Genomic DNA, 124,611 nt, shown 5'->3' on the forward strand with positions numbered 1-124,611 from the left:
TCTCTCGTGCGCTAACACATTCTTTCTGTAGGGGTTTTCCTGTGAGGAGGGCTGGATATGCTTTATTTTCTCTACGTGCTTTAAGATGCTCCTCTTTAATAGATAGTAGTAGAAAGTAGTTCATCCACCTCTGGCCTGCTCGCCTCCCTACCACTGAGGAAGTACAGTTCCCGCTCAGCCCAGTCAAAACTGTTCGCTGCTCTGGCCCCCCAATGGTGGAACAAACTCCCTCACGACGCCAGGACAGCGGAGTCAATCACCACCTTCCGGAGACACCTGAAACCCCACCTCTTCAAGGAATACCTAGGATAGGGTAAGTAATCCTTCTCACCCCCCTAAAAAGATTTAGATGCACTATTGTAAGTGGCTGCTCCACTGGATGTCATAAGGTGTATGCACCAATTTGTAAGTCGCTCTGGATAAGAGCGTCTGCTAAATGACTTAAATGTAATGTAAATGTAAAACTATTATCCAAAAGGGGGAACTGGTTTAGTTATAATGCTGCTTATTTAATAATTCCCTGGAGGTTAGTTAATAATTTAATTACAACTTGTCTGATTTCTAACCAAATCCTACCCTTCATTATAGGCTACACATTCAGGCTATAACTCCGTTAATAGGACCTCTTCAGGTATAGGGGGCAGCATTTTCACTTTTGGATAAATAGCGTGCCCAATTTCAACTTCCTGCTACTCATGCCAGGAATATAAGATATGCATATTATTAGTAGATGTGTATAGAAAACACTCTGAAGTTTCTAGAACTGTTTGAATCATGTCTGTGAGTATAACAGAACTTATGTAGCAGGCAAAACCCTGAGGACTAACTGTTCAGAATATTATTATTTTTGCCTCTGACTTTTCCCTGAGTTGTCTTTGCCAAGGGATATTTTCAGTTCCTACCACTTCTACTGGATGTCACCAGTCTTTGGAATTTGGTTGAGGTTATTCATTTGTGCAACGAAGAAGAAGCACATCCTGGAACAATATTACACTATTGAGAGTTGCGCAAGACGTAAAAAGGAGCATGATTTGTTTACTTGCTGTATTGAACACAGATAGCCCCGTCTACAATTTGATCGATTATTAACGTTTAAAAATACCTAAAGTTGTATTACAAAAGTAGTTTGAAATATTTTGGCAAAGTTTATAGGCAACTTTTGAAATGTTTTGTAGTGACGTTGCGTTTTTTGGCAGCTGTTTTTTTCTGGATCAAACGTGTCAAATAAATGGACATTTGATATATATGGACGGAATTAATCGAACAAAAGGACCAATTGTGATGTTTATGGGACATATTGGCGTGCCAACAAAAGAAGCTCGTCAAAGGTAATGCATGTTTTATATTTTATTTCAGCGTTTTGTGTAGCGCCTGCAGGGTTGAAATATGCAACTCTCTTTGTTGACATTGTGCTATCATCAGATAATAGCTTCTTATGCTTTCGTCAAAAAGCTTTTTAAAATCTGACATGTTGGCTGGATTCACAACGAGGGTAGCTTTAATTGAGTATCTTACATGTGTGATTTAATGAATGTTTGATTTTTATATCATTATTTGAATTTGCCGCGCTGCATTTTCCCAGTTTTTTCCCCAAGTGGGACGCAAGCATCCCCTATACCATAAGAAGTTAATCGGACCTGATTTCTATTTTTCGTTTTTATATTCATTTTTTAATTTTTTTAAAAATATTTTTTATTTTTGTTCATGTTCAACATTTTTTATATTTTTTGTACCCCTTTTTATCCCCAATTTTCATGGTATCCAATTTCTTGTTACAGTCTTGTCCCTGCAACTCCTGTACAGAATTGGGAGAGGCGAAGGTCGAGAGTCCTTCGAAACACAACCCAACCAAGCCGCACTGCTTCTTGACACAATGCCCACTTAACCCGGAAACCAGCCGCACCAATGTGTCGGAGGAAACACCGTACAGCTGGCTACGTGCCCGCCACAGGAGTCGCTAGTGTGCGATGGGACAAGGACATCCCTGCCGGCCAATCCTTCCCCTAACCCTGAAGACGCTGGGCCAATTGTGCGCCGCCCCATGGGTCTCCCGGTCGCGGTCAGCTGCAACAGAGCCTGGACTTGAACCCAGAAAATCTAGTGGCATCTCTAGTGGCACAGCTAGTACTGCAGTGCCTTGGACCACTGCGCCTGTCGGGAGGCATTTGCCCTGATTAGAGTTGTGAAGTGTGTTTATGCTTCATTAGTAATTATTATGCATATAGCTCAGACTGTACGTGTCATGAGGTGTCATGTTTCAGACTGTTGTCAGAGAGGTGGTAAGGGTACGCAACAACACATCTGCCACCCTGATCCTCAACACGGGGGGCCCTCAGGGTTGCAAGCTTAGTCCCCTCCTGTACTCCATGTTAATCCATGACTGCATGGCCAAGCATGACTCCAACACCATCATTAAGTTTTCTGACAACAACAGTGGTACGCCTGATCACCGACATAGATGAGACAACCTATAGGAAGGAGGTCAGAGACCTTGCAGAGTGGTGCCAGGACAACAACCTCTACATCAATGTGAGCAAGACAAAGGAGATGATCGTGGACTACAGGAAAATGAGGGCTGAACATGCCTCCATTTACATCAACAGGGCTGTAGTGAAGCAGATCGAGAGTTTCATGTTCCTTGGTGTCCACATCACCAACAAATTATCATGGTCCAAACAGACCAAGAAAGTTGTGAAGAGGGCACACCCTTCCCCCTCAGGAGACTGAAAAGATTTAGCACGGGTTCCCAGATCCTCAAAAAGTTATACAGATGCACCACCGAGAGCATCCTGACCAGTTGCATCACCACCTGGTATGGCAATTGCTCAGCATCCGACCCTAAGGCCCTACAGAGGGTAGTGCATACGGCCCAGTACATCACTGGGGTCAAGTTTCATGCCATCCAGGACCTACAGTTGAAGTCATAATAATCGGCTCTCTATCCACCGGATGTGTACCAAACTCACTAAAAGTGGCAGTAATAAAGCCTCTCTTGAAAAAGCCAAAGCTTGACCCAGAAAATATAAAAAACTAATCGGCCTATATCGAATCTTCCATTCCTCTCAAATTTTTTTGAAAAGGCTGTTGCGCAGCAACTCACTGCCTTCCTGAAGACAAACAATGTATACGAAATGCTTCAGTCTGAAAGGCTCTGGAGCAACGAACCGCCCTTGCTATCTCTGCCTGGCCGGTTCCCCTCTTTCCACTGGGATTCTCTGCCTCTGACCCTATTACAGGGGCTGAGTCACTGGCTTACTGGTGCTCTTTCATGCCGTCCCTAGGAGGGGTGCGTCACTTGAGTGGGTTGAGTCACAGATGTGATCTTCCTGTCTGGGTTGGCCGTGGCGGAGATCTTTGTGGGCTATACTCGGCCTTGTCTCAGGATGGTAAGTTGGTGTTTGAAGATATCCCTCTAGTGGTGTGGGGGCTGTGCTTTGGCAAAGTGGGTGGGGTTATATCCTTCCTGTTTGGCCCTGTCCGGGGGTATCATCTCAGCCTCCAGTATTTATGTTGCAGTAGTTTATGTGGCGGGGGCTAGGGTCAGTTTCTTATATCTGGAGTACTTCTCTTGTCTTATCCGGTGTCCTATGTGAATTTAAGTATGCTCTTTCTAATTCTCTATTTCTTTCTTTCTCTCTCTCGGAGGACCTGAGCCCTAGGACCACGACTACCTGGCATGATGACTCCTTGCTGTCCCCAGTCCACCTGACCGTGCTGCTGCTCCAGTTTCAGCTGTTCTGCCTGCGGCTATGGAATCCTGACCTGTTCACCGGACGTGCTTCCTGTCCCAAACCTGCTGTTTTCAACTCTCTAGAGACAGCAGGAGTGCTGGAGATACTCTTAATGATCGGCTATGAAAAGCCAACTGACATTTACTCCTGAGGTGCTGACTTGCTGCACCCTCGACAACTACTGTGATTATTATTATTTGAACATGCTGGTCATTTATGAACATTTGAACATCTTGGCCATGTTCTGTTATAATCCCCACCCGGCACAGCCAGAAGAGGACTGGCCACCCCTCATAGCCTGGTTCCTCTCTAGGTCTCTTCCTAGGTTTTGGCCTATCTAGGGAGTTTTTCCGAGCCTGCATTGCTTGCTGTTTGGGGTTTCAGGCTGGGTTTCTGTACAGCACTTTGAGATATCAGCTGGTTTACGAAGGGCTTTATAAATACATTTGATTTGATTTGAATATGATTGGATAAAAGATCTAACATAAAGACCAGCCCTCCAAATCTCAACCTGGGGCTGGAAGCAGTGCAACCAAGAGGAACGCTATGAAATGAAGAGTATAACTCTTACTCTGGGGAATAATTTAATACATATTTGTGGGAATATATATATTTTATATTCTGATGATGTTTAGGCCAGCAGAGAAGGCCTTGCTGGCCCTGACGGCCCACCACTGCTGGTTCGCGCCCGGGTATGGGCGAGGGGACGGTCTGAAGTTATACTGTTAAACATACAGGGCAGGATTCATGACAAACGGCAACCTGCTCCCTATCCTTGCGCTTAGACTCTGAAACCGCAACAAGGTTATCGAGTTGGGTCAGACGATCGTCTGGTCAAAAACAATCTAGAGGCTATCAGAACAGTATGATATATCCAAATAAATATGGTTCTGATGCAAAATAAGATAATATAGTCTACGTCTACAAGCGTGGCCGATACAATTCCATAACAAGGTCTAGAAACACCATCAAAGACAGCGGTAACAACATTCAACGACCCAACCGATACAATGAAAATAAAAACTCACCTGGCGGTTGTATCCTTTGGTACCTGCCCAGTATTTTCTGGCTACTGTTATCTACCGGTGCGTGCAGCCCTACTTCCTACCCTCTCTGCCTCTAGCCTACTTCAAATTACATCCTGAACAGACAGCAAGCGTGCACTTTTTGTACACCCTGGTGTCTGGACGGTCTGAAGTTACACTGTTACACATACAGGGCAAGATTCATGACAAACAGCAACCTGCTCGTAGACTCTGAAACCGCAGTCTGGTGTCAGACACGCTCAGGACATGCAGGTTGACATATAAAAACAAACTCTGAACCACCTATATTAATTTGGGGACAGATCGAAAATAATTAAACATTTATGGCAATAGCTAGCTTTCTGTTGCTAGGAAATTTGTCCTGGGATATAAACATTGGGTTGTTATTTTACCTGAAATGCACAAGGTCCTCTACTCCGACAATTAATCCACAGATAAAAGGGTAACGTTAAACCGAGTTCATTAATAGCAATCCCTCCTCATTCAGGCTTCTTCTTTGGACTGTATCAACTACTACTCATGTAGGTCCAGGATTTGTTTCAGCCTGTGTTCGTTTGAGTTTCACACATATTTTATAGCACCAAACACTCCAGGATGAGATCTAACAAGATATGCAAGAGCGCAGTAGCTGCATATCTCAGGACTCCTGGCAGTTAGTTTTATCTTCTTTGGTTCTGCTGCCACCTTCTGGTCAGTCAAGCGTTGGAAATGTAAACTGATGTCTTGGCTCTTTCTGCCACTGGCCCTGGCTTTGGCTGCAAGTGGTGAGTTGTCCTGTAATGCCATTGCTGCAGACTCTGTAGTATGCACCACTTATTTAGCTACATTGTATGGATACTCAACTATTGTTGTCCATGTACAGAGAAGCAGGCTACTGCACCTTGCATGTAGCTTGGTAGCCGTAGCGTTTCTGCTTTAGCCAGCAACTCATCATGCATGACAATGCCAAATAAGTCTTTAAAGCAGGAACAAGCTGGTAAATGTGCTGCAGGTACTGTTCCTTTTCCTAATGAGTGTCATTATTACTGCTAATTAGAGATGGGTCCTGGGGGATTGCAGTGAGCTGGCTTGTTGTTTATCAGGCAGCCTGCTCCATGTGGAGGGTATCTGCTGCTAGGTTTAGGAACAGAACCTTACAACTGGCCTCTCCGTGTGGTAACCTACAGTACCATAGTCTGCTGTGTGTGTAGCCATATGTAACAGTGAGACAGGGGAAGTACTATTGTGTCAAAGTTGTTGGTACACCTAATGTCCAGTCATGATGATTATATTTATGGGATCCTGAGTGGCTCAGAGGTCTAAGGCAGTGCATCGCAGTGCAAGAGGCGTCACTACAGACCCGGGTTTGATCCCAGGTTGTATCACGGGAGTCCCATAGGGCAGCGCACAATTGGCCGGGTTAGGGGAGGGTTTGTCTGGGGTACGCTGTCATTGTAAGTGAGAATGTGTTCGTAACTGACTTGCCTAGTTAAATAAAGGTAAACAAATGTATATATTTGAGATAGGGGTTGGCTTTTATTGTTGTTGTGTGCCCAGTTCATCTCAAATAATGCCATTGGCAAACTCAATAGAGGTCCAATTCAATTACTCACATTTCAGTAGTATACACAGTAATATACAAACAAAATCATACTAAAATCAAAGACTCCCCTCACTGTTTTAAGAGTAAACATTGTGAACACTAACAGCCTATTGAATTTGGCTACTATGTGTTGATATTGAGCTGCTCAGATTTCACCCCAGCCCTATAGGGTAGTAATCTCCTTCTCCTATTGATGGTAGGCCATGTTAGATGTTTCTATAACGTATTGGTCTCATGCTGTGTACATAACAGTGTCACTATCTGGATCCGCTGTGTCTGTTGACCTTTCCATTGGTTGAGGTTCATCACCCACCACTCACTCACCACTCCTAAAGAGTTCCTCATAGATAGATGTTTTATGTGAGTTTCCAATCTCTATAAGTTTTTTTTTGTATACAGTAATGGTTGAGGCTCTGTCTGGGGGAACTCAACCCTCTGGCACACAATTCTGTATGGATCATCAACTAAAGGTAAGAGCATTGGACTAGTAACTGGATGGTTGCAAGTTCAAATCCCAGAGCTGACAAGGTACACATCTGTCGTTCTGCCCCTGAACAGGCAGTTAACCCACTGTTCCTAGGCCGTCATTGAAAATAAGAATTTGTTCTTAACTGACTTGCCTAGTAAAATAAAGGTATATGAAAAAAATAATAATAAAAAAAAGTCAATTTCAGGACCAGTTTATAAAGTCAACATTTTCAGCCTGTGTCATATTTCTAACAAGGAAATTGTTAGTTAATGCAGTGTGGAACAACATTTGATCTCTTTGTTATTCATATGCCATTGTGTTCATATCGTTATGTAATGTTTAGTCAAATATGGCCACGGCTGTTTCCCAAACTCCAGTCACCCTGTGTCTTTTGGCCTGCCACACTGTTACAGGGAAAGATGGTGACATTACTTATATTACTGTGAGGCTACTTGATTGAATATAGGGCCTAGTCATTCTGACGTTCCCATCCATTGCCCAATCTCTTCATCTTCAGAAATACAAATATTTGTTTACCTGCATCTCACTCTTATGGTCATTTGTGCAAACATTCCACTACCTCACTGAATGTAGAGAAGCACTGAATGGAGAGAGCTTCTGCCCTAAGTAGTCTTTGATAATCACAAAGATATGAAACAGGACTAAACCTCACTACAAGGTTGTTTTTTTTACCATGTTACAAAGTTGATATGATGCCATAGGGTAATCCCAAGGATTTAAACTTCCATGAAGGTTAGTTAAAGGTCAATGTGTGGAATGGACGTACAATAACAAGATCACAGGGCCTTGATTGGTGTGTCCACTCACAGATATGCTCCCGAGTGGCGCAGCGGTCTAAGGCATTGCATCCCAGTGCAAGAAGCGTCACTGTAGTCCCTGGTTTGAATCCAGGCTGCATCACACCTGGCTGTGATTGGAAGTCCCATAGGGCGGTGCACAATTGGCCGGGGCAGGCCGTCATTGTAAATAAGAATTTGTTCTTGACTGACTTACCTAGTTTAATAAAGGTTACATTTAAACAATAAAATATATATATATACAAATATCATGTCTCTCATGTTTGAGTAGGTACAAGTTGCAACTAATCACTGGTTCAGGGTTTGATGTTTTCATGTTAACGTGTATTTGAAAGTTCACCTGTGTTTGAGTCATTTGAAAAGATTACGTAAAAGAGATTTTAAGCCTTTTTCCAAGACACAAAACATTTATTCTCTGAGAGTGTATTTCTCTCTGATATACAGTCGTGGCCAAAAGTTTTGAGAATAACACAAATATTCATTTTCACAGTCTCATGGCCTCAGTTTATATGATGGCAATTTACATATCCTCCAGAATGTTATGAAGAGTGATCAGATTAATTGCAAATAATTGCAAAGTCCCTCTTTGCCATGCCAATGAACTGAATTCCCAAAAAACATTTCCACTGCATTTCAGCACTGCCACAAAAGGATCAGCTGACATCATGTCAGTGATTCTCTCATTAACACAGGTGTGAGTGTTGACAAGGACAAGGCTGGAGATCACTCTGTCATGCTGATTGAGGTTGAATAACATACTGGAAGCTTCAAAAGGAGGGTGGTGCTTGGAATCATTGTTCTTCCTCTGTCAACCATGGTTACCTGCAAGGAAACATGTGCCGTCATCATTGCTTTGCACAAAAATGGCTTCACAAGGCAAGGATATTGCTGCCAGTAAGATTGCACCTAAATCCACCATTTACCGGATCATCAAGAACTTCAAGGAGAGTGGTTCAATTGTTGTGAAGAAGGCTTCAGGACGCACAAGAAAGTCCAGCAAGCGCCAGGACCGTCTCCTAAAGTTGATTCAGCTGCGGGATCGGGGCACCACCAGTACAGAGCTTGCTCAGGAATGGCAGCAGGCAGGTGTGAGTGCATCTGCACGCACAGTGAGGTGAAGACTTTTGGAGGATGGCCTGGTGTCAAGAAGGGCAGCAAAGAAGCCACTTATCTCCAGGAAAAACATCAGATATTCTGATATTCTGAAAAAGGTACAGGGATTGGACTGCTGAGGACAGGGGTAAAGTAATTTTCTCTGATGAATCCCCTTTCCGATTGTTTGGGGTATCCGGAAAAAAGCTTGTCCGGAGAAGACAAGGTGAGCGCTACCATCAGTCCTGTGTCATGCCAACAGTAAAGCATCCTGAGACCATTCATGTGTGGGATTGCTTCTCAGCCAAGGGAGTGGGCTCACTCACAATTTTACCTAAGAACACAGCCATGAATAAAGAATGGTACCAACACATCCTCCGAGAGCAACTTCTCCCAACCATCCAGGAACAGTTTGGTGACGAACAATGTCTTTTCCAGTATGATGGAGCACCTTGCCATAAGGCAAAAGTGATAACTAAGTGGCTCTGGGAACAAAACATAAATATTTTGGGTCCATGACTCCCCAGACCTTAATCCCATTGAGAACTTGTGGTCAATCCTCAAGAGACGGGTGTACAAACAAAAACCCACAAATTCTGACAAACTCCAAGCATTGATTATGCAAGAATGGGCTGCCATCAGTCAGGATGTGGCCCAGAAGTTAATTGACAGCATGCCCGGGCAGATTGCAGAGGTCTTGAAAAAGAAGGTTTAACACTGCAAGTATTGACTCTTTGCATCAACTTCATGTAATTGTCAATAAAAGCCTTTGACACTTATGAAATGCTTGTAATTATACTTCAGTATTCCATAGTAACATCTAACAAAAATATCTAAAGACACTGAAGCAGCAAACTTTGTGGAAATTAATATTTGTGTCATTCTCAAAACTTTTGGCCACGACTGTAGTATGATAATGATTATCTTTGACATAAAATGACTGTGAACTAAGGCCTGATTACTGTAACATGGCCAACATATCATTCCCACACACAATACTCAGGCTTGTATGAGACACACACACACACAGAGCGTATGCACCTGGTGTGACACTTTTACAGGTAACCTCCCAGGAGGGAGGGAGAGAGAGAGGACACATACACTCTTCTCCCGCTGAACATACTGCTGTTACATACTCTACTCCACATTCAAAAAGAAAACACAATTCAGTAAGTACATTTATCTTTGGTTTGGTTGTGGTTAGAACTGTGTTGGTTGTGGCTTCCATAATGGTTAGAACTGTGTTGGTTGTGGCCTCCATAATGGTTAGAACTGTGTTGGTTGTGACCTCCATAATGGTTAGAACTGTGTTGGTTGTGGCCTCCATAATGGTTAGAACTGTGTTGGTTGTGGCCTCCAAAATGGTTAGAACTATGTTGGTTGTGGCCTCCATAATGATTAGAACTGTGTTGGTTGTGACCTCCATAATGGTTAGAACTATGTTAGTTGTGGCCTCCATAATGGTTAGAACTGTGTTGGTTGTGACCTCCATAATGGTTAGAACTATGTTGGTTGTGTTGTTGCTCTGTTAATTGCATCATTATCTAATGATTGACAGTGTGTTGATTTTTACATTTTGAAGTAAACAATGATCTGTCTCACAGAATAATACTTATAATACTTTTTAAAAAACATTTTCAATCTATGAATAGTTAATCTGTGAAAAATGCATCACTAATGTGCAAGGACAGAGTATTAACAATTGACTAATGAACTAATTAAAATGAATAAGGTATTCAGAATAGACAGGACTGTATTTAAAGGAGACAGTCCCAGGAATTTGTAACCAATGTATATTCATATAGTCAAATAATTCTGTGATTGGTAATTATGACCATAAACCCCAGAATCACCACGCTCAGACAGGCAGATTGCATGACACACCTCAAGGCCTAAATGAGAAGTCAAATCTCCAGAAGCCATATGCAAATGACTTAGAGAGGAAAGTCTTTTACAGAAGCTATGATAGGAATGCAGTGGTTTTGAAAGAGAGACATGGAAAGAGAGGAGGAGAGAGAGACAGAGAGAGAGAGAGGGTGGAGAGAGAGGAGGAAAAGAGTACGGTAGAAAGGAAAATATAACCGAGAGAAAGATCGAGAGATGGAGAAATAGCTTGACATAACATATCAATTAAAGTACATGTTTTTCTCAGCATGTTCTCCTTTACCCCCAGTGGGCTTACTCCATGGGGCAGGTAACTAGGGCGGTAGCTAGGCAGCTGTGAGCTCACAGCCTCAGAGGAGGAAGCCTTAAAGAATATACCCCAGTATCCCTGAGACCTGGCTCACATGGAGACACGTTGTCCAACTGACATTTTTCAACAATAAAAGTTGTATTTTACTGAGAACAAAGGGATGCACGATAGATAGAAACAATATTAGAATTACGTTTAGCGAAAGGTGTGATATTAGAATGATTCCACTCTCTCCTCACCTCCCTCCCTGCTGAAGAAACAGACACAAACATGGACTCTGCTTCCCGCTTCTACAACTCCCGTACGGGCTCGGGAGAGACGAAGGTTGAAAGTCATGCGTCCTCCGATACACAACCCAACCAAGCCGCACTGCTTCTTAACATAGCGCGCATCCAACTCGGAAGCCAGCCGCACCAATGTGTCGGAGGAAACACATTGGTACCTTGAGCATGAGCGAGTGCTTAGTCACAGAAATATGACAAACAAACAAGGGAGGAGAGTTCAGAACAGATGTTGGATGACTTACTAAACACGGTACTGAATAGCCAGTAGGGTATTTTACTTAACTCTTGACCTATGACCCTTTCCCAGACTAGGCTCACTGGCATGTTTCCAGACTAGGCTCACTGGCATGTTTCTATGACGACGCCCCAACCCTAAACTCCTCCTTGAGCCGGCTCCTCCTCTCTCAACTTGATGACTGTAGCAACTCTGGAGTCAACAAGGTATCCCCCAGTCTCTCTCTCTCTCTCTCTTTCTCTCTCTCACTATTTCCAAAGTTGTTGTTGTTTATATTCTTCATAACTCAGGAATCACTAAAGTTGGGATTTTACAGAGAACAATTATGGTAATAATCTGTGGTGTTTATTTTTTAACCCTCCTCTTCCTCTCCCCTCCTCCTTCTTCCAGCTGAAGAAGAAGCTCTTCAACACTGTGATGTCATTATCTGTGGATGATAACAGTCCTGAGCTGCTGCGTGCGCTGGGTCCCGGTGTTACGCTGCTTTCCCCTTTCCATCTCTCCCAGTTCTCCCCCGACGCCCTGAAGGACACCCTGATGTCACTGGGGTCAGAGGTGAAGTGGGGTCTGACCCAGGCCAAAACACTGGCCAATAAACTACTGCAGGGGACGCAGGTGAGAGAGGTGTTACTCTTATCAATATGCCTTAGTCTCAGTCAGTACTATTAACAGGCTTCTCAACTGGAATGTTTAGGCGATCCTCTTCTATTGTATGAGGGGCCGAGGTAGGTACTAATGGTCAAATAGAGAGCAGCTCTAAAAACTCTACTCTTCCTCCTTCCCTTCCTTCCTTCCCTCTAGTCGTGGCTGAAAGAGACTCTGTCTGAACTGATGGACAGCCTACCCAGCCCTCCGGTCCCTAACCCTCCTCAGGAGTTTAGTAGGGGTCCGGACCTCTCAGCCCTGCGATGGAAACTCTTCTCTCTCTTCACCTCCACATCTGAAGTAATGCCCATGCGCAGGAGAGCAGGTGAGAGAGGAGAAACACACACACCTAAGGCGCAGATAAGAATGTGTGTGGGATTATTTTGAACATGAACATAATAAAGACGCACATTACAATACATTTACCACAACCTCCCTGGACCCTCTCTCTAGTTCTCCCTCAGGGGAAGGCGGGCCTTACTGTGCCACTATTGGAGGAACTGGGCGGAGCCAATGTCTACTGGAGCCCAGCCCAGCTCTCCAAGATGGACGCCGGCACAATCACCTCTGTCATGGAAATGCTGGGGGAGGTCCTTGATTACAGCGCCGAGCAACTAATTGTGCTCAGAGAGAAGGCCATCCAGGTAGATGGCCAAGCTCAGGCACAGATCAGTTTACCCTCTTCAAGTCTACGGGGGTTCCGAAACATACCTTAGATCAATGTCTAAATCTTGGGGCCATTTCATCCAACTCCACAGAAGTTAGAAGAATCTCAAGTGCAGGGGTGAGGATCTTTTTTTTGTTCTGCTATTGAGTGAGCTGTGCATTCTGAGCTGTGCTGTACTATATTGTACTACAGGCCTGGTGTCCAGTGTCAGGTTTGAATGAGAGCCAGGTGCTCCAGCTGGGCTGTGTCTCTCAGGGGTTCAACCTCACTGAGCTGGCCAGCCTCCCCTTCTCCTCCCTGGACACTCTGGAGACACTTTCCCGCTGCTCCTGGACACAACCACAGGTACTGTATATATGAACCTTCACACACACACTAACTAAATACTAGACTCTAATGGTGATCATGTCTGGTCCCTGGCAGAGGGAGGCTGTGTGGAGCGTATTAATGAGACAGTGGGAGAACTGGGAGCTGTGGAGTTGGTGGGACTGGACCAGTTCATCTGTGGTCTGAACACTGAGGAGACTGGTCAACTCAACACTGATGCCTTCAGGTCAGACAAGGACAGTGCGTGCGTGTAGCAGGTTTCTTATGTACCACAGGAGAACCAAGAAATGAAGAGCGACACCACGGCTGTCTTTTAGCCTTTTATGTTGATCTGCAATAGTATTGTGAAAAGACAGGAACACATCAGTCTCCAATGCACCATCTGACAAGTTGTTCTACACAGGAGCATGAAGAAAGGTAAAACACATATCCTGTCTCACATCCCCAATACATTGCTAGGTGCTTTCAGTGTTGACAGTACCAAAATACAACAACTCATGTACAAAAACACTGCAACATAAACAAGTTACAACATGAAATCGCCTCTATTCCGTTCAGACCGTAGAGGACCAAACTCCATCTCCCATAATGCAACGCCAGCACCAGCTCAGCAAACCTTCTGCATCACAGACTGGCATGCTAGCTAGCAACAGCAGCACTTTTAGCACTCTGTAAACTATATTAATAACAACAATACAACGCTGAAAGTTACATGTTTCAATAGTCTCACACTCCCTTATAACAATATCTACAGCATTAACATTGGGATGTTTTATTTATTTCACGTTATGGACTTTACAAAGGAGTAATCTGCAACAGATACCTTTCTCTCAGTGTTTTCTCGGACTGAGGAGAACCGGAGCTACGGGTAGTACCAGGGTGTTAGTAGGTGACACAAGCACCCAGATTAAATAAAATACATTTAATGAAACAAAACCCGAATATGTTAACATCATTCAGCTACTGTAGCTGCCTACCTAACATCAACAGGCAGCACCAGTAGCGCAACAATTAAAAATAGACACCAAAAGTAAAGTTCCTGGCGATCATAGCGATCTGACTCCCCCCTTCTCTCTGAACTTGGAATATTCCTGTTCGCGGGCTTTGGCCACTGACCTTCAACCTGGTTGTTCTGTTCTGCGTTGTGTACTATTCTAATAATTTGAAATTTGATGGAATAACCATTTTAACTCTACTACATTTGCGTGAGATTGTTTTATAATGTGTTATATATCTCTATAGGGAGGCAGTACAGTCGGTGGGCGAGGTACAGTGCCCCCTGGCTGTGTTTGGGCAACAATATGGGTCAGATACACTCCTCTGTTCCCCTCTTTTTCTCTCTCTCACACACTATTGCTCTCACTTATTTTGTGAAATACATTTGAAAATGTAAGCCATTTCTCCTCCCTCCTCTCTCTTTCTCTCTCTGCTTTATCTCACTTTTCTCCAGCTGGTTTGACTTTGTCAGAGTTTCTTTCTCTCAGACCCTCTGCCTTCTCATTCCTCAGTCCGACCAGCGTACCCCTCATCCCCCCAGACTGCCTCGCTGTGAGTACACTCTCCCTGCCTCCCTCTATCAATTTCAAATTAAGGGTTTTATTGGCATGGGAGACATGTTTACATTGACAAAGCAAGTGAAATAGATAAACAATAGTGAAATAAACAGTGAACAGTACACTTACAAAAATTCCAAAAGAATAAAGACATTTCAAATGTCATATGTCTATATACAGTGTTGTAATGATATGCCTATAGTTAAAGTACAAAAGGGAAAATAAATAAATATGGGTTGTACTGACAATGGTGTTTGTTCTTCACTGGATGCCCTTTTCTTGTGACAACAGGTCACACACACAAGGTCCTAAACGATATCTTAACCGTATTCATTGATCTGGCCAAGGCTTTCGACTGTCAATCACCACATCCTCATCGGCAGACTCGACAGCCTTGGTTTCTCAAATGATTGCCTCGCCTGGTTCACCAACTACTTGGTCCTTCTGTAGCTCAGTTGGTAGAGCATGGCGCTTGTAACGCCAGGGTAGTGGGTTCGATTCCCGGGACCACCCATACGTAGAATGTATGCACACATGACTGTAAGTCGCTTTGGATAAAAGCGTCTGCTAAATGGCATATATTATTATTATATTATATTATTACTTCTCTGATAGAGTTCAGTGTGTCAAATCGGAGGGTCTGCTGTCCGGACCTCTGGCAGTCTCTATGGGGGTGCCACAGGGTTCAATTCTTGGACCGACTCTCTTCTCTGTATACATCAATGAGGTCACTCTTGCTGCTGGTGAGTCTCTGATCCACCTCTACGCAGACGACACCATTCTGTATACTTCCGGCCCTTCTTTGGACACTGTGTTAACAACCCTCCAGGCAAGCTTCAATGCCATACAACTCTCCTTCCGTGGCCTCCAATTGCTCTTAAATACAAGTAAAACTAAATGCATGCTCTTCAACCGATCGCTACCTGCACCTACCCGCCTGTCCAACATCACTACTCTGGATGGCTCTGACTTAGAACACGTGGACAACTACAAATACTTAGGTGTCTGGTTAGACTGTAAACTCTCCTTCCAGACCCATATCAAACATCTCCAATCCAAAGTTAAATCTAGAATTGGCTTCCTATTTCGCAACAAAGCATCCTTCACTCATGCTGCCAAACATACCCTTGTAAAACTGACCATCCTACCAATCCTCGACTTTGGCGATGTCATTTACAAAATAGCCTCCAATACCCTACTCAACAAATTGGATGCAGTCTATCACAGTGCAATCCGTTTTGTCACCAAAGCCCCATATACTACCCACCATTGCGACCTGTACGCTCTCGTTGGCTGGCCCTCGCTTCATACTCGTCGCCAAACCCACTGGCTCCATGTCATCTACAAGACCCTGCTAGGTAAAGTCCCCCCTTATCTCAGCTCGCTGGTCACCATAGCATCTCCCACCTGCAGCACACACTCCAGCAGGTATATCTCTCTAGTCACCCCCAAAACCAATTCTTTCTTTGGCCGCCTCTCCTTCCAGTTCTCTGCTGCCAATGACTGGAACGAACTACAAAAATCTCTGAAACTGGAAACACATCTCCCTCACTAGCTTTAAGCACCAACTGTCAGAGCAGCTCACAGATTACTGCACCTGTACATAGCCTACCTATAATTTAGCCCAAACAACTACCTCTTTCCCAACTGTATTTAATTAATTAATTAAATTTGCTCCTTTGCACCCCATTATTTTTATTTCTACTTTGCACATTCTTCCATTGCAAAACTACCATTCCAGTGTTTTACTTGCTAAATTGTATTTACTTTGCCACCATGGCCTTTTTTGCCTTTATCTCCCTTCTTACCTCATTTGCTCACATTGTATATAGACTTGTTTATACTGTATTATTGACTGTATGTTTGTTTTACTCCATGTGTAACTCTGTGTCGTTGTATCTGTCGAACTGCTTTGCTTTATCTTGGCCAGGTCGCAATTGTAAATGAGAACTTGTTTTCAACTTGCCTACCTGGTTAAATAAAGGTGAAATAAATAAATAAACATCTTGCTGCTGTGATGGCACACTGTGGAATTTCACCCAGTAGATATGGGAGTTTATCAAAATTGGGTTTGTTTTCGAATTCTTCGTGGATCTGTGTAATCTGAGGGAAATGTGTGTCTCTAGTATGGTCATACATTTGACAGGTTAGGAAGTGCAACTCAGTTTCCACCTCATTTTATGGGCAGTGAGCACATAGCCTGTCTTCTCTTGAGAGCCAGGTCTGCCTACGGTGGCCTTTCTCAATAGCAAGGCTATGCTCACTGAGTCTGTACCTGTACATAGTCAAAGATTTCCTTAATTTTGGTTAAGTCACGGTGGTCAGGTATTCCGCCACTGTGTACTCTCTGTTTAGGGCCAAATAGCATTCTAGTTTTCTGTTTTTTTGTTTTCTCATGATTTGGTTGGGTCTAATTGTGTTGCTGTCCTGGGGCTCTATGGGGTTTGTTTGTGAACAAACTCCCAGAACCAGTTTGCTTTGGGGGCTCTTCTCTATCTCTGCTGTGTTCCACTGAGGTTTTCTAATTACTAGGTTTACAGAAGAAAAATAGGTGACTTTGGAATCCAGCACTCCATACTCTTCTGTATTCTGATCATGCACTCTCAACCAGCCAGCTGAATGCCCTGGGTCCTGACAATGCTGCCATGGTAACTAATGCACAGTGGGCAGTGCTGGGGGTGGCACAACGGGCCGCTCTTGGCAATGCTCTGGGTGTGGCCTACGACCGAGTGGCCTATGACCGCACAGAACCGACTACAAACCCACTCAGAAACCTGCCCCAACTCTCAGGTGAGTAGGAGAGAGGGGACTGGGAGGGGAAGAGATGAATTCTGCACTCATAACAAGTGGGAAACTCAGAAAATACTACTTGTAAAGCGTTCTAGTGCTTTGAACTAGTTGATAATGCTGATTGGCTAATGGCAAACAACTGAGCTCACAGATTTTTTATTTAGCTAAGTCAGTTAAGAACAAATTCTCATTTACAATGACGGCCTACCGGAGAACAGTGGGTTCAGTGGCAGAACGACCTTGTTAGCTCGGGGATTCGATCCAGCAACCTTTCGGTTACTGGCCCAACGCTCTAACCAATAGGCTACCTGCCGCCCTATTATTGAAACAAGTGGATATTTCGCAGTCATATGTTGGTAATTACAAATTTACAAGATGTTATGAACACAACATGAATGAGAGATGGAGATGGGTAGAGATAAAGGAATGCTCCTGTGGTCAGGTAAGAGAAAAATAGAGTTGATTAGACTATGAGGAAGAAACTGAAATGAAGATGTATAGGCAGGAGAGAGAGAAGGTCAGTGGTATAATGTATTTTTTTTCCTCCACCAGGAGCATCTATGCTGGGAACTCTGGGAGTTGGAGTCTTTATGCGACCCTAGTTCCTTCTGCTGGGGTTTGTCCTGTAGTGAAACTACACATCCAATAGACATGCATGACATATGGAACTACTCATGCATGTGTTGAACAAGAAGAGAGATCGTCAATAATATGGCATATTTTAACACATTTAACAGTAACAAATATAACTTTATATCCTGCTTCTTTAAAAAAAAAAATTCTAGATTAATCCAGAACAGGCCTTGATCACATCAAAGCAGATACCTGTGACAATGTAAAAGCATTTAAGATATTTTTATTCTATTTGTTAAAGAAATATGTATATTTCTATATCTTTGTTGCAATGGTGGGTCTATTCTATTAGGACAATGCTGGAACATGTAATGATGTGTGAGTCGGTGTTCTGCATTGGTTGTTTTCTGAGAGTTGGGATCATAAAACGAGGATTATGGGTGCTAATCCAGTGCTGATAAAATTGGAAGTGGAAGACTAAGTTAATAATAAAGATTATGAACCTACTATCACTTACTCTATGGATTGTTACGACTGACAGAAGCTCAAATAAGACTCAGAATATAATAATCACTTTATCTCTGGGTATTTTATTAGAAATGCTCTACGCAAGAAAGAAAACATAGAATTGGGTTACAGGGGGAAAGAGGGCTGTGTGATAACATTGTAATCTCTGAAGACTGAAGAAACTCTAGCTGGAGACACGCACACAATACCTTTATCAAAAGAGTAGAAGAGAACAGTTAACACCGCTGATTGGGTGACTAACTTTTTAAACTTAAAATATATATTTTTTGTTTTACTGTAGTTCAATACGCCTTAGATGCTTTTCTTTAGCATACAATCACTGTCCTCAACCCTTCACACCTCTCCTCCTACACCAGGAGTTTCACTATCACTCCATCCATATCTCCCTCCCTCTCAGAGAGAGAAAGAGGATAGATGTCTAGTACTCATATTTACATGGTTATGGTTCAGTTGTGGTCAAGTACAACCACACTTTACTAATGGAAGGGTCCAACCCCTCCAGGTTATAGAGGGTCATCTTGAGATGGGATGTTTTCTGATGTTACAAGGCCGGATCAACAGGAATACTCTGCCTGACGTCTCTGTGGAGCCAATCTCATCCCTGATCATACTATATGGCTAGACGGACGGGGATGAGAACGGAGAACATTCAACAGACAAAGCCAATCCAGAGCTTACAATGAAAAACAAATACCTGCACATACATAAACCCTTAAATCAAATACTATGAACAAAACTATAAGAAAATCAATGCAATAGTGAGAATGAGAACTGGGACGGGATCTACACAGAGAATGACCAGTGGTGGCTGTCACCAATCCACTGTGAGATTCTGTGCTTGGATGAACCATAGAAAACTGAAACATTCAAATCGATAAGCAAATCACACCCCCATGTTGACTAGTCTCTTCCAACACCAGTCACATTCCCTGTTGATGACAGACAACAGCAACCTAATAGAACTCAGCTGTAAACTGACTGGTAGTTAACTGTCTCCATTTTAAAAAGTACACTTCTGAATGGAAGTGTTATTTGGTAATATAACCTGTAATAATGCGTTTCATAAGTAATTTACAACCAAAGGAGGTTGGTGGCACCTTAATTGGGAAGGATGGGCTCGTAATGGCTGGAGTGGAATCAGTGGAATGGTATTAACTACATCAAACACATGGAAACCATGTGGTTGATGCCTTTCCATTTGTTCCGTTCCAGCCATTATTATGAGCCGTCCACACACACACACACACACACACACACACACACACACACACACACAGGTTATGGCTGCCATATGACAAATGTGACAGAAAATTAAATAAGCATTGAATGAAAACAACTTATCACAATGTGCTTGGGTGTTGAATACGTGATGACACGAACACACTGCTGAAGAACAGTTTACAGTGAAGAGCTTTCCTTCCCATACCTCCTCTCTCTTACTAAAATATATGCAGTTTATAGTACTCTCTCACCATCCTTCCCTCCAAAATATTATCTTTCTCTCCTCCTCCTTCCCCTCCCTCTCTCAGACAGGTTTGTCTGTCTTGCGTGCAGTGATGAAGGCCATGCCGTGAGTCCTGAAGTGTGTGTTCAGATCCGAGACCTTCTCAAAGCGTTTCCCACACACCTTACACCCCACCCTGCCCTCCCCGTCCTCCCCCAGCGGTGTGGGGGGGTGAGACGAGGAAGAGGGAGACCCCGGCAGGGAACCCCCTCTGGGACTCCCGTCACCGTGGTTACCACCATTGCCGGGCGAGGATGTCAGGGAGCGGTCGTTATGGCCTTGACGGCTGTGGTTGTCAGGGGGCGTGTCTCGAACCCTGTGGCTGATGAAGCGGTGGCGGGAGAGGGAGGGGGCGGAGGCAAAACAGGCTCCACACTGTAGACACTGCAGGCTGACTCCTCCCCCCAGGGCCTCGGAGCGGTGCTGGGGGATGTGGTCCAGGAAGACGGCGCGGTCCTCAGTGGTGAAGCCACACGGAGTACAGTGGAACCCAGACTCTGGCTGGGGAGGGGGGGCCGAGGAGGTGACGCGAGGTCTCTTAGCAGGGATGATGCCCTCGGTCACATCGTCCTCTTCCTCCTCAGTCTTCAACCCTCCTCCTCCGTCTTCCTCAGCTGAAACAGTGAACGGAGGGTTGGAGCCTCCGTCCTGCTCCGAGGAACTGTCGGCCCCTTCTGCACCCCTCCCTCGCTGACAGACAGACAGAGAGAATTAGAGTTAATGACATTTAGCATCAATAACCGGTCTTCCTATATAAAGGCTGCAGTCGGTAGTTGTGAGAGAAAGTGGAACTGTACCTTTGTGTCCAGAGCTGACATGCCGTGTCTCAGCTGGACATGTCTCTCCAACACCAGTCTACTGCTGAACGTCCTCTTACCCTCACCACACAACCTACACACACAAACACACGTTAGGGTTTAGTGTAGGGGTTAAGGTGAGATACAGCTGTTGTAGGGTAGTGTGTAGTGTGCATACTTAGTGGATGACTCATTTAGACTCTGATGTTGGGGTTAGGGTGTAGTGTGCATACTCACCGGCAGTGGAATGCTCGTTTGATGCCCTTGTGTTTGACTCTGATGTGGCGTCTGAGGCTGGACGTGGAGGAGAAGGAGTTCTCACACAGACTACACGGGAACTTCTTCAGGATCTACACAAAACACAGGCACCTTACAGTGAACAGTCCCCTCAGCTCCCCTAGTTTAAAAACAGAAAGGCTACTAAAGACAATGATGCTTACTGAGAAAAACGGCTGAAAATCTGTTCTTCAAAGAAAAAAAAGAGGGCAAACTTTCCTGGATCCCTCCACTTCATGTGAGAGGTGACTGTGTTCCAGAACTTTAGATATACATGATATGACTTTATAACCTATATGATCGGGCCCAATCCCAACTTGAGAAACACCTGGGGAGCTCAAAGTTGAGCATAAATAAACTCTGATCGTATTTTGATGGAAGAACGTAAGTGACGTATTAAGCATAACTTTTCTCAAGTGAGGATTGGGCCTGTGGTGATTAGGTGATTCATTTAAGGGCCAGTTAGGGATTAATTTTGGGCAGGACTGGGCCCGTGGGCCGGCAGTAGAGTAGGCCTGACCTAGAGGGTCAGAAGATACAATGGATCACTGATCAGTTAGAACCGATTCAGAATCAATCTACTGTACATCAAACGGTATATCACTACTGCATGAAATATTTAACTGTCTATGTGCAGGCTATGTTCCTGACCTTGCCATGCTGCTCGGCCATATGGGTAATGTAGTCCTCTCTGTCAGCGTAGCGGGCGTGGCAGGGAGCACAGCTCCACCCTGGGCTTGTCTTATTGGTCTCTCCATCCCTCTCTTCCTCCTCCTCTTCCTCCCTTCCCCACTCCTCTCCGTCAGAGCTCTCCGTCTTCACTGAGCTCCGCACCCGGGGGGGAGGGGCAGGAGAGGGCGCCATGGCAACAGGAACTTCCTGTTTGACCGCAGGGCCTCTGTGAGTAGTCTGAGCGAGGGAAGGGGAAGGAGAATAGAAAAAGGAACACAGCAGATAGGGAGATGGAGGAAAGTTAAGCTACATTTCATATCAACAGAACTGACTGACCCAAACCCAGTCTGGAGAAGGACTGTGTGAGAGGGGAACCCATAGATGTACCTTGATGTGCTCCAGCATGGAACTTCTCTGCGCGTAGAGCTTGGGGCACTCAGGACACTTGAACACGTGCACCTTCTGCTTGACTAGGTGGGTGTCAAAGTGGACGTACAGCAGTGGCTTCTGGGTAAATACCGTGTCACACATCACACACTTGTAGATCATCCTGTAAGGAAAGAGTGAAGGGTATAAGTTTCAATGCCACACAACACTCCTTCCGTGGCCTCCAACTGCTCTTAAACGCTAGTAAAACTAAATGCATGCTCTTCAACCGATCGCTGCCCGCACCCGCCCACCTAGCATCACTACTCTGGACGGTTCTGACTTAGAATACAGTGGGGGAGAACAAGTATTTGATAACCTGCAAAATCGGCAGTGTTTCCTACTTACAACGCATGTAGAGGTCTGTAATTTTTTTTATCATAGGTACACTTCAACTGTGAGAGATGGAATCTAAAACAAAAATCCAGAAAATCACATTGTATGATTTTTAAGTAATTAATTGGCATTTTATTGCAAAATTTGCTGAAGTTGGGGACATATCTCCCTCACTAACTTGAAGCATCAGCTATCTGAGCAGCATACCAATTGCTGCAGCTATACACAGCCCACCTGTAAATAGCCCATCCAACAACATACCTCATCCCCATATTGTTTTTATTTACTTTTTGTTGCACACCAGTAATTCTACTTGCACATCATCATCTGCACATCTATCACTCCAGTGTTAATTTGCTAAATTGTAATTACTTCGCTACAATGGCCTATTTATTGCCTTACCTACTTACGCCATTTGCACACACTGTATATAGACTTTTTTCTATTGTGTTATTGACTCTGTTTATTCCATGTGTAACTCTGTGTTGTTTGTGTCACACTGCTTTGCTTTATCTTGGCCAGGTCACAGTTGTAAATGAGAACTTGTTCTCAACTGGCATACCTGGTTAAATAAAGGTGAAATTTAAAAAATGTTTTATCTGAGAACACAACCAGTGTGTGTGTACATACTTGGCCTGTCCTCCAGTGAGTGTGGGGTGCTGGGTGTTGATGTGGCTCTGGGCGCTGGGGGAGGACTTGAAGGCCATCGGGCAGCTGGGACACTTATGGAACACCTCACAGTGGGCCGTCTGGATATGGGACTTGACCGAGTTTAACCCTCCGAACACCACCTGACAACTAGAACACCTGCAGACAGAGAAATAAATATAATTGTTGATGTTGTCCCTAAACACGGATTCAGTGTCAGATATTTCTCCATCCTCCGAATGGTTAAAGCATGGGTTGGTGGTAGGGCTGTTGCGGTGACCATATTACCGACACACTGGCAGTCACGAGTCATGACCACAGTAAAATTCCACGTAATTGTTGAGTCATGGTAATCTCCTCTTATGCACTCTGGACATGTGCATAAGAGTACTCAAGTCGCTAACTACCACCAGGTCCTAATGGCCTGGTACTCAGGGATCTACTGTCCCTCCATCAGGTCCTAATGGCCTGGTACTCAGGGATCTACTGTCCCTCCATCAGGTCCTAATGGCCTAGTACTCAGGGATCTAGTCCCTCCATCAGGTCCTAATGGCCTGGTACTCAGGGATCTACTGTCCCTCCATCAGGTCCTAATGTCCTGGTACCCAGGGCTCTACTGTCCCTCCATCAGGTCCTAATGGCCTGGTACTCAGGGATCTAGTCCCTCCATCAGGTCCTAATGGCCTGGTACTCAGGGATCTACTGTCCCTCCATCAGGTCCTAATGGCCTGGTACTCAGGGATCTACTGTCCCTCCATCAGGTCCTAATGGCCTAGTACTCAGGGATCTAGTCCCTCCATCAGGTCCTAATGGCCTGGTACCCAGGGCTCTATTGTCCCTCCATCAGGTCCTAATGGCCTGGTACCCAGGGCTCTATTGTCCCTCCATCAGGTCCTAATGGCCTGGTACCCAGGGCTCTATTGTCCCTCCATCAGGTCCTAATGGCCTGGTACCCAGGGCTCTATCTATCATATAAAATAAAAGGCATATATTGTCAGCTAAATGCCAAATTAACACGCCTACAGCATGGAGCATAGCCAGATAGCATAGGCCTACAGTAGCCCAACTCAAATTTTATTCTTCTGAAATACATTTTCTTCATATCAAAATGTTTTAGACCTGACTAAAATAAATAATCAATTTATTGTGGTGTACATTACATAGATTTATTATACTTTATTATATATTGATGTTCCAATGGTGCACATGTTTACGTTAATTAACAGTCAATTTCCTTGAGACCGGCAGACTTTTGCAAAATTTCACGACCGCTACAGCCCTATTTGGTGGTACGGTAATCTGATCCTAGATCAGCGTCGACGGGAGTAACTAGGTTTTTTTCAACCACAGAGGGAGTGAAGGGTTGAAAGGTCACCTGTATCCGATGCGTCGTGTGAAATGGAGACAGGCCTCCTCCAAATGGGATTGAAAGGCTGGCTGCTTGGCCACACCCCCACACTCTGGGCAGACATAGGGGGGGCGGGGGTTGTGGATGCGAGCGTGAGCAGAGGCACTGCAGCCGTTAGGAAGGAGCATGGGAGGAGAACACTCCGTACAGGACTGGAGGGAGAGAGAGATGGGAAAAGGAGGGTGCATAGGTCAGTAAGGCAGGTACTCCTAAAGCCATGAAACAAGCTATTACATACAGTGTCTAGACTGAAAAAGTCCTGTGTATTTTTGAACACACACACTGCTCTACTCACAGTGTTAAGGGCTGGTTTGACCTCTTGGAAGTGGGCAGCCACCTCAGCCTTGCTGCAGAACTGCACCTTACACTCAGGACACTTGTTATTGGTGTACAGCACCGGCTCTGTCGCCTTCTTACTGATGATTGGCTGCTGCAGCTGGGGGGCGGGGCTCAGGGTTGCCGGGGTCACGGCTGAAGTCACAGCCGGAGCAGAGGACGCTGGGACAGAGGAGGTGGAGAGGGAGGGAGAGAGCATGCCTGAAGGAGGCATAGAGAGACGGGGAGATAGATAGGGGAATATAGGGGAAGGGGAGTGAAAGGTAAAGAGAGAGGTGGGGTAGATAGGTACTGATAAACAGCGCTGCACTAGTATTCATAAAGCGTCACAGAGTAGGAGTACTGATCTACGATCAGGTCCCCCCGTTTATATAATATTCATTATGATCTCAAAGTCAAATCTGATCTGTCTATATAAGGTCCCACAGTTGACAGTGCATGTTAGAGCAAAAGCTATGAGATCGAAGGAATTGTCTGTAAAGCTCAGAGAGAGGATTGTGTTGAGGCACAGATCTGGGGAAGGGTACCAAAAAATGAACAGTGGCCATCATTCTTAAATGGAAGAAGTTTGGAACCACCAAGCCACCCAGCCAAACTGAGCAATCGGGGGAGAAGGGGCATGGTTAGGGAAGTGATGGAGAACCAGATGGTCACTCTGACAGAGCTCCAGAGTTCCTTTGTGGAGATGGGAGAACCTTCCAGAAGGACAACCATCTCTGAGGCAATCCACCAATCAGGCCTTTATTGTAGAGTGGCCAGATGGAAGTAAGAGGCACTCCTCAGTAAAAGGCACATGACAGCCCACTTGGAGTTTGCCAAAAGGCACCTAAAGGACTTTCAGACCATGAATGCCAAGCGTCACGTCTGACGGAAACCTGGCACCATCCCTATGGTGAAGCACGGTGGTGGCAGCCTCATGCTGTGGGGATGATTGCAGCGGCAGGGACTGGGAGCTTAGTCAGGATCGAGGGAAAGATGAACAGAGAAAAGTACATTGATATCCTTGTCGAAAACCTGCTCCAGGGCGCTCAGGATCTCAGACTGGGGCGAAGGTTCACCTTCCAACAGGACAACAACCCTAAGCACCCAGCCATGACAATGCAGGAGTGGCTTCGGGACAAGTCTCTGAATGTCCTTAAGTGGCCCTGCCAGAACCTGGACTTGAAGCCAATTGAACAGCTCTGGAGAGACCTGAAAATAGCTGTGCAGCAACACTCCCCACCCAACCTGACAGAGCTTGAGAGGATCTGCAGAGAAGAATGGGAGAAGCTCCCCAAATACAGGTGTGCAAAGCTTGTAGTGTCATACCCAAGACTCAAGGCTGTAATCCCTGCCAAAGGTGCTTCGGCAAAGTAAAGGGTCTGAATAGTTATGTAAATGTGATATTTCATTATTTTATTTTTTATACATTTGCAAACATTTCTAAAAACCTGATTTTACTTTGTCATTATGGGGTAGTGTGTGTTGATTGAGGGGGAAAAACATTTTAATTCATTTTAGAATAAGGCTGTAAACAAAAGTAGAATAAGTCAAGGGGTCTGAATACTTTCCGAATGCACTGTATGTATACAGTCCTAGGTGAGATAGGTAATAGCACACAGTCTCTCTCACCGATGGGAGTGGTGTCCTGTTGGCCTATCATCTGCTCTACACTGACAGGTCTCATGACCAGGTGGGAACACTGCATGACCAGTCCCCTCTCCTTGTGTTCCCTGGCATGGAGCAGCAGGCTGCACTTGTTGAAGAATGCCAACCGCTTGGCACAGTGGTTACAAGTCACCTCAATCCTCAGGGACCGCCGGTCATAGTGGCGGGCCAGGCTGCGCTCCAGGGCAAACGCATCGCCACACTCCAGACAGCGGTAGCCCTGCGACGCAAAGGAAGAACAACATGAATACAATACCTATGTCGATGACATGTCTCTAGATACAATGCATATTCATTGGTCTTGTATGTATTGGCTGGCGTAATCAAATTTTCCCTTTGGGGATTAATATGTGCCCTTGAGCGAGGCACTTAACCCTAATTTGCTCCAGGGGTGCTGTAGTACTATGGCTGACCCTGTAAAACAACACATTTCACTGCACCTATCTGGTGTGTGACCATAAAAAATACACAACATCAACAAGAGCGATTTATTGGTCTACTGAACACAAGGTCTAACAGAAATTGGACGTCTGCTTTTACCCCAACCACTACAATATTGAATCCATGCTGATATAGACCCATCAAACTCAACTCTGGACCTCAAAGCCAGTTCCACTGTGTTTTTTCATTGTTCCCATCTAATCAGGGACCGATTTAGACCTGGGAAACCAGGTGAGTGCAATTCATTATCAGGTAGAACAGAAAAGCAGCAGGCTCCGGACCTCATGGTGTAAGAGTTGAATACCCCTAATATAGACCTAGGTCTATTACCTGTGCAGGCAGAGGCAGGTCCCACTCCGGTGGTAGTGGTGTACAGAGGTCTGGTCTGTAGCTGGGCAGCAGGTTCTTGCTGTTGAGGATCTTGTTGAAGGCCTCCACCAGACTGGACTGGCTCCTGGAGATAATGGCTCCTGTACTGTTCACTATGGAGGCTGGTCTACTGCCCCCCTGAGGGGTGAGGAGGGGGGAGGGGGACACAGACACACCCCCATTCAGGGTCTTCTGGCCCAGGCTGCGCACGCCAGCCCCCCCTGGACTGAATCTGGGGGAGGAGGAAGAGGCGGAAGAGACAGAGGGGAGGGCTGCTGACTTGGTGATGCTAACAGCCGTAGCCGACACTTTGGGCTTGTTGCTGTCGGCGGCCATCTTGTTTTGGGCCTTGCTGGCAGCCATCAACATGGCAGTACTTGCATCCTGGAGTGTAGACACAGGCAGGAGGCTGCCACCCTTTGACTTCTGCTGCGGAGGCTGCTGAGATGCCACCCTCTTGGGCCGGCTGAGGACCTTACGACCCCCGGGGGAGGGTTTGGAACCATCTGCGCCTTTTGAGGGGGTCCCCCCTGCTCCTTTGGATGCTACTCGTGTCACTGTCCTGGTGATGCTGCCTGTCGGGGTCTTGACTGTTTTGATTCGGACTTTGAGTGGGCGAACGGGGGCTGTTGGTGTTGTCGTAGAATTGGCCGGAGCCGTCTCTGTGTCTCCTGTTTGTCTTCCATCCACAACCTCCATCTTCTCACTGTTGTCTGATCTGCACTCCAGGCTAGGCTCACTCGCCATGGGCTCCTCTCCCTCTCTAGCCCCCTGTTGAGTTGATGCTGAGGTTGGTGCCGGGCTGGAGCTCCTCTTGGACAAAGTGGACATAGCAGAACCTGTCTGGTCAGGCGGGGGGCTCTCTGGTGAATCCCTCTCCTCGATCACATGTTCCGGGTTTCTTTCCTCCATCACTGGGCTAGAGATGGGTCTGGGGTTACTGAGGGCGGCAGCCAGCCAGGACTGACGGGCCTGGGCAGGAGGAGGGGAGGGAGACCTGGGGGTGGAGGGTACTTCATCTGGAGGGGGCGGTTTAGAGCTGGAGGATGTCTGAGAGATGGAGGGAGGGGGTTTGGAGGAGAGAGGAGGAGGGCAAGAGAGGAGAGGAGGGGAGGGGGGAGTTGGGGAGCTGAACAGCTCTGAAGAGGACACTTGGCAGTGTCTGCGTGGAAATTTGGGAGGGGAGCACATGGGAGAATCTGGGCTCTCTTGAATCACTAGCGGGCTTCCCAAATCCGGTTCAGAGTCGTCCTCATCCGAGTCCATGATGCGCCTCACCCCCACTCTCAGGCTTCCGTTGGAGGGAGGGGGGGAGGAAAGAGGCCCGGGAGGGCACAGAGTGTCCTCACTCAGGATGGAGGGAGAAGAGAGGTGTGGGTTGATAGAGAGTGAGGACGATGATGATGATGAGGATGTGGAGGTTATAGGACCAGCAGAGGTATGAGAGGAGAGAGGTTTCCGTCTGTTGAGAATATTAACTGTATGTTTGGTTGTGCAGGCCGACCCCCCTGCGCCTCCAATGCTGCCCCCTCCTTCACTCGCAGTGGGAGGGGAGCAGGTTGACCAGAGTTCCCCGTTGGCCTGACCCAATGCCTGGCCCAGCCCCTGGCCTCTCACACTGGGCTCCAGCGTGACTGTGGATCCCTCAAACCCATTCTGGAGAAGAGGTTCTGAGGAGACGAGACCAGGCATCCTAGGAGCCAGTTGTGAATTCAGCAGGCCCCCCTTGACTCCCGTCCCAGTCTCCACCTCAAGGTCTGTCCCACTGCCCCCAGGGCTGTCCCCATCCTCTTCATCGGACCCCTCAGTCTCTTCATAGGAGTCAGGCCTCACCCTGTTCTTAACAATCACACTGACCACTGGAGGCTCACTTTGGGAGTTGGGAGGGGAGTCAGTGGGGCTGGAAGGTCTTGGTGAGGGCCCCCTGGCCCCCGACACGCTTCCCCCGACCTTCCCTGACCCCTCCCCACCCTCTTCCGGTGCAGACTGGATGGCCTCTTTGGCATCGATGTCTGGAATGTCAAAGGCTGCCAACAAGTCGTCGAAATCTGGGGTTTTCATGTCCCCCATTCCCGGATTACAAAACCTGCAGAACGGACACACAGGAGTGAGAAATAAACATGGTTGTCCCCAACCAAAGCCTGAGGCAGGACCGAATACTATGAATCTTGATAATTCATGACAAACGTAGATGTGACTTCCTGTTTTGAACGTGCATCATCATAATGTTGAATTGCAATGTTGAATAGCCTATATTTCAGGTAGCTATGTAAGTTAATTACTAGAACCCAATAAACCTCAAACCTGGCAAACTTGTTGAATGAGTTAGCAGTTAGAAGCAACCACTTTATTTGGAAGTTAGAAACTTATTTGAAAGTTTAAGTTCCCCTACTGCCCTCGTGTGAACTGGCTACTGAGCTAAAATTAGCAAGTTAGTACAGCAAAGGCAGCTAGCAATACCGATAGCTATAGGCCTAGTTTTCAGACAGCGTTTCCCCCCCCTTGTTGCACATGCTTCATGTAGTGCAGCTGTACTAGCTAGCTAGCTATTCTCGCTGAGTTTGCGAGAACACAAAATGTGGATATTTTATCGTTATCAGACAGAATGTGCATTTAGCTATGTAGCTATTTACGACACTGAGCTGTCAACTACCTCGGCACACATACACTAACTAGTTATGTTCCCTTCTAGCATTCCTCCGACCAGCTAGCGTAGCTAACATTACTTAGCTAGCTAGAATTTTCTACGTCGTCAACGCAAGGAAGCCTTTTAACGCCTGCTTTTCAGGTATTTAAACCTTACAATTGGAAATTATTTAAGGGCATTCATTTGAATAAGTGGTTTATACGGGTATATGTGACAAGCAGAAATGTATATCTAGTTTTAAATGTGAAGGAAATGGTTTGTTTACCTGGCTCTTCGGTTCCCGACTTTCCTTTTTGACGCATGAGTTGTTCGTCACCAGAAACGACGGGGGAGAGATAGGTCCTGCCAGGTTCATAACGTGTCAACTTTGGAAGCTGATGTGTATGCAATTTGCCAGCTGTTTCCCCACACTCCTGACGTACATACGTGTTATATTGTACAATGCCTTGTTCTTGCGAGTGTTGGCTATCATTTACTTAAAATGGCTGTGGTACAATCAAATAACCTTTATGGCACAATGTCCTCCAAAGCCAAGGGCATGCTTTTGTTGCATTTGTGGGGTTGCAGGGACAACATTTAGACGATGTATCTTATGTGTTTCACAAAGCATGGCTTTTCAGAAAGACCTAGTTACACAGGAATAGTATGCAATAAAATCAATGTTTATCTGACATTTTTAATACTAAAAGTCAAGTCCATATTCCACCACATCTGTTGTGTAGTCATCAATCCCCTCTTTGGAAGGAGTATGTGTGCAGCATGTCAAAATTGGCACAAAACTCCACAACAACCAGCTGAGGTATTCTCTTGAATTATGTAAATGTATTTATTATTATCAGCACATAAATGTACACTTACTGAATGTGCTTGGGTTGATATAAGGTCCCACTTTAGTACAAACTTTTTCATATTTTTTTTAAAGGCAACATGCATCATTAACCTTGACACAACAAAGATAAAGAAAGCCCTGTTCAACTGTTTGAGTATGGCAATACAAAAAAAACCTAGAGGTCATTTGAGGTTACAGTTTGCACAACTATTATATTAAAAGGAGCCATTGTCAACAGGTCAATGCCAGGGTATCTATTATGTTTACTGTGTAAATGTTCATTTCTTCTTCTCATCATCTTTGTCTTTCTTGCTGTCAGGTTTGGATCCTGTCTGTGAGGCCAGCGAGCCCATGGCATTCCGTATGGCCTCGTTGTTGGGGTCGACACCCGGTAGGTTCTCCAGGACGCTCTGGAGGAACTCTGGATCCTGCATCACATCATAGTCCTCCTCATCCTGCAGAGAGATTAACATACGCTAGAAAAACAAGCGCATTTGAGCATGTGTAACAGGCGGGATATGTCCGCTACACATGTACACATTCATCTCAGTGGTGTGAGAGAGTTGGCCGTACCTTAGCACCCTCTGAGTCTACAGGGGCTCCTGTGTCCATGTCCATTGACTCTGCACCAAACTCTGCTGGGTAGGATAGGACAGATGTTACAGACTGACTGTGCATGTTATAACTGGTTATAACAGGTGTATGTCACTGACCTCCACCCTGCATGGACATCTGTAGGGCGTAGGCAATCTGCTCGTCCTCTGTCATGCGGCTGAAGTCGGGCATAGCGGGCGTGGCCGTGTCAGCCTGGGGGACTGACATCTTCAGCAGAGCTTCGTCTGACTCTAGAATAGGAGGTGGTTAACAGTTTATCCCCCCATATGCAGTGCCTCCCTTCAGGGAAGATCCAAGTACAGAGAGGGGAGAGAGATAATGGTGCATGGGCATTGGTTGGTTGCCAGTTATAGATGAGTGATTAGTTTGTAGGTGGAGGGTTATTGTTATGTGTACATGGTGTAGATGGAGAGTTGTGTATTTGTCTCACCGTCAGCGGTAGGCGAGGGAACCCCGGCCTCAGCAGCAGACACCACTGCTGCCCTGCGAGTCTCATCCTCCTGCCTTTGTCTCTGCTCCTCCATAGACACCCTCAGAGCCTGGAGAAGGCACAGAGTGCAGAAAAAGTTCAAAGGGGGAAGATTGTAGCATACAATAATAATAATCTAAAAAAGAGGCAATGAGAGAGAGAGAACTAGAAAGTGTAAAAACTAGAGTGAGAGGGGATGATCAACCCATCTAGTCCTCCCCTCTCACCAGTGCCAGCTCTGGGTCTGCACTGGGGTCCACTCCAAACTCAAAGTCACTGGACCCCAGGCCCAGCATGGCTCCTCCCTCCCCAGCAAGGATAGGAGAGGACAGCAGGGCATCAGCCAGACTGGGGCCTGGAGGCACTGTCACAAGGTGGGACCCTGCTCCTTCCTTCCCATTCAGAGTGTTGATGAAGGCCGTCAGCTTTTCTGTGTTCACCTCCTGGAGACCAAAAGGAGGTTATATAAGGGAGACAGTGATGGCTATAAAGAAATAATGAGACCAGATAAATATTAGGTAAGAAATTTGGTACCTCCTCTCCAAAGTTAATGATGTCCACACTGACTTTCTCTTTCTTTAGACGCTTTGCCATTTTCACCAGCTAGAGAGAATGTGACAGGAAATGATGTCAGAGGGTACATGCATGCAGCTATCAGCACACTGCATTGATAGAACACTCACATCCTTCTCGTTGTCCTCCACTGGGCTGCCCACAAAGGCAATTATACGCATCTTGTGGTTCTTCCCCTGTCTGTGCTTCAGAGCCAACTGGGAAAGGAGAGGACACAGGGTTCAGTGTCGTTACGAACAATAAGATTAAGTTGTATTGTATTATTGTGTAGTATACATACATGAGCCACTCTGATGCCTGTGCAGAAGCTGATGTTTCCACGGGGCTGGACAGCATGCAGTTTAGACAGTATCCTCCCTGCATCTGCAGTCAATGTGGTCAGCACCTCACAGTTACTGCGCAGAGAACAATAGTTACTACACATTTCTTACACTCAATCACTAAAAATAAATCACAAGTATCCAGGCATCCTGTAATATCTAAATGATGAATGTTTAAATTTTTTGTTGCGACCATAGGACAAGCATAAAGACATCTCACACACACAGCTCCTTACTTGGCCATGGTGATGAGGCCCACATTGTTCTCAGGGTTGCTGCGCGTCTTGGAGTGGCACACAATGTTGACAGCATCTTGCTGGGCCTGAAGTCTGGTGGGGAGGAAGTCTCCATTCCTCATATACTCACTGTTGTCCACACTGAGGCACACAGACAACACAGTAGATACATCCATTACACAGTGTAGCATGTAGGCCAGGGAGGGGCAACTCTAGTCCTCAGGGGCCTGAGTTGTGTCACACTTCCCCCCCACCATCCCTATCAAACACAGCTGATTTAAACTAATTGCATTCTAAACTGAAGATCATAATTACTTGATTATTGGAGTCAAGTGTGTTAGCTGGAGCAAAAGTGTGACACCAACTAGGCTTCCGGGGACTGGACTTGCCCATCCCCGATAAAGGCCCACTAGAGCAGGGTTTCCCAAACTCGGTCCTGGGGCCCCTCCTTGGGTGCACAGTTAGATGTTTGCCCTAACACTACACAGCTGATTCAAACCACCAATGATTGATGAGTTCATCATTTGAATCTGCTGTGTAGTGCTAGGGCAAAAAACAAAACGTGCACCAGGCCTGAGTTTGGGAAACCCTGTATTAGAGCACAGTGACAAGGTGGCTGGTATTATATCTATATTTAGAACAGTGTTGAATAAATGAGTTAATGCTGCCATTTGTACGTTTTTGGGCACACAGACCAAATTCACATAGAAATACGAGTTATATGTAATTCTCATTGAAAGCAAGTATTTTACGTTTGGTTTTGTACACCAGCTTCAAAACAACTGAAAATACAATATTTGTGGTTATTGAAAATATATTTCGCATTGGTTTAGATGGTACAATGACGCTCTAAAATATATTTGCTTTTTTTGTCACAAATAAATGACAACTATTAGAATTTTAGCAACCAGGAAATGGCGGAGACATTTCTGCAACGTGCACCTTTAACTGGCAACAGTAACATTCTGCCAACCGTTTTCCCCATTTTACCCCCTTCTCCCATACTACTGCTAATCCCTAGACAGACTGATGGTAAGGGACATATTGAAGTGCATAGCTAGCGAATGTTGTCGATGTTGACATAGGAAGCTTTTATACAGAACAACTTACAGGTGGCAGAAACAAAGACTGGGGTGATCGTTTACCGAACCTTATGTTTAAACCACTGCCTTGTTCACCAAATAACAAAGAATACTAGCTAGCTAACGATACATTTCGGGATGTAATGCTTGCTACATTGGCGAAATCCATCACGACCTTACTTGAAACAACTTCTCGGAGAACATCTTGCTAACTAAGCTGCTCTAAATTCCCTGAAATATTTTATTGCAATCACAACCGTTGCATGTCATAGCGAAGCTAGCATTAGCAAGCCAAAAATGACTCAGGACAATGGCTAGGATTGCTGGCCGGACGTGTTTACATAACTCATGTTAGCGGCAATTTCATAATAACTAAAAAAGACGCACGTTCACATTAAACTAAACAAATTCTTCCTCTTACTTAGTTTAAAGAATAATACATATGACAATTTATTTTTTCTTTCCCTTACCAGACCATAGTACTTTCGAGCCCCATCTTGGAATCGTTTTGTTGCTATCTACGTCACCAGAACTGATGGTTGAAGGGAAATGCAGTTCAGCCCCAATATACCTGCGCATATATTTGTTGACAATGACTTACACGTACACCACAGGAGGTTGGTGGCACCTTAATTGGGGAGGACGGGCTGATGGTAATAGCTGGAGCATAATTAGTGGAATGGTATCAAATACACCAAACCATGTAGTAATTCAGTAATTAGTGTAAATAACTCATTGTGGAACCAATACCAATACAAAAAATACAATCAATTGTGTGTGTATGAAAGTGTGTAGATATATGTGAATGCACTCCTTAGCGCCCCCACCCCTCTCCCCTGCACAGTTGTGAGCTATAATTTTAATGAAGTTATCTATTTTTATTTTATTATTTTTTAAAGCAAACACCGCAAACTCATGTCGGGAAAAGAAAAAGGCGAAACTAATCTACGCCCGTTCTGATAAAAACCTTAGGGCATCTATCCTCGGGGGATGCCTTGCTTGACCACACCCTCCTTCCTTGCGCCTGGCCTGCCCTGCCTCTTCCACCAATCCATTTGTTTCTTATGGACAGAAAAGAGCACAAGCTCTGAGCTGTCCGATCAGGTCCATTGTTTACTGAGCGGCCACCATCTCCTGTGCCTTTCCTTCCATTATGAGCAGCCTCCACTGACATACGTTATGGACCAAGAGAGACTGCAATCCACACTCAAGTACAACTTGAGGGCCATGGTTGTTAATAATATTAACCAGGAATTTATTGAGGTTTTTAGAGGATGGATTAGGGAGGAAAAGTAGTGAACGCAAGAACACCTAATATTACATTTTTTGGGGCCCTGCTTAAGTCCTTCTTTGCCTCTCCTGCAAACAAAAACCTAAGTCAATATACTGTAAAATGCCATGTCGAGGACAGAGACTCCCCCGCTCACAAATAAAGTGATGTGAGTTTGTGGATCTACTGTAGTGTAGAGCTACCCTTCCATTCCATAAACAGTTGTATCATGTTCAGAAATAAGGACAAGAACCAACATTTAGAAAATAAGTTTATTCTAAAATCAGAGCCAATATGAAAAACATTACATCACTGAAAGATGGTAGAAGGAACAGGCAGCATGAGAAGGCATTTCCGTGACTACTATATACATATTTTATACAGGCAGAGTAAAAATAGAGTAATTGAAGCATAGACGGTAACCAGCAACATTGGCTCGGAGGCTGTGTGAAACATTCAACGTAGAAAAGCATGGGACATCCTTGCCCCAGAACAATGGAGAATATATCACTATCAAAATGCAACATGAAATATAAAAAGTGAAATTGTCAAACAATCCCCTCCCATATGCAATACACTACTTAAGTCTGACATTTCCTGTCAGAAGAATACATTATTATACGTACAATCATCTAAGGTACATGTACAACTTATGAATCATTTCAGGCTACAAGGTCATAATACAAATACAATAAATACGATTCTTGAAACTTTAAGATGGCAGACTTGTTCATATTACATTAGTTCATATGTTCTGTAGTGTCTGTGTTGCAAGTGTACCGCCCTTTGAGCACCAAAGGGTGAGGTGTCTGTTGTGCTGTGGTCCAGTCAAGTCACCAGACGCTGCAATGGGTTTAATCCAGCATCTACACAGAAGCACACAGGCTTTAAAACAACATTGTTCTGACTGTCATATGTTAGTTTGTAAAGTTAAGCATACACTAAAAGTCATGATCAGCGTTCATGGAGTCAAATCCAGACCCTGTTGTCACACTAAGGCCCTTGTTATAATAAGACACAATACCATCTATTGAAAATGTGATTCAAAACATGGGAATAATGGGGCTTGGTGTGTTTTCTTTGGTGGCCAACTGTTCTCAAAAAGCACAAAACTGAACTGAGCTCTTTGAAATGATGGGGAAGCTGAGCAGGGTTATCAGGGTCAAAGGTCAAAACATTCAAAAGAGCACAACTTTTAATTGAGGGCCATGTTTGGAAATTATTTAACCAAGAATACCATATGAGCTTTTTGCAGAGGTTGGGTTCGCGAGGAAAAGTAGACAAGAACTTGAAATGAATCAAACCATGTAGTAAGTTGTGTAAATAACTCATTTGGAACCAATACCACCCCCCCTTGTGCCCTTCCTTCCTATGTGCTTTAAAATACGTATATTTATCATGCAGTACAGCTCTTCTCAAACGGTGAGCGCTGCAACTCTGTTTGAAGGGTCATTAAACTCAGATCGGTTAGGAAAACATCAAGTTAATCAAAACTCAAGTTCTGAAGCATAGGTTTCAATGTAGTTTCCATATGCAGCAAGTTCATCCATGTTCAAGTCCATACCATTTTGATTGCTTTTCCAATTTGTCATGACAGTTGATCCGAAAGAGCTCCACTTCCAGCCTCTAGTTTCTTCAGGGCATGGCTGTGTTCTTGTACTCCCCCATTCCCTTTAAACATCCCTATTGTCTCACGGTGCATCAATGAACATTAATCATTTCCACCAAAGGCTGATATCCCCCAGTTTGTCAGTCTGTCCATCTCTCCCTCTCTGCGTTGGACCACATGTGCACTCCCATCTACTTAGAAATGTGTCCTCACAATCAGGCCATTGTGGCCCTTTAAAATCACACTGTGTTGGTGTGAAATACAACATCTAGCATAACCAGTAGGTAGTGATATGTATCCCTGTGTCTGAAATATCCTACTACAGGATAAATAGTATGAGCTATTACACAGCGCTTGTGTTAGTATTCTACACAATGACTGAGCAAATGGGGGAAAAAAAATAAACCCATGTTTATATAAACGTTAATGTACAAGAGGTGTACTACAGAGACGCAAACAAAGTCATTCACACAATGTGGTGAGTCTCAAACTCAGTGGGGTGAAGCAGCCATTTCTGTAGCCAGCAGAAATCCCTGGTTGCTTATTAATAAAAGTTAGGTCAAATAAAAGTATCAAAGTGCTTGAATGACGGTGGTAGAATTACCATTGCTTGAAGAACACGTATAATCTTTGTGCACAAAGTCTAAATGGCTGGGTGTGAATGAATGTGATGAAATTGAACTGCCATACGAAGACAGAAAAAGGCAGGTGTAGAGTGTGCGTTAAAAGCTCGCTCTGAATTTTGATTGGCTCATTCCTTTCAACCCTGCTGGTTGATTGGTCAATTTTCTTTCAAAGATACTTTTGATTGGTAGTGAGAATATAAAAACATGCTCAAACAAGAGTTTGAATGTATGTGTAACAGGACATTAAAGAAACAAAAATATGAGAGAGAGAGAGACACTGCTCAGCAAGACTAGCACCAGACAGACACAAAGGCACAGATATAAAAAGCGAGTGTTAGTGTGGTCAGGTCACTGTCCTGTCCTTCTGTTACTGCTCCTCTTTGTCTCTTCTCTGGTGAACCTCCATTCGAAGGATCATCAACTAGATTCAGCCGCGGGGTGATTTTTTTTCGTCTTGAGCGGATGGTCAGGGGGCCGGAACATAATTACAAATCATTTGCAAATTGACCGCAAGAAAGCCCAAACATTAATAATATTTGACAAACAATTTCAAACCTTGCTTTCAAATCACAGATCTCTATTTTGCATAGGAATACTTTAGAACAGATTTCTTAAATTGAAATAATTTAGAGTGGATTTGCTGGTGTTTACCTTATGTCCACCAATAAAAAAAATTGCATCTGCAAGTCTCCAGTTGGGGAACCCCACTCTATTCTAAGGGTATGGAGGTGGCGGCCATTACTATGTTCTTGCTCTGGTCTCTCACTCCTAGATCAATATAGCACATGTGGTCTCATCAGAGAGGAAGATTCCAGGATAACCATGGAGACAGACAGAGCCTTCCCATCAGCCGGTAACACTGTGTATAGCAGTGGAGGCTGTTGAGGGAAGGACGGCTCATAATAATGACTGGGACAGTGCAAATGGAATGACAAACCATGTGTTTGATGTATTTTATACCATTCCACTCAAGATATGACCACGAGCCCGTCCTCCCTAATTAAGGTGCCAACCTCCTGTGGTGTATAGCCTACCCATACTGCCCTACCAAGAAAAAAGGCAGTAACTGCTCATTTGGTCAAAAATGAGTGAGCATGTATTTAATGTAGCAAAAATGACTTAATCATGTGGGCAAGTGTAACAGTATAACTTTAGACCGCCCCCTCGCCCATACCCGGGCGCAAACCAGGGACCCTCTGCACACAACAGTCACCCACGAAGCATTGTTACCCATCGCTCCACAAAAGCCATGGCCCTTGCAGAGCAATGGGAACCACTACTTCAAGGTCTCAGAGCAAGTGACGTCACCGATTGAAACGCTATTTAGCGCGCACCACCGCTAACTAGCTAGCTATTTCACATTCGTTACACAAGTATCCTGCCTCGCATTGTTTTTGAGAAAATGGGGTTGATATTAGCAGTAACTCCACTAGGTAACTGTGAAACTAAGGTAAATAAAAGCCATTTTTCTCAGTTCCACACTATGAGCAGTTACTGCCGTTTTGCTTGGTAGGGCAGAATAGCTCTGGCCTGTACATTCCTGCCCCGAACTCCAGTCAGTCAGCTACTGTATACATCCATAATCTAAAATAATAGAAGGTCTGTGTGATGAAGTAATATGTTCTGTCCACAGCAGTAAAAGTGTGGTCATACTAAAAATAATAAAAAAACACTACATATAGAGATGATTTTCCTGTCCGTCCCATCTCCTGGCTGTGTGGAGGGAGGAAGGTGTGGACAGATGTAGAATGATAACATATGAGATATTATGTTCTAAGTCACTGAAAACATAACCCTAATACTGTCCACAAGAAGGAATGCACAAAGTAACAGAACAGAGTGATATAGAGCATGGTGTTCCTCCTCCACACTGTTGATACAGGGGTGTCTAAGCCAACGTCCCTCTCCCCTTCAGACTTTATGATAGGTGGGACAGTGTATGTGGGTTTCATGACACAGAGACTCCTGTAACTTAGTTGGAGAAAGGTTTCTAGCAGCATACCCATGTGTCTGTCTGTCTGACCAAGCCTTCAGACAGCCACCACCTCCTCCTCACACCTCTCTCCCTCTTTGTTCCTCTCTCTGGCACCCAGTCACACTCTCCCTCACTTCACCCCCCCCATCCCGTTCAGTCAGCCTGAAGTATGTTCCAAACCTCCCCCGCAGAAAAGGATGGATGGATCGACAGAGTGAGGAAGGAGGATGCAAGACAACTGTCCCCATCTCACTCTTCCACCCACCTCCTTGGTTCCAGAATCACCTTTTCCTCAGATGACTCCAGATCAGTTGTTACTGTGGGGGACACACAGGGAGGGAGTCCAGTGAGCCATGGTAAACACCATAGTGAAGATCTTAAGAAGAGGAGGAAAAGGATTGGGCCAGACTTACAAAGCAGATGTTAGTCTCTGGGACAATGTCGGATAGTGAGATGGCATCTTCATTACCCGACTGATCACCTGACGCTTCCACTTCCGCACCCATACTGAGAGACAGAGAGAGAAGACTGATAAGGGTGTGTGTGTGTGTTCACGTAAGTGGGAATACATGAATCAGTGGTGTAATTCATTTGTGTACCTGTGGGAGACACCGTGGTCTTGGTCTGTGCTTGTTACTGCTCTATGTACCTCAACCCCTACTGACCTAGAGAGAGTGAGAGAGAGCGAGAGAGAGCGAGAGAGAGAAACACATGAGAACTGGATGACTTGAAGAGGAGAACTGACTTTGTGGAGGAGAGGGGATGGAGGGATGTGTTACTGTAGCAGAGGAGAGGAGGAGGTGAGTCCTGTGCTTCCTAATGAGGACGTGGAAAAGTTGGCCTCTGCATCCCCTGACCCTCCCGCCAGGGGAGGTGTCCTTGGCACCAGGTCTGGCCTGCCCGACTGCATGCCTGAACAGAAAGAGGGAGTAAAGAGGGGAACTAATGGCACAATTCCAAGTCGACCCCTAATCCCTTGTCCATACGCACTTCATGTAGCTCTGGACCACCTTGACCTCTGATCAAACATACAAACATTGATTGTGTTAACTGTTCACTCACTACTGTCTCCCTCTGCGTCAGCCTTGTTGAAGTGTGATTGGTAGACAAGTCGGGAGTCCATCACAGACTGTCCAGCAGCGTGGGAGAGTGGGGTGGGGCCTCCCAGGGTAGGAGCTCTCCTCAGACCCCCCGGACCCCCACCACGAGACTTCTTGGATGGGGAGAGCTTCACTGAGGGGTGGGGAAAACAAAATAACGACAGCACGTTATATCATAAAAGTAGATATTGAAACAGAAGACACACACACACAGCAGTCTTACATGGGATCTTCTTGAACACTGTGTTACACATGAATTGTTGGAAGCGTTCAGCGTAGAAGCCTGGTCTGTGCACCGACACTGTATCCTACAGAGGAAAAAGAATAAACCAGTTATAACCTGACATAGGCCTGACATAAGCAGTGGCAGATCTGACACATCTTTCATAATGTACTACAGGTAATGTGTGTGTGTGTAGGATCTTACCCCATCATGGACGAGGGCCTTCCACGAGTGTTCCAACTTCTTGATGAACCTGAAAAACAGTCTTCGTGAACGTAGTTCAGTTGGTAAAGCATGGCGCCAGGATAGTGGGTTCGACTCCCGGGACCATCCATACGTAAAATATAAGCACGCATGACTAAGTCGCTTTGGATAAAAGCATCTGCTAAATGGTATATACAGTGAGCTCCAAAAGTATTGGGACAGTGACACATTTGTTATTGTTTTAGCTCTGTACCCCAGCACTTTTTGGATTTAAAATGATACAATGACTATGAGGTTAAAGTGCAGACTGTCAAGCTTTGATTTGAGTGTATTTTCATCCATACCAGATCAGTGTATCATTTCAAATCCAAAATCCTGGGGTAAAACAAAAAATGTGTCACTTACCCAATACTTTGAGTACTGTGTCACTATATTATCATGTGAAATTGTATGAAGTCTGTACACAAGAACGCACACACACAAAGAAACACAAGCACCTACCTGTAGGACTGCAGAATGTCGATGATGCCGATAAAGACCAGCAACCTCTCTCCTTTAGAGTTCCTGGCTGGGATCCCACCCATACTGAAATGACATCATATGCCACACCAACCAATCACCATAAACAAATCCTGATTTACGTGACAGTTTGCATATTTTCCCAAGGTAATATTGTGTGATGTATTGATTGACTCACTGGTCCTCAGACTCCAGGGCTCCCTTCCCGCGGGCCTCTCCCTGTATAGACTCCATGGCTGTGCAGTATAGACTTTTCTGGGCCTGGGGTCGGCGCTGGTCTGGGGTCACCGCCCCCTCTGACCCCCCACTGTCCCCCATCTGCCCCCCACCTCGCTCCCTCGCTCTACTAGCCTGCTCCAGGTTATGGATCCCCACCAGTAGACTGTAGTCCATGATTTTAAAACTCTGCAGGAGCTGGAGCACACACACAAACACATAAGAGTTACTATACAGTAGACCCAAACAGCACACACAGAACACACACACCCTCCCTCCCTCACCAGGCAGTCTCTCTGGATGGTCTTGCTAAGGGCGTTGTAGTTGTCCGTCTCCAGCAGTAGTCCATCAGGCAGGTCCTGGATGAAGTCCAGGTCTTTAAAGGTGGGAAAAGTCTTGTCCCTCTCCTTGGCTGAGGCCCGTCTCTTATAGGTGGAACCCTTCATGTCGTACTTATGGTGCATGTGGACCACGCGGGGCAGCAGGTTGTTCATCACCACCAGGCGGATGTTCTTCCCTCCCGCCTGGATGCAGTACAGACCGTAGAACTTAGGGAGCAGGGTCCGTTTGTTCTGATTCAGGTTCTATAGAGAGGGAAGGGACGGGTAGAAAGGAGAGGAGGAGAGTGAAAAAAACACACAGGCCACCACAGACAGCTAGGTATTATATAAACACTAAAACACACAGGCCACCACAGACAGCTAGGTATTATATAAACACTAAAACACACAGGCCACCACAGACAGCTAGGTATTATATAAACACTAAAACACACAGGCCACCACAGACAGCTAGGTATTATATAAACACTAAAACACACAGGCCACCACAGACAGCTAGGTATTATATAAACACTAAAACACACAGGCCACCACAGACAGCTAGGTATTATATAAACACTAAAACACACAGGCCACCACAGACAGCTAGGTATTATATAAACACTAAAACACACAGGCCACCACAGACAGCTAGGTATCATATAAACACTAAAACACACAGGCCACCACAGACAGCTAGGTATCATATAAACACTAAAACACACAGGCCACCACAGACAGCTAGGTATTATATAAACACTAAAACACACAGGCCACCACAGACAGCTAGGTATTATATAAACACTAAAACACACAGGCCACCACAGACAGCTAGGTATTATATAAACACTAAAACACACAGGCCACCACAGACAGCTAGGTATTATATAAACACTAAAACACACAGGCCACCACAGACAGCTAGGTATCATATAAACACTAAAACACACAGGCCACCACAGACAGCTAGGTATTATATAAACACTAAAACACACAGGCCACCACAGACAGCTAGGTATTATATAAACACTAAAACACACAGGCCACCACAGACAGCTAGGTATTATATAAACACTAAAACACACTGCAGAATCTCCCCCCTCCTCCTTCAGTATCTCTCCATGAAGCATCTCCTCCTTAAATATCTCTCCATGAAGTCCCCCCCAACTCCTACCCAAATATCTCTCCATGAAGTCTCCCCCCAACTCCTACCCCAATATCTCTCCATGAAGCATCTCCTCCTTCAATATCTCTCCATGAAGTCACCCCCCTCCTTCAATATCTCTCCATGAAGTCCCCCCCTCCTCCTTCAATATCTCTCCATGAAGTCTCCCCCCTCCTCCAATGTATCTCCATGAAGTCTCCCCCTCCTCCTTCAATATCTCTCCATGCAGTCTCCCCCCTCCTCCTTCAATGTATCTCCATGCAGTCTCCCCCCTCCTCCTTCAATGTATCTCCATGCAGTCTCCCCCCTCCTCCTTCAATATCTCTCCATGCAGTCTCCCCCCTCCTCCTTCAATATCTCTCCATGCAGTCTCCCCCCTCCTCCTTCAATATCTCTCCATGCAGTCTCCCCCCTCCTCCTTCAATATCTCTCCATGCAGTCTCCCCCCTCCTCCTTCAATGCATCTCCATGAAGTCCCCCCCCCTTCAATATCTCACCATAAAGTATCCTGGTAGTAGCTTCTGGAGAAACTCAGCCTCTTTGTGCTGCACTGTCTTGATAATGAACTCATCATCACTGGACACGTAGAAGAGAGAGCCACTGGCGCCGGAGTTAGACAGCTCTATCAGGCCATCGTTACACAGAGAGTACTGTAGGAGAGGAGTTAGGTAGCATCCTGACCACAGAACTACAACCAGACACAACCAATCCACCATAGAGAACTACAACCAGACACAACCAATCAACCATAGAGAACTACAACCAGACACAATCAATCAACAATAGAGAACTACAACCAATCAAACAGATTCAATTGAGTATATTTTTGTAGTCTACTGACCAGGTAGTCATCTGGCCGGATGCCAAATAGTTCTCTGAAGTAGCGGAAGGCGATGGGGGCGTAGGTCTTAAACCTGAAATCACTGTAGTGGTGGGCAGGGGTCAGGTTACTGCCCTCACTGAGACAGAGAGAAGGGTGTTAATGAGTGCTGAATACAGGAAGACTTCTCTCAAGCATAAATGCAAGATGGGCACAGACCAGTGGTGTAGCGCAGTTCAGGGGAATTATTATTATTTATTTTTTTACAGATTTTGCCATGAAGCTGAGAGAACATGTTTCATTTTTCTTAGCTAATCTCATGCTGTTTTACAGATTTTGCCATGAGGCTGAGAGAACGCGTTTCAGTTTTAAAGCCAATTTCCTGTCATTATAAACATTTTCTTCATGCTTTATGACATGTTCATATAGTATCTGGGGGCCCGACTTTTTGGGGGTGTCGGGGGGCCCCCATACCTCATGCGGGTGCTCAGGGGTTGTGTGCTACACCAGTGACACAGACACACAAAGAGAGACACAGACACACAAAGAGACACACACACGTCTAACCTGGGGAAGAAGATGCTCTCGACCACCACAAAGTCCTGCATGAGAACATCTCTCTCAGCCTTCTGACTCAGGCTGCCCACAGTGTGAGTGATGCCCAGCTGAATTGCTCCTTTCAGGGCTGACGACGTAGTCTGGAGGGGGAAGTGGAAGCTTGGCTTGTCAAGAGAGATTGATAAATTCATTGTGTCTGAGGAATTCTCATGTTATAATTAATCTATGACTCTCAAATGCTTTTGTACATTACATTCTGCGAGTCATCATTGGCTGTGGACGAGGAAAGGTTTCAGGCTACGGGTAATGTTAGCACACATGTGGTGTGTGTGTGTTGACCCCATGCTGACCTTCTTATAGGTGGTCTCTCCAGTGTTCGTCTCAACTCCTCTGTGTCCAATGGTCTTCTTCATACTCTGACTGGATCCAGGCATCTGAGACACAGAGAGAGAGAGAGAGAGAGAGAGAGACAGGATGAAAGAGAGAAAGAGGAGAGAGAGAGATGGAAGAGAGGATGGGAAGAAATAAAAGGTATTAAGAAACTAAGAAATGCACTGTAGAGTTGTGTGTTTGACTCCATTAAAACAAGTTTCAGCGTCACCCTGTTCTCTCCATTGTTTGGTTTTATGACACACAGCTTAAAGGTAAACATCAGCCATTGACACACAGAAACCATCAAAACCAGTTCCCCCTCCCTTTCCACATATCATGTGTCCTCTCCCTAGACAGAGAGGTGATACACAACACATCTTCACCAAGGTCTATAAATGTTGCGTAAATACACACGCTGTTCCCTAAACCTAAAGGTAGTGGAAAACACAGTTTCATCAACAGTGCTCCAGCATCATCAGCAGAGTGCTGTAATTAGTGGTTGTGTGAGTCAGGGATGGTGTCTGTCTTACCTCTGGAGATGCCACTTTCCGAGACGCACTGGACCCTTGAGAGGAGAGAGAAAAAAGGAAAACATATTAGAGAGTTTAGTGATGGGCCTATTTTCGTTAGGCTCCTCCATGTTCCATGCTCAACTCAGTCCTCTTAGAATCTAATAGTTAACGACAGAACCTAGCTAATATCACAGAGCTAGAGTCATGCTAGACAGCTGTAGTGATGAACTTGTCATATAGTATAGTAGTTTATGGAGGAAGGAACCTGCATTAAAGTGTCTGATCGGGTTGTGTGATGTCTGGAATGACACATCGTCTCCCATCCAAACGTCGTTGATATACATTGCGTACGGAGCGGTAAATTGGCGGGAAGAACGCAATATAAAAGACACATCATCATTCATTTATTTTTTGTTCCCGCTTATTGAAAGTGCTGCTGCAGGAGCTTATACCCGATTGTCCGTTGCACAATTCAATGACATTAATAAACACTTTGACAATATTAGTTTAAATTGTCAAAGTAACGTTTACTGCAATTTATTGACAGTAGCCTATGTGTAGGCCTATATAAATGGCTGTTTGGTTTGCAAAGAGGGATTTAACGGCACAATTTATTTTTCATGCTCTCCGCTCTTTCTAAATTGTTCTCTTTCATTATGTTAATAATCCAACTACCACATGTATTGAAAATGTAGGCTACAGCAATTAGGGTGTAGGCCATTTGGTATGCCGCCCTGCTGTGTGCTCACTGCACTGTTGTGAGCTAAGACTCCAGCGGTGTAGTCAAATTCAAATATGTTCAACTGTCGTTTGACATCGAGATGTCATCATCAACGATGTACAATCGCCCAAATCTAGTGTCTGACCGAATTGCTTCATTGCAGTCTTTCCACTCCATGCACAAAACCTAATAAACTTCAGCGTAATTTTGACTTGAGAAGAAATTTGCAACAGTAAATGCTTGACAACCACTCTAAGTTAATTACAAAAACAGCCATCAACCATGTAATTTTCCACAGATGCCGAGCCATGGTTAGACCTACACAGCCACAGGAATGGATAGGCCTAGGCTAACTGCTGCTCCCATTCACATTGTGCTCTAGATTTACACCACTTTTCCCTCTAATGCTGCTTCCATGTCAGCCTGCCCTGGATGCTGTTGTGGTTGGGCCTTTGCCTCAAGCCTAAAACAATCCTGGGGAACCCTTGTACTTCAGTCACTGCTCAGGATGCATTGCATTTGTATGACGTTTTTCACTCAATTCTAAAACACCAAATGTTGTAGCTTGTAGTTACAACTACCCTTACTGACTGCCTATCTGTTACTTAGTGCCTCTCCATCTCCAGACAGTATAGTATTACAGCAGACATTCCCTCTCAGACAGTCTACCACAGAGCAGATACTGTGAGAGAGAGCATAGAGCAGCGGAAGGGCAACAAGTTAACTGTCCACTCACGGCATCTCTCACACACACACACACACACACACACACACACACACACACACACACACACACACACACACACACACACACACACAACCTGGTATTAGGTTTAATGGGGAACACCGGATACAGGGAAAGATCAGGATGGCCGGAGGAAATTACGAGAACTCTTGGCATCGACACAGGGACATACGCCAGTCTCTGCAAAACATAACCCCAGTCTGATACTGTGTCTAGACCACTGGGTCCGCTACCACAGGTCTCTGGCAGACATAACCCCAGTCTGATACTGTGTCTAGACCACTGGGTCCGCTACCACAGGTCTCTGGCAGACATAACCCCAGTCTGATACTGTGTCTAGACCCCTGGGTCCTCTACCACAGGTCTCTGGCAGACATAACCCCAGTCTGATACTGTGTCTAGACCACTGGGTCCGCTACCACAGGTCTCTGGCAGACATAACCCCAGTCTGATACTGTGTCTAGACCACTGGGTCCGCTACCACATGTCTCTGGCAGACATAACCCCAGTCTGATACTGTGTCTAGACCCATGGGTCCTCTACCACAGGCCTTTGCAAAACATAACCCCAGTCTGATACTGTGTCTAGACCACTGGGTCTTCTATCACAGTCAATGACTAAACTTTTTCCATAACCCAAACTAAGCTTGGGACTTTCCCTGTGACTCACCAAGTTGCCATCTTCCTTTTTGGTAGGGTTGTGCTCATTACCAATCCTCTCTAAGAATAAATTAGACCCTGCAGACCCCAGGCCCAGCCCCAACTTTATCCAGCCCAAGAGATAACATCCAATAGCCTATTATAAAACATTGTCAATTTGTGCGACAAACATGCCAAACATAGAGAAACACAGCAAATACGTGTGTGAAAAATCTAGAAGCAAAATATGTCTGGTATTTTCTCAATGTTATCACATCGTCATGACAATGCTTGAAATATGTGCTCCTCACAGAAGGATTCACCATTTAAAATTGTGTGCGTGTGTGAGATTCGCCTTCTCACCCACTCCATGAGAACTTCAGGCCTGTAACCAATAGCAACGGCTATTTTTGAGTTTCAACATGTGTTGAAATATTACAATATTACAACCAGTTGGCAAAAAACTTGTCTGCTGTTATTGTAATAGTGTGGGCAGGTCAGAGTTATGTTGAGGACAGTGAGAGGCAAGAGGAGGGAGACCTACTGAAAATATATCATGGAAAGGTGGCGTACTGACAACGAAACAGGAAACAGCCTGACGGCTACTTGTCTGTGACATTAGGCTAGGCCTATTCAAATTGTGAGATGGATGAAATCAATCAATTAAACCAATCCACATTACTTGAGCAAACACCACAAGGATTAGTTATTTCAGGGAGTGGAGAGGCACTGTGTCTTGCTAAACCATGTTGTAGCCATTTCACTGCCAAATGCATTGCACACACAATAGAAAGCAAACACGAACAATAGAAAACAACCCTTAACAGCCTGTATTTGGTCCACTTGTCCTTTGCTTGCTCAAATGCCACAAGGCCCTGTAATGCAATGCCTGTAAGAGGCACTCACAGGAACAAAGCACACGCTCAGCCACTCTCTCACACACAAACACACACTGCAACACCATGCAGGTACCTCTCTGCAAGGCTCTCCTCCAGAACTGAGTCCTAATGTCTATGGAAGAAGATACAAAACAACTACAACCAGTTACACATGAACAAGGCATGCATGCAACCAAATTAGGCCTCAATCACATTGCTCGCCTATAAATTAGCCCAAATGGACCACATGCTACAGAGTCGATCGATTAAGATTTTTCAATGCCGATAACGATTATTGGAGGACCAAAAGAGGCGATGCCGATTAATCGGCTGATTTTTTACTTTTTTTATTTGTAATAATGACAACTACAACAATACTGAATCAACACTTATTTTAACTTAATATATTAAATCAATTTAGCCTAAAATAAATAATGAAACATGCTCAATTTGGTTTAAATAATGCAAAAACAAAGTGTTGGAGAAGAAAGTAAAAGTGCCATGTAAGAAAGCTAACGTTTAAGTTCCTTGCTCAGAACATGAGAACATATGAAAGCTGGTGGTTCCTTTCAACATGAATCTTCAATATTTCCAGGTAAGAAGTTTTAGGTTGTAGTTATTATAGGAATTATAGGACGATTTCCCTCTATACCATTCGTATTTCATTAACCTTTGACTAATGAATGTTCTTATAGGCACTTTAGTATTGCCAATGTAACAGTATAGCGTCCGTCCCTCTCCTCGCTCCTCCCTGGGCTCGAACCAGGAACACAATGACAAAAGCCACCCTCGAAGCAGCGTTACCCATGCTGAGCAAGGGAAATAACCACTCCAAGGCTCAGAGCGAGTGACGTTTGAAACGCTATTAGCACACGCTAACTAGCTAGCCATTTCACTTCGGTTACACCAGCCTCATCTCGGGAGTTGATAGGCTTGAAGTCATAAACAACGCAATACTTGACACACAACGAAGAGCTGCTGGCAAAACGCAAAGAAAGTGCTGTTTGAATGAATGTTTACGCGCCAGCTTCTCCCTACCACCGCTCAGTTAGATACTTGTATGCTTGTATGCTCAGTCAGATTATACGCAACGCAGGACACGCTAGATAATATCTAGTGATATCATCAACCATGTGTAGTTAACTAGTGATTATGATTGATTGACTTTATAAGTTTAATGCTAGCTGGCAACTTACCTTGGCTTACAGCATTTGCGTAACAAGCAGTCAGTCTCCTTGTGGAGTGCAACTAGAGAGGCAGGTCGTTATAGTATTGGACTAGTTAACTGTAAGGCTGCAAGATTGGATCCCCCGAGCTGACAAGGTGAAAATCTGTCTTTCTGCCCCTTAACGAGGCAGTTAACCCACTGTTCCTAGTCCGTCATTGAAAATAAGAATGTGTTCTTAACTGACTTGCCTAGTTAAACAAAGATTAAATAAAGGTGTAAAAAATATATATTTTTTAAAAACCTGCCAAATCGGTGCCCAAAAATACAGATTTCCGATTGTTATGAAAACTTGAAATTGGCCCGAATTAATCAGCCATTCCGATTAATAGGTCGACCTCTACTACATAGATCTAGAAACAAGCAGGGCTTCATTTAAGAAAAGCTTGTTTTTACAATAGGATTTCAATAACATCCTAGTTCGACATTGTGTTGAAACATTTCCACAGTTACAATGAGGGTGCGTGCACACTAAACATATCTCCCAGTGCCAGCGCAGTTCAGTTCAAAACACATGTTGGCTGTTTGCCTGCTAGCAGCCTGTACTGTAGCCTGCATGTAGAGTAATAATATGGGACACTCCCCTATTTTTGTCTGACAGAGTAGAGTAAATGTGCTGGTTATTGGCATAATTTATAAACTTATACAGTACCAGTCAAAAGTATGGACACCTACTCATTCCAGGGTTTTTATTTGTACTTTTTTCGACATTGTAGAACAATAGTGAAGACATCAAAACTATGATATAACACATATGGAATCATGTAGTAACCAAAAAAACTAAACAAATAAAAATATTTAAGATTTGAGATTCTTCAAAGTAGCCACCTTTGCATTGATGACAACTTTGGCACTATTGGCATTCTTTCAACCAGCTTCACGAGGTAGTCACCTGGAATGCAATTCAATTAGCAGGTCTGCCTTGTTAAAAGTTCATTTGTGGAATTTCTTTCCTTCTTAATGCATTTGAGCCAAATCAGTTTCTTCAAGTGAAGTCACAAAAACTATCAAGCACTATGATGAAACTGGCTCTCATGAGGACCACCACAGGAAAGGAAGACCCAGAGTTATCCCTGCTGCAGAGGATTTTTATTTTACCTTTGTTTAAATAGGCAAGTTAGTTAAGAACAAATTCTTATTTACAATGACGGCCTAAGAACAGCGGGTTCTGGGGCAGGACGACAGATTTTTACCTCATCAGCTCGGGGATTCGATCTAGCAACCTTCCAGTTACTGGCCCAGCGCTCTAACCACTAGGCTACCTACCGACCCCCCAACATAAGCTCAAGTTCAGGATAAGTACATTAGTTACCAGCCTCAGAAATCGCAGCCCAAATAAATGCTCCACAGAGTTCAAGTAACAGACATCTCAACATCAACTGTTCAGCGGACAATTCAGCGTGAATCAGGCCTTCATGGTTGAATTGCTGCAAACAAATCACTACTAAAATGACACCAATAAGAAGAAGAGACTTGCTTGAGCCAAGAAAAACAACCAATGGACATTAGACCGGTAGAAATCTGTCCTTCGGTCTGAGGAGTCCAAATGTGTAATGTTTGGTTCAAAACTGGCATGTCTTTGTGAGACGCAGAGTAGGTGAATGGATGATCTCTGCATATGTGGATCCCACCGTGAAGCATGGTGTGATGGTGCTTTGCTGGTGACACTCAGTGATTTATTCAGAATACAAGGCACACCTAACCAGATTGGCTACCACAGCATTCTGCAGCAATACGCCATCACATCTGGTTTGGCTTAGTGGGGCTATCATTTGTTTATCAACAAAACAATGACCCAAAACACACCTCCAGGCAGTGTAAGGGCTATTTGACCAAGGAGAGTGATGGAGTGCTGCATCAGATGTCCTGGCCTCCAAAATCAGCCGCCCTCAACCCAATTGAGATGGTTTGGGATGAGTTGGACCATAGGGTGAAGGAAAATCAGCCAAAAAGTGCTCAGCATATGTGGGTACTCCTTCAAAAAAACATTCCTCATGAAGCTGGTTGAGAGAATGCCAAGAGTGTGCAAAGCTGTCATCAATGCAAAGGGTGGCTAATTTGAAGAATCTCAAATATAAAATATATTTTGATTTGTTTAACACTTTGTTGGTTACTACATGATTCCATATGTGTTACTTCATCGTTTTGATGTCTTCACTATTATTCTACAATGTTGAAAATTGTAAAAAAAATATATATATAAAAAAACCCTGCAATGAATATGTGTCCAAACTTTTGACTGGTACAGTATATAGTGAGAACACCCTATATCATTTGTATGTGTAAGTTCATTGGCCTCGTTCGCAGTCCTGTCAGACTTAGATCCCCATAAAGCAATCAGGCTCGTTATTGAGGGACCAAAACAGACCTATCTATTCTCATGACCTGACTCAAACTGGCTAGCTACTACAGTACCAAGGGAAGATCAACTGTAACAAACACCGTAGTCAAGCTGATAAGAGCCTGTACGATAAGGCGAAGACTCTCCTTTCCTGACCCAGCGTCACTGTTCACATCATAACCTCTGATATCAACTGATTCGGAACAAGTGAATAATGTGACCACAACCAAAAACCAAATCAGTCAGTTCTAGACCTGGGGAAATAAACCAAACATTTTCAACATTGATCACTTATCGCAGGCATTTAGCTGTTATCATTCATTTCGATCCATAGCCTATACTACAAAAATGTGAAGTTTGAAAGGAAATAAATTGGCTAATTTGGGCGATTGTTAATGGGACAATTGATAACTACAACCATCAAACCAGTAGTAGTATAAAGGATGATTTTTTTTTTAAACTGTGTAGAACATTAATGTTATAAACGTATCGTTCTCGCATCAATTCAGGCAATTTAACGCGATTTGGATTTATCTCCCAGCTCGAGTCAGGACTCCCCGTGAATTCCTCTTCCTCTCTGTGACTTCCAGTGAAGTTCTCTGTAAATGTGCTGGAATGATAGAGCAGGAGGCTCTTCTTCAACCACATTACTCAGATTATTGTTTATTCTCAGGTAGCCGTTGTGGCAGGTAGCCTAGTGGTTAGAGCGTTGGACTAGTAAATGTAAGGGTGCTAGAGCGAATCCCTCGAGCTGACAAGGTAAAACTCTGTCGTTCTGCCCCTGAACAAGGCAGTTAACCCACTGTTCCTAGGCCGTCATTGTAAATACAAATTTGATCTTAACTGACTTGCCTAGTTCATTTTTTTAGCTCCCATGGAAGCGAAATCTGTATCCATTCCACCCTAAACTAACGTTATTTAGCCTAATTGATTAGTGACTGCCTGATTTTGTCAGGAGTCCAAAACCTGTAGAACAACATCGCCACATTCTATCCACGAAAACAATTGTGCTGGCATTACAAGTAAATATTCAACACACACCTAGTTAGCTCGCCAACATTGCTGGCTGGCCTCAGTTTGTTGGGTTGGCTAGTTAGCCGGCTAACATCAATTAACAGGTGTTTCGTCCTACTACGAGATGCGGCAAATATTACAAAATATCAACAAAGACCCACTGGTTTCGAGCATGGCAAATAGTTAACAGAGGCAGTAAATTAGCCAACTAACGTTACTGTAGTTAGTTAACATTGCTGGAGTTCGAGAATTTGCCCCATTCAGGGTGAGCCAACATGAACTACATCTGATTGAAAATAACCACATTTTCGGGTGTGCGGCTATCCCATCCCAAGCCCTTAATACAAACACTATAAAGTACATGACCCAATTTCAAGCGTGTAACGTTAGATGCCTAGCTAGATATAACGCAAACCATCCGATCCGTTTGTTGATGTTAGCAAACTAGCTAACAGCAACTGTGATAACGTTAGCTAGCTCAGACAGGAGAAATGAAGTCAGTTGAATTGAGACAAAATGACCATATTCAGCTACAGGCTGTGATGAATCTGTAGCTACGTTATTAGATTTCATTTTCGTGCAAACTACTTCACGGAGACCTTAATTAGTTATTATAGATACCTGTCGGAGCAGTCAGTCCCGAATCAACTGGAACGGCGGTCGCCATTTTGGATTGGCCGGTATCGGAACAGATAGAACAAATCTTTGGTATGGGTATCCACCTAGCTAGTAGATGGCCAGCGGCAAAGTCAAAATGGGCTATATCGTAAAAATATATGAAATCCAAAATGTGCTATTTTGTCTTAATTTGGGGTTAAGGTTAGACATACGGTCAGCAGTGTGGTTCTGGTTATATTTAAAATAAAAATGTAAGAAGATAAATTGTAGAAATAGGCTGGTTTATGACTTTGTGAATCTCCCTTAGACAGGGTCGTACATAAAACATTCTAAATAAGGCTGCAAAGACATCGATTTAATGGCGAGGAGGCGGGGGGGAACAGAGATAATATGCATACTTTCTTTATGAAACACCATTTTCCACCACCATAATAGAGTTGCTAATGCTAGTTCCTGATGTTGCGCTCTTCTTCGATGACGTTTAACGGCGGTTTGCAATCCAATAAACTTGCATTACCGCCACCTACTAGACTGGAGTACAACTCCCTTATACTTTGCTTGAAAAAATAAACAAATATCCTACCATCTAAAACCACAAAAAATGAATAAAAATTACAATACTCCACTATTTAAATCTATTTAGTCCTACCTCAGGCCAACAACCTTAACACATCCTGTAATTCTTCTGTCAAGCCCACACACCCAAATACCTCTCTGCAGCTGCCACCACAACCTCAATTTTCTGTGACTTAGGTTCCATCCCTGCAGTACAGTTGATAACCATTGCTATAAATGCCCAAAATCCAATCTTCCAGAAACATATATTACTTGTTGGCATATCCCTCTGTACTGGTACAGATCTACAACTCACACCACTCCTATCAGGATCCCTCCCCTTGACCCATCTTACTCTACTTTCTTCAATGCCTCAATATATGGCAACTTCTGCACTACTCTAACCCTGGAAACCTCAACCTGCCTCTCTTGCACTGGACATTTTTGATCCTCAGCCCCATCGGCACCGCTACAACTAGCACATAACACTACCTTCCCCAATGCTACACATTCCTTTGTCTCATGCCCTTCTGCACACTTCTCACAACTAGGAATCTCCCTCCTACACACTGCTGCCACATGCCCAAAAGCTTGACACCTGTAACAACATAATGTATTTGGCACAAAATATTGTACACGATAACTTAAAAATCCTCACATCACTTTATTGGGCAAAGACTCAACATCAAAACTCAAAAGAACAGACAATGACTCTTCTGTTTCACCACGTTGTCTGCATCGCACCAAATGAAGAGCATCACAAACACCGGGAATCTTCCCCTTCAGTTGGTCAACTTTTACTGTTAACCCAGTAATCAATCCTTTCAATGGTGTGTCACAGGATTCTTCTGATGAAGGAGAGGTGGACCAAAATGCAGCACAGTAGTTGTCCATGGTTTTTTAATTTTGAAAACTGACCACATAACCAAAACAACAAAGTGAAAACCCCAAACCAGTTCCATGTGTCACAAACACTAACACAGGAAACAATCACACACAAACCCCAACACCAAACAGGCTACCTAAATATGGTTCCCAATCAGAGACAATGACTAACACCTGCCTCTGATTGAGAACCATATCAGGCCAAACACAGAAACAGACAAATTAGACACACAACATAGAATGCCCACTCAGATCACACCCTGACCAAACAAAACATAGAAACGTACAAGCAAACTATGGTCAGGGTGTGACATGGTGCCATTATCTTGAGAGCAAAACAATTCTAATTTCTTGCCCCCGTTCATTTAATGTGGAATGCCTTCTCCCTCTGACCAGCAGAAACACAAACAATTACCACAAGACCACTTCTGGTTACCCTCACCGATTCCACAGCACCCATCTCTATTTTATCCCAGCCTGAAACCAAAAATGGATCAGCCAAAAGGCAGGGGTACAGTTTTTCCCAAAACTTCACTCCTACTGTCACACTCCTCTTTATCCTGACCCTTGGGCTCCGAGAACTTCACCACACCTACCACCTCCGATACTTCAACCTCATTCATTTCCATTTCTCCTCCTGTCTTCAGCTCAATCTGCTTACACTTTCTACAATTCTTCTTTAACAAATTATCTCCCTTTTTCCCGCTATTTTTAAGGCACTCATGCTCAGCCTCTTTGTTCCTCTCTCTCTTAGACATCCTCTGCCTCTCTTTTCCCTCCATTCCTCCTCCGTATTCCAAATATACACCTCCTTATGATAATACTTCACTTCTCCTGACATACATCTTGTTCTTGCATTCTCAAGGGATGCCATTTAGCAGGCTGTCACAATCTCCACAATCTTTGTCTTGATGTTCTTTATCAAAAGCTACTGCAACGCTTTTCCATTTCAAACAAGCGCGCTCTTCCCTGATGTTGCCCTCCCAGTTCAGCCAGGGGTAAACTAACATAGCAGGCATAGAAAGAAGCCTGAGCGGAGTCCCCACTTCTGTTTTTCAGGGGAAACAGAAGTTAGTTTGAAAATACTGTGTCCCTGAAAACCAGAAACATCCTCCAACGCTGCTATGGGTGGGGTGTACAGACTTCTGCAACCTGATCGCAATATGCAACATCTGGGACTAACATTCTTAGCCACTCTAGCATGGTGGTGGAAAATAGTGTTTCATAAAGAAAGCACATAGTTTCCCCATATTTTTCTGCCTTCTCGCCACTAAATCAAATTGAGGAAATCGATGCCTTTGCAGCCTGAATGGAGAATGTTTCATGTAAGAACCGGTCCACCGGGGATACAAGTGTATATAACCGGCTTCATACAATGCCTTTGGACGGTGAGATGAAACCACTCAATATTGCCATCTGCCAGGATTTGGGCTAAACTCTGTGGCTGTGACAGCTAGTGAGGACCCCGTCTGTTTCTATTAATGCAAGTTCTATTACACTAACTTAGTGGATAAATGTCAGTCACACAGTCACTATAACATAAAGTCCACTTCCATCAACATGTCAGTTTATTCAAATAATAATTTCAGTGTTGTTCAGGTGTCAGATAATGACAAATTACAATAACTGGCAGTGCTTCACTCCAAAATGATTCCGACATGGCGCAGGAAACATTTTGAAAATAGAAAGATTTATTTCAAATGTTAGAACAGGAGAACTGGACTAGCAATTCTGTAACTATAAGAAAATACAACTAACTAATCTGAAACATGAGTATAAAAATAAGTGGTCATACAAATGGTGATTTAATTTGTAAAGCAGATGTGTCAGCTCTCCAGGTGTTCTAACATTATAACACCCTCTTAATGACAGACACTGACAGTAATACTGAAATATTATGTACACTCGGATACCATACATTAATTCGTTGTCATCTGGCCATGCTAGAAAATATGGAATAAATGGCACTAACTATAAATTCTGCTTACTCTTACCCACACCCTAACCCCTGTTTGACTAAATCATGCAATTGCTCAACAGTTCTTCTGTATTAGCCAATTCTATCATGGTCATGTAGTGACTACTGCACAAATCCCCTGACCGCCAATTCAGATTGGCCCACTCCCATCAGAGTGAAAAGTCAACAACCACAAAAATCAGGCGAGGGGGCATTTCCTCTTTCTGAGGCGTGGGGACTTGGTTGCCTTAGTGATGGCATTCATGAGCAGGCCAGAGAGGCACATAGGGGCGTCCTGGGAGGAGGGAGGGCAGCATTTCTGGAAGACAGCAGGGGAGGAGGGCTTCTCTGCAGAACAGCGGCTCTCTGCCAGCGTCACTAGCTGGGTTCACAGTCAAAGAGAGAAGTTATGAAAACAACAATATCAAAAAGCCTGCTACATCCTTAGACCTACAATATAACTTTAAGTCTAAGATCTTGTAGACACCTGAAGGCCAATCATGTTCATTTTATCCCAATGGGACAACCTGGTTAATATGAGAAATGGGGTTGTCTGAGTGAACCTGCATTATTAAGTGTCAAACTCACCTGTATCTGAACACATGCAGTTCTCTGGTCTGCTGGCAGGGAGCAGCATTGGTCCACTAAGTTCTGGACAGGGAGATCCACAGGGAAGCTGAGAGAGCAGATTGCAAGATCATCTCAGTATACTACATCTTTGTTTTACTCGATAATCAAACCAAATCAGTCAAAGGGCTTTGTTAGACAGATATGTACAAATGTCCCTGGATTAAACTAGCTGCTGTAATAAGATACTTGTGAAAGTTATTGTATCCTACTGTTTTTAAACTTTTGGTAATGGTCTTTGATACAATGCAAATCTGGAATTTTAATGTCATTAATTAACCACTTTTCCATCCACAGTTTTACTGCGAGTAAGGTCATACCGTATAAAACAAAACCACAACAACTGTAATGGAAACAGGAGCTTTCAGTGAAATGTTATAAATGCCAACAGATAACTGTTCGTTTGACATGGTGGGATCGTTTTGTGTCCGTAAAATGTATTATGTGAGAAATGGCGGTGGAAACAGCTTTATGGGCAAATATTGATATAATAACCATCATAGCAAAGTAATCTTGTAGTCACGTGATATGGTGTGGTCCTTCCACTACGACTCAGGAAACTATACAGTTTATTAGGCTACAGATTAAATAAATGATCAACTTCACAGGGTAGTGAAAGTGCACAGTGATGAGCTTGATGTTCCTTTCCAATAAATATTGAGGGTCTTATTCTGGTGACATGATGATTGATGATTGACTGCCATTTGAAAAAATGTCAATATTGGTTGCTGTTATCCATAATAAATCTCATCATGTAGACTAGCTTACCCACACTGTATCTGCTAGTTGGCTGGAGCGAATGTGCCAAGACCAGAGTTGGCACATTTACTATTTATAACAACCGTTTCTGTGACAAATCTATCAGTAGAGTTGGGAATATGATGGAAACACACTGATCTTTCGATTTTTATTCAGTAAAATGGGAAAAAAATACATTTTGTGTGCACTACAAAAATCAGCAACAAGTCAGTTTGGTGGAAACACACCACTTGTGGGAAAATGCGCAAATTTAAAATCTGTCGCCAGTCGGATGGAAACATAGCTACAGTCACCATCTACTTCAGTGAAATGTACCCTTTCTGAAAGGTCTGGTTCTGTCACCCAGAAAGATAAACAATCGGGCTGGGCAGCATAAAAATGTGACTGAGAAGGAAAAAGGTTAAATTAAACACACACACACAAAATAATGCTAAACAAACACACTTACTTCTTCTTGATGACCTTGTATGTTTCACAGATGTGTCTGAGGGTGTTAGTCTGTGGTACGGCAGAGGCAGAGTCAAGCTTTTGGTCATAGTCTGGATGAGGGGCGCGGGAGGAGAAACAGGTATACCTGTCCTCACCTTCTCCCACATCACAACAGGAGGAGTTGTGAGGTCTCCCCTTCTGCTCTTCCTCACAGAACCTGTCAAGCACCTCACGCCACTAAGAGAGGAGAGAGATGAAAACATATATATTATTTTTCACTGTATAGACGATAGTTTATACAGATATTTCTGTTTAGTGGCCTTCTTCAGCATAGGTATGAATTGGATCCTTACTTTTCCCATGTTGACAAGTTCAGGTAGGAAGGCCATAGCACATAGCCCATACACACACACTCCTTACCATTCCCTCAGCACAGGGTAGCACATCCTCCTGACCCTTACAGCAGTGTTTGAACCCTCTCTCCAGGCGGTTCACGGCCTTTGATTGGCGGGCCAGCCAGCCAAAGCCTGTACGTGGCAGGCACTTGGGGGTATAGAGAGGGCGGTGCTTGCGTAGACGGCAGACCAATCCGATGTTGTCGAAAGTGGGGCGTCCAGGGGGGAAGCTGATGTCAGAGTCTCTGGGAGTAGCTTGGGGGCCACTTCTTGTGCTTCTCCCCTCTGACAGCATGTGGACCAGACTGGGACCTGGGAGGAAAGGACACAATACATGTAGTCGTTAGTTGCCATAAAAAATGACCATTTGAACCTAACATTAACCCTAAACAAGGGCTGTGGAGGTCATGAAATGTCTGCCGGTGATTGTCATGCAAATAACTTGACAGTAATTCACAGTTGATTAGGCCTACATAAACACATTTAGCATCTCCTGACTTCCACACATAGCATAGCCTACAACCACTGATGCAGACCTTTGGAACAACTACATTTGAATATGCCTAATAAATTCATTTAATATAGCCTTGTTCCCAAACTTTTTATAGTCCCGTACCCATTCAAACATTCCAACTCTGGCTGCGTACTCCCTCTAGCACCAGGGTCAGTGCACACTCAAATGTAATTTGCAAATAAATTCATAAAAAATCCTACAATGTGATTTTCTGTATTTTTTTTTTCTAATTGTGTCTGTCATAGTTGAAGTGTACCTATGATGAAAATGACAGGCCTCTCATCTTTTTAAGTGGGAGAACTTGCACAATTGGTGGCTGACTAAATACTTTTTTGCCCCACTGTAAGACGCATCTAGACCCTTCTTATTAATGCTATTTGTTGCTTTTATATATGTCTTACTACTCGAAAGTCGTCTTTTAATTCTCGCTCAAAAAACTCCTGTGGCTTATTTTGTTTCTAAATGTCTGCGCAAGAGGTAAGGTTTCATCGAGTTGTGAGATAGTACTTTTGCACATATAACACACTGTGGCTGAGGAGAGGCACTGCTCCCAATATAAGTGAATCCCAAATCAATGTAGTTGTCATCATATTTGCGCCTCTTCGATGGTCAAATGTCCCTCGGTGCTTTCCCGGGTAAGGAGGCAGTAGCTCTTCGGCTGCATCAGATTAAAAACTGTCAAGTGTCCATGCTACCTGGGCTAACAACACATGTATAATTAATTATGCTAGCATTGGATGTGCTCGTGGAAGCGGATCAACTTGTGTCGTCAATAGGTGCAGTACTGCTGGTAGTAGCAGTACCACCATTAGAGCTGGTATGTGTCTCCGTGGACGTGGGACTTTTTTTTAACCATTTATCCATTTTCGAGCTAACGGAATAAGCAGCTGCCTCGTTTGGCTACATACGGAATTCCGGCGAGGGAGTAACGGTCAACGTGATGTTAATTATTTGACTAGGCTACCTGTATTTGACATTGTGTTGTTATTTCGCTGAACACTAGATGGTTTAATTTAATTTTTGGCAGTGAAACGAGGCTACTAAGGCGAGAACAAACAACTCAACCAAATGTATAGCCCCGTTGGAAAATATAAAACGGACTGTTTGAAAATGTGAAGAACATTTTTTTAAAGTATTATTCTAAAACATTTTTTAAATGTGAATCACACTTTTATCTGGCGTACTCCCGACGGCATTGCGTACCCCAGTTTGGGAATACCTGGCCTACACCATCACAATAAATCCAATAAATGTATTATAGGCAGGTCTAAAGAAACATGATATGAAGAAAATGTAGAACAGAATAGCATACTCAGAAGAACAGAATAGCATACTTAGTTGTCCTTATGTTAGTCCCTGATCAGGCTATGCCATATGTCTGTGGGCTACACTAGTTCATTTAGCAGACAAGATTGTCTTAGACTTCCGTGGCATTCTATAGTATGAAGAATACAATTGAACATAGCTGAATAAAATAGAAAGGATATTTCCTCCAAACGATTTCTGAGATAGCTGCATGTGCGCACTATTTTTTAATGAACAAAAAACACTTTTTACACATTTTGTTACATTTCAGCCTTATTCTAAAATGGATTAAAGAAAACAAATTCTCAATCTACAAACAATGCCCCGTATTCAAAGAGCAAAAACAGTTTTTTGTAATCTTTTGCTAATTTATTACAAATAAAAAACAAATACCTTATTTCCATACTGTACCAGTCAAAAGTTTGGACACACCTACTCATTCCAGGGTTTTTCTATATTTTTTACTATTTTCTACACTGTAGAATAATAGTGATTACATCAAACCTATGAAAAACACATATGGAATTATGTAGTAATCAAAAATGTGTTAAACAAATCAAAATATATTTTATATTTGAGATTCTTCAAAGTAGCCACCCTTTGCCTTGATGACAGATTTGCACTCTTAGCATTCTCCCAACCAGCTTCACCTAGAATGCTTTCCAACAGTCTTGAAGGAGTTCCCACATATGCTTAGCATGTGTGTCCAAACTTTTGACTGATGCTGTAAGTATTCTGAACCTTTTCTATGAGATTCGAAATTGAGCTCAGGGACTTCCTGTTTCCATTGATCATCCTTGAGATGTTTCTACAACTTGGAATCCACCCGTGGTAATTTGATTTGATTGGACATGATTTGGAAAGGCACACATCCGTTTATATAAGGTCCCACAGTTGGCAGTGCACGTCAGAGCAAAAACCAAGCCATGGGGTCGAAGGAATTGTCCATAGAGCTCCGAGATAGGATTGTGTCGAGTGAGAGATCTGGGGAAGGGTACCAAAACATTTCGGCAGCATTGAAGGTCCCCAAGAACACAGCGGCCTCCATCATTCTTAAATGGAAAAACAACTCCAGAGTTCCTCTGTGGAGATGTTTGTCCTTCTGGAAGGTTCTCCCTTCTCTGCAGTACTCCACCAAACAGGCATTTACGGTAGAGCGGCCAGACAGAAGTCACTCCTCAGTAAAAGGCACACGACATTCTGCTTGGAGTTTGCCAAAATGCACCTAAAGGTATCTCAGCTCACGAGAAACAAGATTCTCTGGCCTGATGAAACCAAAACTGAACTTTTGTCCTGAATGCAAAGTCTCATGTCTGGCAGAAACCTGGCACCATCACTATGGTGAAGCATGGTGGTGACAGCATCATGCTGTGGGGAGGGTTTTCAGCGGCAGGGACTGGAAGACTAGTCAGGATCAAGGGAAAGATGGAACTGCGCAAAGTACAGAGAGATCCTTGATGAGAACCTTCTCCAGAGCACTCAGGACCTCAGAATGGGACAAAGGTTCACCTTCCCACAGGACAATGACCCTAAGCACACAGCCAAGACAACGCAGGAGTGGCTTCGGGATAAGTCTCTGAATGTCCTTGAGTGGCCCAGCCAGAGCCTGGACTTGAACCCAATCGAACATCTCTGTTGAGACCTGAAAATAGCTGTGCGGTCAACACTCCCCATTCAACCTGATGGAGCTTGAGAGGATCTGCAGAGAAGAATGGGAGAAACTCCCCAAATACAGGTGTGCCAAGCTTGTAGCGTCATACCCAAGAAGAATCAAGGCTGTAATCGCTGCCAAAGGTGCTTCAACAAAATACTGAGTAATGGGTCTGAATACTTATGTAAATGTCACATTTCTGTATAAAAAAATGTTTAAAAAATGTTTTTGCATTATGGTGTATTGTGTGTAGATTGAGGGGGTAAAAGCGATTTAATCGAGTTTAGAATAAGGCTGTAACATAACATGGTAAAAGCAATTTAATCCAGTTTAGAATAAGGCTGTAACATAACAAAATATGGAAAAGGTCTGAATACTTTCCGAATGTACTTTATATGCTTAATTTTGAGTTATTTATGCAGCTTTAGTTGTCATACAAATGTTAGGCTATAGGTTTTGATATTGAATAGGTTCTAAGGCTGCATGATGTGACTGATGATGCTTTAGAAAAAAGCAGGAAAGTTATGTGCTCTGCTCTGTTTCTTGCGCAGGCTGCACATACTTCATCATTCACAATTTCACAAGCACTTGATAATATTCTCACCCATCAGACTCTTCTTAATTTAATCTGATCTTTACATATAGCCTACTAATATGTGTGGAATTACTTTTGATTAGAATGGCCCACCTCTTCCAGATGGACGTCATATTCTATTTGTGTCCTTCTCGTAGGACTATTATATAGACAGTGTCATTTTTTTATTGAAATTGTTGTCGCTGTCAACAGAGTAGGCTACCCTTTAATTTGTCATATAAAAAATATTCTGCTAATGTCTCCAGTCATATATAGAGTAGTAGAAATGAATAAAATGTGTTTATAAAAAGGCTACATTTTTCCCGTTCAAAAAAAGAATAAATGTAGGCCTATCTGATACAGCCTAGCCATACTCTAGTCTATGCTATACACGCTCATGCATTGAATGGTATATTTTTGCGAACAATGATTGAGTTCTATTATTAGCCTAAATTATGACTCTCCAATCTACTCACATTTCCAATAGTAGGCTATTTTACATAAGAAACAGCATTATGCTTTATTATAAAAGGTGCATTTTTATAGTGAAAAATATCTTCCCCCCCTATGTTTGCCAATTAGGCTACACCGGTTGTAAAGCAGATTAATGTGCTTAATTTTAAGAATTGAGACATAAATATATCAGCACAAGAAAGCTGGGATCCTCTTTTATATAATGGCCAGTCAAAACTCTGTTTTCACACGCAACTGCGCACTGACTGAGTTTATAAGAACACATGTTTCACTAGGCTCTGTAGGCTATGTGCTCTCTTGTGTCCCAGGGGTTCTAGGTCTGTAGGCTATGTGGTCTTTAACCGTGTCCCAGGGGTTCTAGGCCTGCAGGCTGCGTTTGGAGTTATTTGGCCAGGTTAGTTATGATACAAACCTTGTCAGAACATATAGGCCTATGGGCTAGGCTACATGACATGCGCGACTATGATTTGAAAAAGTTGCACAAAAAAAAGCATGCGCTGTTTCTTGCCTTATGCACATACTGGGCACCATTAACATATTATAATATTGTCACCCATTAGACTAGTTTAATCTTGCCTTTACATATACTAAATAGGGATGTTTGATATATTGTGAACATCTTGGAATCGGATGATATTAGCTAAAAATGCCAACATCGGTATCAACCGATGTCTAGTTTAACGCCAATTGTGCAAAACCGATGTCAAAGCAGGCATGCATACCTATTTAACGAAGGTACATGACATAATGACGCCACGTAAAAGTTTGCACTATTTGTGCAACACAGCATTCCTAAACTAGCCCACAATGTATGCTGTGTGGATCGAGCAGTCAACAAGTAAAAATGTCAGCAAGACAACTCAAAGGTGAAATCCATTAAAGCCAAGATAATGGCATTCATTGCCCTTGACAATCAACCGTTCTCTGTCGTTGGTAATGTTGACTTTTGCCAACTGGTCAAGCACCAGTTAACACTACCAAGTGCGCTATTTTTCTGATATTGCCCTACCGGAGTTACACAGTAATCTCATCACTGCTATTGTCTTGACGACGTACATACTATGGAACGCCGCTGCAGTCTTTGCGTGTCAAAAAATATATAGTAGCTCTGTCAAAGCTGTACAAAAAAGTCTGCAAACAAGCAAACACTGGCCACGAACGATGTGTTTACAATACCGCATTGGTAATAAAGCATCATTTGTTCGACCGCAACTTCTGGGGTAGCAAGCTTTAGCTTGGTACATAGCTAGCACCAATTCAACCAGCCTGAACACAATGACCAGTAAAAACTGCTGTCATTTTCATTATTCTGAGCAATGATTTAGGAATCCTTGTAAGTATTAGCTAGGTTGACACATGTTGTTCGCCTATTGCAATTGAACATTAACATGAATCAAATAAGAACTGTCTTATAAATTAGGGTTATTTTAGATGCCACCTAGCTATATAGTTAGCTAGGTATCTATATAGTTTTATAGGTATCTATATAGTTAGCTAGGTATCTATATAGTTAGCTAGGTATCTATATAGTTAGCTAGGTATCTATATAGTTTTATAGGTATCTATATAGTTAGCTAGGTATCTATATAGTTAGCTAGGTATCTATAGCTACCGAAACAGATTATGTTGTGTTATTTGACACGTCAAATAGAGTCATTAGACTTGTATCTTTTTTGACACGCAAAGACCCAAACGGCGTTCCATAGAAATCCTGGTTGAGATTGAAACGACTGAACATATTAACAACGAAACAGCACAGCAAATAAGTGAAAGAAATAGGTTTTGATCATGTTTTACTGGTAGTGGGGACATACATAAATGCCAACAAAATAACATTTTGGTCAGTGTGGGGTGTGTGTAACCTTTATTTAACTAGGCAAGTCAGTTAAGAAAAAAATATTACTTACAATGACGGCCTGGACAACGCTGGGCCAATTGTGTGCTGCCCTATGGGCCAATCACGGCCGGATGTGATACAGCCTGGATTCGAACCATGGACTGTAGAGACAGTCTTGCACTGAGGTGCAGAGCCTTAGACCTCTGCGTCCATGTGTGTGTTAACTATTTAACTATACTAGAATGCTTAAGGCCGCGAAAAAATGTAATATTGGTATCGGGTTTTTTTTGGCAAGGAAAATACTGAATATCGGTATCTGCCAAAAATGTAATATCGGTGCATCACTAATACTAAATATGATATGTATGAAATTAGTTTGGATTATTATCATGCAGCTATCAGAATAGGGGCAGGGGGAAGAATAAATGTAATACATACTCTATGAAGATGGTGCCGAAGAACATGGCTGACGTTTTACTTTCTCCCGACCAATTGTGCTTTTTTTTGTTCGTTTTTTTGCATTTTGTGTAACTTATTTTTTACTCATTGTGTACATAATGTTGCTGCTACCATCTCTTATGACCAAAAATAACTTCTGGACAGAACAGGGATTACTCACCACGGACTGGAATAAACTTTTCCTCTAATGAGTCCGACGAGAAGGATATCTTGCTTTCATTGGAACAGGACCAGATCCCCGGCTATTGTGTGAAGAAAAGACGCAGGAAAAGGTGCTGCAGATCGGGCATCCTTCTTAGAATCAGTAGGCGAGCGAGTAAACTCACACTGCCATCTGTTCTTCTTGCTAACGTGCAATCATTGGAAAATATAATGGATAACCTACAATTAAGATTATCCTACCAAGGGGACATTAAAAGCTGTAACATCTTATGTTTCACGAGACGTGGCTGAACGACAATATGGACAATATAGAGCTAGCGGGATTTTCCATGCACCGGCAGAACAGAGACGCTACCTCTGGTAAGACGAGGGGTGAGGGTGTGTGTCTAATAACAGCTGGTGCGGGATGTCTAATATTAAAGAAGTCTCGAGGTATTGCTCACCTGAGGTAGAGTACCTTATGATAAGCTGTAGACCACACTATCTACCAAGAGAGTTCTCATCTATATTATACGTAACTGTCTACTTAACACCACAGAACGAAGCTGGCACTAAAGACCGCTCTCAACCAATTCTATAAGGCCATAAGCAAAGAAGAAAATGCGTTGGACTAGTAACCAGAAGGTTGCAAATCCCCGAGCTGACAAGGTACAAATCTGTCGTTCTGCCCCTGAACAGGCAGTTAACCCACTGTTCCTAGGCCGTCATTGAAAATAAGAATTTGTTCTTAACTGACTTGCCTAGTTAAATAAAGGTTAAATAAAATAAAAAAAATTGGTCTACACGGACAAGTTCTGGCCTGGTTTAGATTTTATCTGTCGGAAAGATATCAGTTTGTTCTCTGTGAATGGTTTGTCCTCTGACAAATCAACTGTAAATTTCGGTGTTCCTCAAGGTTCTGTTTAAGGACCACTATTGTTTTCACTATATATTTTACCTCTTGGGGATGTAATTCGAAAACATAATGTTAACTTTCACTGCTATGCGGATGACACACAGCTGCACATTTGTCTAGGTCCCAAGAAACAAAGAGATCTTCTGTTGAATCTGACAATTAATCTTAATGGTTGTACAGTCGTCACAAATAAAACTGTGAAGGACCTCTGCATTACCCTGGACCCTGATCTCTCTTTTGACAAACATATCAAGACTGCTTTTTTCCATCTACGTAACATTGCAAAAATCTGAAACTTTCTGTCCAAAAATGATGCAGAAAAATTAATCCTTGCTTTTGTTACTTCTAGGTTAGACTACTGCAATGCTCTACTTTCTGGCTACCCGGATAAAGCACTAAATAAACTTCAGTTAGTGCTAAATACGGCTGCTAGAATCCTGACTCGAACCAAAAAATGTGATCATATTACTCCAGTGCTAGCCTCCCTACACTGGCTTCCTGTCAAGGCAAGGGCTGATTTCAAGGTTTTACTGCTAACCTACAAAGCATTACATGGGCTTGCTCCTACCTATCTCTCTGATTTGGTCCTGCCGTACATACCAACACGTACGCTACGGTCACAAGACGCAGGCCTCCTAATTGTCCCTAGAATTTCTAAGCAACCAGCTGGAGGCAGGGCTTTCTCCTATAGAGCTCCGTTTTTATGGAATGGTCTGCCTACCCATGTGAGAGACGCAAACTCTGTCTCAACCTTTAAGTCTTTACTGAAGACTCATCTCTTCAGTGGGTCATTTGATTGAGTGTAGTCTGGCCCAGGAGTGTGAAGATGAACGGAAAGGCTCTGGAGCAACGAACCGCCCTTGCTGTCTCTGCCTGGCCGGTCCTAGGACCATGCCTCAGGACTACCTGGCATGATGACTCCTTGCTGTCCCCAGTCCACCTGGCTGTGCTGCTGCTCCAGTTTCAACTGTTCTGCCTGCAGCTATAGAATCCTGACCTTATGTTTAATTATTTATCAGAATCTTCTACAGCCATGACATCATTTTCTGGAATTTTCCAAGCTGTTTAAAGGCACAGTCAACTTAGTGTATGCAAACTTCTGACCAACTGGAATTGTGATACAGTGAAATAATCTGGCTGTAAACAATTGTTGGAAAAATGACTTGTGTGTCATGCACAAAGTAGATGTCCTAACCGACTTGCCTAAACTATAGTTTGTTAACAATACATTTGTGGAGTGGTTGAAATTGACTTTTAATGACTCCAACCTAAGTGTATGTAAACTTCCGACTTCAACTGTACATGCACAAATTAAATCAACTAACCTGTACCCCCACACACTGACTCAGTACCGGTGCTCCTGGTACATAACCTCATTATTGTTATTCTTATTGTGTTACCTTTTATTATTACTTTTTATTTTAGTCTACTTGGTAAATATTTTCTTGACTCTTCTTGAACTGCACTGTTGGTTAAGGGCTTGTAAGTAAGCATTTCAAAGTAAAGTCTACACTTGTTGTATTCTGCGCATGTGACAAATATAGTTTGATTTGATGTAAATATACTTAAATAGCAAATAGAGGGCGCATTTTCTATGGTTAATATTCATGCAGCCAAGTAGGCTATACTCCTGTTGTAAAAGCGAAGCAATGTGCTTAATATTAGGAACGTTGATAAATAAATATAGTCTGCTTAGCCTATAGAAAGCTCTTTTTAAAAGAGGCCAAAAAAATTCCCACAATTGATTAGCCTATAGAACTGTTGCGCAACATGAGCTCATGGGCACTCATGAAGTGTTTGATTCGATTTTCGATTTACATTTCTATTGATGTCAGAGTGATTAGAGAGACAGTACGGTGCTGAGTAATAGCACATTAGCAACTGACTGTTAGCAAGTTTGGTACTCTACTAATAATCACCAGCACCATCAGAGCGCAGTTTTGGAGAAGCCTAGTTACCGTTAAACAGTCACGTGGAATTTGACTGCGGTCATGACTCCTAACCACCAGTGTGGCGGTAATACCGTCACCATAACAGCCCTGCCCTAAAACTAAAGTAAACCTCTCTCCCTCCCTTACTTGTGACAAGTGTTGGGGTTAAAGGTGAAGCCAGGTTCAGGTATGGGGGTGGTCGGCAGGTAGGTGGGGTCTGGGTTTTCCCTATGGAAACAGCTCAGTCTGTCCTCGCCCTCCATCTGGCAGCAGTGGTGTTGGCGTGTCTTCACTCGGGACTCCTCAGCACAGAATGTGGACAGGGTCTGTTCCCACTGTAAGTGACATATACAAACATCAATTCACACATGAAAAATAGAGAAAAAAAGAGGTCCTAAAATGGTGAAGATACAACTTTAGCGGGCCTGACTCATGAATGCCTTCCCCTCTACACAGCTACACAGCTATACAGATAGACTCCAAGGCTAATCTGTTGTGTCTGTATGGGCTTTCCTTCTACTGAGTCTCATCTTCCCTGAGCATCCTCTGTCCTCATCACTACTGCATCTGTGCACCTAGAAGGTGGTTCTGTTGGTACACTAGGAGTGAATGGACCTAAGCAGAACTGAACACAACACAACATGAAAGGACAGAATGGAACAGGACAGAATCCAATGTTGCCACAGAAACACTCACCGCCTGTGTAACGCAGCACAGCGTCACTTCCTGGACCTGCTGTGTCCCGTTCCCATGGCAACATGCGCTGTACCAGGACTCTACCCGGTTGACTGCTTCAGCTTGACGACGAAAGTCACTTCCACCGTTTAGGGGGAGGGAGTAGAAAGGGAACCGCGGACGATGGATGCTATGGAGACAGATGGCCTGGAGGTTCTTATGGGAGGGTCGGCCGGGGGGGAAGAGGGTACTGGGGTAGGAATTCCAAAACGAGCGAGGCCCAGCCCTTGGCCGAACTCTAGGTGTAAAGTCTGTGTCCGGGTACATGGTGATCTCCCCTGGAAGACAAATATACACACAGCACTGTGAGGGCATTGAAACACACACACACTGTCACACACACACACACACACACACACACACACACACACACACACACACACACACATACACACATAACAGGTCAGGAAGGGATTTGTTATCTGTGGAAGGGATGAGAGAATGTAAACACACACGCCCACATGTACTAGTTAATAAATAAGCCATAGCACTCTGACCATGTGATGTCAGTACTGTTGTTTTCCACCTAGATTTGTGGAAATCATGAAATCAGAATACTTAAAGCCCATATGTAACTTTTTGTGTGACCCAATTCACATAGAAATGTGACTTATAGATCTGTTATTCTCATTGACAGCAAGTCTAAGAAGCGGGAGATCTGTTCTAAGTGTACTATTTCTATGATTCCCATTTCTTAAGTTACATTTTTGCTTCTGGTTTTGTATACCAGCTGAAAATATAAATATTTTTGCCTATTGAAAATGTATTTCATAGCGGTTTAGATGGTACAATGATTCTCTACACTATACATTGCTTGTTTTGTCACAAACTGAAATTAACTATTTGAATTTTATCAAGCAGGAAATTGCAGAGCGACTTCTGCATATTGCACCTTTAATTAACATGGTGTGAATTCTCTAGTCTAGATGTTTGTTATACCTAGAATAATAGTTATACTGTTAGTATAGACTTGGACAAAGTTGTTCCACACTAAACTGGTGGAATGGAATGTATCACGTCCAACAAATAATGTTTTTCTTCATGATCTTGATAGGGCATAAAAATGGCCTCTTCTGTGCACTTCTAACAGACCATGCACAAACAGAAGGGGAGCCATAAACACATACCAGGACATAAAACAAGGACAGAAAGAACTGATGACTACATTCAAAAACCTCGTAAGCTACAAACCTTCAGACGAGCACACCAGCACTAATGCACACCAGCACGCTAGAGCCCAAGACCAACCCATTTTGAGTACTGATACTGGAGTTATCCTTGTCCTCTTTCACTGGACTGTTTCAACTCCCTCTGTTTTGCCCTCTTTCCCTGTGTTTAGCAAAGTTGTTCCAAAGCCACGCCAAGTTCAGGAAACGACTTGACAAACGACAGCTGGAATCCCTTCTTTTCAAACCGATATGTCCTTATGGAGTGGTATGAAACAGAGAATGAGTGTGTGAGAGCTGTGAGAGAGCATAAATACATGTATGGTTGTTCTGTGATTGGAGGGAAAAGAGGGAGGTATTTTCCCACCATTGGTCAGCAGTGCTATGTATTCATGGATGGAAGCCAGTCTCCCCCCCCAAAAAAAAAAATTGGCCAATAACAAAATAAATAATTGTCCTTCATTTCGCAAGAGGTTGAATGTATCACACTATGGAAAGCAACTGATTGTGCAAAACAGCGCCTCTCTGTATGTGTAATATCAAATGCAAGGGAAGCCAGCAAGCATTTGGTCTCCCTTGATAAAACACTTATAAAATAATAGCCAATCAGTGTTGAACTAAACCTAGCGAGCTCAGCTGTGAATGGTCCTGGCACACCCAAAAAAGTGTCAAGGAGGCCAGTTTGGATTTGGCTGCAGTCCAATCACATCAGATCATGTCACATCCAGAAACAATTTGAATCTTGTTGTGTTGATGTCCTCCAGTGACTAGCTAGCTAAAATTGTCCTAAATTAGCCATGGATGAAGATAGGGTTTTGGGCTTGTGGTTTTACTTAATTCTCCATACTGGCCAATGATTATGACAGCGATTCTGATCCAACCATAAAATGTATAGTGTCTCTTGCCTGAGAGGATGGAAGTTCAATACGTAGCCAGATGTAGAAGGCTAATGTTAACCAGCTGGCTCATCATTTCCCATGAGAGCAAGTTAGGCTAGCGAGCAAGCATTTTTGCCAGGTAGCCTAGGACAACAAAAACTAAAAGCGTGTACTGTATGACAGAGTCATAGAACGTTTCGTCCACATGAAAGGGAGGAGGCGTTGCTAGAAATGTGACTTATCTGATCTGTTATACTCATTGGACAGTGCAGTTAGATTAACAAGAATTTAAGCCTTCTGCCAATATCAGATATGTCTCGCATTAGCCTACGTTAGCTAAACCGGTTCATACACATATACATTGTAATACTTATTTTCCACCATAATTTTCAAATGAATTCATTAAAAATCCTACAATGTGATTTCCTGGATTTCTTTTTCTAATTTTGTCTGTCATAGTTGAAGTGTACCTATGATGAAAATGACAGGCCTCTCTCATCTTTTTAAGTGGGAGAACTTGCACAATTGGTGGCTGACTAAATACTTTTTTGCCCCACTGTACATATGAGATGAGTCATGTAGGGTATGTAAACATTATATTATATTATACCAGACCACGATACTGCCAGTCTGCAGCTGCACGTGTAAAGTGCTTCAAACTCTGACTAAAGTCACAAGGTGAGAAGGAGAAAATCGCATCTCAGACAGTCATTGCTGCATCTGAAAATCTGCTCTGAAAACAGCCCATACACGCCAGGACAACTAAGAAGAAGGACATTTTGACCTCTGGTGGACAACCAGAGTCTTACACCAATCAACATCTTCCCTGTAGAAGGATTGATTGGTTTCAACAGAGATAGATGACGAACAAATGCATCCACACATAAATACATTCATGACTTATTTTCCCAAAACAGGCAGTTTTAGACGGAACAAAAGTCTTCCCATACACACAACGAAGCTCAGCTGAGTGTCAGCCACTGCCACTCTCACACACAGTTAAGAAGTGGAATCAAACACACACACTGTTGAGGACGGCTCAAAGCAGGAATGTCTGTGTGTGTTTTATCATAGATGTGTCGTTAAAACATGTACATTCTACCAGTGTGCAGCTGCATGCACTGAGCTCTCTCCCTTCCTGGCATGCAATTAAACATCCTATTTTGTACAATGGGAAAACAGACAATACAGGAACACCAGTCATTTTTTAAATCATATCAGCAGTTTATTGGAAGCCTTTTCAATGGGAATCACCATGGTAACACTTAGGAGACAAACTAACAGACATAATGTTAAAGCAACAAATCTGACACATTTACAATAACAGTCATGCTCAAAGTTAGTCATTCAAATGCCTACATACTGTAGTCCTACAGCAATATTACCCAGCATCTACGTTCTATATGTTCTATAGATGCTCATATTTACATTTCTGCCTGTCTCTGTTTTAATGCAACACACAGACTCTTTTAAAGCTCGATAGAGACAGATAGTTGGTCAAATTTGATCCACATACAGTTCATTGAGAAGACTAGCTATATACTTGACTGTGTGTTTGGGTCCTGAACCGTGGGGCCCATGGGCTATAGCTCAGGTACTCAGTCTGATGGGTTAGCCAACTCTGTAAAGTCACACATTTAAAAACAACTCAGAAAACACCTATTAGATTTCATAGAGATCATCTAAATATGGTCATTTATACCAGCTAGCAACTGGTCTGGATACAGTCACAACAGCCGCTCTGAGTCAAAATAACATCATCTCAAGGACGAATTAACACCCTCAAAAAGGAAAAATAAAACAACAACGTATAAAACATTTTTTTGCATGAAAATCGCTTCAATGTCCAATCACTAAAAGGCTACTGAAATAATCATCAAATCAAATCATTGCTCTCTGAAATGACAAAAAAATATATTAAAAATATATTTATTCAACAAGTGAGGCATTCAAAGTAATTTCCTCTCATGTTATCAATGCATTCTTAAGTGTCTGTGTCTCTGTGTGTCTAAGTTTGTGTGTCTGTGTCTCTGTGTATGTGTCTCTGAGTGTTTGTGTGCGTGTCTGTCTACTTCTGTATGCATGTTTCTTTGTCTAATTATCTGTCAACATGTACGGTGCAGTTCAGAGGGAGTTCACAGGGAGTCCACAGAAGGCAGGTCAGAGGTGAACAGCTCCTTGTATAGAGGAGGGAAGACAGAGTGGACGGTGAGCGGGTAGCGCTGGCTGAACCAGTGCAGCTTCTCCACATGAAGACTGCACAGAGACCGCAACACTGACACCTTCTGGTAGAGCTGGGGACATCACACACACAGCTTGTCAATGACAGTTCTACACACTGTCCAGTGATGTCATAGAGGGTAAACACCAGTGGTGGAAAAAGTACTCAATTGTCATACTTGAGTAAAAGTATAGATACCTTAACAGAAAATGACTCAAGTAAAAGTTAAAGTCACCCAGTAAAATACTACTTGAGTAAAAGTCCAAAAGTATGATTAAAAATATACCCAAGTATCAAAAGTAAATGGAACTGCTCAAATGTTCTTAGGTATCAAAAGGAAAAGAAGAAACAATTTCAATGTCCTTATATTAAGCAAACCAGATGGCAACATAAAAAAAACATTTACAGCTAGCCAGGGGCACACTCCAACACTCAGACATCATTTACAGCTAGCCAGGGGCACACTCCAACACTCAGACATCATTTACAGCTAGCCAGGGGCACACTCCAACACTCAGACATCATTTACAGCTAGCCAGGGGCACACTCCAACACTCAGACATCATTTACAGCTAGCCAGGGGCACACTCCAACACTCAGACATCATTTACAGCTAGCCAGGGGCACACTCCAACACTCAGACATCATTTACAGCTAGCCAGGGGCACACTCCAACACTCAGACATCATTTACAGCTAGCCAGGGGCACACTCCAACACTCAGACATCATTTACAAATGTAGCATTTGTGTTTAGGGAGCCCGCCAGGTCAGTGGCAGTATGGATGACCAGGGATGTTCTCTTGATAAGTGTGTGAATTGGAACATTTTCCTGTCAACATGTAACGAGTACTTTTGGGTATCAGGGAAAATGGAGTAAAAAGTACATTATTTTCATTAGGTATGTAGTGAAGTAAAAGTAAAAGTTGACAAAAATAGAAATAGTAAAGTACAGATACCCCAAAAAACTACTTTAGTTGACCTTTAAAGTATTTTTACTTAAGTACTTTACACCACTGGTAATGCTCTCCACTCACTACTCCGTCAAACTTAAATGAATGAGTGTGTGTGCACGTGTTTATGTGCAAGTGCCTGTGTGTGTGCGTGTGTGTGCAAGTGCCTGTGTATGTTACCTTGTGCTGAAGGCTCTCCTGGTTGTCTCTGCGTAGCATGTGGCTGAGGCATTCCTCCAAGTCTCTTCTCATTCTATGTACTCTGCCTCTATCCTCAAGACAGGGGCGATCTACACACACACACACACACACACACACACACACAAACAAAAATACACACAAAAAAAGATTAAAAGAGATAAAATAGAACATTTTATACCATTAATCAGCTTATTATGTTCTATGACTTTACAGATCTATGACTCCATGGATCTATGACTATGACTTTATGGATCTATGACTATGACTTTATGGATCTATGACTTTATGGATCTATGACTTTATGGATCTATGACTCCATGGATCTATGACTATGACTTTATGGATCTATGACTTTATGGATCTATGACTTTATGGATCTATGACTATGACTTTATGGATCTATGACTTTATGGATCTATGACTATGACTTTATGGATCTATGACTATGACTTTATGGATCTATGACTCCATGGATCTATGACTATGACTTTATGGATCTATGACTACGGATCTATGACTTTATGGATCTATGGCTTTACGGATCTATGACTTTATGGATCTATGGCTTTACGGATCTATGACTTTATGGATCTATGGCTTTACGGATCTATGACTTTATGGATATATGGCTTTACGGATCTATGACTTTATGGATATATGGCTTTACGGATATATGGCTTTACGGATCTGTGACTTTATGGATATATGGCTTTACGGATCTGTGACTTTATGGATATATGGCTTTACGGATCTATGACTTTATGGATATATGGCTTTACGGATCTGTGACTTTATGGATCTATGACTACGGATCTCTGACTTTATGGATATATGGCTTTACGGATCTATGACTTTATGGATATATGGCTTTACGGATCTGTGACTTTATGGATATATGGCTTTACGGATCTGTGACTTTATGGATATATGGCTTTACGGATCTGTGACTTTATGGATATATGGCTTTACGGATCTGTGACTTTATGGATATATGGCTTTACGGATCTATGACTTTATGGATATATGGCTTTACGGATCTATGACTTTATGGATATATGGCTTTACGGATCTGTGACTTTATGGATATATGGCTTTACGGATCTGTGACTTTATGGATATATGGCTTTACGGATCTGTGACTTTATGGATATATGGCTTTACGGATCTGTGACTTTATGGATATATGGCTTTACGGATCTATGACTTTATGGATATATGGCTTTACGGATCTATGACTTTATGGATATATGGCTTTACGGATCTATGACTTTATGGATATATGGCTTTACGGATCTGTGACTTTATGGATATATGGCTTTACGGATCTGTGACTTTATGGATATATGGCTTTACGGATCTATGACTTTATGGATATATGGCTTTACGGATCTGTGACTTTATGGATCTATGACTACGGATCTCTGACTTTATGGATATATGGCTTTACGGATCTATGACTTTATGGATATATGGCTTTACGGATCTGTGACTTTATGGATATATGGCTTTACGGATCTGTGACTTTATGGATATATGGCTTTACGGATCTGTGACTTTATGGATATATGGCTTTACGGATCTGTGACTTTATGGATATATGGCTTTACGGATCTATGACTTTATGGATATATGGCTTTACGGATCTATGACTTTATGGATATATGGCTTTACGGATCTGTGACTTTATGGATATATGGCTTTACGGATCTGTGACTTTATGGATATATGGCTTTACGGATCTGTGACTTTATGGATATATGGCTTTACGGATCTGTGACTTTATGGATATATGGCTTTACGGATCTATGACTTTATGGATATATGGCTTTACGGATCTATGACTTTATGGATATATGGCTTTACGGATCTGTGACTTTATGGATATATGGCTTTACGGATCTATGACTTTACGATTCTGTGACTTTACTGATCTGTGACTTTACTGATCTATGACTTTATTGTACTAAGATTATCTGCAGTATAATTTTACAGAATGTGTGTACATTTGTGTGTCTTACCAGGGTTAATGAGCACCAGTGAGCTGAAGAGAGCCATCTGCTGCTCAGTCAGTCTCAGGGCACACATTCTGTGAGCGAAGTCAAACACCGCCACCATCAGATCACCACAGCCTGGAACAACACAGTTAGCAGAGTTAGCATCACTAAGACTAGGAACCAATTGGCAAAGTTAATATGAGATCGTGTCCTCCGTAATTATTGGGACAGTGAAGGATTTTTAAAAACTATTTTGGCTCTATATTCCAAAAGTTTGTATTTGAAGTTAAAGTTCAGAAGGTTAGACACACAAATATCATACAGCCTCCACATTAACGTAGAAGTGTTAGCAAACATATTCTATTTTTTACAATAAAAGTGACTCCAAAATGACACAAAGCATTATTTACCATTCATTTCTATAGGGCACAAAATAATCTGAAACACAACCAAAACAAACAGCAAATGCCTCCAATAAATGTTTTGAGTCACAAGCTTGATGTAATCATTGTGTGCTATGAATATGGGACCAAGTACTAAACTTTTTACTATTTCAATACATATATAAGTGAATTCGTCCCAATCATTTTGGTCCCCTAAAATGAGGGTGGTATGTACCCTCAAATTAAAGAGGACAGTCTGCACTTTAAACTCAGTCATTGTTTGATTTCAAAATCCAAACTTTTGGAGTATAGAGCCAAAAAATAATTCACTGTCCCAATAATTATGGAGGGCACTGTAGCATCCATTCAACAGCTAAGACTAGGAACCAATGGACTAACCCAGAGACTTGAAAAGTTCACTGTAGCATCCATTCAACAGCTAAGACTAGGAACCAATGGACTAACCCAGAGGTTTGAAAAGTTCACTGTAGCATCCATTCAACAGCTAAGACTAGGAATCAATGGACCAACCCAGAGACTTGAAAAGTTCACTGTAGCATCCATTCAACAGCTAAGACTAGGAATCAATGGACTAACCCAGAGACTTGAAAAGTTCACTGTAGCATCCATTCAACAGCTAAGACTAGGAACCAATGGACTAACCCAGAGACTTGAAAAGTTCACTGTAGCATCCATTCAACAGCTAAGACTAGGAACCAATGGACCAACCCAGAGACTTGAAAAGTTCACTGTAGCATCCATTCAACAGCTAAGACTAGGAACCAATGGACTAACCCAGAGACTTGAAAAGTTCACTGTAGCATCCATTCAACAACTAAGACTAGGAACCAATGGACTAACACAGAGACTTGAAAAGTTCACTGTAGCATCCATTCAACAGCTAAGACTAGGAACCAATGGACTAACCCAGTGGTTTGAAAAGTTCACTGTAGCATACATTCAACAGCTAAGACTAGGAACCAATGGACTAACCCAGAGGTTTGAAAAGTTCACTGTAGCATACATTCAACAGCTAAGACTAGGAACCAATGGACTAACCCAGAGACTTGAAAAGTTCACTGTAGCATCCATTCAACAGCTAAGACTAGGAACCAATGGACTAACCCAGAGGTTTGAAAAGTTCACTGTAGCATACATTCAACAGCTAAGACTAGGAACCAATGGACTAACCCAGAGACTTGAAAAGTTCACTGTAGCATCCATTCAACAGCTAAGACTAGGAACCAATGGACTAACCCAGAGGTTTGAAAAGTTCACTGTAGCATACATTCAACAGCTAAGACTAGGAACCAATGGACTAACCCAGAGACTTGAAAAGTTCACTGTAGCATCCATTCAACAGCTAAGACTAGGAACCAATGGACTAACCCAGAGGTTTGAAAAGTTCACTGTAGCATACATTCAACAGCTAAGACTAGGAACCAATGGACTAACCCAGAGGTTTGAAAAGTTCACTGTAGCATACATTCAACAGCTAAGACTAGGAACCAATGGACTAACCCAGAGACTTGAAAAGTTCACTGTAGCATCCATTCAACAGCTAAGACTAGGAACCAATGGACTAACCCAGAGGTTTGAAAAGTTCACTGTAGCATACATTCAACAGCTAAGACTAGGAACCAATGGACTAACCCAGAGACTTGAAAAGTTCACTGTGGCATCCATTCAACAGCTAAGACTAGGAACCAATGGACTAACCCAGAGGTTTGAAAAGTTCACTGTAGCATCCATTCAACAGCTAAGACTAGGAACCAATGGACTAACCCAGAGACTTGAAAAGTTCACTGTAGCATCCATTCAACAGCTAAGACTAGGAACCAATGGACCAACCCAGAGGTTTGAAAAGTTCACTGTAGCATCCATTCAACAGCTAAGACTAGGAACCAATGGACTAACCCAGAGACTTGAAAAGTTCACTGTAGCATCCATTCAACAGCTAAGACTAGGAACCAATGGACTAACCCAGAGACTTGAAAAGTTCACTGTAGCATCCATTCAACAGCTAAGACTAGGAACCAATGGACTAACCCAGAGACTTGAAAAGTTCACTGTGGCATCCATTCAACAGCTAAGACTAGGAACCAATGGACTAACCCAGAGACTTGAAAAGTTCACTGTAGCATCCATTCAACAGCTAAGACTAGGAACCAATGGACTAACCCAGAGACTTGAAAAGTTCACTGTAGCATCCATTCAACAGCTAAGACTAGGAACCAATGGACTAACCCAGAGACTTGAAAAGTTCAGTGCTGCCAAACTTCCCATCGAAGAAGACGGTGCTGTTCTCTGTGTTAAAACACCTGCTCATTCTAACCAGAACAACCTCCATTGATCCTGAGAGAGAGAGATGGAGAGAGGGAGCGAGAGAGAGAGATGGTGGGTAGAGAGAGATGGAGGGGAGAGAGAGAGATGGTGGGTAGAGAGAGATGGAGGGGAGAGAGAGAGATGGAGAGATGGAGAGAGAGAGAGAGGGTGAAGAATGTTTAATAATGGCAATGTGCACTTCTTACAGGAAAACTTTTCTTGAGAGAGGACAGTGTAGTAAGTAGTGATTGACAGGTGGATTCGGCTCACCAGTCTTGAGCAAGGTGATCTGGTCGTTCTGTCCAAGCCCACGGAACCCTGGGATGCTTTTGGCAAACTCCACCACGTACTGTACCGCTTCAGTCAGCCTCACGGCACAGTGCTGCCACATCTCATCTACTGACTGGAGGGAGGGAGGGAGGGAGGGAGGGAGGGAGGGAGGGAGGGAGGGAGGGAGGGAGGGGGGAGGGAGGGAGGGAGGGAGGGAGGGAGGGAGGGAGGGAGGGAGGGAGGGAGAAACAAGAGAAAAGATAAATGTGAGGGGAGAGGGAATACCAAAAAGAGGTGAGAAGGAGAAGAGAGAGACAAGATGCCTTCACATCTGGTGCGGCAGGTAGCCTAGTGGTTAGAGCATTGTACTAGTAACTGAAAGGTTGCAAGATCAAGTCCACGAGCTGACTAGGCAAACATCTATAGTTCTGCCACTGAACAAGGCAGTTACCCACTGTTCCTAGGCCGTCATTGAAAATAAGAATTTGTTCTTAACTGACTAGTTAAATAAATGTCAAATAAACAATAAAATGAAAAACTTGATTTCAGGGGTCAGACTTCTTTGAACTTATTAATGAAACTGACTGATGATTTATAAGAGACCAGTGATGTGTTGGTACAGTACCTTGCTCTGGTAGGCATGGATCTCCTCTCTGCTGAACAACTTCCATCTCAGAGCCTGTAGTTCCTCTAGTCTGAACTGACTGGTGTCCCTATGGGACCGCACGATACTGTCACACAGCTCCTCTATGTGTAGCAGGGAGGGGGAGGGGGGGTAAGGGCAGTAGGGGTCTTCTGGGTCATACGATCTAATTCCCATCCCTATCGTCTGGTCAGGAGACGGCTGACGGGAGTCGAACCCTGAAGAAGACAGAGTGAGAAGGAGGAAGGGGTAATATAATTAAAAAGAGCTGGTCTGATTATGTGTTTCGAGTGTGTGTACAGTATGTATCCACTGCCTTACCTCTTTCGTCTGATTGCCCACTACCAGGAGACACACAGGAGCCCTGGTAGGCCAGACCTGGAGCCTGGGACTCGCCTGGGGAGCACACCAGGTAAGGGAGCACATCGGTCGGGCATGGTGGCAGCTCTGGCTCTTCAGGGAAGGAGTAGGCCGGAGCCGGGGCCTGGAGCAGGTGGGGTGTCCGGAAACGGCATGCCTTGCTGGAGTAGGGCAGGGCGGGTTGGGCCTCTGCCTGGAGATGCTGCTGCTGCTGCTGACGGTGTCTCTCCACCTCGGCACGCAGAGACTCCCGCTGACGTTTCGACATCCGACCAAACTTCACCGCTGGGGAAACAAAAACAGTTTGTGGTGGAGTTGAGTTGAATTACCCTCATATAAGGTTAAATAAATAAATACAAAATAAGTAAATTGACATGAAAAGTGTGTATTTATTCAACCTTTACTTTACCAGGAGACATCTTTTTTTTATGTGTGTGCGTGTCTCACCATCCCGGCTCATGCCCTGGGTCACACACTTCTGCAGTCGGCAGCTCTGGCAGCGGTTGCGGCTGGCTCTGTCTATTGGACAGTTACTCTGTCTGGAACAGGAGTAGGACACGGACGGCAGCTGGCTACGCCGGTAAAAACCCTGAGGGGGAGAGAGGACCATTGACATAACCAATGAAATCCCTGGAAATAAGTCACCTGACCACACGGTTAGTTATGTCTGCTTGGTCAGAGTGAAATTAGGTGTGTAGTGCTGCAGTCTCACCTTGCAGCCCTCGCAGGTGATGACTCCATAGTGAACTCCTGATGATTTATCACCACAGATCTTACAGGGAATCACCTCAATCTGAGCTACACACACAATAACACACACATTACAGTTCACACACATTACAGTTCACAGTAACACAAACACCTGTGGACTACGTTGGCCAGCAGAGCCAATGTAGCCAATGTCCAAACCCAGATCTTTCAGAACTACAGTGTGAGCCCATTCAGAACTGTCTATCAGGGAGACTTAGGGGGACTTAGGGGGACTTAGGGGGACTTAGGGAGACTTAGGGAGACTTAGGGAGACTTAGGGGGACTTAGGGGGACTTAGGGAGACTTAGGGAGACTTAGGGAGACTTAGGGAGACTTAGGGAGACTTAGGGGACTTAGGGGGACTTAGGGGGACTTAGGGGGACTTAGGGTGACTTAGGGAAGACTTAGGGAAGACTTAGGGGGAGAAGAGAAAGTGAAATATAGATTATGGTAAAGTGAATTGAGGGCAGGAAGGGGAAAGAGAAACCTAGACTGCAGAGAGGTAACATTAACACAAAATCAGACTGAGAAAGTTGGTTGACCACAAATATGGAGTGGAAAAGGGGTTTTTGGTCTGTGTACGTGACACCTGATTACGTGACACCTGCGTTGTGTGTGTTCAGGTATGTCAGTATATCTATCCCATTGAGGTTTGACCATTCCCCTAACAAATCAACAACACTTCACATGAACACACACAAACACACATACTGCAACTTTGCTACAAAAATACGGGGTTTAAAAAGAGACAATTTGCTTGGTTGTCATCAAACGTTGCAGAGTGAAAGAATGAACATTCTGTTTTCCTCTCATTAGCATTTCTTACATTGTTAAAAATGAACCGAATGACATCAAATACACAGCGACAGACAGAAGAGACAACAGTAGAGGGGGAATATTTGCGAATGGAGAGAGGAGGAGGGGGTGAAGGTGTCAACCTCAGTCTTTTCAAGTGGTTAACTGGCTTCTCTTTTGCTCTGACTATCCTTCTTTCATCTCACCTCTCGCTCTCTCCATCCCCCTCTCTCTATCTGTCTCATAAAGGATAGTGCTGCCAGTAATAGAGTCTTTCATCTTGGTTGACACTGCCAGGAATGTCCACCCCACCCCCCACCCTCTTCCTCCCCCCTCCTCATCATTCAACAAATCATACATTATTACATTCAGAACATATGAAGATAAATACGCTATTCTGTTGTGATTTTAGAGTTTGGGAAGAGTCTTTGTCTTTATTTTTGTTGGTGTGTGTAAGTTAGTTTGTCAAGCGGTGAGACAATCCCTTGTGTTTACAGTACAGTAATTAATTGTGTGAAATGTGTGTGTGTGTGTGTCAGTGTGTCAAGTTTTTGTGCCCTCTTTTCAGGTGCCACAGGAATCTCCCAGAGGCCGTAAGAGGTCAGTCAGCGGTGAAACTGAGAAACCCCCTGCACATCTAATATAATACACACTATACTGCACATCTAATATAATACACACTATACTACACATCTAATATAATACACACTATACTGCACATCTAATATAATACACACTATACTGCACATCTAATATAATACACACTATACTGCACATCTAATATAATACACACTATACTGCACATCTAATATAATACACACTATACTGCACATCTAATATAATACACACTATACTGCACATCTAATATAATACACACTATACTGCACATCTAATATAATACACACTATACTGCGCATCTAATATAATACACACTATACTGCGCATCTAATATAATACACACTATACTGCACATCTAATATAATACACACTATACTGCACATCTAATATAATACACACTATACTGCACATCTAATATAATACACACTATACTGCACATCTAATATAATACACACTATACTGCACATCTAATATAATACACACTATACTGCACATCTAATATAATACACACTATACTGCACATCTAATATAATACACACTATACTGCACATCTAATATAATACACACTATACTGCACATCTAATATAATACACACTATACTGCACATCTAATATAATACACACTATACTGCACATCTAATATAATACACACTATACTGCACATCTAATATAATACACACTATACTGCACATCTAATATAATACACACTATACTGCACATCTAATATAATACACACTATACTGCACATCTAAAATAATACACACTATACTGCACATCTAATATAATACACACTATACTGCACATCTAATATAATACACACTATACTGCACATCTAATATAATACACACTATACTGCACATCTAATATAATACACACTATACTGCACATCTAATATAATACACACTATACTGCACATCTAATATAATACACACTATACTGCACATCTAATATAATACACCCTATACTGCACATCTAATATAATACACACTATACTGCACATCTAATATAATACACACTATACTGCACATCTAATATAATACACACTATACTGCACATCTAATATAATACACACTATACTGCACATCTGATATAATACACACTATACTGCACATCTGATATAATACACACTATACTGCACATCTGATATAATACACACTATACTGCACATCTGATATAATACACACTATACTGCACATCTGATATAATACACACTATACTGCACATCTGATATAATACACACTATACTGCACATCTAATATAATACACACTATACTGCACATCTAATATAATACACCCTATACTGCACATCTAATATAATACACCCTATACTGCACATCTAATATAATACACACTATACTGCACATCTAATATAATACACACTATACTGCACATCTAATATAATACACACTATACTGCACATCTAATATAATACACACTATACTGCACATCTAATATAATACACACTATACTGCACATCTAATATAATACACACTATACTGCACATCTAATATAATACACACTATACTGCACATCTAATATAATACACACTATACTGCACATCTAATATAATACACACTATACTGCACATCTAATATAATACACACTATACTGCACATCTAATATAATACACACTATACTGCACATCTAATATAATACACACTATACTGCACATCTAATATAATACACACTATACTGCACATCTAATACAATACACACTATACTGCACATCTAATATAATACACACTATACTGCACATCTAATATAATACACACTATACTGCACATCTAATATAATACACACTATACTGCACATCTAATATAATACACACTATACTGCACATCTAATATAATACACACTATACTGCACATCTAATATAATACACACTATACTGCACATCTAATATAATACACCCTATACTGCACATCTAATATAATACACACTATACTGCACATCTAATATAATACACACTATACTGCACATCTAATATAATACACACTATACATCTAATATAATACACACTATACTGCACATCTAATATAATACACACTATACTGCACATCTAATATAATACACACTATACTGCACATCTAATATAATACACACTATACTGCACATCTAATATAATACACACTAAACTGCACATCTAATATAATACACACTATACTGCACATCTAATATAATACACACTATACTGCACATCTAATATAATACACACTATACTGCACATCTAATATAATACACACTATACTGCACATCTAATATAATACACACTATACTGCACATCTAATATAATACACACTATACTGCACATCTAATATAATACACACTATACTGCACATCTAATATAATACACACTATACTGCACATCTAATATAATACACACTATACTGCACATCTAATATAATACACACTATACTGCACATCTAATATAATACACACTATACTGCACATCTAATATAATACACACTATACTGCACATCTAATATAATACACACTAAACTGCACATCTGATATAATACACACTATACTGCACATCTGATATAATACACACTATACTGCACATCTGATATAATACACACTAAACTGCACATCTGATATAATACACACTATACTGCACATCTGATATAATACACACTATACTGCACATCTAATATAATACACACTAAACTGCACATCTGATATAATACACACTATACTGCACATCTGATATAATACACACTATACTGCACATCTAATATAATACACACTATACTGCACATCTAATATAATACACACTATACTGCACATCTGATATAATACACACTATACTGCACATCTGATATAATACACACTAAACTGCACATCTGATAGAAAACACACTATACTGCACATCTGATATAATACACACTAAACTGCACATCTGAAAAGAGTAACAAACTATACTGCACATCTGATAGAAAACACACTATACTGCACATCTGGTAGAATACACAATATACTGCACATCTGGTAGAATACACACTATACTGCACATCTGATATAATACACACTATACTGCACATCTGATATAATACACACTAAACTGCACATCTGATAGAAAACACACTATACTGCACATCTGATAGAATACACACTATACTGCACATCTGATAGAATACACACTATACTGCACATCTGAAAAGAGTAACAAACTGTACTGCACATCTGATAGAAAACACACTATACTGCACATCTGATAGAATACACACTATACTGTACATCTGATATAATACACACTATACTGCACATCTGAAAAGAGTAACAAACTATAACCCTAAAGACTGCATGCATGGTATTGTCTATATACAGTAAAACAACTGAACCACACTTCATGAAGACTGGCTAATTGTGTGAGAATGTTAATGGGAAAGTGGATAGACAGAATGGATGGGTGAGTAGATAAAACAAGTAGAGTGACTGCCTGCAAAACTGTATAGAGAAAGAGAGAGAGCAAGAGAGAGAGAGAGCTAAAGAGAGAGAGAGAGAGCTAAAGAGAGAGAGAGCAAGAGAGAGAGAGAGCTAAAGAGAGAGAGAGCTAGAGAGAGAGAGAGAGAGCGAGAGAGAGAGAGCTAACGAGAGAGAGAGCAAGAGAGAGAGAGAGCTAAAGAGAGAGAGAGAGAGCTAAAGAGGGAGAGAGCTAAATAGAGAGAGAGAGCTAAAGAGAGAGAGAGAGAGCTAACGAGAGAGAGAGCAAGAGAGAGGGAGAGCTAAAGAGAGAGAGAGCAAGAGAGAGAGAGCTAAAGAGAGAGAGAGAGAGAGCTAAAGAGAGAGAGAGCTAAGAGAGAGCTAAAGAGAGAGAGAGAGAGCTAAAGAGAGAGAGAGCTAAAGAGAGAGAGAGAGCTAAAGAGAGAGAGCTAAAGAGAGAGCTAAAGAGAGAGAGAGCAAGAGAGAGAGAGAGCTAAAGAGAGAGAGAGCTAAAGAGAGAGAGAGCAAGAGAGAGAGAGCTAAAGAGAGAGAGAGAGCAAGAGAGAGAGAGAGCTAAAGAGATAGAGCTAAAGAGAGAGAGAGAGCTAAAAGAGAGAGAGCTAAAGAGAGAGAGAGCAAGAGAGAGAGAGAGAGAGTGTCAGTGGTCTCTGTTTTTTTCTCTCTCAGTTCTGATTCTCAACCTCAAACAACAGGAAACCAACCTGACCCACAACCTTTCACTGTTGACGCACATACACACATGTATGTTTCTATCTTTTCCATTCATTTGGGATTGAGGACCAGTATGTACTGCAGGGCTGTATGAGGATCAGCAATACCATAGACAACATATGGTGTGGGATGTGGACTCATCTCCACATTAGATCACTGATGATTGAAAACACTTAGGAATAATTTGCAACTGCCACAGCAAACTGTGTTTCCATCTCGGTCCCTATCTCTCAAACTCACCCTCTATCTCTCTATTCTCTTTCTTCATCTTATTCTGAAGCCACATTGCTGATATTGGTCGATTTCCTCTATGTGTCCTTTATTCTCATATCTCTCCACCTACACAGACCACAGGCCTCTAGATAAATCTCTCTCTCAAATATATCTATGGATCCCCATCACCTAGACCAGTCAGTGATCTTCTGTGATGTGCACAGCAGCCCTATATTTAACTGTTACAGGCATCTCTACCCCAGGCAGCCCTACCCATCTAGTTAAGATCAACAGCTAACCTGGCTAACAGCTCACCTGGCTAACTGCTGACCTGGCTAACTGCTAACCTGGCTAACAGCTAACCTGGCTCCAACTTCATCAGAGCCGTCATTTACCCAGCCTCCTTCACATCTGTTGATAGCACCAGTGGTGGTATTACTGGAGCGGATGAGGAGCGATGGCAGCTAGCTAATATAACATGACCTCTTACACTTCTGTCTCCTCTGACTAGTCACCATGGTAGTGTCTGCTACGGCACTATGGGCCTGGGACATCCTACACACTAACAAACAGCAGCTCGTCAAGGGATGGCAGGTGGATCCATGTTACTGTTCTCAACCTTTACTTGAATTTTCAATCTCCCCTCGGTGTAGTAAATTATGATATGGTCTTGACAGTTACTTACATGAGTTCTCAGTCCCCCCTCATCCCATCCCTGATCTCTTTATCCGAACCAGCTATAGGCCAGATACAGAAACGAGTGGGAATTACTGATCTAAATTAAGAAAGAAAAGCAGGAGAGAGAGAGATAATAGAAGATGAGAGTAACAGTGAGCGAGAGAGAAGTGACTCATAAGGAGAGAGGGAGAGTGGGGATAGTGAGGGAGAGCAAGAAATACTGTAGAGAGAGTGAGAGAGATAAATGTTATGCAACACTAGTCCACAGATAAATAATGTATAGATCGGCAGGTAAAGGTGCTCTCGAACGGCTAGATGTTCTTTACCATTCGGCCATCAGATTTGCCACCAATGCTCCTTATAGGACACATCACTGCACTCTATACTCCTCTGTAAACTGGTCATCTCTGTATACCCGTCGCAAGACCCACTGGTTGATGCTTATTTATAAAACCCTCTTAGGCCTCACTCCCCCCTACCTGAGATATCTACTGCAGCCCTCATACTCCACATACAACACCAGTTCTGCCAGTCACATTCTGTTAAAGGTCCCGAAAGCACACACATCCCTGGGTTGCTCCTCTTTTCAGTTTGCTCTAGCTAGCCACTGCAATGAGCTGCAACAAACACTCAAACGGGACAGTTTTATCTCAATCTCTTCATTCAAAGACTCAATCATGGACAATCCTACTGACAGTTGTGGCTGCTTTGTGTGATATATTGTTGTCTCTACCTTCTTGCCCTTTGTGCTGTTGTTTGTGCCCAATAATGGTTGTACCATGTTTTGTGCTGCTACCATGTTATGCTGCTACCATGTTGTTGTCATGTGTTGCTGCCTTGGGTCTCTCTTCATGTAGTGTTGTGTTGTCTCTCTTGTCGGGATGTGTGTTTTGTCCTATATTTATATTTTATTTATTTATTATTTTTAATCCCAGCCCCCATCCCCGTAGGAGGCCTTTTGTCGTTTGGTAGGCCATCATTGTAAATAAGAATTTGTTCTTAACCGACTTGCCTCATTAAATAAAGGTTCATTCATAACCCTTGACTTATTCCACATTTGGTTGTGTTACAACCTAAATTCAAAATGGTTTAATTATAATTTATTTTCACACATCGACACACAATACCCCATGTTGACAACATGTAAATATGTTTTCAGAAATTCTTGCAATTTTGAGGGAAATGCAATAGAGAAATATCTAATTTACATACAGTTGAAGTCAGAAGTTTACATACACCATAGCCAAATACATTTAAACTCTGTTTTTCAAACTTCATGACATTTAATCCTAGTAAAAAATTCCCTGTCTTAGGTCAGTTTGTAACGTCGTTCTTCGTTTGTTGAAAGAGAGTCGGACCAAAATGCAGCGTGGTGGTTACTCATGTCTTTAATGAATGAATCGCGGTACATGAAATAACTGATACAAATACAAAACAACAAAACGGAACGTGAAACCTAATTACAGCCTATCTGGTGAAACTACACAGAGACAGGAACAATCACCCACGAAATACACAGTGAACCCCGGCTACCTAAATACGGTTCCCAATCAGAGACAACGAGAATCACCTGACTCTGATTGAGAACCGCCTCAGGCAGCCAAACCTATGCAACACCCCTACTCAGCCGCAATCCCAATAACTACAAAACCCCAATACGAAATACCACAAAATAAACCCATGTCACACCCTGGCCTGACCAAATATATAACGAAACACAAAACACTATGACCAAGGCGTGACACAGTTAGGATCACGACTTTATTTAAGAATGTGAAATATCAGAATAATAGTAGAGAATTATTTCTTTCAGCTTCTATTTCTTTCATCACATTCCCAGTGGGTCAGAAGTTTACATACACTCAATTAGTATTTGGTAGCATTGCCTTTAAATTGCTTATCTTGGGTCAAACGTTTCATGTAGCCTTCCACAAACTTCCCACAATAAGTTGGGTGAATTCTGGCCCATTCCTCCTGACAGAGCTGGTGTAACTGAGTCAGGTTTGTAGGCCTCCTTGCTCGCACACACTTTTTCAGTTCTGCCCACAAATGTTCTATAGGATTGAGGTCAGGGCTTTGTGATGGCCACTCCAATACCTTGACTCTGTTGTCCTTAAGCCATTTTGCCACAACTTTGGAAGTATGCTTGGAGTCATTGTCCATTTGGAAGACGCATTTGCGACCAAGCTTTAACTTCCTGACTGATGTCTTGAGATGTTGCTTCAATATATCCACATCATTTCCCTTGCTCATGATGCCATATATTTTGTGAAGTGCACCAGTCCCTCCTGCAGCAAAGCACCCCCACAACATGAGGCTGCCACCCACGTGCTTCACGGTTGGGATGGTGTTTTTCGGCTTGCAAGCCTCCCCCTTTTTCCTCCAAACATAATGATGGTCATTATAGCCAAACAGTTCTATTTTTGTTTCATCAGACCAGAGGTCATTTCTCCTAAAACTACCATCTTTGTCCCCATGTGCAGTTGTAAACCGTAGTCTGGCTTTTTTATGGCAGTTTTGCAGCAGTGGCTTCTTCCTTGCTGAGCGGCCTTTCAGGTTGTCGATATAGGACTCGTTTTTACTGTGGATATAGATACTTTTGTACCTGATTCCTTCAGCATCCTCATAAGTGCAAATAAATTCTGGGATTGATTTGCAATTTTTGCACCAAAGTTCGTTAATCTCTAGGAGACAGTACGCGTCTCCTTCCTGAGCGGCATGACGGCTGCGTGGTCCCATGGTGTTTATACTTGCGTATTATTGTTTGTACAGATGAACGTGGTACCTTCACGCATTTGTAAATTGCTCCCAAGGATAAACCAGACTTGTGGAGGTCTACAATAATTTTCTGAGGTCTTGGCTGATTTCTTTGGATTTTCCCATGATGTCAAGCAAAGAGGCACTTGAGTATGAAGGTAGGCCTTGAAACACATTCACAGGTGCACCTCCAATTGACTCAAAATATGTCAATTAGCCAATCAGAAGCTTCTAAAACCATGACATCATTTTCTGGAATTTTCCAAGCTGTTTAAAGGCACAGTAAATTTAGTGTATGTAAACTTCTGACCAACTGGAATTATGATACAGTGAATTATAAGTTAAATAATCTGTCTGTAAACAATTGTTGCAAAAATTACTTGTATCATGCACAAAGTAGATGTCCTCACAGACTTGCCAAAACTATAGTTTGTTAATAAGAAATTTGTGGAGCGGTTGAAAAACTAGTTTTAATGACTGCAACCTAAGTGTATGTAAACTTCCGACTTCAACTGTAAGTATTCACACCCATGAGTCAATACTTGGATAACCTTCCTGGTCTTTGTGGTGGAATCTGTATTTGAAATTCACTGCTCGGCTGAGGGACCTTACAGATAATTATATGTGTGGGGTACAGAGAGGAGGTAGTCATTCAAAAAACATGTTAAACACTATTATTGTACACAGAGTGAGTCCATGCAACTTATTATGTGACTTGTTAAGCAAATCTTTACTCATTAACTTATTTAGGCTTGCCATAACAAAGGGGTTGTATACTTGACTTAAGACACTTCAGATTTTCATTTGAATTAAGTTTTAAAAATGTCTTACACTTTGACTTTATTGGGTATTGTATGTAGGACAGTGACAAAACATCTTACTTGAATCCATTTTGAATTTAGGCTGTAAGACAACAACATGTGGTGTGAATACTTTCTGAAGGCCCTGTATTATACATAAAGAGAGTCAAATCAAATACAGTGAGGTTGTGATGGTTTCCACGACTACGTTCATTGAGCTAATGCAGAAGGGCAGTAGAAAGCCACTATCAGAGGCTATGCAGCCTAACAAAAAATGGCTTTTTATATCAAATGTCCATTGGCCTTCACAAGGGGTTGAATATCTTTGAGCAGCGAGTGCCATTCAGTACCTTTCCATTGGCCTTCACAAGGGGTTGAATATCTTTGAGCAGCGAGTGCCATTCAGTACCTTTCCATTGGCCTTCACAAGGGGTTGAATATCTTTGAGCAGCGAGTGCCATTCAGTACCTTTCCATTGGCCTTCACAAGGGGTTGCCATCTTTCAGTACCTTTCCATTGGCCTTCACAAGGGGTTGAATATCTTTGAGCAGCGAGTGCCATTCAGCACCTTTCCATTGGCCTTCACAAGGGGTTGAATATCTTTGAGCAGCGAGTGCCATTCAGTACCTTTCCATTGGCCTTCACAAGGGGTTGAATATCTTTGAGCAGCGAGTGCCATTCAGTACCTTTCCATTGGCCTTCACAAGGGGTTGAATATCTCTGAGCAGCGAGTGCCATTCAGCACCTTTCCATTGGCCTTCACAAGGGGTTGAATATCTCTGAGCAGCGAGTGCCATTCAGCACCTTTCCATTGTCTTTCACAAGGGGTTGAATATCTCTGAGCAGCGAGTGCCATTCAGCACCTTTCCATTGTCTTTGTATAAAGTCCCCTGTCAGCATTCTGCATTTTGCTCTGTAAACGGACAAAAAACCTCAACTTTCCTCCACCGGAAACACCCTGCTAAATTACACCCTCCAACATACAGATGCATGACAAAGAGAACACGGGGCATACGGTTATCCTTCGAGAGTAAGACATTTACTTGAGATAACATTGGAACATTGTGTGAATACTTTGAAATAAAATCTCAAATCTAATCGATGGCACACTGACATGTTTCAACCAAAAATAACTCATGTTGCATCAGGTTTTTCTGTCAAAAAATGTTGGTCTAGATAACAATTACTTGATATGATTTTTATTCATATAAATATGAATAGATTTCTTATTTTTTTGACAAGCAGTATTTGGACAAATTTGACTATAAAATGTTACAAAAGGAATAAGAAATGTTTATTAAATATGATCAAAGAATAAAATAGCTATAAATGTAAATATATTTTGAGTGATTATTGATCCTTAACGTTACTTACTTCTTGGTAGATATTGAACAATTTGCTATAAATGAATCAATTCCACATTTGACAAACCTTAATATGAAATATTACAAAATATAGAAGCAAATATCATAATTAGAATTAAATTACTTTAAATGAAACATCTGAGACTAAGAAATATATATACTGTAAATGTCAAATACGTATCCATCACACTTAACCTTAATATAAAGCTCTTAATGCTTTACAATTAAAACATTGTGCTATAACATATTTATAATACTAATATAACTTAATTAGTTAAGGAATCTCTGGAATTTAAGACACATTTAATTCCATGTATTTTTCAAGGTTTATTGTGCTGTTTGAGACCGATTTAATGTAAGGTATTTGTTATTGGTAGGTTATTGAGCGGTGATAGCTGATGGGGGGGACAGTATGCCTCAAAATGGAAGTTGTGCTTCACCCAGATGGGTGCTATATTGAAAGTGGAAGCTATACAATTGAAAGCGCTTTGAGAGATAGTGTAAAACAACATTTTTATGCAAGATAATCCTAGATAAATAACACTGTTTTTTTACAGTATTGGCATGAGAATTCTCTACGTGACAAGCTTGAAGACTATATCTTAAATTAAATTATAACCATCACACTGAATTTGTTTTGAGTGGAGCATCTGAATAGTTATTTTGGAAAGTGTCATTTCTGAGTAATACCATGCTGTCTAGTAAGTAAAATAACTGAAATCTTCACAATCAATAACAAAGACAGCTTACGTATTTCAACATAAGCATTTTAGAAAGGCTGTTTTGAACCCCAGAGTCCAAAGGAAACAATAATGAGTTGTGAGGTAAACCAAGTAATGTTGATGGGTGTGTGACCGTGTGACTGTGTGACTGCTCTCTTTCATTTGTCATATTTGGGGGTGAATGTGTTACTTCAGATTTTGGTATCAACTCTTTGAAGTAAAGTGAGGTGCTTTGGAAGTGTGTATGTGTGCAGCTGTCTGTACGCCCAAAAGCGTAAGGAAAGTCTTTTGAAGTAAGAGAACATCAATCTGAACAGGAATCCCCCAGAAGCATCAGCAGACTGTTTGTGAATGGAGAACGCCGCCTGAACCAAGTCTATATGGCTATGGTGGTGGGCCACTCTCAGAGAAAAATGAAAGATTTGAAATGCAGAAATGTTCACTGTTGTATTTAAGTAATGTCATCATTGTAAAACAGTCTACAGTTGTGTTCATTATTCTAACAGGGTTTTGGAGCAAAGGTGAAACATCTCCTTCTTTGACATTAAAATTGGAACCCAGTGTGTGTAATATTAGAAATGACATCTGCAGCATGTTATATTCAGTGACAAACACACAGGAGATATATACTGAGTGTACAAACATTCAGAACACCTTCCTAATATTGAGTTGCACCCCCTTTGCCCTCAGAACAGCCTCAATTCGTCGGGGCATGGACTCTACAAGGTGTCGAATGCATTCCACAGGGATGCTGGCGCATATTGACTCCAATGCTAACTTGTGCCAAGTTGTTTGAATGTCCTTCGGGTGGTGGTCCATTCTTGATACACACGGGAAACTGATGAGTGTGAAAAACCCAGCTGTGATGCAGTTCTTGACACAAACCGGTGCACCAGGCACCTACTACCATACTCCGTTCAAAGGCAATTAAATATTTTAACATGCCCATTCGCCCTCTGAATGACACACACACACAATCCATGTCTCAGGGCTTAAGAATCCTTCCTCCCATAAATCTACACTGATAGAAGTGGATTTGACAAGTGACATAAGGGTTGGTAGCTTTCACCTGGTAATGTTTTGTACACTCAGTGTATATCACACTACCACACACACACACTATGGCGCCAACCACAGAGGGGCAGCTGTGCTACGGTGTGTGTGTGTGTGTGTGTGTGTGTGTGTGTGTGTGTGTGTGTGTGTGTGTGTGTGTGTGTGTGTGTGTGTGTGTGTGTGTGTGTGTGTGTGTGTGTGTGTGTGTGTGTGTGTGTGTGTGTTTCAGCACAGGTGCTAACGTGTGCAAATACTAGCGATCCTGGCATAACCACACTGTATGCTCATATAACTAGCACACACATAACACATGGGCATGAACAGACAGGCATATTGACACATAACCAAACACACACACAAACACTTACTCAAATGAGTCTTCTTGGACACAGTGTCTCCTGTAGTAAAGAAAAGACAAGTTAAATTCTGTTGAACACAAGAAACACTTCCTCTCTCACATCTTAGTTCAATGCTCTACTGTACCTTCAGCCCCATGTCCCTTATCATCCCAACTGGGCTCATCTCAGTCTCTCTGACAGAGGAGGACTGAGTCTATGTTTCTCTGGCAATAACAATAGGGCTCCTGAGAGGCGCAGCCGTCTAAGGCACTGCATCTCAGTGCTTGAGGCGTCACTACAGACACCCTGGTTCGATTCCAGGCTGTATCACAACCGGCCGTGATTGGGAGTTCCATAGGGCGGCGCACAATTGGCCCAGCGTCGTCCGCTCTTGGCCGGTGTAGGCCGCCATTGTAAATATTAATTTGTTCTTAACTGCCTAGTTAAATAAAGGTTACATTTCAAGTAAAAATAACAGAGGAGGACTGAGTGCCTACACAGTCCCTATAGCGCCATATGGATGCGTAAATAGAAACTGGTGCAGAGGATGCTCTGAGAGGACCTTCTCACAACGCAGTACGGTCTCATGCCAAACTCACTATCCCTCTCTCCCCGTCTGCCTACACAGTCCCTGTTCCTCTCTCTTGTGTCACATCACAGACTGTGTGAGTGGTAGTTCTCGTGTGTCACATCACAGACTGTGTGAGTGGTAGTTCTCGTGTGTCACATTACAGACTGTGCGAGTGGCAGTTCTCTTGTGTCACATCACAGACTGTGTGAGTGGTCGTTCTCTTGTGTCACATTACAGACTGTGCGAGTGGTAGTTCTCTTGTGTCACATTACAGACTGTGTGAGTGGTCGTTCTCTTGTGTCACATTACAGACTGTGTGAGTGGCAGTTCTCTTGTCACATTACAGACTGTGTGAGTGGCAGTTCTCTTGTGTAACATTACAGAATGTGCGAGTGGTAGTTATCTTGTGTCACATTACAGACTGTGTGAGTGGTAGTTCTCGTGTGTTACATCACAGACTGTGTGAGTGGTAGTTCTCGTGTGTTACATCACAGACTGTGTGAGTGGTAGTTCTCGTGTGTCACATCACAGACTGTGTGAGTGGTAGTTCTCTTGTGTCACATCACAGACTGTGTGAGTGGTAGTTCTCGTGTGTTACATCACAGACTGTGTGAGTGGTAGTTCTCTTGTGTTACATCACAGACTGTGTGAGTGGTAGTTCTCGTGTGTCACATCACAGACTGTGTGAGTGGTAGTTCTCGTGTGTCACATCACAGACTGTGTGAGTGGTAGTTCTCGTGTGTCACATCACAGACTGTGTGAGTGGTAGTTCTCGTGTGTTACATCACAGACTGTGTGAGTGGTAGTTCTCGTGTGTTACATCACAGACTGTGTGAGTGGTAGTTCTCGTGTGTTACATCACAGACTGTGTGAGTGGTAGTTCTCGTGTGTTACATCACAGACTGTGTGAGTGGTAGTTCTCGTGTGTTACATCACAGACTGTGTGAGTGGTAGTTCTCGTGTGTTACATCACAGACTGTGTGAGTGGTAGTTCTCGTGTGTCACATCACAGACTGTGTGAGTGGTAGTTCTCTTGTGTCACATCACAGACTGTGTGAGTGGTAGTTCTCTTGTGTTACATCACAGACTGTGTGAGTGGCAGTTCTCTTGTGTCACATTACAGACTGTGTGAGTGGTAGTTCTCGTGTGTTACATCACAGACTGTGTGAGTGGTAGTTCTCGTGTGTCACATCACAGACTGTGTGAGTGGTAGTTCTCTTGTGTTACATCACAGACTGTGTGAGTGGTAGTTCTCGTGTGTCACATCACAGACTGTGTGAGTGGTAGTTCTCGTGTGTTACATCACAGACTGTGTGAGTGGTAGTTCTCGTGTGTCACATCACAGACTGTGTGAGTGGTAGTTCTCTTGTGTTACATCACAGACTGTGTGAGTGGTAGTTCTCGTGTGTCACATCACAGACTGTGTGAGTGGTAGTTCTCGTGTGTTACATCACAGACTGTGTGAGTGGTAGTTCTCGTGTGTTACATCACAGACTGTGTGAGTGGTAGTTCTCGTGTGTCACATCACAGACTGTGTGAGTGGTAGTTCTCTTGTGTCACATCACAGAATGTGCGAGTGGTAGTTATCTTGTGTCACATTACAGACTGTGTGAGTGGTAGTTCTCGTGTGTCACATCACAGACTGTGTGAGTGGTAGTTCTCGTGTGTCACATCACAGACTGTGTGAGTGGCAGTTCTCGTGTGTCACATCACAGACTGTGTGAGTGGTAGTTCTCTTGTGTCACATCACAGAATGTGTGAGTGGTAGTTATCTTGTGTCACATCACAGACTGTGTGAGTGGTAGTTCTCTGAGTGTAGTTCTCGTGTGTTACATCACAGACAGTTCACATCACAGACTGTGTGAGTGGTAGTTCTCGTGTGTCACATCACAGACTGTGTGAGTGGTAGTTCTCGTGTGTCACATCACAGACTGTGTGAGTGGTAGTTCTCGTGTGTTACATCACAGACTGTGTGAGTGGTAGTTCTCGTGTGTCACAGACATCACAGACTGTGTAGAGTGGACTGTGTGAGTGGTAGTTCTCTTGTGTCACATCACAGACTGTGTGAGTGGTAGTTCTCGTGTGTCACATCACAGACTGTGTGAGTGGTAGTTCTCTTGTGTCACATCAGACAGTTCTCTTGTGTCACATCACAGACTGTGTGTGGTAGTTCTCGTGTGTCACATCACAGACTGTGTGAGTGGTAGTTCTCGTGTGTCACAGACTGTGTGAGTGGTAGTTCTCGTGTGTTACATCACAGACTGTGTGAGTGGTAGTTCTCGTGTGTTACATCACAGACTGTGTGTGAGTGGTAGTTCTCGTGTGTCACATCACAGACTGTGTGAGTGGTAGTTCTCGTGTGTCACATCACAGACTGTGTGAGTGGTAGTTCTCGTGTGTCACATCACAGACTGTGTGAGTGGTAGTTCTCTTGTGTCACATCACAGACTGTGTGAGTGTAGTTCTCTTAGTCACATCACAGACTGTGTGAGTGGTAGTTCTCTTGTGTCACATCACAGACTGTGTGAGTGGTAGTTCTCTTGTGTCACATCACAGACTGTGTGAGTGGTAGTTCTCGTGTGTTACATCACAGACTGTGTGAGTGGTAGTTCTCGTGTGTCACATCACAGACTGTGTGAGTGGTTCTCTTGTGTTGGCAGTTCTCTGTGTCACATTACAGACTGTGTGAGTGGTAGTTCTGTGAGTGGTGTGTCACATCAGACAGACTGTGTGTTACATCACAGAGTGGTAGTTCTCGTGTGTTACATCACAGACTGTGTGAGTGGTAGTTCTCGTGTGTCACATCACAGACTGTGTGAGTGGTAGTTCTCGTGTGTTCTCTTGTGTTACATCACAGACTGTGTGAGTGGTAGTTCTCGTGTGTCACATCACAGACTGTGTGAGTGGTAGTTCTCGTGTGTTACATCACAGACTGTGTGAGTGGTAGTTCTCGTGTGTTACATCACAGACTGTGTGAGTGGTAGTTCTCGTGTGTCACATCACAGACTGTGTGAGTGGTAGTTCTCTTGTGTCACATCACAGAATGTGCAGTGGTAGTTATCTTGTGTCACATTACAGACTGTGTGAGTGGTAGTTCTGTGTGTCACATCACAGACTGTGTGAGTGGTAGTTCTCGTGTGTCACATCACAGATCATCACAGACTGTGTGAGTGGTAGTTCTCTTGTGTCACATCACAGAATGTGCGAGTGGTAGTTATCTTGTGTCACATTACAGACTGTGTGAGTGGTAGTTCTCGTGTGTTACATCACAGACTGTGTGAGTGGTAGTTCTCGTGTGTTACATCACAGACAGTGGTACTGTGTCACATCACAGAGTGGTAGTTTCGTGTGTTACATCACAGACTGTGTGAGTGGTAGTTCTCGTGTGTCACATCACAGACTGTGTGAGTGGTAGTTCTCGTGTGTTACATCACAGACTGTGTGAGTGGTAGTTCTCGTGTGTTACATCACAGACTGTGTGAGTGGTAGTTCTCTTGTGTCACATTACAGACTGTGTGAGTGGTAGTTATCTTGTGTCACATCACAGACTGTGTGAGTGGTAGTTCTCTTGTGTCACATTACAGACTGTGTGAGTGGTAGTTCTCTTGTGTTACATCACAGACTGTGTGAGTGGTAGTTCTCGTGTGTCACATCACAGACTGTGTGAGTGGTAGTTCTCTTGTGTCACATCACAGACTGTGTGAGTGGTAGTTCTCTTGTGTCACATCACAGACTGTGTGAGTGGCAGTTCTCTTGTGTCACATCACAGACTGTGTGAGTGGTAGTTCTCGTGTGTCACATCACAGACTGTGTGAGTGGTAGTTCTCGTGTGTCACATCACAGACTGTGTGAGTGGTAGTTCTCGTGTGTCACATCACAGACTGTGTGAGTGGTAGTTCTCGTGTGTTACATCACAGACTGTGTGAGTGGTAGTTCTCTTGTGTCACATCACAGACTGTGTGAGTGGTAGTTCTCGTGTGTCACATCACAGACTGTGTGAGTGGCAGTTCTCTTGTGTCACATCACAGACTGTGTGAGTGGTAGTTCTCGTGTGTCACATCACAGACTGTGTGAGTGGTAGTTCTCTTGTGTCACATCACAGACTGTGTGAGTGGCAGTTCTCTTGTGTCACATCACAGACTGTGTGAGTGGTAGTTCTCGTGTGTCACATCACAGACTGTGTGAGTGGTAGTTCTCTTGTGTCACATCACAGACTGTGTGAGTGGTAGTTCTCGTGTGTTACATCACAGACTGTGTGAGTGGTAGTTCTCGTGTGTCACATCACAGACTGTGTGAGTGGTAGTTCTCGTGTGTTACATCACAGACTGTGTGAGTGGTAGTTCTCGTGTGTTACATCACAGACTGTGTGAGTGGTAGTTCTCTTGTGTCACATCACAGACTGTGTGAGTGGTAGTTCTCGTGTGTCACATCACAGACTGTGTGAGTGGTAGTTCTCGTGTGTTACATCACAGACTGTGTGAGTGGTAGTTCTCGTGTGTTACATCACAGACTGTGTGAGTGGTAGTTCTCGTGTGTTACATCACAGACTGTGTGAGTGGTAGTTCTCGTGTGTTACATCACAGACTGTGTGAGTGGTAGTTCTCTTGTGTCACATCACAGACTGTGTGAGTGGTAGTTCTCTTGTGTCACATCACAGACTGTGTGAGTGGTAGTTCTCGTGTGTCACATCACAGACTGTGTGAGTGGTAGTTCTCGTGTGTCACATCACAGACTGTGTGAGTGGTAGTTATCTTGTGTCACATCACAGACTGTGTGAGTGGTAGTTCTCTTGTGTCACATTACAGACTGTGTGAGTGGTAGTTCTCGTGTGTCACATCACAGACTGTGTGAGTGGTAGTTCTCGTGTGTCACATCACAGACTGTGTGAGTGGTAGTTCTCTTGTGTCACATTACAGACTGTGTGAGTGGTAGTTCTCTTGTGTCACATTACAGACTGTGTGAGTGGTAGTTCTCTTGTGTCACATCACAGACTGTGTGAGTGGTAGTTCTCGTGTGTCACATCACAGACTGTGTGAGTGGTAGTTCTCGTGTGTCACATCACAGACTGTGTGAGTGGTAGTTATCTTGTGTCACATCACAGACTGTGTGAGTGGTAGTTCTCTTGTGTCACATTACAGACTGTGTGAGTGGTAGTTCTCGTGTGTCACATCACAGACTGTGTGAGTGGTAGTTCTCTTGTGTCACATTACAGACTGTGTGAGTGGTAGTTCTCGTGTGTCACATCACAGACTGTGTGAGTGGTAGTGAGAGAACATGGAAATGTGTTGCTGTAATTTAAGTCTTTGAAACATAAGCAGGTAAAATACTTAGTCATATCAGGACAGTATCCATGACCACAGTAATGACACATAAATGTCCTCGTGCCGACTTACTAACCAATTAGACGCTTCAAAGATCCCTCATTTGGTTTCAAAACAACCTAAACAAGTAGTCATAGTTAACCATTTACATATTTAGACAAAAACTACCAACTATTTTGAAGACTGATTAAGCCCAACTTCCACATTGACATTTTTATAACTACATCACTTGTGTATTTTTACAATAAGTGATAATGCTGTGCAAGATGTTTTGAAATATATACATTATTATCAAAGTAAATGGTTACATTATATCACTTCTACAGCCCTGTAGAATCAGACGAAACAGTTCTATTCGGACTCCATTATGCTTCTAGAAGAACTAGAACAAAAATAAGCAGACACTTGGGGGGGCAGGTAGCCTAGAGGTTATGAGTTGGGGGGGCAGGTAGCCTAGAGGTTATGAGTTGGGGGGGCAGGTAGCCTAGAGGTTATGAGTTGGGGGGGCAGGTAGCCTAGAGGTTATGAGTTGGGGGGGCAGGTAGCCTAGAGGTTATGAGTTGGGGGGGCAGGTAGCCTAGAGGTTATGAGTTGGGGGGGCAGGTAGCCTAGAGGTTATGAGTTGGGGGCAGGTAGCCTAGCGGTTATGAGTTGGGGGCAGGTAGCCTAGAGGTTATGAGTTGGGGGGGCAGGTAGCCTAGCGGTTATGAGTTGGGGGGGCAGGTAGCCTAGAGGTTATGAGTTGGGGGGGCAGGTAGCCTAGAGGTTATGAGTTGGGGGGGCAGGTAGCCTAGAGGTTATGAGTTGGGGGGCAGGTAGCCTAGAGGTTATGAGTTGGGAGGGCAGGTAGCCTAGAGGTTATGAGTTGGGGGGCAGGTAGCCTAGAGGTTATGAGTTGGGGGCAGGTAGCCTAGAGGTTATGAGTTGGGGAGGCAGGTAGCCTAGAGGTTATGAGTTGGGGGGGCAGGTAGCCTAGAGGTTATGAGTTGGGGGCAGGTAGCCTAGCGGTTATGAGTTGGGGGCAGGTAGCCTAGCGGTTATGAGTTGGGGGGGCAGGTAGCCTAAAGGTTATGAGTTGGGAGGGCAGGTAGCCTAGAGGTTATGAGTTGGGGGCAGGTAGCCTAGAGGTTATGAGTTGGGGGGCAGGTAGCCTAGAGGTTATGAGTTGGGGGGGCAGGTAGCCTAGCGGTTATGAGTTGGGGGGCAGGTAGCCTAGCGGTTATGAGTTGGGGGCAGGTAGCCTAGCGGTTATGAGTTGGGTGGGCAGGGAGCCTAGAGGTTATGACTTGGGGGCAGGTAGCCTAGTGGTTATGAGTTGGGGGGCAGGTAGCCTAGAGGTTATGAGTTGGGGGGCAGGTAGCCTAGCGGTTATGAGTTGGGTGGGCAGGGAGCCTAGAGGTTATGACTTGGGGGCAGGTAGCCTAGTGGTTATGAGTTGGGGGGCAGGTAGCCTAGAGGTTATGAGTTGGGGGGCAGGTAGCCTAGAGGTTATGAGTTGGGGGCAGGTAGCCTAGAGGTTATGAGTTGGGGGGGCAGGTAGCCTAGAGGTTATGAGTTGGGGGCAGGTAGCCTAGAGGTTATGAGTTGGGGGGCAGGTAACCTAGAGGTTATGAGTTGGGGGGGCAGGTAGCCTAGAGGTTATGAGTTGGGGGGGCAGGTAACCTAGAGGTTATGAGTTGGGGGGGCAGGTAACCTAGAGGTTATGAGTTGGGGGGGCAGGTAGCCTAGAGGTTATGAGTTGGGGGGGCAGGTAACCTAGAGGTTATGAGTTGGGGGGGGCAGGTAGCCTAGAGGTTATGAGTTGGGTTCTTAACCACTTGTTCAAATCCCCAAGCCGACTAGGTGAACAATCTGTCCCTTGAGCAAGACACTTAACCCTGATTGCTCCTGTAAGTGGCTCTGGATAAGAGCGTCTGCTAAATGACTCAAATGTCAAATGTAAACTTGAAGAGCAGCTACAGAGTCAAGTTGTTGGAGGTATTGGAAAGAAACAGGACCAGGATCTGGTGAGGATGTTGGACATGCCAACAGGCTGAAACACAGTGCACTATAATCATTCTGGAAAATCTATTTACATGATCATGTTTTGAGTTTAGAAATGAATATGACTGTGAGCGGATACGTTGCTGTTGCTGTACTTGAAGAGTTGGAGGAATACGGAAGGAGAATGGGGGACGAAAAAAAGCCAAACAAACATACTTCAAATGTAGGCTACAATACAGTATACACTCTCTCGCTCTCACACACACAGAGAAACGGTACTGTACCGAGTAACACACATTAAATCAAGGCCATCACTCCTACCTCGCATCATCTTCACTCCACTTCTCAGTCTTCTTGTCCCACTTTCACAAACTCTATTTCTCTCTCTCTTTCTTGTTGTCACCCTCAATTCACAATCACTGTCAAATTGTCACTGTCTTGATCTCTCTCTCTCTCCTCTCTTCGCTCTCTGTCTGTCCTTTCTCTTGCCGAGTGACTATCTTAGTGTGCCTACAGCATGGTTAGGCCTCAGAGTCTCCGCTAGTCACTGCTCAAGCGCTCTGTCAGTCACACAGTGCGTGTGAAAGACAGAGGGCCTTTCCCCTTTCGCTCTCTCTCTTTTCATACGGTACTTTTTTCCCATTCTTTGTTGTGCGTAACCGCCTCACCTAGTCACCCTCAAAGCCTTAACCACTCTCTGTACCCACCAGTCTATCACCCTCAAATATACATTGAAACACAAAAAAAGTTTTATTGGCATGAAAGGACATATACTGTACTTCTCTAACACGTCAAGAGGATTGGACTGTAGCCACAGCACAGTGACAGCCTAACTAGTCAATTGAGTATGGACTGATGATACACATCCCATCATCGGTCTGATTATTATTCAAAGTGAAAACTAGTATCATGAAAACCAACCAGACATTTTTCAATGTTCTCCCTACACTCAAAACTAACAGGTGTGTTGTAGTCAGGAGCAGAAACATCCCAGAAACACCACCACATATGAAGGAGATGCTATCTGATACCATCTGCATCCAGATGCCAGAATACCAATATAGAGTTTATCTCCAAACCTAAATCCAGCAAACAGGAGAATACTGTCTACACAAAGTACCACAGGTGCATAACAGAGCTATAATGTTGATGTTGGAACCACAGAGAAACCTGTGTGTGTGTGTGTGTGTGTGTGTGTGTGTGTGTGTGTGTGTGTGTGTGTGTGTGTGTGTGTGTGTGTGTGTGTGTGTGTGTGTGTGTGTGTGTGTGTGTGTGTGTGTGTGTGTGTGTGTGTGTGTGTGTGTGTGTGTGTGTGTGTGTGTGTTTCAGCACAGGTGCAAACGTGTGCAAATACTAGCGATCCTGGCATAACCACACTGCATGCTCATATAACTAGCACACACATAACACATGGGCATGAACAGACAGGCATATTGACACATAACCAAACACACACACAAACACAAACACTTACTCAAATGAGTCTTCTTGGACACAGTGTCTCCTGTAGTAAAGAAAAGACAAGTTAAATTCTGCTTGAACACAAGACACACTTCCTCTCTCACATCTTAGTTCAATGCTCTACTGTACCTTCAGCCCCATGTCCCTTATCATCCCAACTGGGCTCATTTCAGTCTCTCTGACAGAGGAGGACTGAGTCTATGTTTCTCTGGCAATAACAATAGGGCTCCTGAGTGGCGCAGCCGTCTAAGGCACTGCATCTCATTGCTTGAGGCGTCACTACAGACACCCTGGTTCGATTCCAGGCTGTATCACACCCGGCCGTGATTGGGAGTTCCATAGGGCGGCGCACAATTGGCCCAGCGTCGTCCGGTCTTGGCCGGTGTAGGCCGCCATTGTAAATATTAATTTGTTCTTAACTGACTTGCCTAGTTAAATAAAGGTTACATTTCAAGTAAAAATAACAGAGGAGGACTGAGTCTGTCTCTCTGACACAACAGAGAACTGAGTCTGTCTCTCTGACACAACAGAGGACTGAGTCTATGTCTCTCTGACACAACAGAGGACTGAGTCTATGTCTCTCTGACACAACAGAGGACTGAGTCTGTCTCTCTGACACAACAGAGGACTGAGTCTGTCTCTCTGACACAACAGAGGACTGAGTCTGTCTCTCTGACACAACAGAGGACTGAGTCTGTCTCTCTGACACAACAGAGGACTGAGTCTGTCTCTCTGACACAACAGAGGACTGAGTCTGTCTCTCTGACACAACAGAGGACTGAGTCTATGTCTCTCTGACACAACAGAGGACTGAGTCTATGTCTCTCTGACACAACAGAGGACTGAGTCTATGTCTCTCTGACACAACAGAGGACTGAGTCTGTCTCTCTGACACAACAGAGGACTGAGTCTGTCTCTCTGACACAACAGAGGACTGAGTCTATGTCTCTCTGACACAACAGAGGACTGAGTCTATTTCTCTCTGACACAACAGAGGACTGAGTCTATGTCTCTCTGACACAACAGAGGACTGAGTCTGTCTCTCTGACACAACAGAGGACTGAGTCTGTCTCTCTGACACAACAGAGGACTGAGTCTGTCTCTCTGACACAACAGAGGACTGAGTCTATGTCTCTCTGACACAACAGAGGACTGATTCTATGTCTCTCTGACACAACAGAGGACTGAGTCTGTCTCTCTGACACAACAGAGGACTGAGTCTGTCTCTCTGACACAACAGAGGACTGAGTCTGTCTCTCTGACACAACAGAGGACTGAGTCTATGTCTCTCTGACACAACAGAGGACTGAGTCTATGTCTCTCTGACACAACAGAGGACTGAGTCTGTCTCTCTGACACAACAGAGGACTGAGTCTATGTCTCTCTGACACAACAGAGGACTGAGTCTGTCTCTCTGACACAACAGAGGACTGAGTCTGTCTCTCTGACACAACAGAGGACTGAGTCTGTCTCTCTGACACAACAGAGGACTGAGTCTATGTCTCTCTGACACAACAGAGGACTGAGTCTGTCTCTCTGACACAACAGAGGACTGAGTCTGTCTCTCTGACACAACAGAGGACTGAGTCTATGTCTCTCTGACACAACAGAGGACTGAGTCTGTCTCTCTGACACAACAGAGGACTGAGTCTATGTCTCTCTGACACAACAGAGGACTGAGTCTATGTCTCTCTGACACAACAGAGGACTGAGTCTGTCTCTCTGACACAACAGAGGACTGAGTCTATGTCTCTCTGACACAACAGAGGACTGAGTCTATGTCTCTCTGACACAACAGAGGACTGAGTCTGTCTCTCTGACACAACAGAGGACTGAGTCTAAGTCTCTCTGACACAACAGAGGACTGAGTCTATGCCAGGATGATGCTGGGCCTCTGCGCACATGTGTGTCTGTTATATGAAATTGTTGTATGAAATTAATTGGTGTGGAAGAGCCTTGAGAAAGAGACAGTTGGGAGAGTAGGAGCTGACACAAGCAGAGTGTGGATGGAGTTTGAACTCTCTCTCAGGCACACGCAGACACACACACAGACACACACACACATATTTATACACACACACCTTGGTGAGTAAAAGACAGACACAGTTATAGTGGAGGAAGGTGGGAGTCTAGCTTTCTGACCACAATTGTGAGAAAGTTCATATTAGACTGGGTGTGTGTATGTGTGTGTGTGGGTTGTTTCCAAGCTGAGGTGTGTATTTTTAGTGTGTGTGCGTGTGTGTTGAGAGAGGGCAGGGGAGATAAGCATCACTGGGTGGAGGCAGACAGAGGCAGAGGTAGCCTGGGTCTTTGTGTCTGGGATAGAGAAGGTCTGCTGTGGTTGTCACTGCTTCCCTCTGTTTCCCCTCCTCATCAAATCACGTTTGCTTCATAAGCAGAACACAGAGGTCTGGTGAGAGCAGAGCACTTGACACACACACAGAAAACATACACACTTAGAGTCAGAAAACGCGGAGACACACACACACACACTGCCGTTTGCGATTGTACACAAAAAGAAAGGATTTGCGTCGCTTTTCAACCTTCAGTGGACTAAGAACGTAAGCCATGCTGTCGGATCATGAGTCAATTTCATGTGATTCCAAACTAAACTAAATCCTAAACTAAGTGCTAATGATCTGATTCCAGTGAGAACTGCAGTGACACCTGACCCATGCCACTGAGTATCAGCCCAAACCACAGTGTGGGGACTAAGAGGCCATGTTACACAAGACCAACATGAAGGAAATGGAAACCGCTATCTTCTTCCAACTCCTCAATGTGCTCTACTTTTCAAAAAGACTGGTCTGTCAGCATCAATACCAACCCACCCCATCTTATCTCTCTCTGTCGCTCTCTTTCTCTCCTTATCTGTCTATCTCCCTTGCTCTCTCAATCGAATCAAACAGCAGCATTCTGTCTTTTTCAATCAATGCTTTATCTGACAATGGAAGTCTTGCTAAGATTTAGGCGGCGCTATTTAATCAAAAGCGGTTTCCAAGGGTTTCCCTTCTCCCCGTCTCTCTATCCTACTCTGTATGGAGATATAGCAGCTGCAGGCTGGAGAGTGACAGAAGAACACACACAGAGATAACTGCTGCATGTTACACACACACTCCACACATAATGTGATGTAATAAGGGAGCGACTGCTGGTGCATTTACGTGTGTGTGAGTGTTTGTGTGTGCATGTTTGTATGTACACAGTATAGAAGAGAGTAGCTCCCTGGTGCATAACTGTATAGCTATCATGATGTCCTGTCAATGAGTAACGGAGAGAGTAATATGCAGTGTCACGGCACTGTGAGAAAGGGTTTTAATGTGTTCTAAAGCCAGATAAGTATCTAGAGGACATCATTGCAGGGTATTTGTATCAGTGCACCCTCTCAGCCAGACCTGGTTAAACTTAGGGAATAAAGATGAAAATATCAATCTGAGTCTGTAGCCTATATTTAGCTGAGGTGTCCATCTCACTCCATGGAGAGCCCAGTGTCTGCTGGTTCTTGTTATTGAATTTCAATTTGTGTCCAATTAAGACCTAGAGTAGACAACCAGGTGAGGGGAGCTTCTAACGAATCAGTGACCTTCATTGTTTAATCAAGTACAAGGGAGAAGTTCAAACCCACAGACACTCGGCCCACCATAGAATGAGTTTGACACCTGTGGTTTAGGCCTGTTGGATGACGTCATGTAATGAATGACGTATGGAGTACATGTGATAGAGACTGAAGGAATCTAAGTTGGAAGCCATGGTTTGATTTTAGACTGTGTAGTGCTGGCAAATGCAGCAGGCCCAAAACAGGCCCACACAGTTAAGAGCTAATCCCTGGTTTTATAGAGGATTACTGCCATGTTTACCCTCAAGGAGAGTTACACCATCAGCTGGACAGCAGAAGAGAGGTGAGTTAATGAGAGAGGGGGAGGGAGGGGGAGGAGGTAGAGAGGGAGGGGAGGAGAGTGAATGGGGTAAGAAGAAAAAGAGAGGGATAGGGAAGATGGGAGGAGGGAGAGTGAATGAGGCAGGATGTGAGGGGGAAGGCAGAGAAAGAACTTGGAGGGAGGGAGCCTTGGTGATCTGACAAAGACAGAGTGGGGGGGGTAAGAGAGAGAGAACGAGACAACTAATGTGTAAGAGAGAGACATAGTGACGGGGATAGATAAGAGATAAAAAGAGAGAAGGAGCTAAAGATAGAGAGAAAAGGGAGGAGAAAGGGGAGAGATAAGCATTAGAATGAGGCTCTCTTAAAGGAGGGGACAGGGTGATGGGGGAGGAGAGGGAGAAGGGGACAGGGTGATGGGGGAGGAGAGGGAGAAGGGGACAGGGTGATGAGGGAGAAGGGGACAGGGTGATGGGGGAGGAGAGGGAGAAGGGGACAGGGTGATGGGGGAGGAGAGGGAGAAGGGGACAGGGTGATGAGGGAGAAGGGGACAGGGTGATGGGGGAGGAGAGGGAGAAGGGGACAGGGTGATGGGGGAGGAGAGGGAGAAGGGGACAGGGTGATGGGGGAGGAGAGGGAGAAGCGGACAGGGTGATGAGGGAGAAGGGGACAGGGTGATGGGGGAGGAGAGGGAGAAGGGGACAGGGTGATGGGGAGGAGAGGGAGAAGGGGACAGTGTGATGGGGGAGGAGAGGGAGAAGCGGACAGGGTGATGAGGGAGAAGGGGACAGGGGGATGGGGGAGGAGAGGGAGAAGGGGACAGGGTGATGGGGGAGGAGAGGGAGAAGGGGACAGGGTGATGGGGGAGGAGAGGGAGAAGGGGACAGGGTGATGGGGGAGGAGAGGGAGAAGGGGACAGTGTGATGGGGAGGAGAGGGAGAAGGGGACAGGGTGATGAGGGAGAAGAGGACAGGGTGATGGGGGAGGAGAGGGAGAAGGGGACAGGGTGATGGGGGAGGAGAGGGAGAAGGGGACAGGGTGATGAGGGAGAAGAGGACAGGGTGATGGGGGAGGAGAGGGAGAAGGGGACAGGGTGATGAGGGAGAAGAGGACAGGGTGATGGGGGAGGAGAGGGAGAAGGGGACAGTGACTGAATACCAACACTCATACAGCACTTCTGTAATCCCTAGGTGTGCTCCCACTACACAATAGTCAATACTATAGACTGGCAAACACGTGTGTCTGTGTGTGTGTGTGCATACATGTGCATCCACGCACACACACACACACACACACGAGTATATTGCAATGTGCACACATACACATGCATTCACCTTTAAATGTGCATTAATTTATAATGCTAAACTGTGACCTTTTCATTTCACCCAATCCACAATGTATAGCTAAAACAATAATAGTTGCATCTGCAAATAATTTACATTGTGAAATGTAAATGACTGAATAGACTAGGCCTAGCCTACCACGACTACACATGAATACACTTGGCCTAGCCTATCAATAATCAAGATAATATATCTCACCTCTTTTGATTGGTTCTTCTGTAGTGATGTGTTCGGGTGATTCGGGCTCCTCATATTCCATAACTCCCCCGGTCAAAACAAACTGCGTGTGCTTGCACCTGGCGCTGACACACACTACGCCACTTCACACTCCTGGGACAAGCGTGTCTACACACCCCTTTTTATTGTCTATTCTACCGCGCGTTTTGCTGTGCACTTAGTATGCAATGCAACATAAATAACTTCACAAACTTTGGATCTTTAATTCTAAATATATAGAACTACCTGCTGTTCTAGAGGCAGGGACGGCGCATGCGCTATAAAACATGCACTACCATCTCTGTTCGAGTCAGTACGCTCATTTACTCTGACAACGTCTTTGTCATTTTGTCATTCTCTGTTGTCACTCTCTCTCCATATTCCGTGTTGTCTTCACGTGAGGATAATATCAGCCAACTTCATTTTTGCAACGAACTTCCTTGTACAAGCAGTTCAGGCTACTCCGGTTTCAACCCGCTTGCTCTTTGCGCCCTGGCTGTCGGCCCGAGCTCCGCTCAGAGGTTATGTCACCAGGATTTATGTAATAACTCACCGCCGTTTGTTTGTTGCAGCGTGTCGGTCTTTATTCTGTAGTGCCCGGTTAAAACATAGCCCAACCAACGCATTTGCCTAAATAAATATGAGGGCAGGCAAGCAAAACCCAAAACGTTTAGGCCTATATATTTGTCTGGAGTTTTTTTTTCAGTAGCTTGATTTCTGTAATCCCTAGGTGTGCTCCCACTACACAATAGTCAATGCTATAGACTGGCAAACACGTGTGTCTGTGTGTGTGCATACATGTGCATCCACGCGCAATACGGCCTCTGGAAATATGAAGAAGAAAGAAAATGTGTAATTATAGACTCATTATCAAATGTGTCTATAATGTGGCTCAGTTGGTAGAGCATGGCGCTTGTAACGCCAGGGTAGTGGGTTCGATTCCCGGGACCACCCATACGTAGAATGTATGCACACATGACTGTAAGTCGCTTTGGATAAAAGCGTCAGCCAAATGGCATATATTATATATTATTATTATTATTATTACATTTTAATTACGGTCATTAATAGAAGCGCATGTAGTCTTCAGCAGTGTGCATGGTAAAGGGTTACAAAAGAACCGGTTTACCCGTTACATAATCTACAACGTACTGAATTATCCGGTGTAAACAAAGTACTGTATTTAACCACTACAGTTACTTAACCTGCTTGTTGTTGATGGTTCTAACTCAGGTCATATCAGATCAAGCTGATTTAAGCAATTTTAAAAAATGTGTGGGCTGTAAATAGCTACAATACTTGGGAGCAAATTGTAACCAACCGTCCTGAACTAAAGCAACAGTGGTGATAAACTCATTTACTCTGAGAACGTCTTTGTCATTTTGTCATTCTCTGTTGTCACTCTCCATATTTCGCCTTGTCTTCAGGTAAATATAACAATCGCCAACTTCATCTTCAGTTCAGTTCAGGCTACTCAGGTTTCACCCGGGATGAACAGTGTGTTTCGGTTCATTTTGGTGTGGTCTCAAGAAGATGACCGTGGAAATCTTGACCTCTGCGTTTGAAACTCTGCGGTAGAGCGACTGTTGCGCTTTTGGAAATTGGATTGCGCAAGAAAGGTGCGTCAGTGCTATCCTTTTTTAATTACAGCCGCGCGGTTCAGCAACTGTCGGTTTCCTTCGGCTGGACCAGCGATATAGGTTTAACTGTCTCAGTGAGGTGATCTGCTTATTATTTAGTCTATATGATATGGCATTTGTGTGAGGAAGGCCATCAATCTGTAAAGAGATAAATCAGATCAATACATAACTGACAATATGCCAGGGCCACAGATTATGGCAATCAAACATGAGATAAAATATGACAAAAAATCTAATCTCTCACAGTGAAAGAAAGCTTTACTACTCTCTGGACATACAATGTATGTGTGTTTTTGTGGTTTCAACAAAATGAAATGACTGGAAAGTTGTCCACCTCAGTTCCACTGCGCCCTCGCTCCTCACAGCCCATCTGACCACACCTGAGTCTCAGGCTCTCCCTACCGCAGCTCTGGCTGTGTCTTCCACACACGCATGCACACATACACGCACACACAGCTGCTCTGCAGCCATCTCTCTCCAATATGAGGACAGAAACTCGAGGGGCCTATGGGAGGGGGGATGGGGGAGTTCACACCTAACCACACACACACAGCAAAATACTCCAAAACCACACCAGTAAACTGTGTGTATGTATTTCATGAGGAGGGACACTGTAGGGTTCCCATGAAACACTAATTAAATCAGAAACTCCAGAGAAATGGGCCACTAGTATCAGTTAGTTACCAGGCATATTATTTATTATATTTATTATTATATTCGTAGAAATGGTAACTAACTTATACTTGTAGAAATGGTAACTAACTGATACAAGTATAAGTTAGTTACCATTTCTACGAATATAAGTTAGTTACCATGCCTACTAGTATCATATGGATACCATGCCTACTAGTATCAGTTAGTTACCATGTCTAGTATTATCAGTTAGTTACCATGCATACTAGTATCAGTTCATTACCATGCCTACTAATATCAGTTAGTTACCATGCCTAGTATTATCAGTTAGTTACAATGCATACTAGTATCAGTTCATTACCATGCCTACTAGTATCAGTTAGTTACCATGCCTACTAGTATCAGTTCATTACCATGCCTACTAGTATCAGTTAGTTACCATGCCTACTAGTATCAGTACATTACCATGACTACTAGCATATGTTCATTACCATGCCTACTCGTATCAGTTCAATACCATGCCTGCTACTATCAGTTAGTTACCATGCCTGCTAGTATCAGTTCGTTACCATGCCTAGTGTTATCAGTTAGTTACCATGCTTACTGGTATCAGTTAGTTACCATGCCTACTAGTATCGGTTAGTTACCATGCCTGCTATTATCAGTTAGTTACCATGGTTTTATGCTGACAGAATCCTCTGAACTCTGTGATGTGGTCAACGTGTCAGTTTTTACCATAATGCTGCCTGTCATTCATTTCTTACTGGAAGGGGATCATTCACAAAGAGGGAGGGGTCAGAGACAAGACAGACTGACAAATAAAGAAAGAGAGAGAGGGAGACAGACAGCGACAGAGAGAGAGAGGATGGAAAGAAGAGGGGAAAGAAGAGGGGAGAGAAGGAAGAAGGGGTGAGAGGGAGACAGACAGCGACAGAGAGAGGATGGAAAGAAGAGGGGAAAGAAGAGGGGAGAGAAGGAAGAAGGGGTGAGAGGGAGACAGACAGCGACAGAGAGAGGATGGAAAGAAGAGGGGAAAGAAGAGGGGAGAGAAGGAAGAAGAGAGAGAGGATGGAAAGAAGAGGGGAAAGAAGAGGGGAGAGAAGGAAGAAGGGGTGAGAGGGAGACAGACAGCGACAGAGAGAGGATGGAAAGAAGAGGGGAAAGAAGAGGGGAGAGAAGGAAGAAGGGGTGAGAGGGAGACAGACAGAGACAGAGAGAGGATGGAAAGAAGAGGGGAAAGAAGAGGGGAGAGAAGGAAGAAGGGGTGAGAGGGAGACAGACAGCGACAGAGAGAGAGGATGGAAAGAAGAGGGGAAAGAAGAGGGGAGAGAAGGAAGAAGGGGTGAGAGGGAGACAGAGAGAGACAGAGAGAGAGGAAAGAAGAGGAGAAAGAAGGAAGAAGGGGTGAGAGGGAGACAAATAGAGACAGAGAGAGGATGGAAAGAAGAGGGGAAAGAAGAGGGGAGAGAAGGAAGAAGGGGTGAGAGGGAGACAGACAGCGACAGAGAGAGAGGAAAGAAGAGGAGAAAGAAGGAAGAAGGGGTGAGAGGGAGACAGACAGCGACAGAGAGAGAGAGAGGAAGGAAAGAAGAGGAGAAAGAAGGAAGAAGGGGTGAGAGGGAGACAGACAGTGACAGAGAGAGAGGAAAGAAGAGGAGAAAGAAGGAAGAAGGGGTGAGAGGGAGACAGACAGCGACAGAGAGAGAGAGGAAGGAAAGAAGAGGAGAAAGAAGGAAGAAGGGGTGAGAGGGAGACAGACAGTGACATAGAGAGAGAGACAGACAGTGACAGAGAGAGGATGGAAAGAAGAGGGGAAAGAAGAGGGGAGAGAAGGAAGGGTGAGAGGGAGACAAACAGAGACAGAGAGAGGATGGAAAGAAGAGGGGAAAGTAGGAAGAAGGGGTGAGAGGGGAGACAGACAGAGACAGAGAGAGAGAGAGAGAGGATGGAAAGAAGAGGGGAAAGTAGGAAGAAGGGGTGAGAGGGAGACAGACAGAGAGAGAGAGAGGATGGAAAGAAGAGGGGAAAGTAGGAAGAAGGGGTGAGAGGGGAGACAGACAGAGACAGAGAGAGAGAGAGAGAGGATGGAAAGAAGAGGGGAAAGTAGGAAGAAGGGGTGAGAGGGAGACAGACAGGGGTGACAGAGAGAGAGAGAGGATGGAAAGAAGAGGGGAAAGTAGGAAGGGGTGAGAGGGAGACAGACAGTGACAGAGAGAGAGGATGGAAAGAAGAGGGGAAAGTAGGAAGAAGGGGTGAGAGGGAGACAGAGACAGAGAGAGAGAGAGAGGAAAGAAGAGGGGAAAGAAGGAAGAAGGGGTGAGAGGGAGACAGACAGCGACAGAGAGAGAGAGAGAGGAAAGAAGAGGAGAAAGAAGGAAGAAGGGGTGAGAGGGAGACAGACAGCGACAGAGAGAGAGAGAGGAAAGAAGAGGAGAAAGAAGGAAGAAGGGGTGAGAGGGAGACAGACAGAGACAGAGAGAGAGAGGAAGGAAAGAAGAGGGGAAAGAAGGAAGAAGGGGTGAGGGGGAGATGTAGATTCGTAGAGAGAAGTCGACAGATGAAGAGAAAAGGGTCTGTATGACATCAGTCTGCCTGAAGGTTGTTTATAACACATGGACCAGTGAGAATGGAAAAGTTATCCCACATTGAGCCAGATACCATTGAAAAACAGTCTACAGTACCCAAGAGGTAAAGCTTTATTCAAGAGGTCACAATGGTCACATAATAACGTATCAGCAATTATTCAAACCTCAAACTGTAAAATACCTAATAAATTATTCAGAATTATATAAATAAAAAATAAACTATATCGGAGTGGCTGTGGATCCAACTTTTCTAGACCCCTCATTCCGATGGCTAAAGGTCCCGAAGCTTCTTTACACACAGTCTCTGTTCTACTTGAGAACAAGCTACTCAGGTGAATGGTGCTCGTTTAATAAAGTTAGATCAAATCTGAATCAATGTCTGCCAGATCACACACAATGATGGTATTCTACATAACAGAACCCAATATAATAGCGTAGTATAAAATTACTGTAAGACAAATACACCACCTCATTTCTTATGAGAATTTAGGATGATTGTGCAAATAGGCACATTTTTCTCTCATGTGGCCAAAACTCAACAGCATGTGCCACTAGGCAAAATATGTCCTATGATTGAAACTAGACACAGGTATGCAGATGCTGCATGGACGTTTCACCGGTAAAACATGAAGATTATCAGTCACAATTGACTGAGAAATGTGAAGGGAGGTGCGTAAAGTAGAGAATCTTGCACATGCAGAAGTGTCGTAACCTTTAGCTGTCGGGGAGAAGGGTTCAGAAAAGCTGTATTCACAGCCTCAACCTGAATATAATATACCAGAGGTTATGAGCTTCACTCTGACTGGAGCTGGTTGTCCAGGAGTGTGTAACAGTGGAGAAAGAGAGGTACAATATCCACCACCGGTTGTGTCTATAATATATAGTATCTGTAGGCTATGTCAGTGGAGCGCAAGGCATCAGGTGTCTCAGGCAAACTGCTAGAGTTAAGAAGATCTGGATCTGACAGTCAGAACCACACACACACACTCAAACATACACACTCCCACGCTCAGGTACTGATATACACCCAAACGTTTGTGTGCAGACAAACACACCCCCTTGGAAGTCAGTGCTGTTTCTGATGTCGTGTGTTTGTAGCGTCTGGTTGGTCGATGAGCTGGCCTATCCATCATCCTCCTAATAGGTGTCCCATTGTGATTGACAGAAACAGCCCTGAGAGAAGGAGAAGGAGATAGAGAGGGAGAAGAAGAGAGAAAGAGAGGGAGAAGGAGAGAGAGAGGGAGAAGAAGAGAGAAAGAGAGGGAGAAGGAGAGAAGGATGAGGGAAAAGAACCAAACATACTAAGACTGAGAGAACACTTCAGACTGACTGAAAGTCCAATGACACACATCTAAAACACAACCAACACGTGAGGGTGGGAGGCAGTACCTGTGGCCTCTGTGTGTAGTTTGGAGCTGTCCGTGTTGGTCACTTGACAGGAAACAAAGGTTTTCCGTCCCTCCTTCTTATCCAATGAGCAGGTGAGCAGCACTGTACTACCCAATGAGATGGGGCTTTGGGGAGGAGAGGAGGGATACAGTATGTGTCATAACCAGGAAATGTGGTCAGGAAAAATCTAGAACCTCACTTAGAACCCTACAATAATGACCACAATAACATGAAAACATGTTTTTAGAGCTTAATAAGCCATGAGTGAGTGATGGAGAGAGTGAGGAAGGGAGTGAGGGAGAAAGTGTGTGTACCTGCGGTAGTTGATGTTGAGGTTGGCAGTCATGACAGGCCCAGAGAGGTAGGTGGCGTGGGTCCCCGTTACAGTGTCAATCATGGTAGCTATTGCCCCCCCATGGACGTGCCTGGAATCGCACACATCATTTATAAACAGTATACTTCAGACTAAATATGATGTTTGAATGCTAGCAGTTGATTGTGTCATTTTTACAGAGATACACACACAAGGACAAACATTGTCACAGTATACACATGCCATCAGCACACACACACAAACAGCTCACCCCGGGGGTCCCTCCAGTAGGTGGCCAGCCTGGAACACACACACACACTTCTGCTCCTGCTTGTTGACAAACACGACGTACTCGAACCCTGCTCCCTGCTCCCTGATGTTCCGCGTGAACAGACGTGCCTTCGACTGAATGATCTTACTCAAATACACCCCACCTTGGAAGGAGAAACACACATACAGACAACATCTTACTCAGATACACCCAACCTTGGAAGGAGAAACACACATACAGACAACATCTTACTCAGATACACCCAACCTTGGAAGGAGAAACACACATACAGACAACATCTTACTCAGATACACCCAACCTTGGAAGGAGAAACACACATACAGACAACATCTTACTCAGATACACCCCACCTTGGAAGGAGAAACACACATACAGACAACATCTTACTCAGATACACCCAACCTTGGAAGGAGAAACACACATATAGACAACATCTTACTCAGATACACCCAACCTTGGAAGGAGAAACACACATACAGACAACATCTTACTCAAATACACCCCACCTTGGAAGGAGAAACACACATACAGACAACATCTTACTCAGATACACCCAACCTTGGAAGGAGAAACACACATACAGACAACATCTTACTCAGATACACCCAACCTTGGAAGGAGAAACACACATACAGACAACATCTTACTCAGATACACCCAACCTTGGAAGGAGAAACACACATACAGACAACATCTTACTCAGATACACCCCACCTTGGAAGGAGAAACACACATACAGACAACATCTTACTCAGATACACCCCACCTTGGAAGGAGAAACACACATACAGACAACATCTTACTCAGATACACCCAACCTTGGAAGGAGAAACACACATACAGACAACATCTTACTCAGATACACCCAACCTTGGAAGGAGAAACACACATACAGACAACATCTTACTCAGATACACCCAACCTTGGAAGGAGAAACACACATACAGACAACATCTTACTCAGATACACCCAACCTTGGAAGGAGAAACACACATACAGACAACATCTTACTCAGATACACCCAACCTTGGAAGGAGAAACACACATACAGACAACATCTTACTCAGATACACCCAACCTTGGAAGGAGAAACACACATACAGACAACATCTTACTCAGATACACCCAACCTTGGAAGGAGAAACACACATATAGACAACATCTTACTCAGATACACCCAACCTTGGAAGGAGAAACACACATACAGACAACATCTTACTCAGATACACCCAACCTTGGAAGGAGAGACACACAGAGTTACACACATACACACAACATCTTACTCAGGCACTATGCCCAGGACATGAGACAGGGTCATACAAACACGTTACATTTTAGTCATTTATCTTGTCCAGAGCGACTTACAGTAGTGAGTGCATGCATTTTCGTACACACACACACCATCCATATGTGGAAGAAACCCTTCCTTACTGTACCTGTGGCGTACTTGAGGGAGCGGTTATAGCTGGGCAGTCTTCTCCAGACCCCCCACTTCTTCTCTCCGTCATCTGTCTCTACCTCACACTGGCTGTTATAGTGCTCATACAAACGCCTCATGTCAGAGCCCCAGGACGAGTTGGGCAGGCTGAAGTCCCGTGGCTGGAAAGAGAAAGGCCAGGGCAGCACCTAGTGGACAAACACTACTATTACACCCTCATCCATACTTTATTACATTATTATCTGACCGAATACAGGGAGTCCCACTGTATGACAACAGAACAGCATGACACGGAAGAAACATCCAGAACAAAATACATTACTGCACAGTTGACAATGCACATTGTGGGAAAATAAATACCGTTTCTATCGGCAGTAACGTTCGGGAAAAGGGAACCATGACAAATGTTTAGGTAAGATGAATCATGACTCACATGTTCTCACTCACATTGCCCTTGACAGTAGGCTACACTAATGTCAGGGCTGTTTGTAGCTAGCTAAATATGTGTGGCTGTGTGTGTGTTTCTGGACCTACCGCAATGGTTCGGACACTGTTGATAGAGGACCAGGGAAGCTGAAGAGTCCCTCTTGGAGTCATTTGTCTGATGTTGGTGTTGACATTTCCCTTTGAGATTTCACGTCCCATTATTTGGCATAGTCCCCTGGCCATCTGCTGCACTCCTCCTGTTCGTATCATGATGACAATGCTGGGGTAAGATTGCCAAGCCCTATTCTGATGTAACTACAAGTAAATTAGCTAATGTAACCTAGCTAACGTTAGCTACTGTTACGGTTACTACTATTGCTAGCCCTTTAGCTTTACTGACTAATGGCTGAGGTATGATAGCAATACACATTCAGAATCAAACCTAACATCGCACTATAACGTTCTACTGTAACAAACTAACAACAGGAGGATAAATACGGAGCTTTTGTCAATTTTGTCTCGCCTCTGGTTTTTGCCGGTAGAATGACTTTCATGTGTATCTAACTGCCCCATGTAACCACTTCCTTCACAAGGAACGACGACCGGCAACACGCGTCATGCTGGTCATGTGATCTGTATCGTTCAATGTAATTGGCAGCGAAGGAAGGATATTTCCGGCTACATAGGTTAGTTACCATGCCAACGTAGACAGACTCCGCTTCATCCTTTGAGACATTTTTTTTAACCATTTATTCGTTTATTGTGCAGTCTTTGTTAAAGCAAGATACTTGTGACTATTTACTTCAAATAAACTGCCAGCAGGATGTTTGGTTGTGAGGAACGACGTTCCAAAAACAAACTTGTGCAGAGGGCGAGAGACAGAATCAAGGTAAGCATGTCACTACTAAGCAACACACAGACAAAAAAGTGGTCAGATACCTATAGCTAAGTGGCTGGAAATGTGTTATAGTCTGCATTTTCCCTCTTTTATAGAAAGATGGCGAGATGACGAACCGCATTGCAGAGCTGGACAGGTGTGTAAACTATTCAGTTCTGTACTGTTGGGCTAATTGTAACTGCAACGTTTGATACGTTTTCCCTGAAATATCTTGAAGTTACAGTCCTTTCACTTCTCAATGTAGTGAACTGTAGTGAAAGGACCCCCCCCTCTCTCTCTCTCTCTTTCTCTTTCTCAGTATCTGTGGTGAAATGCAAAATGCTGAGTTTGAGGGCTCCACCCAGGCTGGTTCCATGAGGACCCTGAAGCTGAGAGAACTGACCCAGCAGAGAGAGACTGAGCTGGGAAAGACTGCTCTGACGATGGTGAGGGAGTGGAGGGGTGCTGAAACAGGGCCCTGTCTCCTCAGCAACACTAAAAAAGTACTTTCGGGTCACAGAATTTCAGAATGTCAATAGCCTAAATGCCCCCAATGCAAAGCAATGTGTATGGAAGACATATTGGCTTATAGAGCAAATACTATTCTAGGTGCCACAGTAGAAGTGTTGTAGGGAATACTCAGTAGGGTCTGTAGAATGTATATATGGTGTAATTCCATAGGCTCTTAATAATACAGCTCAAGATAGCTCAGCATTCAACGCCATAGTACCCTCCAAGCTCATCATTAAGCTTGAGGCCCTGGGTCTGAACCCCACCCTGTGCAACTGGGTCCTGGTCTTCCTGACGGGCCGCCCACAGGTGGTGAATGTACTGTATGAAAAAACACCTCCACTTCGCTGATACTCAACACTGGGGCCCCACAAGGATGCGTGCTCTACTACCACTAACATTGAGTGGCTGCTGCCAACACACTGACACTGACTCAACTCCAGCCACTTTAATAATGGGAATTGATGGGAAATTATGTAAAATATATCACTAGCCACTTTAAACAATGCTACCTAATATGTTACATACCCTACATTATTCATCTCATATGCATACGTATATACTGTACTCTATATCATCTACTGCATCCTTGTAATACATGTATCACTAGCCACTTTAACTATGCCACTTTGTTTACATACTCATCTCATATGTATATACTGTACTCGATACCATCTACTGTATCTTGCCTATGCTGCTCTGTACCATCACTCATTCATATATCTTTATGTACATATTCTTTTTCCCCTTACACTGTGTATAAGACAGTAGTTTTGGAATTGTTAGTTAGATTACTTGTTGGTTATTACTGCATTGTCGGAACTAGAAGCACAAGCATTTCGCTACACTCGCATTAACATCTGCTAACCATGTGTATGTGACAAATAAAATTAGATTTGATTTGATTTGCTCAGCCCCCTGTTCACCCATGACCGCGTGGCCATGCACGCCTTCAACTCAATCATCAAGTCTGCAGATGACACAACAGTAGTAGGCCTGATTACCAACAATAAAGAGACAGCCTACAGGGAGGAGGTGAGGGCCCTGGGAGTGTGGTGCCAGGAAAATAACCTCTCGCCAAATGTCAACAAAACAAAGGAGCTGATCGTGGAATTCAGGAAACAGCAGAGGGAGCACCCCCCTATCCACATCGATGTGACCGCAGTGGAGAAGGTGGAAAGCTTCTTGTTAGTCGTGTACACATCACTGACAAACTGAAATGGTCCACCTACACAGACAGTGTGGTGAAGAAGGCGCAAGAGGCACCTCTTCAACCTCAGGAGGCTGAATAAATTTGGCTTGGTACCTAAAACCCTCACAAACTTGTACAGATTCACAATTGAGAGCATCCTGTCAGGCTGTATCACTGCCTGGTACGGCAACTGCACCGCCCGCAACCACAGGGCTCTCCAGAGGGTGGTGCGGTCTGCCCAACGCATCACCGGGGGCCAACTACCTGCCCTCCAGGACACTTACAGCACCCGATGTCACAGGAAGGGCAAAAAGGACAAGGACAACAACCACCCGAGCCACTGCCTGTTCACCCCGGTATTATCCAGAAGGCGAGGTCAGTACAGGTGCATCAAAGCTGGGACTGAGAGACTGAAAAACAGCTTCTATCTCAAGGCCATCAAACTGTTAGATACTGTTAAATAGCCATCACAAGCACATTAGAGGCCACTTTAATAATGGAACACTAGTCACTTTAATAATGTTTACATATTTTGCATTTACTCATCTCATATGTATATACTATATCTTAGTCTATGCCGCTCTGGCATTGTTCGCCCAAATATTTATTAATTCTTAATTCCTTTACTTTAGATTGTGTGTATTGTTGTGAAATTGTTAGATATTACTCTTAGATATTACTGCACTGTTAGAGCTAGAAATACAAGCATTTCGCTACATCCACAATAAAATCTGCTAAACACGTGTATGTGACAAATCATATTTAATTTGATTTAATTTTCACTGTTGTCAAACAGCTTAAAATGGGCTGCCTGTACACTATAAGGTACAAATATAGCACTGTTCAGGAAGGAACACTCCGTATTATTCAGAGCTCAATGAAATGACACCATATATACATTCTACTGAGTATTCCCTACAATGCTTCTACTGCAACACCTAGAATAGTTTTTGCTCTATAAGCCAACATGTATTCCTTATACAGTGATTTGCATCGTGGCCAATGGAATGGGTGGGGTAAAAGGCCAGCAACACTCTGTATTATTCAGTCCCATGAGTCCCATGAAATGACACCATTACATTATACAGACCCTGAGCACTCCCCACCCCATTTTTACATCTGCACAAATAATTGTATTGTGTCCAGGCACCCCAATTTAAGATGTTTGACCACAGTAACAGTACAGCAACTCTTCCTATGACCTAGCTTTTTGTTCTAACTCATCTGATGTGTGTTCTAGGAACTCTAGTGAGTAGACTGGGCCCTGGTTTTATGGACACACAATCAATCGCTTTTCCTGTGTGCAATTTGTCCGTGCAATACAACAAAAATACAGTACAGAAACATTACATTTCAAATTGCATCCTTAAACAATAGCACCAGTAAATTAACAAGAATCATACAATCAGAAAAAATATATATTGTCAAGGTTTTCTAATGGTGAAGGAGAGTCGGACCAAACTGCAGCGTGTCGATTTCGATCCATGAGGGGAAGCTCAGGAGTGAAAAGGAAGCTCAAGAGTGAAAAGGAAGCTCAAGAGTGAAAAGGAAGCTCAAGAGTGAAAAGGAAGCTCAAGAGTGAAAAGGAAGCTCAAGAGTGAAAAGGAAGCTCAAGAGTGAAAAGGAAGCTCAAGAGTGAAAAGGAAGCTCAAGAGTGAAAAGGAAGCTCAAGAGTGAAAAGGAAGCTCAAGAGTGAAAAGGAAGCTCAAGAGTGAAAAGGAAGCTCAAGAGTGAAAAGGAAGCTCAGGAGTAAGAGGAAGCTCAGGAGTAAGAGGAAGCTCAGGAGTAAGAGGAAGCTCAGGAGTAAGAGGAAGCTCAGGAGTAAGAGGAAGCTCAGGCAGGTTGATGGATCTACCAGATCCTGGCTGACTGGCAGATCTGGAAGAGCCTGGTTGACTGGCAGATCTGGAAGAATCTGGTTGACTGGCAGATCTGGAAGAATCTGGCTGACTGGCAGATCTGGAAGAATCTGGCTGACTGGCAGATCTGGAAGAATCTGGCTGACTGGCAGATCTGGAAGAATCTGGCAGATCTGGAAGAATCTGGCAGATCTGGAAGAATCTGGCAGATCTGGAAGAATCTGGCAGATCTGGAAGAATCTGGCAGATCTGGAAGAATCTGGCAGATCTGGAAGAATCTGGAAGAATCTGGCAGATCTGGAAGAATCTGGCAGATCTGGAAGAATCTGGCTGACTGGCAGATCTGGAAGAATCTGGCTGACTGGCAGATCTGGAAGAGCCTGGCTGACTGGCAGATCTGGAAGAGCCTGGCTGACTGGCAGTTCTGGCGGATCCTGGCCGACTGGCGGATCCTGGCCGACTGGCGGATCCTGGCCGACTGGCAGTTCTGGCGGATCCTGGCAGACTGGCGGATCCTGGCAGACTGGCAGTTCTGGCGGATCCTGGCCGACTGGCGGATCCTGGCCGACTGGCAGTTCTGGCGGCACTGGGCAGACTGGCGGCACTGGCGGCGCTGGGCAGACTGGCGGCGCTGGGCAGACTGGCGGCACTGGCGGCGCTGGGCAGACTGGCGGCACTGGCGGCGCTGGGCAGACTGGCGGCACTGGCGGCGCTGGGCAGACTGGCGGCACTGGTGGCGCTGGGCAGACTGGCGGCGCTGGGCAGACTGGCGGCGCTGGGCAGACTGGCGGCACTGGCGGCGCTGGGCAGACTGGCGGCACTGGGCAGACTGGCGGCACTGGGCAGACTGGCGGCACTGGGCAGACTGGCGGCACTGGGCAGACTGAAAGATCTGGCTGCTCCATGCTGACTGTCGGCTCTGGCTGCTCCACGCTGACTGGCGGCTCTGGCTGCTCCACGCTGACTGGCGGCTCTGGCTGCTCCATGTGGGCTGACAGCTCTGGCGGCTTCTTACAGACTGACAGCTCCTTGCAGACTGGCAGCTCCTTGCAGACTGGCAGCTCCTTGCAGAC

The 124,611-nt window shown here is 43.7% G+C and overlaps 5 protein-coding genes, 3 long non-coding RNA genes and 1 pseudogene across 17 annotated transcripts; 2 read left to right on the forward strand and 7 right to left on the reverse strand.

The window, feature by feature from the left end:
- Window positions 1-336: 336 nt before the first annotated feature.
- On the forward strand, window positions 337-6,277 carry LOC127915354 (uncharacterized). Its single transcript, XR_008091080.1, has 2 exons — window positions 337-3,386; window positions 3,646-6,277. It is a non-coding gene; the product is annotated as an uncharacterized LOC127915354 (long non-coding RNA).
- A 12,299-nt stretch (window positions 6,278-18,576) lies between these two features.
- Window positions 18,577-30,467, reverse strand: LOC118376016 (zinc finger protein 687a-like). Of its 2 annotated transcripts, none has more exons than XM_052495463.1 (11): window positions 30,307-30,466; window positions 27,356-29,480; window positions 26,549-26,804; window positions 24,897-25,138; window positions 24,569-24,753; window positions 23,176-23,352; window positions 22,171-22,333; window positions 21,763-22,020; window positions 21,073-21,185; window positions 20,836-20,929; window positions 18,577-20,728 (listed from the first exon to the last, which is right to left on the reverse strand). In XM_052495463.1, the coding sequence occupies exons 2-11, from the start codon at window positions 29,462-29,464 to the stop codon at window positions 20,060-20,062; spliced, it is 4,266 nt and encodes a 1,421-aa protein (XP_052351423.1). In that variant the 5' UTR covers window positions 29,465-29,480; window positions 30,307-30,466; the 3' UTR covers window positions 18,577-20,059. The 2 variants fall into 2 exon arrangements, 1 of the variants encoding a protein (XP_052351423.1); XR_008091081.1 differs by lacking the exon at window positions 18,577-20,728 and adding an exon at window positions 21,276-21,631 and having other exon boundaries at window positions 20,898-20,929; window positions 30,307-30,467.
- Window positions 30,468-30,841: 374 nt separating this feature from the next.
- LOC118376018 (26S proteasome non-ATPase regulatory subunit 4-like) lies at window positions 30,842-34,780 on the reverse strand. Of its 2 annotated transcripts, none has more exons than XM_052495466.1 (10): window positions 34,636-34,780; window positions 33,084-33,224; window positions 32,808-32,922; window positions 32,638-32,724; window positions 32,489-32,557; window positions 32,182-32,397; window positions 31,916-32,024; window positions 31,584-31,715; window positions 31,444-31,505; window positions 30,842-31,325 (listed from the first exon to the last, which is right to left on the reverse strand). In XM_052495466.1, the coding sequence occupies exons 1-10, from the start codon at window positions 34,659-34,661 to the stop codon at window positions 31,149-31,151; spliced, it is 1,134 nt and encodes a 377-aa protein (XP_052351426.1). In that variant the 5' UTR covers window positions 34,662-34,780; the 3' UTR covers window positions 30,842-31,148. The 2 variants fall into 2 exon arrangements, with proteins under 2 accessions (XP_052351426.1, XP_052351425.1); XM_052495465.1 differs by having other exon boundaries at window positions 31,444-31,508.
- A 5,009-nt stretch (window positions 34,781-39,789) lies between these two features.
- On the reverse strand, window positions 39,790-54,220 carry LOC118376017 (phosphatidylinositol 4-phosphate 5-kinase type-1 alpha-like). 2 transcript variants are annotated; one of them, XM_052495468.1, is made up of 16 exons: window positions 53,838-54,220; window positions 45,673-45,707; window positions 45,121-45,204; window positions 44,780-44,910; window positions 44,234-44,351; window positions 43,890-44,042; window positions 42,192-42,491; window positions 41,870-42,105; window positions 41,674-41,757; window positions 41,173-41,221; window positions 40,969-41,053; window positions 40,708-40,878; window positions 40,425-40,557; window positions 40,245-40,310; window positions 40,059-40,152; window positions 39,790-39,962 (listed from the first exon to the last, which is right to left on the reverse strand). In XM_052495468.1, exons 1-16 carry the CDS (start codon window positions 53,881-53,883, stop codon window positions 39,960-39,962), a joined length of 1,788 nt encoding a protein of 595 aa, XP_052351428.1. In that variant the 5' UTR covers window positions 53,884-54,220; the 3' UTR covers window positions 39,790-39,959. The 2 variants fall into 2 exon arrangements, with proteins under 2 accessions (XP_052351428.1, XP_052351427.1); XM_052495467.1 differs by lacking the exon at window positions 53,838-54,220 and adding an exon at window positions 48,731-48,953.
- On the forward strand, window positions 42,517-43,373 carry LOC127915356 (uncharacterized). Its single transcript, XR_008091082.1, has 3 exons — window positions 42,517-42,882; window positions 42,973-43,152; window positions 43,198-43,373. It is a non-coding gene; the product is annotated as an uncharacterized LOC127915356 (long non-coding RNA).
- A 2,599-nt stretch (window positions 54,221-56,819) lies between the features above and the next one.
- Window positions 56,820-71,422, reverse strand: LOC118376019 (extracellular matrix protein 1-like; annotated as a pseudogene). Its single transcript, XR_004823944.2, has 7 exons — window positions 71,170-71,422; window positions 69,940-70,256; window positions 69,391-69,578; window positions 59,467-59,753; window positions 59,066-59,283; window positions 57,820-57,907; window positions 56,820-57,613 (listed from the first exon to the last, which is right to left on the reverse strand). The product of XR_004823944.2 is annotated as an extracellular matrix protein 1-like (transcript).
- Window positions 71,423-73,222: 1,800 nt separating this feature from the next.
- Window positions 73,223-111,133, reverse strand: LOC127915357 (nuclear receptor ROR-gamma-like). 5 transcript variants are annotated; one of them, XM_052495469.1, is made up of 12 exons: window positions 110,367-111,133; window positions 104,962-104,991; window positions 95,643-95,672; window positions 82,083-82,168; window positions 81,818-81,959; window positions 81,332-81,655; window positions 80,993-81,228; window positions 80,368-80,500; window positions 80,020-80,127; window positions 77,414-77,524; window positions 75,375-75,484; window positions 73,223-74,316 (listed from the first exon to the last, which is right to left on the reverse strand). In XM_052495469.1, the coding sequence occupies exons 1-12, from the start codon at window positions 110,425-110,427 to the stop codon at window positions 74,158-74,160; spliced, it is 1,530 nt and encodes a 509-aa protein (XP_052351429.1). In that variant the 5' UTR covers window positions 110,428-111,133; the 3' UTR covers window positions 73,223-74,157. The 5 variants fall into 5 exon arrangements, with proteins under 5 accessions (XP_052351429.1, XP_052351430.1, XP_052351431.1 ...); XM_052495470.1 differs by lacking the exon at window positions 104,962-104,991; XM_052495471.1 differs by lacking the exon at window positions 95,643-95,672.
- A 4,202-nt stretch (window positions 111,134-115,335) lies between these two features.
- LOC118383136 (acyl-coenzyme A thioesterase THEM4) lies at window positions 115,336-119,738 on the reverse strand. The gene is made up of 7 exons (XM_052495475.1): window positions 119,624-119,738; window positions 119,209-119,357; window positions 118,673-118,862; window positions 117,216-117,378; window positions 116,946-117,056; window positions 116,632-116,756; window positions 115,336-116,415 (listed from the first exon to the last, which is right to left on the reverse strand). The coding sequence occupies exons 1-7, from the start codon at window positions 119,652-119,654 to the stop codon at window positions 116,372-116,374; spliced, it is 813 nt and encodes a 270-aa protein (XP_052351435.1). The 5' UTR covers window positions 119,655-119,738; the 3' UTR covers window positions 115,336-116,371.
- Window positions 117,385-118,651, reverse strand: LOC127915358 (uncharacterized). 2 transcript variants are annotated; one of them, XR_008091087.1, is made up of 3 exons: window positions 118,419-118,651; window positions 117,743-118,366; window positions 117,385-117,638 (listed from the first exon to the last, which is right to left on the reverse strand). It is a non-coding gene; the product is annotated as an uncharacterized LOC127915358 (long non-coding RNA). The 2 variants fall into 2 exon arrangements; XR_008091086.1 differs by having other exon boundaries at window positions 117,743-117,898; window positions 118,003-118,651.
- Window positions 119,739-124,611: the final 4,873 nt, after the last annotated feature.

The sequence above is a fragment of the Oncorhynchus keta genome, chromosome 34 (genome assembly GCF_023373465.1).
Source record: "Oncorhynchus keta strain PuntledgeMale-10-30-2019 chromosome 34, Oket_V2, whole genome shotgun sequence".
Classification (NCBI taxonomy): Eukaryota; Metazoa; Chordata; class Actinopteri; order Salmoniformes; family Salmonidae; genus Oncorhynchus; species Oncorhynchus keta.

Coding starts and splice junctions, on each gene's coding strand:
- LOC118376016 (XM_052495463.1), bottom strand. CDS start 29,464: ATGGGGGACATGAAAACCCCAGATTTCGACGACTTGTTGGCAGCCTTT. Junction 26,805..27,355: donor ACCTGCCTCTGCCTGCACAG/GTAATAGACCTA, acceptor TTTGCGTCGCAG/GGCTACCGCTGTCTGGAGTG. Junction 23,353..24,568: donor ACACGACGCATCGGATACAG/GTGACCTTTCAA, acceptor CTCTGTCTGCAG/GTGTTCTAGTTGTCAGGTGG.
- LOC118376017 (XM_052495467.1), bottom strand. CDS start 48,821: ATGCCTTGTTCATGTGTAACTGGTTGTAGTTGTTTTGTATCTTCTTCC. Junction 45,205..45,672: donor GGAAAGTGGCATCTCCAGAG/GTAAGACAGACA, acceptor TCTGTGTCTCAG/ATGCCTGGATCCAGTCAGAG. Junction 40,558..40,707: donor TGACGCAGAGGGAGACAGTA/GTGAGTGAACAG, acceptor CTTTCTGTTCAG/GCATGCAGTCGGGCAGGCCA.
- LOC127915357 (XM_052495469.1), bottom strand. CDS start 110,427: ATGGAATATGAGGAGCCCGAATCACCCGAACACATCACTACAGAAGAA. Junction 81,960..82,082: donor TCACCTGCGAGGGCTGCAAG/GTGAGACTGCAG, acceptor TCTCCCCCTCAG/GGTTTTTACCGGCGTAGCCA. Junction 77,525..80,019: donor TGAACTTTTCAAGTCTCTGG/GTTAGTCCATTG, acceptor GTGTTGTTCCAG/GCTGTGGTGATCTGATGGTG.
- LOC118383136 (XM_052495475.1), bottom strand. CDS start 119,654: ATGAAAGTCATTCTACCGGCAAAAACCAGAG. Junction 117,379..118,672: donor CTCCCTCAAGTACGCCACAG/GTACAGTAAGGA, acceptor TCTCCTTCCAAG/GTGGGGTGTATTTGAGTAAG. Junction 117,057..117,215: donor CTACTGGAGGGACCCCCGGG/GTGAGCTGTTTG, acceptor GTGCGATTCCAG/GCACGTCCATGGGGGGGCAA.
- LOC118376018 (XM_052495465.1), bottom strand. CDS start 34,661: ATGGGGCTCGAAAGTACTATGGTCTG. Junction 32,923..33,083: donor GGCCTCATCACCATGGCCAA/GTAAGGAGCTGT, acceptor TTCTCTGCGCAG/TAACTGTGAGGTGCTGACCA. Junction 32,398..32,488: donor TCATTAACTTTGGAGAGGAG/GTACCAAATTTC, acceptor TTTGGTCTCCAG/GAGGTGAACACAGAAAAGCT.